The sequence below is a fragment of the Trachinotus anak genome, unplaced genomic scaffold (assembly GCF_046630095.1).
Source record: "Trachinotus anak isolate AG129_WGS33_773 ecotype Australia unplaced genomic scaffold, CSIRO_AGI_Tana_v1 ptg000008l, whole genome shotgun sequence".
NCBI classification, from domain to species: Eukaryota; Metazoa; Chordata; class Actinopteri; order Carangiformes; family Carangidae; genus Trachinotus; species Trachinotus anak.
In genome coordinates, this window is record NW_027273859.1 from 330,973 (window position 1) to 461,823 (window position 130,851).

Here is a 130,851-nt window from a genome sequence, read left to right on the forward strand (position 1 = left end):
ATTCCTTCTTTAAATCAAATTAGCTCCTCTGTCATTGTTGTGTCCTCTGCTCTGCCCTCATGAGCCACAGTCAGTTAGTCTCAACACACGGATGAATATGTGCTACAACATGTTGGAGAAAATCTCATTCTCAAGGCCATTCGCTTTTAATCATCCTCATATTAGTAAAAATGTTTTCCCCAGTGCCATGGCAGCAGCGATTGCTCTATCGTAGCCACCTGATAGCAAAGCTGCACACGGTGCAGGGTTGATATGGCTGCAGGTTCACTGTAACGGCAACGGATTTAACAAACAGGCTTTGTTTTCAGGATACGACCTCAGAAATAATCACATGAATTAATCTATAACCAGAAACCTGACTCCTTCGTCATTTCCTGGTTGCTTCATGTTCATAACACAGACAGTTTGTTATATGAAAGCAATGCCAACATAAAATTAATAATATGTTCATCAATCATCATCTACTTATCAATAATAGCTCATCATTTTATATCACACATGCAAGCTTTAGGAGTGCTGGTGGGTAGGGACTGAATGAGAGGCTGCTCCACCTGTACAGTGAACTACACTCTGCAGTGCATAGATAAACATTAAATGAAACAACTGCAACAAACTCCAGAAAGCTTTTCAACAACACTTCTCAATCCTCATGTGTCTCCGCATTACAAAAATCCTCAACTCGAAGACCAGACAGGTACACAGGTATAACAATGAGCTACAGATTGTGGCTATCAGGACAATGGAAATAGACCTGAGAGACTCAGTCAGGGCTGGAGGAATGACTCCAGGTGAGCAGCAGCTGCTGGGTAAAGTTGGCGTAAGACTGCCCTCTACTGCAGCCACACTGTCTGACTGACACTGAGACACAGAGGGGAACAAGCTCTATGGTAGCCTGTGATGCTCATGCGAGAGGACGATGCTGTAAGGTGGTGGTGTTTCTGACTAAAAGTCAATTTAGTCAGAAACATTAGTAATACTGATAATTGTGCTCTGTATTAAAACTGATGAATATTCTTACTGTATTAAAAGCCTGAGAAATACCAGCATGAGAGACTAACACTTGTTGCTGGAAGCAAATAAAAGCTCTCATACTTTTATAAGAAAATGAATATAAAAGTCAGTCACTACCTAAATAACACTGAACCTATAGTATTGACATTTTTAAATATAAAAATCAAAATTCATGTGGACTGAGATTTTCAGTAGCTTATGTAAATGTTTTTTCCCCCAAATTCAAGATCAGGTTAAGAAAAAATCAGGTTGGATTGATGAAATTCAAACTCCTAAATCTAAGATTAAAAATGCAAAGATAAACAATCAGAGCACTGTCCCATCAAATCCAGGAGGAGCATGCTATTGCTGGCTTGATTTGCTGAACTTATTGGAGGCTATTATTACTTATATTGTAGCTGTTGTAGCTTGAGTTTAAACTGCCTGCTGGTGATTTCAAACAGGAGAATTCAAACCACGTACACTCAGACTGTTATTACGGATATTATTTGCTTCCATTAGAAGCTCTTTGATTGTTCATTCAGATTTTTAATATAACATCAATATGCAACAGCACCACAGAAGAAGTTGCCTTGCATTGTATCTTATTCATGTTTTTATAATTCAGTCAACTGAATTCAGAAGACCCCCAGCTGGTGCAACAACCATGTTTCACATTTGAATCTGAATTTTAATATTGGAATCAGTAGTGAAAAATAATATAATGTATGATAATATTTATAATATCAGAATTATACACTGAATAACATGTGTAAAATAATATCTCACAGATTCCTCCTTATTCATCATAGACAGCTCTCAACACAAGTCTGTTACGGTCAACATTAGTTCATTTTTATCAGTACATTGTAGGTAACTGGTCATAATTTGCAGTTAGTATCAACCAAACTGAGATTAACATGCTCTGGTAACAGCAAGACCTGGAGCAGGTGGGTCTGCTCAGTTTACACCTAAAAGCAGCTTTAAAGGTGGAGGAAGTGATTCTAATTCAATGCACTTTTTGTCCCTGTAGCCCTGATGGTCAGTCCCACTCTGGTGCAGACACCTCTGTGCCCCCACTGGTCAGTTAGCAGGTACCAGTGTCATATTTGTGTGTTTGGTAACATTAAATTACTCACCCTCAGCTTTTTTCTAGTTTGCTAAAATACGTTGTTGGTGTGATGTTCACTTTAGTAGACAGAGATCTATCAGTGTCTGCAGTTGGTGAACTGTCTCTGGGAAACTGTTTCATCCAGCAGCTGTAGCCGCAGTTCACTGTTTCGTTGTCTGTTCATAACATGAAGGGTTTTATAGCCATGAAGACCTCAAAACACAAGTTTGGTTGTACAGTGGGTTTATTTGGTTGAAATGCTATGCTAGGTAACGTTACTTTCCTTGTTAGCTTAAATTAAACAACTAACTCTCTGGTTGTAGCTGTGTTGTGTTTATGGTGCTGTGTTTGTGCATGTGTTGTTTGTTCTAAATTTGTTTTTCTCCAGCTATGAGAAAAAGAATCAACTTCCACGTCATATTAGATGCTCTGGATTCTGCTACTGTGGTTTTGCCATGGCAATGCATGTCCATGAGTTTGGGGGGGCAGAGCTTCTGAAGGAACACTGATGGGAGGGATGTAAACAACCTTGGTGACACGTAACTTTTTTCACTAAAACTTAAGGTTTTAACGTTCTTGGTTTTAACAGCTGTTAGCTGACATATTATTTCCATTACCGCAGTGCAATGAATCATGGGATATGTTGGGCCATGAAGGATCCACCTGTTGGAGCTTTTGTTGTCCAGGTAAAGAAGGACAGATTTGGAGCCTTTGAAATGGGATAGACTCAAATTTGGCACAAATGTTCACTTGGACTCAAGACTGATTAGACTTTCATGGCCAAAGGTCAATGGTCAAAGGTTATGGCCTTGTGACAATAATATCTCCATAACACCTTGAGGGAATTTCTTCAAATTTGGTATGAACATTCACTTGGACTAAAGGATGAACTGATTAGATTTTGGTGGTCAAAGGTCAGAGGTCAATGTCAGTGTGTCCTCAGAAAACACCTGTAGGCCATTACTCAATGCATCACACAGCAATTATGACAAAATTTCACACAAATGGTTAATGTTTTATCTGACTCTGGATAAACAGGGATGTGATCTGAGACTAGTCTGAGTGATGGTAATTGTAGTTTATTTCAAAAATGTAGAAATGAAATGTGTAAAAAATTCAAATAAAAATAATTCCTGATTGTTTTTGTAGGATTTGTTACCAAAGATTTGTGGTTTTCATATCTTTAGAAATTATACAAAGTGAAGGTGATGGCCCTGAAGAATATTGAATAATTGGAACGGGACAGTAATCTATAATATTTAGATAGCAAATAAAATGAAATCAGTTCAGTTCCACTGGCAGTCCAATGATGAAGTGATAGTGACAGTGATAAAGGAAGAAATCCAGAGCTATATGCTGCTCTGCTTCTGTCTTCACTGTTTCGGCAGCAGTGTTGTCTTTCCAACCACATTAACGCTCATACATAAGATGACCACTGAATATTAATGCAAATATGTTTCCTGCAATTTCAGAGGGCTGGGTAATTGACCAGCCAGCTAATTGATATTCAGATCTGAAGCTTCATCGGCAGCCGATTGACATTCATTCTCTGCTGCCTGAGAACCAGCACAGAGCAAACAAAGCCACTGTGAGGAGGCTACATCCCTGACGCACTGCTTGAATAGCCTCATGTCCCGCACACTCACTTCTTTTTTTTTTTAAGATGTCTTTTAATGTATAAGAGCAGGGTTTTCTACAAAGAAGATCCAAGAGAGCACCTGCGTTTGATTTCTGGGCCTGCAATTTCCCTCATTAGCCGTATATTCAATTAGGCTGCACGGCCCCTGTATTGTTGGGCTGAGATGCGGGTCAAACACTCAGGTCACTTTGAAGAGATTGAGTACTCTATCCCTGGCCTCCTGTTTGATACGAGACAACTAGCTGAAGATTACCATCAAACACTTGTGACTGATCTTGAACTAAATGAGTGACAATGACTTTCTGATTAAATGTTCCTCATCCTGCAGACCTCGACTCACCCACATTATACACGTCTGATAGGTACGACATATCTGTCCGGCAGAGCACACACAGCTCCTCATTGTTGCTCAGGATATGAGGAATGAACATCCTGTCAGGAAGTTCAAGACGTCTTCATCAGCAGCTGAGAGGCTGAAGAGGCTCATCGGAGCAGGAACGAAATCAAAAGCATGAAACACTGATGAAAGCAAGTCAGAAGATAACAGATCAAAAGAGACTGCATTACCTTTACTGACAGATCCTGACTCTTTATGTTAGTGAGGAACAAACAGGAGCAATGGGTTAAACCTGCCACTCTGCAGCACCACATATCTGAATATACACTACTCCTTTATTCAAATCACTCGTGGTAAGATAGATTTTGTTTGGAAAAAATAAAATACAAACACTAACATATTGAATTATATCTTTATATATTTTTCAAAAGAAAACACATCATATTTTTTCAGGTAAAGTCGTAAGCTGTGTCCTAATTCAGGGGACTCGTCATCCCTAAGAGGCTGCATCTGAGGACTGATTGTGTCACAGTGACTGGACTGTTCCATTTCATCCTTCTTTTCCTGGACAACGAAGGATCCAACAGATGGATCCTTCATAGCGTGCCTTAATGATTGATGATGCAGCGACGGTCTGTAACGCCATCACCTCCACCGTTGCATGGGTTCAGACCCAACATCCCAATGCCTTCACCGTCATAACTGGGGACTTCAACCATGTCACACTGGACAGGCTACTACCAGCTTTCCACCAGTATGTTGACTGCCCCACCAGAGACAATAAAACCCTGGATCTGCTGTATGCCAACACCAGTGGTGCAGACAACACCACAGCCCTTCATGTGTAAATAGTGTAAATACACTCTCAGCCCTAACAGCCCTTATTGTGCCCTTATTGAAATATTGTACATTCTTTTTTGTTACTTTCTGTATCGTATTGTATATATTGTAAGTTATGCTGCTGCCGCAACGCAACAATTTCCCAGTTTGGGATCATTAAAGTACTTTGATTTGATTTGATTTGATTTGATTTGATTTGATTTGATTTGATTTGATTTGATTTGATTTGATTTGATTTGATTTGATTTGATTTGATTTGATTTGATTTAAAACCACAGGTTTTTGTGTCACCATCTTGGAGGTGTCTGACTCCGTCCCTAACTCCCAGCTAATCCAAATATAGTCAAAGATGTAGGATGTGTTTGGAGCTGAGACTTTGGTGTATGATGGTTTCATAACTGTGGTGAGCTTACACTCCTGTTAGCATCGTTAGCACAGCTGGGTGTCTTGCTCAAAGGCTAACTCAAGGCTAACAAGCTAAACTAAAAAGCCAAGTATGAAGCTTTAATTATCTGTTTGATATGCACATGAAAAATCCTCCAAAAGGCTCCAACACCACAAACACACAGAGATCACGCTGAGTAGAGAGTATCAGACACTGAGTGGCTAACGGTGATGGCACCCACCTGTCACTCAAAGAGGCCACACCCTCAATTCTCCACACCTTTAGTCCTTAATAAAATGTAAACAGGTGAGTTCTATAAATTTCAGCCGTACAGGTGTCATGAAGGAGGAAATAATCTCTAGAGAGCAGAACCGTTTTTGTACCAGGCTGTAAACATGTTTCTTTCTGCTGTAAAGTTGGACATTTGAACATGGGAGTCTCTGGGGACTGACTCACTGCTGGAGCCAGACTCTGGTGGTCATTAGAGGAGCTGCAGCTTTTGACTCTACTGGCCTTATTTGTCAGCCTCGGTGGTTGAGGTTGGAAGTTCAGCAAACACCAGGGGTCTGAACATGAACATGAACATGAACATGAACATGAACAGTAATCAGGTACAGTCACTCACAAAGATGATGCCTTCGAGCACAGTCTGGGCAGATGGTACTTTTCTTGTCACAGAATAATTGGAAACCACTGGAGACAGAGACTCTAATGCAGACCTGGGCATTTTACGACCCTTCCTGTCCAGCCTGTGTACGGTCACTCACAAACAAGAAATGTAAATGAAAACTGGTTCACGCCCTGCACGCTGTGTTGCTTTTATTTTGAAAGTGTGACTTTTATTTATGTACGGACGCATGTGCAGGTGAATGCTTACCGACAGACCCTCATGCGAAAAAAAGAAAGATTGATACCAAATGCTGCATTTTTAACAATGCATGGACTGCAAAATATTTATTGACAGAAGCCAAAGGAAAAGCTGTGCTTAGTTTGTGGTGCACAGGTCGCTGTGTTCAAGGACTACTATTTAAATTGGCAGTACGCGACCAAACATGCAGAAAAATACAAGAAGTTTTGTGATGAGGAGCAGGTCAAGAAATCGGGTGCTTTGCTAGCTAACTGCAAAACCAACAAGGATTTTTTACGAAACTTCTCGCATCCAGGGATGCAGCTGCCAAGGCAAGTTATGTCATATCCCACAAAACTGCTAGAAAGTTAATTAATTGCTTACATTTGCAAACCAACTATTCAGTATTTCTGAGTTATGTGTTAAAAATAAAATGAAATACTGATCCTGTTTATGACTTGTATTTTTGACTTACTCCACAATAGAATATCCTTAGTCTTTTGATTACCAGTAGCATAATCAAAATTATATAATTTACTGCTCTTTACAGTTGCAGAAAATTAATATTGGACATAGTTAAGTTCAGGTTATTGTTGGTTCGGCCCTCTAACACAGTTCAGGTTTCTCATGTGGCCCTTTGGAAAAAATAATTGCCCTGCTCTAATGAGATAAGATGACCTTATCAAATGGACTCATCACAGCAGTAAAGAGTCATAACTATGTGAGGTCACAGTTGCTTAATTAAACGCAACACTAAAACATAAAAAAGTAGCAACAGCTGAAAATCATAAGGAACCATTATACTAAAAACAGTATTTCTCTTTTTTGTTAATAAATTGATAACCTTTAGTTCGTGGTCGACTTTTTAACATCTGGTTTCAGATTATGTTTCTTTTTTTCTTTTCTTTTATTTGTTCATTTACTTTGGGAAATAAAACTAATCACATTACACTGAACTTTTGACTGAACGTTTGTGTTTCTAAAGTTGATGTATGAGGATCCAGATGGTGAACATGTGTCGCTCTCTACTCTGTTGTACTAATAATAAATAAAAATAAAATTAATAATAAATGCACAATTAGTGAATAGAGAAATGTACAAATGCAAATCTGCACAAAGTGAAAAGTGATGTGCGAAGTAGAATCACAATGTGTGAAGGTGCAGGGTAGACGAACAGTAGACAAACAGTTATGTGCAGTGGTCACTGAATGAACAGTGTACAACAGTAGTGTTACAGCAGAGGACTGATGCAGGTGTGCAGGAAGGGGAGGAACTACGGGACTGGGTGGTCACTGGAAGGGGAGGAGATGCAGGACTGGATAGCTACCAGTACGGGACGAGCTACAGGACTGGATGGTCAAAGGAAGGGGAGGAGCTCTGCTACATGCAGAGGGTCCAGCTCCACCTGCAGGACTGAGCCGACCTTCGGAATCACTTTGATGAGTGAGATGTTGGTGCCCCCCTCTGGTCCTCCCTGTAGAGACTGGCAGAGCTCCTGGTCCAGACCGGTTTGATGGACACCCATGTATCTGTACTCCTGTACCATCTCCACCATCTCTCCCCTTATGGAGAGAGGAGCAGCAGGAGTCCTGGATCTGCTGAAGTCCAGTTTTTTTTTCTTCATGAGGGCAAGAGGTCCTATCAAAAAAAAAAAAAACCGGGACACAGTAATTTAGACCAAATCTGATGTTAAATACAGAAACTCACTGGTGCTTGGTTGTATAATTCTACAGAGCTGTGGTAGAGTTTCGTTATCACACAAGAAGAAGGGAACAAACTGTGATGTGTTGTGTGTTTCACTGCTGTGGTTCAGTCTTGGTGAAAAGCAGAAGCACATAAAAGCTGCGGGGGGAAATTTGAACAACGCAGCATCTGAAAAAAAAGCTTAAAATCTTTGAAAGACGGTGAACAAGACAGTGATCTATACAACAGGAGACTAATCTGTGCAACCTCCATGTGTTCGCATGACAGAATAAAGCCAAGCTCATGTGGAGATGTACTTATTTGCAACGCTATATTGGTGAAATGAACCTTTATTAAATGGCAATATTCTCCATATACCACCTGCTAGTCTCATAATGAGAAACGATTCAAATTAGGCAGAGGCGCTCCTCTCTTCAATGGCAGCCTGTTTCTTTTCATCAGTGAGCGCTTCAATAGAATAAAATGATGGAGTGGAGAGGAGGAGAACAGAGAAGATAATGTACAGCACAAAGCAGCCATTTTTCACAGTGTCAGCTCTTAACAAGGTGGAAATTTTCTGAAGCAATAGCCACGTTAAAGACGAGAAGAGTCGTCCTGTTGTGTTGAGAAAAGAGACAGAGGATGAAGTCAGAGGCTGTTAATGTGTCAACCTCAGAGCTCCGAGCAGAGCTGCTTAATATGTAATTATAACAGTGTGGACCAAACACTATGTACACATCTGTCTGTAGCTGTTTAAAACAGGGTCAGATTAACACTCAGTAAATGAGCCAAGCAAAAATTTGCCATAATATACAGAGATGTGGATGATGATGTTAATGCTCCGCCCCCCTCTGAGGTCACAGAGATTTAACAGTAGAAAAAAAAGAGCTCAGTAAAAACCAATTCCTGGAGTGAGGGTCCATCTTCATATTAACAGACTGCAGGAAGTCAAATCCAGCAGATTTCAACCAATCAGGTTTTATTTCTAATATCTACAAAGACCCTGGAGATGATGAGGGGTCACAATCATTTTAAATGTATGAAACAACAAACACACATCATTAAGATATGAGCAAATAATCTGAGCACACATTAAATATATGGTCGATACAAAGAGGGAAAGTATCTAATTACTTTATATAATTATGACTCATCTCATGATGATAATAAATGATTTAAGATAAATATTGTCATGCCTCAGCTGGATAGCTGAGTTCCCTTTTTTGTTTCCCCTAGTGTGTTGTCTTGTACTTCCTGTTTTATTTTGAGACTCACCTCTTTTCTCGTTTCAGGTTCCTCACTTCCTGCCCTCATGTGTCCTCCCCTTGTGTGATTACCTGCCCTGCCCTAATGTGCTGCACCTGTGTCTCATTGTCTTCCCTCTCCCTGAGTATTTAGTCTCTGTGTTCCCTCCCTTCTGTGCCAGTTCGTCTAGTTCTGTATGACTAGGTTCCAGCCTTTATTCCCCGTGTGTCTTACTCGTATCTTGTCTAGTTTTTGGTTTTTGACCCTGCCTTTGCCCACCGATTCTGATACCTTTGCTCCGCGGACTGATCTCCTGTGTACCGACTTTTGCCTGATTAAAGGACATTGTGAACTCGCTTACTGTGTCAATCTGCATCTGAGTCCGAGCCATTGTTCAGCCCTGACAAATATAATAACTGTTTCTGTCAGTTTGTCTAAAATGAATACTGCAGTCTGCTGTGCACATACACCAGTATAAAACAACAATAATGTGATTTATTATTGTCAAATAGTTAATTGATCCAGCTGCTCCACAAACCCTGTGACATTATTTTCTATAATAAACCAATAAACTTGGCTAGTGTTAAGCTGGAGGAGACTAATTCGCAATTGTAAGTGCTCAGCATTTTGTCCTAAAAACAAATATATAACTAAATATAACAACAAAATAATTAATAACTACTCTAATAAATATAAGAGATTATTTTGTGAGTTATACTGGTCAATCAGTTTTCTTCTGAATCAGATTCTCAGACAGCTTACATGTATGTGTGTGTGTGAGAGTTTATTTATGACTAACTGACTGTGTAACACACACATGTTACAGACAGAAAATACATGCACACATGTATAGAGGAAGAACAACACTGAATAGTTTCACATACATTATAAAACAAACCTGAGGATCACGACATCAGTCCTGCTTTCTCCAGACACATTCATCAGTTCATCAATACAGATATTGATCAGACATAACACCACCACTAACAGGACTGTTCACATAGCTGCAAGACCACATCAGACCACACCAGACCAGGTCAGACCAGACTAGACTGGACCAACCGACCAGTGTCATTATTATCACTCAAATACTGGGACACTGAGGGAGACCGGTAACAGCTAACAGCTTAACATCAGTTAATATGCCCTGACCAACCATCAGCCTCCAGGCCTGAAACACGAAACATCAACAGTCAAGAACTAAAAGCTGCAGTTCCTCTAATGACCACTAGAGTCTGGCTCCAACAGTGAGTCAGTCCCCATAGACTCCCATGTTAATGGGTGAGAATATGCTTGCCACAAAGTGACATGCACTGAAGTCTCAGCTCCACCCACTCCCCACCTCTTTGACCATATTTGGATTAGCTTGGATTAGTTAGGGCCAGAGTCAAGCACTGCCAAGATGGCGACAGGGGAACACCTCACTCTGAGGTTCAGAAACCTGAGGGTGACGTCACAGTGGCTCTGCCCATCTGTAGTTACAGTCTGTGACACTAACGAACAATGTCTGTGTCCAGTTTAACTGAACTTCAAATTTGTCTATTCAGACACAAAATATGTTTCATTAATCCTCAACCAAACTCGTTCAGGGGCCCCTCCTACTGCCCACCACTGAACCTGAACCTGCTCCCCCCCTCACCCACCAGTTCCCATTAAGTTCTGTGTACCAGGCCTCCTCTGCTGAAACAACACTAATATTATTTTTATATATTTTTATATTATTATATATTTGAACATGCTCCACATGACAAACTACAATAATCCAGGTCTTAAAACTAGAGGTGGACACAGGGCACCTCCACAAGACAGGGAATTAGCTAATATGCTAACCCTATGAAATACTACCACCAACCCCACCCACCAAACGTCCGCCTGTTGCCTGACACGCTAACACAACGACCAGCTTCACGACATAGAGAAGGGTCTAGAAATAGAAAAGTTTTGAAATAGAATCACTCAAATATTAAATATTTTGGGAGAAGAATTGAATGTGAGGAGAAGAAGAGTCAGATGAGAAGATGAGTAGAGAGATGTTAGTGTTGAGCTGTTAGCATCAACACAAACACTGGAGACAGGAGGAAACTGCATTTAGTTCTATAGAATAATAATTTTATACCTTTACAAATAGTACAATTGAAATAAGATCTAAAAAAAAATAGATAAGAGTGTGATGAGGCCCTGCTCACTTCTTTACACCCACACACACACACCCACTCACACACACACACACACACACACACACTTTGCCCACTGCCTGTCACTTACAGTGCAGATTGCTGCAGGTCCAGCTGACAGTTATATGTTGCTCACCGTGACATCTCATTTATCCTATGGAATCGTAATTCCCTTTTACACAGCCTCCCCTCACGCAGGCCCTCCCCTCCCGTCCCCCACCTCTTTCCACTGGCATCCCTCCATCTCTCTAATCCTTCCAGTCCTGTCATGTCGGATCTTAGTGGATGCCATGGGTCAGTGCTTCAGTTTCTGAAGAGACTCCACCATTCAGAGGAGCAGAGTGGGAATTTACATCTCATGGCAGAGTTTTTCCCTCCATTTGTTATAATGTCAGGTCACTGCACTGCTCGGCTGGCAGAGAGGGAAAGATAATGGCTCCAGCACACTCTCTCCCGATTTATTACACCCTCACTGGCTCTGACCTTGTCTGCAGCTTTGGGGTGCACTCAGATTTTCTGTCTGCACTACTTTAACTTGGCTGATGGTGACGGAGGTCCAGGCTGCTCTCTGAAGCCAGTGCTGCCTCTGTCACTGCTCAGTGATTTTAATTCAGCCTGCTGATGTGATTTCAGTGGAAGGGGGGCCTGCTGTGTATTTAGCTGTAACACAACCCTTTAAACAGGGCTCCTGCAAATCCTGGACCAACCCTGTCTCCTGGACGTTACATTTATTTTCACTGAACTGTTTCCTCACTCGTGGTGGCAACATGATCACTGGAGTATGTTCAGAGGAATCTTTTTTTGAATGAATAAATGAATGAATGAAGCTCTATATTTCTTACCTGGTGGATGTGCAAAGACACCAGAGCCTGGATGCCATCCAGAGTCATGTTTGTGGTTCGGTTTAGGCAACAAGTGCTTAAGGTTACATGTACAAACACAGATTGTGAACTGGTTCTGTATTAAACCAGACCAGGATCTTTCTCTGACCTGAACCCACAGCTGTGAGAGTCTGAACAGAACCAGAAACCAGTTTAATAGCTGAACATTTTCCTGATTCGTTCAGGATCCATTTATTTGCAACTCGCCAAATAAATAAATGAAAACCATTCTTCTTAGATTAAGAGAAAACACAGCTTAGTTTATTTCCTGTGGCTCATCAGTTAGTCGAGGAGAATCAGGACGGTTGAGACTCTTCTTGCTTTTCTCTCAGTGACTCAGAGACAGTTTGAACTAAACCAACCAAATTTTTCTATACTAAACTTCCCTCTGTCTGCTGATTACCCACAACAGATCATTTACAGTATTTATTTAGATGAAGAATTCAGATTCAGATTCATAATTCAGCAACTGACCTCTACTCTGGAGACAGTTGCAACATATTAAAATACATTAAATTTCATTCATGAACTTTTTCTTTTTGTCTCAATATTCTAGAAAATGGAATTGTTTTACAATAACATCATAGTAATATTTATTTATGTAATAATATTTATCAGAAAACAGTGATTAAGTAGAACCTACCTTGAGTCAAAGGCACAATTTATCTATTTTATTGCTTATAATGAACAGAACAGGTAAATATATTATTAAACCATGACAGAACAAAATCATTCACACTATAACTTGTTTTTTCTTATATGTTAACAACTTGTTGAAACCGTCTCCAGTCATGACAGAACATCATGTACTAGCTAAACATGCTAACCATGTGACTTAAAGGTCAACACAACAATGACTCAAACTAAGTTGTGATTCATTGATAAAAAGCTCAGGACAGTTTGACCAAAATACAGCTCATAAAAAAATGACTGTCATTCCTCCATGAAAAGTTTTGTCACTAACTGCAGCAGCAGATGTTGAATGTGTCTTTGTCTTCCTGGTCTAACTGAGCATGTGCAGTAAGAGTCTCATCACTCTTGCATGTTCCTGATTGGAGGAATAAGACTTGCTGTGCCCATCCCCAGTCCCTCCGAAATAAACTCAAATATTATGAAACCAGGAATTCTGTAATTCAGTTTTCCAACCAAGGAAAAGTCCTCATTAAACTCCAGGACTCAAAAAAATAAATCAAATCCTGACCTGGAAACATCATGATCTGACAGATAACTACATGCACCTGCTGCTGAGTCTGTTCCAGATCCTGGAAGACGTAAGCCTGAACAAGTCGTCCCAGACGTCCCTGTCCTACAGCTCCTCCTGGAGCGACCACAGACAAGAGACCAGACATTATATCAACAGCATGTTGTGGGTCAGCCCCGGGGCCCCCTCTCAGTTTAAAGATGGGGGTGTATAGCTAGGATCCTCATCAGCTGTCTGAGTTCCTCACTTTGTCTTCAGAGCCCAGTCACCTGCACAGGAAACTACAATCAGGCCATTAAAACAGGATCTCAACAGTTCTGTCATCAGTTGAACCTGGAGACCAGCTGAGGGTCGGAGCCTCAACACAGTCTGGTTCAGCTGGATCAGTCTGCTCCCAGCCCACCCTACCCTCGCTGTAGATCAGTCAGACATGAGCAAGGCTCTCAGGACAAACAAACAAACCTCCACTGCTTCAGCTCTGACCCTGATTTCTCCACAGTTACAGCTTTGAGCTGCTGTTGGCACATGACTCAAAAAATAAGAACTGATATTTTAACACTGAGCTCATTTTAATTCAATTGTCTTTATTAACAGATAAAACTCTGTCAACAAAATGTTTAGCACAGAGGTGTTGAATCATGGGAAATGTGTTGATGTGTCATCATGTCCAGACTGAACTGAGAATATTCAGATATCAGATTCTTCAGCATGGGTCCTGGATGGAGGGAGACTGGTCTGTTTTTATGCCTTCACATCCATTTATACATACATATGTCTCATTGTCATGGACACAATTTCTCAGCAACACCTTGAAACTTCTTCATATTTGGTATAAATGTTCACTTGGACTCAAGAATGAACTGATTTGATTTTGGTGGTCAAAGGTCAAAGGTCAAGGTCAGTGTGTCCTCACAAAACACTTTTTAGCCGTAACTCAAAACTTCACAGCAATTATGACAAAATTTCACACAAATGGTTCTTATTTGATCTGACTCTGGATTAACAGGGATGTGACCTAAAATTAGTCTGAGTGCATTTACTCATGTGTTCATTCCTCTGTTTTCATTAATGTCATCAAGAATTGGAAGTAAAGAAAAAATTTCACATATTTGTCACAACAGGTAGAGGAGAGCAGGGATGGTTGTAACAGGGGTCAGTTAACACTTTCAGTTTCTCCAATCAGGAACAAGTCGGGAATCACCTGATTCACTCTGCACATGTGAGGAAGCAGCAGCCTGTGACAGACACAGACAGTTTTTTAGAGGGAAAAAACTCATTACTTCACGTATTTTTCTGATTCATTGTCTGTTTTGTCATGTTCATCATGTTTATTGTGTGTCTGTGTAGATATCTATCTGCTAGCATCAGTGCTAATGTTTTAGCTATTAGCTGTAAGGAAAGCTAACAATACACACACATACACACACACACACAAACCACTTATGTTAAAAAGTCATTTAAGTGTAATAATCGACACTTAAATCCTTAAATCATGATGTTACAACCTTAAACCCTCTAATACTACCCAGAGCAGTGTCATAAACACCTCTCCACCGAGAGTGGTGTACCTCCCTGTGTCACCATGGTTACTATAATAACAGTCATTGTTTGGCTAGGTTTAGGAAAAGATGGTTAAAATAAGTACTTCCTCAACATTGACGAATCTCTGTTGTCAAGGTTACAATAATAACAGTGAACGGTCATGGAAACAACATAAACTGCTACTTTCACATTGGAATCGAACACCGCTCTCCTGTGTCATATTCATCCAGTAACAAAACCTAACCATGGGTCATAATAACCTGCTGACAGACAACCTATGACCTCATTTGTGACAGGACGGTCGCTACATGTCATCTCAGGACTAACTTACTAACCTGGACTCTGTGGCAAATTGAAACATTTCTCTCCTTGTGTCTGAGACTAAACCATCATTTCCTGCTGCAGAGGTAACATCTACACCACAACAACAAACACATGGAACTAGTTTGTGTTACATTTTTAACAAACTGACTTAAAGCTGAGATACAGACCGAAATGTCAGAAATGTTACAACCATCCTGATCTCCTCTCCACCTAACACCTCCTGACCTCAGATAAATCACTCTGCTCCGACCTTGAAGTCAGAGTTTAGATACACTTCAGCTTTACTGTGTATAAATGTGTGCTTTTTGTGTTTGTTGACGCCTGTGGCCTTCATGAGCTTCACTGCTGGTTGGGCTCTAAAATTACTAAACTTTAAGTATGTTAATTAACAGAGAAGACAACATGGCATCATGGGAAAAAGGTCCAGTTGGAGGCTCCATCGGTGTCTCACAGGTTGTAGCATGAACAGAGCGTCAGGTTCACTCCTGCTGCTGTTCAGGAAATTATTTAGTCCCTTTGATTCCAATTAGCCCCCCCCCCTCACATGACTAATGACCTGGAAACGTCTCATCTTTTCATCTGATTAAATAAAAGTGAATGGATTTTTACATTTTATAATAAAGTGACTCCACAGGGCTGAGATGACATCGTGACATGCTTGAGAAGCTCTGAGTGGGTATGTGTGTGTGTGTGTGGGTGTGTGTGTGGGTGTGGGTGTGTGTGTCTGTGTGTGTGTGTGTGTGTGTGTGTGTGTGTGTGTGTGTGTATCTTTCCTTTGCATGCATGTGTACACCTATGTGTGCATGAATGACTGCATGTATTCTCATGTATTTGTGAAGGGCATGTGCAGAGACGTGTGTGTGTGTGTGTGTGTGTGTGTGTTGATGAAAGTCTGAAAGTGCTCCAGGCTGCTGGTGTTGTGAAGCAGAAAACAACAGTTTGTCATCTTTCAGTGACACTACCTGCCACAACCATTTGAATGCCAGACGAGCCCTGCTGGCAGCACCACCAAAGTTTCTTTTCAATTTCCTCAGAGTCTAATTGGGCACTGGAGCATTCTTGTGTGACACTCCATCTTCAGATTGTGTGTGTGTGCATGTGTGTGTGTGTGTGTGTGTGTGTGTGTGTGTGTGTGTTTGTGTGCTTACATAAGGATATCCGAATACTTTGTTCATTATGGCGATCAGCCAAAGTAAAAATCTGGCTCCTGTCACGGTTCTTTATAATGAAGCCTGTAGTTTATTTACTGCTGGAAACATCAGAGGGTGAAGCAGAGATTATGAAGCAAACCTTAAAGCAGGTGTTACTTTCTAAACCAAGGAGACGTAGTTTCAGTCTTCAGTCAGCTTCACATATTGGAGCTGTTTCTGGTCTGATGGCGTCCTCGTCCTGACACACTGAATCCTCAGAGGAGACATCCTGTTACTATCTAACTATCTAACTAACCACAAGAGTTTCTGTGGTTACTTCAGACTGTGCAGACTTAACCAGTAGCTGTGCTGTGTGTAGATGGAACAGACCTTTAGTCTTCAGAGAGATATGAATATATAAGAATATATAATAAAAGTACATATAATATAAGAATCACTCATTAATCTTTATTCTTTATTCTGGTGTTAAAGCTCCATATTTTACCTTCTCTTGTGTTTTATTTGAAGTGTTGATCTCCATCAGAAGATATATTTGTGATTTTAAGAAGGAAAAACCACCTCAGTGTAGTTTCACATCTCCTCTCTCAGGCTTCTCTCTGAAGCTACAGTAACAACAGGTCAGTCAGCCAATCAGAAGAAAGGCTCTGAGTCTCTCTTCTGATTGGCTGACTGTTTACTGAGTGTTCCAATAAAAATATAGCACCTGCAAGGTTGGATGGTGGGTCCAGGCTTGGGGTGTGGCTGAGGGTGGTGACTGCTTTGTTGTGACATCACAAAGTTCCAGAAGTCCTGACGGCTGGTTTTAAGGCTCAGTGTCTGAATACAGGCTGTGTGCATTTCTCTGTGGACTGAGGCTTTGATCCTTTCACAGTATTAATATAGAACCTAGACCTGCTTTATAATCACAAACACATGGACATCTGCCTTTAGACTGTGTGGAGCTTTAATATGATAAGTAGATTACATCTTTTTTGTCAAATATCATCAGGTTGAAAAACATAAAGTTAAGGTGGAAAAATTATCCAAACATGAATAAAGTTATTCATGTGGTTTTCACAGCTGATTTCACCAAATAAAATGACCAGAACATTATGGAACTAAAGTCCACTGAGCTGTCACCCTGCAGGGGGGCAGCAGACCATGTGAGACACACTCACTCTGCACCAAGATTGCAGAGCTTTGCTGAAATGGTATGCCCGCCCCCACCCCTGTACCACCCATCCCTCCTCTCCTCCTGGGGATCAAGACAAGTGACAGAGATACCAGCCTGGTGTAGTGGAGGGAATAATGACAGAAAATACCCATTCACTGATGCACAAAGACGGAGCCCTGTGTGTGTGTGTGTGTGTGTGTGTGTGTGTGTGTGTGTGTGTGTGTGTGTGTGTGTGTGTGTGTGTGTGTGTGTGTGTCTGTGTGTTTGAACATGATGGTGAAACTCATCATGTGGCAGGTGATCTCAGGTCCAAACCTCACCTGTGGTCTTCGGCTCTGTGTGGTGCTCATGGGAACTGAAGGCAGTCGATGGACAGACGGTAAACTTTATTTAGCTTCTTTCTCACTGACATAAATAAATAAGACATGTTCCGAAAATATGCTATTCTTTTTTCTGACTTATTTTTATTTATTTTATCCAAAATTGGATAAAATAAATCACCTGGTCCTGTTACAAGCTCAATCCATGAAGCTGGTCCATCTTAAACCACTGCAGCAGACACAACCTGGACATCCATATGTCCTCTGTGATGTCATGGTTTCCTCTGCAGCCTCACACTGACTCATGCTGCTCAGCAGAGCCTTGTTGTCACACTCCAGACTGGTTCAAGTGCTGTATCATCACCAGGACTGGATTAAAAATTCTGAGGCCCCTGGGCACAAAATCTTGGAGGGCCCCCCTCCACTCTGCAAACACTACAGCCTGTGATCACAGCCTGTAGGACAGAATCACACAGGTTCTACACCTCATGATTACAAAAGTTCTTCATTGGACCAGCAGCAACATCAACACATTAGCCCACATTGTGTAACTGAAACACAAGCACATACTGCCACACCTCAAACAGTACAGAGCTGTGACTTAGATTCCTCCATCAAACACACACATTCACACCTAAATAAATAATAATGTGCAGTAAAAACCCTTTATCATTCACCACATCACATCCTGACAGAGATACAATGACAAGAACAACCAGCTCACCACAGTCTCCTCTCTATGCTGAGTTTCTTATTCTTCAACATTGTCAACCTTACTTCCTCTCAGTTGCTACAGCAACCAAAGGACTTTGTCACATGAAAGTAAACAGATGCTTTTAGTCACTTGCTGAAACGACTGATGTTTTGTTCATGTTAATTATTGAAGTGACTTCATTTGAGGTCTATCTTCTAACTTCACTGTTTCTTTGGCAGAACTGCAACATTAGAGCCAGACTCACTGACTGACTGACTGTCTGACCGACTGTCTGTTGACTGTCTGATGACTGACAGTCTGATAACTGACTGACTTTCTGACTGCCTGTCTGACTGACTGACTGACTGACCCATCACTCGATGCCCTTTCAAACTGAAGTGGGGTGGTGTTTATTGCCAATTTAGTGCACAATTACCCACCATTTCAGACACTGTCAGCAACTTTTTTTTTAAAAGAGATCCTGGCAAAGAATTGACTTTCTGGACAACCTGTTGGTACTTTCCATATGGACAGTCTTTGGTTCTGCTCTCTGTCTGTCTGCTCTGTTCAGTGTCAGAGTGGTGGAGCAGCAGTTTGTTACCCAGACAGAGGTTGTGCTCTGTGTGAAAGACAACAAGAAAGAGAACCACAGAAACCAGCTGAAACCAGCTGACACTGGACTGAAACCAGCTGAAACCAGCTGATACTAGACTGAAACCAGGTGATGCTAGACAGAAACCAGCTGACACTAGACTGAAACCAGCTGATGCTGGTGAGAAACCAACTAACACTAGACTGAAACCAGCTAAAACCAGCTGATACTAGACTGAAACCAGCTGACACTAGACTGAAACCAGCTGATACTAGACTGAAACCATCTTACACTAGACTGAAACCAGCTGATGCTGGTGAGAAACCAACTAACACTAGACTGAAACCAGCTAAAACCAGCTGATACTAGACTGAAACCAGCTGACACTAGACTGAAACCAGCTGATACTAGACTGAAACCATCTTACACTAGACTGAAACCAGCTGAAACCAGCTGATACTAGACTGAAACCAGCTTACACTAGACTGAAACCAGCTGAAACCAGCTGATACTAGAATGAAACCAGCTGACACAAGAGTTCAGTGCATGACGGCTTGTGTCAAACATACACTCACCCACCTGTTACTCAAAGAGGCCACGCCCTCAAGAATCAGAACTTTAGTCCTTAATAAAACAGGTGAGTTATATCAAATTCAGCCGTACAGGTGTCATGAAGGAGGAAATTAGCTCTAGAGACCAAAACAGTTTTTGTACCAGGCTGTAAACATTTTTATTTCTGCTGTAAAGTTGGACATTTGAACATGAGAGTCTATGGGGGCTGACTCACTGCTGGAGCCAGACTCTAGTGGTCATTAGAGGAACTGCAGCTCTTAGTTCTTCAGTTGTTAAATAGAGAATTATTTCCTGAAGAAAATACACTGAGGATGATTGACATCACATTTTAATCTCTTCATAAACACAAGAAAATTTGTTGATGTTCATGTATTTGCTGAATTACAGATGCAATGTAAGTGAATGAGGACTTCATAACATCCATAAATTTTAATGTTATATAAAATAAGTCATGAACTGTAAATGTCATTATGACAAGCTCATTTACAGTAATTTACACATGAATGGAAGTTTGATTGTTCTCAGTGGCTGAGATGAACAGTGGATGTCTGTGGTATTTGTAGCATAAACTGTTCTTGAGTAAAAGGTGAGATAGGAACATATTGTTAATCTAGTTAAGAAGCTCAAAGGGAAACAAAAATAGATTGAATAAATAAAAAAATTGAATAAAAAGTGAAATTGGAAATAAATCTCGTTTTACTTTTAATGCTAAGAAAAAACTTGTGGAAGTTACCTTTCAGCCTGTGATTGATTGTGGGATGTATTGATAATGCATGCAGCCTCCTCTGTTAGCATGCATCAATATGTTTTATCACTAATGCTAAAGTCTCTCACTCACCATTGCTCTCTTTATGAATTGGTGGGCTGGACATCATCGACTACCAGCAGACAACAGCACTGGTATATTTTTTATTTCCAAAGTGATGCTGAGTAACTACCATCTGATCTCTGTACCCTCCTCTGCTCGTGCAGCTCTCAGCTACACGAGCTCCAGGTGGCTGCTTTTTAATGAACTGTGAGTTTTCACAGATTTAAGGAAAACTGCATTTTCTTATTATACACATTGGACATAAAATAATCTGCAGAAAGATCTGAAATTAGATAAATGAATGCCTATTGAAACCTTTAAGAGCATCAAACAATGTGGTGAATGAGCCATGTTGTTGTTTTTCTTGAAAAGTCATTCAGTTCAAACTGCTGTCATGTCATATATGTGGTATTTCATGTTTTATGCTGTATTTTAATATGTGGTTGTTTGTTTAGCTGCTGTCTTGACCAGGTCTCTGTTGTAAAAGAGATTTTTTATCTCAACAAGACTTCTTATACTATAATATATATAATATAACAATACTAATAAATAAAAATCTCCTATAATTGCAGCCTTTAAATTTACATTTAAAAGCTGATACTGCCTCCCTGCCTGCAGCTATAGCATATTCATTTCCAGCTGTATTATCTGCTGGAGTGGAAAAATGGAGCACAGAGGACAAGTTTGTTTTCCATCTTCGTGGAAGAGAAGGCTTCCACCTTTTCCACCGCCTCCAGTGGAGGAATAACGACCAACCTTCCTGGCAGCATCGATCAAACACTGTGCATCACTGCACTTTGAAAAGAAGGTCTCTCCTCATCAACATCAAACCTATTTGAGCGGAAAAACTGCAGTGTCCAGATGATGTTTACACTTCTGCTCTGATGTCCATACTTAGTGATATAGCTGCTCTACCCACTGTGTTTCCTTCAACCAGCCTGCACAGGAAAGATTAATGAGTCTGTGCTGCCAGAGCCCAATAACATTATGTGACATTTACAGAAGGCTAAAAAGCAAAGGCTTAAACACAGCAATTTCCAAAGGTCAGCCATTTGTGAGTTTAAAGGGAACACAGCTCAGTGAGGAAAGAAAAATCTCCATTTTCAAAGGCTCAGTGTCTTCATCTGTCAGTGGTGGAGCTCAGGTAAAGGAACAATCTCTGTCCTGTGATCACACTTCATCCACGGTGAGCTGTAGTTAACTCTGAGCTCAAACCAGTCAGTGGTGCTGGCAGCATAATCCTGTACACACTGTGTGTACATTTTTTATCATTGCAATTGTTTTTGTAGCTAAATGAGGGAATCTGCTGCTGCTTAATGCAGAACAATTTGTAGATTTCAAACCAGCAAAGGGCCTCGAACCCAGATCACTATGGTGAAATATAAGGCTTCAAGACCTGTACCTGACCAGGTGAACCAGCTTACATGAGCTCATCAGTCTTCTGCTCATTGATAAATTCTCCAGTCCACCTGTAGACTATAACTGGTTTGGTTTTACATGACATCACATTATTCACATCCCAGGATATGGGACAAACTGCAGCATTCAAATACGGGACAATCCCCTGTATTATACTGGATAGTGGTGACACTAGTGGGAAACCTAAAGGTAGCCTACAAGCGATGTGTACTATGAAATATAATCCATCTGTATAACAAGTGATATATCTGTGGGAATGAAACAGCTTTGATGAATGTACTTTAAAGATATTGTAATTTACTACAGACTCATCTGCTCATAACAAAGAGAATGACTAATTAAGCGTAGACTCTTCCCACTGTGCCACTTTGGTCTCATCATGGCTCTGCATGTCAATCATATGCAGTGGCAGAGCGGGACACTTCATTTTAAGAGTTAAAAATTATGAGTTCCAGCTGCCTTTAGAGTAAGAGTATGATACTCCACAGTCTAAATGTATGGAGTATCTTGAGTTTTCAGGTATTCAGTGTTGAACAGTTACACTGACCTGATGTGATGCAAGTGAAACAATCTGTTTCATAAATGAAGCTGCAGACAACATGAAGCTCATGATGTGCGACATGTTTATACTTATTGTGATATTTTGTATGATACAGTAAATAAATAAAACTTTATCAACTTGTATGTGTGTGCTGTATCATGACCAGAGTCCACAGGCAGCAGGAATCAGGATTAGTATCCACAGGCTAATTAGCTACCAGGCTAACAGGCTATCTAGTGTCTGACTCTGTCCAAGAAGTATGGACCACGTCTGGTGTCAGCAGCAGTCAAGTAAAGTACGATGTTGTGGTAGTGAACATTGAGTACATACATCTATGGCAAGCCCAGAGGGGAAAATATGTCATTCAGTCAGTAACTGTTTACAGTTCCACTTAGTCCACAATACTCAGTCACTAGTTAAGGTTGTAATGGTTTCATTCATGTGGCTGGATGTTAGTTTGGTGCCAAATAAAAGCTGAGCAGAAGCTTTTGACTACACAGAGAAAAGATGTGGTTATTTCTGGAGGCAGTAGGTACCAGTGTTAACTGGATTCATATCAAACTCATAATGAAACAGGTAGAAAAGTTTAGTTTGTCTATTTTGTTCCAGCACTGAATATTGCTGTCTTAAAGTCATGTAGACTATGGTTTCGACTGCCAACAAAGGTCGTGTAACATCAGACCAACATTAGCACTGTCTGAAAGAATTCAGGCCTCTTATTCATGTCAATAAGATCACTGTGATGACACATGTGGGGGCACCTAGTTAACAAAGTTGAACCTGGCTCAATATTTGCAGCAGCTGCTCTTTCTAATGACACATGTGACATTCTTCAGACCAACAGAGGTTAAAGAGACTGTTAACTGTCTGTAGCTGTACAATCCTTTCTCTTGGTGTTATTCACAGCTCTGCAGAGTTTCGGTGTCTGCTGTGTGATATGATGATATACATCATGTTTCATACTCTCCTCTAACATTCATGTTGTTGCAGATCAACTCTTTATAACAATATCTTTTGTCATGTGGACCTTTCACAAGTGCAGACAGAAAATTTACATGAAGGCAACACAAAGAAACTCAGAGGACACTGAACGTGACTCAACAAGGAGTTCCTACCTACAGGGCTGGGTATCAATACTGTTATGAACTATCCTGATTCTACTGAGGACTGAAAAAAAAGTCTCTTTAAGAATCAGTATTAAGTCAAGGTATCAGTATCAGGACTGATGTAGAAGATTTTTGAGGACATACCCCTCCCCACACCAAAAACATGGTCTACTTCTGTGGCATGGAGTTAGTTTGGGGTGGACACAGACCAGAAAACTGTACTTTACAAACTTTATATTTTTGTTCAGTGCTTACATGAAAACTTGCAAAAAGCTTCTGAATAAAAGCAGAAAAATAATCAAATATGAGTCAGTACCTTTTATTTCTCGAGGCCTTTCCATGTGGTCATTTTATATAAACAATATATTCACTGAATTTACAGATAATGTTCTGCATATTAATCTTTATCTGAGTATGAAATGACATATATCTATATACATCTGTCTATATATCAGTACATGATTAGTTTAGGTCTCCTCACTGAGTCCTGCTGCTGATCTTTCAAAGCTGTAACCAAAACAACAGCCACAACACTGATTTTCCTTTTTTATCAATACAGTGCTGTTTGACATTACTGTTAGCTTAGCTGCTGACAAACAGTTTGTCTTTAAGCAGAAACAAACCAGTTTCAGAATCATGTTTAATACACTGACTGTCTTCATTTTGTCACTCTTGGGTTGCCATACTTACACCATCATCATCACAACCAGAGGGACAGTCAGGCCATATCCTCATTATAACCTTATTTTATATTTGTCCTTTATTCACAGTGAGGGACATCACTGAGTCTCCAGAGATCTGACTGTCCTCCCTGCTCAAATGGTTAAAGTGTCCAGGTCCTGCTGGCCTTTCTGCTGTGCACCATGTGGACACTGTTGGACACCTTCAGTACATATTTCTTGATGTGTTTTTTGCATGTTTGAGTCATAATCGAGCAGGTAAAGGTGAGCACCGGTTCTGTTGTCAGAGGACAACCTACTGGCTTAATGGCATCCTGACAAACAGCTGCTCGTCCTCTGTCAAATATTTGCTCACTCTCACTATCTGCCATCATGTCCCCTTATCACTACGCAAACAGCTTATATAAACACCTCCAGCATGACACACGGGCTGACCACACCACTGAGGACGAGCTGTTCCAGGCTTCGATCTTAATGGAAACAGGACGTTTAACAGGTCAGAGAGCAGCAAGTTCAGCTGCGCAGACTGGATGACTCCCTGATGAACATGAGGCTGTGACGTTTTCACACCTGGTGGAGGTGAAGAGGAGGAGGATCTGTGAACAGATTCACACTGTCAATAGCCAACAACCACCAGAGCTGATACAAATTATTTTGTGATTAATAATTCTGTCATTTAAAATGTTGCTGTATTAAATGTTGGCTCCTCTTGGTGCCTCTGATAATGTTATTTAAAGATACATATTTTTTATAGTGCTCACATCCTCACAGTCAGGGGGAGTCGGAGGATCACTGGGTTGTTCCAGGACCTGGATCAAAAGGAGGATCCTCCAACCTTTAAGAAATCAGCTAAAATATATCACATAAAAGCTCCTAATTTTCTTTGACATATTGGTGAAAACAATTATACTTTCCCTCAATATAATGGAAAACCTGCTTTGTGTGATGGTGGTTCAGGCTGTAGACCAGGAACCAGGGGCAGCCCCTGGTTCCCAGTTGGCAGCCCACCCAACATCTGCTCCTGGTCCGCCCGTCAAGCTGATTCCTGCTCCTGGTTCCCAGTTGGTGGTCTGACTGAGACCACTTTGTCAGTTTAGTTCCTGCTTGTGAGACCTTTTCAGGTCTTTGGTGTTTCCTCTTGCTCTCATTCTTATTTCTCAGTTTCTCCCTCCTGTAGTTTGGATTTTCTGAGTTTTGTGTTCCTGCCTGAACTTCAGTTCAGGTGATTAAAGTATCGTCTTTACACCACCCAGTCTGTGATGGTCTGAATCCTGAAATCCTTCAACCTCCACAGTTTACTCTGTCACACTACTGTAAAGTGGAAAATGGATGGATGGATGGATGGATGGATGGATGATGGATGGATAGATCCTTCATTCTTCATGCTTGTAGAGATGATGCGTTTGTAGCAGAGTGAGCAGGAAGCTGTAATAGAGACAAAGAGCAGAACTAGTTGAGATGATCTGAAGGAATAGAGAAGGATGCAGAGAGGACTAAGGAGGAAGAAGAAAACAGTGCTTACAGTACTCAAGGGTCTTTTATTGTGAAATCAGTTGTGTTTTGTCAGTTGTGGCCAGAAGAGAGAAATCAGAGACATGAAATCCTTGTGAGGTGTTCTGCACTATACTCAAGTCAAACATGTGGTGAGGATCAGCAGCTCAGACACAGGATGTATATACCATATGCCTCCTCTGTATCATCAGTCCATCCTGTCTCATGTGGTGATGATGGATATTCTGTCCTCTTCTTTTTGCACCAAATGTGAAGGATGAGGAGGTGCTGATTTGAGCTTTAATCCCATATCATCTACACAGTAAAGCTCTACAGCTCAGAGAGCAGCCATCTGCTCCACAGAAATCTGACCTGGACTAGATGACCTGCTACACTGGTCCCCGAGGGTGGGACTCAGAGCGGCCCCCATATTCTGAGGCTAATTTATAGAAACAATGTCTATAACTGGAGGGATCTTAATACCTGTGTTTTTATAAATCAACAGGAAGCAGATTTTTGTGACTGATTCTGTTGAATGTAAAATATGTTATTCTTTTATTGTCTTATATTTTTCTTCTGAAAACTTTATGAAAATGTTGTTACTGAGGTTGATTTAAACCTTTTTTTTAAAGAGAAGAATGATGACATACTACTGCAACATGTAAGTTTCTTAACTTTTTGTAAACTAAAGTTCACATGTAAAGAAACACAAACAGCCTCTGCTCCTTTACAGCTGATCAGCTCATGGTGTGATGACACTGACCAGTCATTTAGGTTTGTGCCTTGTTTAGCATTTAGCAGGTTGTATTTATGTTGCGTTACAAGACGCATCATCAGTGATGTTCCTGGGGTTACAGAGGATTTTGTGTCTTTCATCATTAGACTCCCTCATCCAGGTGATCTAGTCCTGGTTCACATCCCAGCAGCATCGAGTCTGCCCCCTTTATCCAAACCCACCAGGTGTTTTTCTCTGTGGTTCCAGTGATGGAGTGTGTGGCCCCTCCTCTTTCCTACCTCTTGTTTTTAATGACATGAATGAATGAAATATAAGATTAAATTTAATGACACTAGGGCTTTAAATTCAAACACTAGTTGTACAAGTCAGAGTGGTGGATCATGTAGTTACTTAAATATAAATGGTCTCTAGATGCTCTGTTATAGCTTTAAAAATGGATGGTTGGATGTTGATAAGCAGGTCTCAGATGTCTGTATTCATTCCCATCTTTTTGTCTCTTCACATGACTGTGACCAGGACAGTTTCACATTCAGACAAATAAAAAACATGGTCCAAGATTTTAAACTGGCTTTAAAATAATCCTTTATTCTGTTACAGCAGTAGTTTTGATGCAAACCTGGGATGACAGTGTTGAAGACACACACCTGAGTAGAAATTCCCTCCACTGAATCCAGATGGAAAAATATACATTTATTATAAAAGATGTGATGGAAACAAGTAGAAACAGTGAAGTTAGACAGAGGGAAGATTTAACACAAAACATGAACATGTGTGATGATTTTTGCTCCATGCCTTTGAATCCTGCAGACACTGTAAACATCAAACCCAGCTTGAACACCCCACCCCCACACCCTCTGCTCCTGATCTCCCCCACTTTAACCCACACATCTTCCAGCCATCAGCAACAGATGCTGCTCCACTGTCAAATGGCCTACAAAGCAAACTGCACTACTTTAATCCTATGTGTAGCCAGCATTAAAAATTGGATTGAGACGGATAAGATTAGATTATGCCTGCAGGATTTAAAAAAAAATGTAAAAGCCTCATTTAGGCTTTAACATAATCTCCTTTCACTCCCGGCGAGCATCAAGCCTCCCAGCAGATGCCAGATACACTTTGTCTTATTTTATCTGCTCTTCTCTCTGGATTTGGTCCTTTATTATTATGAGTATTGTAGGTTTCCTTTTCAAAGGGACTGTGCAGTTTGATACTGGGAAAAGCTTTTTGGGTGTTTATAAGGCAAGAAGACCAGGTCAGAACCTGGTATCTGGCTGGACCCAAAACTGTTGTGGAACCACTCTGAACAATTGATATTGTGGTGTTGTATTATCATTCAGTCTAGTATCAGCTAGCTTTCAGTCTAGTATTAAAGGGTTTCAATCTAGTGTCAGCTGGTTTCAGTCTAGTATTAAATGGTTTCAGTCTAGTGTCAGCTGGTTTCAGTCTAGTATCAGCTGGTTTCAGTCTAGTATTAAATGGTTTCAGTCTAGTGTCAGCTGGTTTTAGTCTAGTGTCAGCTGGCTCCAGTCTGGTTCCTGCTGGTTTCAATCTCATGTCAGCTGGTTTCAGTCTAGTATTAAATGGTTTCAGTCTAGTATCAGCTGGTTTCAGTCTAGTATTAAATGGTTTCAGTCTAGTGTCAGCTGGTTTTAGTCTAGTGTCAGCTGGCTCCAGTCTGGTTCCTGCTGGTTTCAATCTCATGTCAGCTGGTTTCAGTCTAGTATGCCGTGGTTTCAGTCTAGTATTAAATGGTTTCAGTCTAGTATCAGCTGGTTTCAGCTCATTTCAGCCTAATGTCAGCTGGTTTCAGCTCTATCTGTTTGCTTCTCTCCTACTCTCTGTGTTCACATGTACAGTATTTAAATTCTACTGAATTCACAATAAAGCTGTTCCCATTTACATGTTTCATGTTTCTGTTGTCATGACAACATAACAAGTTTCACAACTTGTCACACAGACAATGTCCATTACGACATTGTCTGCCCCCCCCCCCCCCCCCCCCGCAGACCAAACTGTTGATAAAAACGTCCGGATGTTTGACCTCCACAGTGCAGGTCCACTGGCTGAAGCTTCCACACTGATTTATATTTCTTCACAGCTGGAAATCTGATTCATATCAAGCATAGCTGCATTGCCTGTAACCAAATAAAACTGAGTGCTTTTAGGAGATTGCCTTCTCCTCCATCAGACAGCAGCCTGCACAGTGGGGCTTTGTGTCTGTCTGAAATACTGTGTTCCAAGAGGTCTGCTCTAAGATTCACTTTGTTTAGAAGCATATAAATCTTGTACAGCAGAAAGTTAATGTTAATATGTTAAATAAACATGTTAAGGCTGAAAAGGTTAAAGCTCCACACAGTCTAAAGGTAGATGTCCATGTGTTTGTGATTATAAAGCAGGTCTAGGTTCTATATTAATACTGTGAAAGTATCAAAGCCTCAGTCCACAGAGAAATGCACACAGCCTGTATTCAGACACTGAGCCTTAAAACCAGCCGTCAGGACTTCTGCAACTTTGTGATGTCACAACAAAGCAGTCACCACCCACAGCCATGCCCCAAACCCCGCCCATCTGGACCCACCATACAACCTTTCAGGATTTGGTTTCTCTAAAAGTTTACCGGAAATCTGCTACATTTTTATTGGATCACTCAGAGCCCCAGAGCTCCAGAGAGAAGCCTGAGAGAGGAGATGTAAAACTACACTGAGATGGTTTTTGGTTCTTAAAACCACAAATATATCTTCTGATGGAGATCAACACTTCAAATGAAATACAGAAGAGTAAAATATGGACCTTTAAAGAAAATTTTAAAGCTAAAATTCTATGATATTAAAAAATTCTTTATAGTTACATTGAATTAACATGTTGAATAAAATAATGAGTCATCAAAATAATATTAGAACAATTTCAATAGTTGTTCAACAAAAGCATCAAGATTTTTATTAATATTAGCCAATGTCAATGAAGTGTTTTAAAATATATAGAGTGTATTGTGACATACTGACAGTTAGCATAAGGACTGACAGAGGAGCTGCATGGCATACAGACGAAACAGGAAGTGGAGTAGGAAACAATATCATCTTTTTAATTTAAATCCACACAGATGTCACTGTCTTCAACAATATGAAACATTAACAGACTTTATCTAACAAATTAAAGATTAATTTAGAAGATATCCCCAACATGGAGAAGGCAGGAGTACTTCAGAGTTGAACGTCTGTCCCAGTGGACATCAGTGGATGTCTGGATGATGTAAGAAGGTGGCCGATGACATCATTAATCTGGTTTATAAATGTAGGACAGTCATGTCAGTCATGTAACAACAAATAGTGGTTTTATATTTTATCAAGTTCCACAGTTAAAGAAATTATTGGCTACTGTCATTTACAACCACACCTGTGTCATTTGTGATGACTCCAGATGAGGATGTTATTTCATGTCAGTGTGATGATGTTTGACCTGATGAACATCATATCTAATCTACTGATCTGAAATGAATAACAGATGAATAGAGCCCATGAGAGAAGGTAACACATAGAAGATCATCGGGAAAGTGTTTTATTTATTTATTGTTTACTAATTCACAACATTGTAGTGGACATGAAAAGATGGATTTATCCTCACTACACAGGACAAGGGAAAGAAAAATATAAATACAAGTTTATTATCATGAAGATGAATGAGATGTAATAACATCAACAAAAAAAAATGTTGTACTATTATTATATATTTCTCCACACTGTGTACCTGTGATTTGAGTCAGTTGCCAGTTTATTAGGGACACTTTTCTAAAACAAAGTCAGTCTAATGAAAAAACACACATCGTAAACATACCAGGTTGTAGCAAAATGCTAATTTACATTCGTCATCACTGGTCGGATAACTTATAAAAACTTTACAAATCACAATAGAAAATACACACATTGCATTATACAGGTGTTTCTGTTATTTATCCCAGGCTTGATGAGTGTGTGTGTGTGTGTGTCAGATTACAGAGCTGCTTTCATTCTCACACTAGATCTTAAGCAGTTATAAGAAGCTCCAGTGGCTCTAAGTAGGACCACGTTAAAGTGGCCTGCTGGTAATGCAGTCAGTACACAGTGGGACAAAATCTCTCTATCTCTCTCCCCACACACACACACACACACACACACACACACACACACACACACACACTCCAGGCACTCATTTGTTGTTCAGGCCTTAGCTGGTGCTCTTGGGTAACATCTTTATCCTTCCAGCTCAATCTGGCCTGCATCTGCCAGGGATGCATTACACTGATCTACTGTCACACAGCCCCCCTTCACCCACTGCACCACCCCCACTCCCACCCCCTCCCCTGCTGTTATAGCCATAGACATGCACTTCTCAGAAGACACAGGACAGTCACCAACACTCTGAGTCACAATACAACAAACATACCACATGATGCTTTATGAAAGCCTCAAAATGACTCATTAGAGCTCAAAATAACAACAGGACACAGTTTATAATTATAATAATACTGCCCATGTCCACTACAAAATGTTCTCTATATTTATTTTATATTTTTTCATTATAAAAAAAATCTCTTCATATTTTATATTTATTTTATATTCTTTCACTATGTTTCTTCACTACTACAATAATAAACATGTAAGAATTATGACAAAATATGAGATATGGAGAAGAGGATACAAACAGCAGGAGACCAAGCTGATGTAAGTTGGTGTCATATCAACATACATGATAAACAATTTTCCATTTTATTTCCCTGTCCTGCATTTTTATCTATTTCTCACAAATATCTTCACAAACATATAAAATGGGAGAATATATGCAAACTGCCATCTGAACTATAGTAAAATCACCTGTGCTACAACACATTGTAAAAACAGGTGGAACATGAATCTAACGACAGGAATCCATGGAGAGTTTGGATTAAAGAGATATGAGAATTAATACTGTAATTATAGACAATTAAAATAATACAAACTAACAATGAGGTCAAAATGAAAGTTAGTTTGAAGGAAAGTTATGTATTTTACAAATCGTTGTGGTGCTTAAATATGATCAACATCCTGCCTGGACACAAACAAGACAACAACAACAATTACAGTAATTTATAAATGATTTTACTTCTAACAGAAGAGAAATGACCACAGATTCAAAGCAACAACCTCCCACATATGAAGAGTAAAAGGTGTTTTATCACAAGAGGTAGATACTGCTGACACAGGCTGTGTCACACACCTGTGTACCTGAGAATAAAACCATCTCTATGTTTATTGTTATTATTATTATTAATAATAATAACAATAATAATAATAATAATACTTTTTGATAATGAAGTAGGTTGTTATAAAAATAAAATAAAAAAAGAAGTGGTAATAAGATCATATCAACATAAATTAATGATTAATGGAAATATTATAGAAAAAACAAAATGTAATAAATTAACCATCATTCTTAAATATGGGCTTCTGACTGAGGTAAGTGAGGACAATAATAATAATAATAAGAAGAAGAAGACGATGATGATGATTATGATGATGAATTCAAATTTCTTGCACTGGGGATGAGCACATTCTGCACAATCGAACATGTCAACAACCTTTTTTTGTTTTTTTTGTTAATAGTTTTACTGAGTGACAAATAAAAAGATCTTGATCTTTGCTGATGGAGAATTTAAACAAAACATAAACATGGGTCAAATAAATAGTTCCTGGTTTGTTTTCTATTGTTAGGAAAAAAAACTGATTGTGACAAAATTTCTCTTTAAGCCATGTGAGATGTGAAGGATTGGGGTTAGTTTTCAGGAGCTTTCTTTGCAGCTCGCTATGAGCCAGGATAAATATATCCACACTTTCTCTGCTCATCTATAGCTGCTAATCCACCAGCAGCTCAGTCATTGACAGTACAGAGCGACCTCTCAACCTGAAGAGCAGCATGCTGCAGGGGGAGGGGGCGGGGTGAACAGCTGCCTGTGAAATAAGACTCTGCTCTGCACACACACACACACACACACACACCATCCCCATACAGCAAGGGGCCAGATGATCAAACCTCAGCCAGGGTCACAGTGGTACTAACTTATCTGTTTTCATGGGACCACTCACCAAAGGATTAACACTACACTGTTGATGTTTTTATGACAGTGAACCAGGACTTTAAAAAGCCACAGAGCAGTGACCACTGGTGGGAGTGGGAAATCATCAATATCGTTGACAATATATAAGCTATATGTTCTGCACAGACACCCCAAAGCTGCTTGACTCTGACATCAGTCTGTCCCAGACAGACAAGTCAAGAATCCAGGGGTCCCTACAAGCTCAGGCCTCTTCCAGAGCCGGATTCTGCTTCTGATCCTGCTACACTGCTCTTCATCCAGCTGGACACAGTCGTCCAAGTTCTGTGGTCCAAAGCTAGTGCTGAAAAATATCCCCAGACCACTGAACCAGATCACATGTTCAGGCAGACCAGTCCCCAGAAGAGTCAGGCTGCCAGCAAAGGAAATCTGACAATTGCTACACAAACAGGCGGTGCATCCGTCCCGCTCACGATCCTTAAAGGTCAGAAGATGTCTGGTTCTCTGTTTGTGGGAGTTCAACCTGACTGTCTGCAGCACGTCCCAACTTGAGATGAACACGTCCTGGTTCAGGTGACAGTGAGGAAACTACTCGGGATACTGATGGACAGCTCTTCCAGCTGCTCCTGTCTCTAGTCAGAGACGACAACTTGGACAATGTCCTCTTCACATTCCACGTGACCAAAGCAATCACAGTTGCCTATGACAAGTCGCAACAGAACGAAGTGATCTGCAGCATTGCCCTCGGCACTAAGGGGATGACTACGGTTGGTGATGGAACCCGATGGAGGACCGTAGAGACGCACTGTGGAAGTTATTCAGCAACTTACAGGTGATCTTGTCAATGGATGCTGTGAAGGCGGGGTCACCGATTGCCACAGCATTCACATTCCCATTGACACAAAAGCGCCACTAACACTTGTGCACTAGTACAAAATCCTGTTGGCTGCCTACGTGTTGTTCCAAGAGATCTTCCACATGCTGCTGGAAAGGCAGATCATTTGGGAATACAACTCTACCTGCAACTTGCCAATTGGGTCTGTGTTACAACCAAGCAGGAAACGTTGTCTTATGGTAGAGGACCCACTCAAGCAAGTCCCACCTTTCCTCTGGCCCATGATCATCAAGAACCAGTCAAGTTTCTTCTCGAGTATCTACATGACCAACAGTTTCTGGACCATGAGGGCTGACCCAGCAGACCAGTACAGGAAGTGATCCAGATTCACCACATGTTCAACAGCTGTACCTCACAGGAGCCCAGCAAACATAAGATTATTAACAGTCTGGTCATTGGTCCCTGATACCAAGGTGATGTCCCGTCATTATTATTATTCTCATTAATCATTTTATGAATATTCATGATTACCATTGATATTTGTAAATAATTTGCTAATAGAAAGTCTTTTGTGTGTGAGCAGAATCTTTGTCCACACACACACGTGAGTTATAATGAAGACACCAGCAGGGACAGTGTAAGTCTTGATGTCATCCACAGAGACATCAGACAAGCTGCTCAGATTAATAACAACCTGTCAGTGCAACCAGATCCTGGATTTATGGGATGCAGGCAGAGCAGAGATGCTGCCTGTGGCCATCGCTGCACTGGGAGCGCTGCCATTACTTTGAAGTCAGTCTTGCACAGAGATTAGTCCTGGACAAAGACCAGCGACCAACAGCCATGCGTCCCACCGCTGCCTCAGTTGTGACAGGCAGATTTCTGCTGTGATGAATCACTGGCTGACAGACAGGCCCTGTGTGCCTCTGTGCAGGACACTAGGTTCAGATTGTATCAGTGCTAATGAGAGACACACACACCGGCCCTCACAGACTGAGGATACACTTCATTTTCTTGCATTGTACAAAACTATTAAAAATAATCAATGTTATGATTTTTTTTTTTTAAGTTTTAATTAATGTGACAGGACAAGTCCAGCTTCCTGCATGAAGCCACTGAATAAATCATGAGGTCCAGACTAGTCCAGTATGAAATCCTCAATTCACCCACAAAGAAAATAAACACAGATTAATTCATTAATTCTAATTAAGAATTGTGACAACTAACTTTCTGTAGCCTGCTGTGAGCCTATAATGCCATTCACAATATTTAACTATTAGACCAATGACTTACAGTAAGTATTTATTCTAATGGTTGTTCATTATCTCTACTTTCCTACAGGGGACTCAGGCCGTCTGAAGCAGCCCTTCTGAAGGGTGCAGGTCCAGCTCAGGAACGTGACAGCTGACAGGGTAAAGACAGACGAAGAAGGACTCCAGGTGGACCCACAACTCATCTGAGGGTTTTAATATCAGGATCAGACGACACCATATCAGCCCAAACCTGACAGACGGGATGTGGAGGATGAAAATTAGCACTGGACAGAACAACTGCTGCCTTTGACGACTTCTACAAGAGGATCTGAGCCTCTCTTCTGATTGGCTGACTGTTTTCTGAGTGATCCAATAAAAATATAGTAGATTTCAGGTAAACACTCAGAGAAACTAAATCCTGCAACGTTGGATGGTGGGTCCAGGTGGGCAGGGCTTTGGGCGTGGCTGAAGCCAGTGACTGCTTTGTTGTGACATCACAAAGTTCCAGAAGTCCTGACGGCTGGTTTTAAGGCTCAGTTTCTGAATACAGGCTGTGTGCATTTCTCTGTGGACTGAGGCTTTGATACTTTCACAGTATTACACACTGATGCTGCTCAGCCACACACTCCTTCCACACAGTTGACCTTCACTGCTCAGTGACCATGAGTGATTCCAGCTTCACTTTCATTCAGAAAACTCACCTCACTGATCACCTCCACACAGCTGATAATAACAGGCGTCCAAAGTGTAGTCTCTGAGCATTAGTCTGAGTTAAGGACCTGAGAGGTTTATCCTCTGGAAACCTTGACTGTGCTGTAGGTTTCTTTTTGAAGGTGACAGAGAAGAATGAATGTCCACAGTAAACCACTGTTGATAATGTAGATGATCACAGAGCAGTGTTTCGGTGAAGGGAAAGGTTTGACACCTGTTGGGACAGTAGGTGTCACACCACAGATTATGACTGGTCGTATTGAAGATGTCTCAGTCTGGACCAAGAGTGAAATATCAGACTGATGATGGTATGCTGTCAGAGCGGTGAAAACACTCCTGAATTATTACTTACAAAAAAAAAAAAAATTAAGTGCTTACATTACATATGCAAAAATATCCAGACTCCTCCAGAGTGTGTGGACAGACAGGAGCATCTTTATCAGTGCGGCGCTGGAAGTGTCTGCCGGTCAGATCAATAATCACGTCCACCCAGCTGGAAGATTCTCTCATGTCATTTTCAGACATGGCTGCAGACTTGTCATCTCAATTTAATCTTAATCTGAAATTCACAAACACCGGCTGCTGCACAATTACTCTCCTGGTGAACGGTGAACATCAGTCACACGTGCACAGGCATTTTTTAGCATTTTGTCTTTTGGCTTCAGACTCTAAGCTTCTGCAGTTTCAAAATAACATTAAAGTCCACACACCTCCATTCTGGCAGGTGGAGGAGAGAATCTCAGAGACAGAGATCTTCACATGTTCAGTGAAACAAATACATTTTATACATGATGTTTATTCTATATTCATAGGAATAATTATAATTACAATACAAGTTATAATTTAGGTGAACCCATCATGGAAGAGTTTAATTCCAATCTTAAACAAAAATATAGAGAAATGAACTTAATTTAAATACACAAATCTTTATGTGACAGGGTGTTTCTAAACAACCCAGAAGCTGTTTGTGTTCCTGTTTCATTTCTGTATTTTAACAAGAGATTTTTAAAAGCTAAAGTATTGTGGACTGAGATCAAGACCAGTTGATCTGGAGAACACAGAAAACAGTGTGTTTCTTTAAAGAACAGTGTGTTTCTTGAGAAGCTCTGACAAACCTCTGTAGTTTCCTGCTCACCACACAGACCCAGTCAGAGAGCATCAACAGCTGAAGAGACAAATACTCTTATATTTACTTTGTTCCATCTAAATTGTTATACATTCACATTAAACTGTAGATTCATGATCAGAACACGTGATGATGGCTCCTGCAGATCTGACATGTTGTGGCCTTTGTTAATTATTACCATCAATGCAGCTGATTTACAGACAGATTGCTTCACGTTTCACCACCTTTCCATCAGACTGCAGTGTTTTCTGCCTGTGTTTATCATGGTGATGGTGAAAGAACCTTGATGTGTGCCGTCAAGGTGACATCCAGTAAATCATCATTGACCTTTGTGTTTACCTGTGTTTTAGCTGAAGCTTTTAGTAAAGTGGTTCAGTCCAAGGAGCAGAGTCTTGATTGATGTCATTACTGAAACAGTCAGTACTGAGACTCTCACAGAGCCGCTCTGGACTCGATGCTGCAGCTTCTGGAAGCCGTCCAACTGCACAACTTATTTATGTGAGGAAAATGAAAGTTTAACTGTATTCAGCTCTTTTTAAAGGACCAGCCTGAGTTTGTCTCTCCATATTTTATGGCTTAATGTTTTATGGATTCTAGTTTTTCCATTTTCCAGGCAGCAATTATTGTTTCAGAACTGTGAGAAAGAAGCTGCAGAGACGTTACACAGCTTACAGGCAAATTAACAGTATTTTGTGTGTGTGTGTGTGTGTGTCTGTGTGTGTGTGTGTGTGTGGGTGTGTGTGTGTGTGTGTGTATTTATTTATTTATTTATACTTTGAGTTACTGTTACAAACATTACATTAAAAAGCACATAAATATGAAATACGTTCAAAATACTATATTTTGAAATACTTACAATACACATACACCAATATGTTGTTTCTATGACGACAGGTGTAGTTAACTATCCAGTCCACACACATGAGTTTTTACTGTGTATTACCTGAACCAGCTGGGATCATTGTGTCTGATCATATATCATATTGTGATGTGAGTCATGATTTCAGTCAATTTTCATTTGGTTTTCACTGAACAAAAATATAAAAATGATGATGATGTCATTTTCATTGAGGCTCGCACTAAACCAACATGTTCCTTTATGTCTGGAGATGATTTTGAGGTAGCACAACACTCAGCTGTGGTGATCTGGATATTACACTTGGCCATTTCGATAATATTTCAGTTCATTGATCTGCCTTAATTGTCTTTTGAAATATGTCTGTGGTTTGAAGTCAGAGTGCAGGTGATGCTCTTTACCTGGTGAGGTAACGTTGTTTTCTTTGTCTGCACATTTATGTTTACTGCTCAAAACTGTGTAAATGTGTGTATGTGTGTGTGTGTGTGTGTGTGTGTGTGTGCGCGTGCAGTTCCCCTTCATTACCCCACAAACTGCTGCAGGGAGGAATCATCTCCTCTCTCTCTACATGGACGAGGACGTTCAAAAGAGAGATGCCTCCAAGGGAAATGTTTGAAATCCTCTCAAACATCCTCCGATACATTAGACGATAAACATGTGGCAACCATCTCTATTCCCTCACCTCTGTGGGACATGGGCCCCTGTGAGGCGTGAGGTGCTACTGCCCCCTCCTGGTAAGCGGCAGAACTGCAGGACTTCTTGTGAGGGTGAACAATTTGCTGATGAACAAACAGTGTGATCACAAATTGCAGCTTCCCTGAGAACATGTGACACTTGGTTTCTCTAATTACTCTGTTTATTAGTTTGTTCACTTCAGCTCATCTGAAAGCTTCATCAACAGCAGGATGTGTCAGCGAAGGCGCAGACCAATCACACAACCACAGCTCCATTAAACCAATAACCAGCGGAGCATCAGGCCTCAGTAATGAGAGACACTGGTACGTGGACAGGGGAGTGTGTGTGTGTGTGTGTGTGTGTTTTCAAAGTCATCAAGATGCTCATAACAAACATGTTTTAGTAGGTTTAGCATATGTAAGATAAATAAACAAAATTGTGTATTTATGTTGTGGTTTGCTGAAGGCCTCATTGTGCTGCTGTTGTTGGTTTTGTGTGTCTGGAAACATAAACTTGTAATTCTGGTTGTTGTTGTCATGCAGAAACCCTGAGTGATTGTTTTTTTTTCTTTAAAGAAAGAAAGAAAGAAATGTTTCACTTGTCTTTCAGGGCTTCGTAAGAACATAACACAACAAAGAAAAACCTCAGTACACTTCATTTCATCATCTGTGTATTATTTCAAGATAAATTTGTATATTTTTATCTAATTTAATTTATTTCAATTGTCTTGTTCTCTGGTTGTATTTTGTTTCCATGTCATTAGTGTGTAAGTGTATCTCTGTACAGTGTAATGTCTTTATTAACCATCAGCACTGGACTTGATGAGGTGACTCAGAGAGAACAGGATACTGGGAGATTTTTGAGAGAATCCCTCAGTTACCTGAATCTGTCACACACCACGTCCTGTGTTCTTCACTCTTCACCTTATTACTGTGCTGAAGTTGTTTGACCTCAGACTCTGTTGTTATTTTGTCTTCTTGCTTTTGTTTCAGTTTATTATTATTATTATTATTATTATTATTATTATTATTATCCTGCTCCTGTAGTGATTTACGCTGCCTCAGCAGCAGTAAATGTGACCACAGGTGGAGCAGGACCCAGTCCCTCTGGTCCTGCTCCATGTGGTCTGTATCACTGCTTTGACAGTAATATTTTGACTCCATAAATGACACTATAATCACATACTGTAACCTCTGTTTGTGTCACAGGTTCTTGTATTTACAGCCTTTGAAGTCAGTTACTGATGTGTCAGGGGTCTGAATACTGCTGTAAAGTGTTCAGTAATTTTATTTCTTTATTTTATATTTTTTATTTTATAATTTATATTTTTCCATTTATTTAATTATTATCAAAGTCACCAGTTAGTGCACACACACACACACACACACACACACACACACACACACCCCCAAAAATCTGTTTGGGTACATTTCAGATGAGTTTTACAGGAGGGTTCAGTTAGGTACAGTAACACTGCTGCTACTGCTCAACACTGACAACAACCATAAGACAGGGGGATGGTTGGACAGGGGGACAGGGGGACAGGCGGGCAGAAGACAGAGGACGGGGGACAGGGGGACAGGACCAAGGGATGACAGAGCGGTCCTGACCCGTCCTGCACCCAGCTCTCTCTCAGTCCAGTCTCTGTGTTTGATTCACCGTCCTCTCTCCAGCTCTATTGATTTATTAATCACTCCACCAATGAACTAACAGATACTGACCTTTTCATAGTCCCAGAGAAACCCCCCACCTCCCCACCCTTCCCCAAACCAGCTGAATCGATCATTTAATGGAACATCAAGGCCACACAGATTATATGTCAGCGTTTTGTCATGCATGCCCCCATATCCAGATCCGTCAATACATTGACCTTCCCTACGAAGAGTGTAAACAACAACAGACGGGGCTGAACGCCATTATTAACCTCCGTCATCACATTTAACAGCTATTTAGACTGTAAGCTAATGAGGACGGCCCGGCTGGGGGGTCACTGCTTCGTCACTGAGCTGCTGATCAATCATCAACAGGCATTCGTAACACTGTTTGTTTGTTTGTTTGTTTGTTCGTTCATCAGATCATTAAGATCAGATTTTCTCTTTGTGTTTTTTCACTTGTCATAAACAAACTGAGATGTCAGTGAGGTTTATGACACCAAAGTGTCTGTCCATATTAATATTAAAATTAATCAGAATCAGGATCAGCATCAGAATCAGAATCAGAATCAGGATCAGGATCAAAATCAGGATCAGGATCAGAATTAGGATCAGAATTAGGATCAGAATCAGGATCAGGATCAGGATCAAAATTAGGATCAGGTTTGTTGCCAAGTATTTTTTTCACACACGAGGAATTTGTTTTGGTGCAAACAATAAAGATGGAAAAATCAAAACTATAAAGGGAAGAAGGCACTGCAGGTCCGATAGCTTAACTATAAATAGACATTTTACAATAAAATATTTACAATAAAGAAGTGAAAAACATTTATATTCTATCTACAATGTGGAATATGGGGAATATGCAACAGTACTTAGAGTCAAAACATGAGAGAAATGTGCAAACAATCCAAGAGAGGAGTCAGCTACTGTCTGACTCCAACAGATTCAGACAGATATTCAAAAAGTGTAAATTGTATGTTAAAAGTTTGTGAATGAATTTTTATCATATGATAAATTCCTGATTCCTAATTATTAAAAAAACAGAGACAGAGCTGAGACAGGACACACACCAACTTATAGGAGTTGGAGTTGATACAGTTGTTAATGAGCAGAGAAAGAATAACTGAAATAAAAACCAAGGTATATATGAGAACGTGCAGCCTTTATTCATTTATTATTTTTTCCAAAATGTTCTTCACTGTCGACTGGGAACTTCTTTTACTTTCTGTCATTAAACAGTGTAAACAATACTCCACACATTCATCCCGTAAACATAAACATCTACAGTAAATCCTTCTCATGGAAGTAACACAAGTCTGTAGTGTCCTAAAAAAACAAAGTAGAAACAGGCCAGCTGGAGCTTACTGCGGAGCACAATGGCTGCTGAGGGCTCGAGGTTGCAGTATTGTCCCCTGATTACTGTAGGCATGAACTCAACTGGATGCACAAGTAAAAGAGAAGGGGGGCTGGAAACACAACAGCAATGTGGCTGTATCCTTCTCTGAGCATGCCACGCTGGCCCTATCAGCCAGCCAGTGTCGGAGAGCATCAGCTCTCTCAATGGATGTCAGTCACTGCTCCACTAATGGCGGATGACATGGAACATAATGCACCAACTAGATCCCGGGCCGGCAGGAGTAATGGCTCATAAATTCAGCAGCCCTGGAGCAGGGATCTGTCAAAACTCAGCAGTGCATTGTGGGTTAATGTTTTTCATACACCTCCCCTCACCCCACAGTCATTGTGCTGTGTCAATCAGCGTGTGCGTGTGTGTGTGTGTGTGTCCCTGCTCTCTGCTGCTTGCTGCCACTCTCCATGCAGCCAGCCATACTAAAAACCATTTTCTTTTTAATTAATCACGCCGATACTGTGGAGCAGCTTTGGTCACGGTCTGGCCGTGAAGCTTAAGCTCCAATCAATGGTGTTGGGTTGAGAGCTCAGGGAGTGTCAATATTTTCCAAAGTGCAAAAAATAAAAGTCCTGGAGGCTCAGGCTGCCCCAAATAAAGTGCCCTGGGGAGGCAGGGAGGCCCAAAAAGCCCCTGACCGCAGACTCTGTGTCCACCGTGCTGCTCCACTCTTTTGTTCCTGCTGGCAGGGTGGGGTGGGGGGGGGCAGAGGGGCCGTGACCTCGGAGCTGAGGTAGGTCTGCCTGCGGCGTGGCTTTCAGATGCACCCGAGGCACATTTCATTTGACACAAAGAACACGAACAAAAGTCACATCACAAAACAGTTATTTGCTTCCATCGGATAATGTGGGATAATACGACATTTAAATGGAATCTATGGTGGCCCTGAGAGCTCAACACACACAACACACTGCAACTGAGAAAACACAAGAAAACAGACAAAACACAAACACATTCAGAAACATCTTCATCAGTTTGACAACAAAACATGAGCTGCAAAGACTAACACAACAGAGAGGGACACTAAACAGTGATGAACCTGCTGGGACACACTTGTTCAATGATTTGCGACTCTCAAAGTGAAAAGCACTGAATATTAACGGCACATGTGTATTGTGATACATGTATCATGTGTTATAACACATGTATTATAACACGTGTTATAACACATCCGATAGATCGATAGATGGGACGACCTGCAGAGCCACAGGGCCAGAGGTCGGACTCGAACCTGGCTGCTGCAGTTAGGAATGCACCTTCATGGTACCTGCTCTACCACTTTTTTGTGTCCTCTGGAAACAATTCTATTGTGTTGTGAGTATTTAAAGTTCATGTGAATTGTCAAATTGTTTTCTGAATGAGTTTGTGTTTTGTCTGTTTTCATGTGTTTTCTTAAGCTGCAGTGTGTTGAGCCCTCAGGGCCACCGTAGGAATCAGGTGTAAATTCCTCCTCGACCCTTTCACACCACTGCTTGACCCCATCATTAAAAACAGGTTGTGTGGACAAGAAATGTTCAAACTCTCAGAATTATATTTTTACTTTTAGACAATATCAATAATACAATACACTTTTAGACAATCTCCAAACACAAACTGTCTCAGTTCAGGGTCTCATCCTTCATCTGAAGACTGACTGTCACAGAGACCAGGCTGTCTCATTTCAAAGGCTCCTTCTGATGTGTCTTTTTCCTGGATAACAAAGGATCCAACAGGAGGATCCTTCATGGCCCAACATATCCCAAGATTCATTGCACATAATGAAAACAATATCAGACAGTGGAGAATCAAGACGGTTCATTTTCAGTTATTTCGTGTGACTGTGAGACTGTGCTCCCCCACCATTCAAGGAGACCAGCAGCGGGTCTGAGTCTGTTCATCCCAATGGGAGAAGTGAACTGATCACAGATCATAATTCTTTCTCCCTGTCGTCACTGAAATAAATATTAGATCCATGTTTCAAACCACAGACCTTCAGAAGATTCTGACATCATAATGTCATTTTTCAGATGACAAATCAGGAGAAAATTAACTTGATTCAGTCCTGTCTCTGTCTCAGTGACACTCCGAGATCTGAACACAGATCTGTTCTCTCTGTGGTTCTGGTTTCACTGCTGCAGACCACGCTTTCCTACCACAGACTTTTAGTTGAACTAATACGTGAAACAATGAATTAAAAGTTAAAACTTCAATAAAAGTTGTATTTTTTTTCTCACTAATACTGTGACTATTATTATCATGTGATTGTTTTTGGAGGGAAAACAGAGAGTGTTATTAGACTGAAGTGATCTTGTACTGGGTTGATCACATTAAGCTAGAGGATATAAACAAACAGCAAAATCAGGCGCAAATTCAAACTGTGTCTAGTGCATAGAGATCTAGTGCTGTGACATCACAACCATGACCACTTAGGAGACAGGAAGTCTACACCATTTCATACCATTAGTGCTGCCTGTAATGCCTTACCTTCTGTATAGAGGATCTTTGACAATCTGTCATCAAAAGACAGAGAGTCTGACGATCACACTGTTAAGTCAGTGTTGTGTTTCAGTTCAGTTCAACAGTAACAGTGGAACAGTGGAAACAGCTGGTGACGCAAAGAGAAAATCCTCCATAGACCAGACCGTCTCATTTCAGTTCAGCCTTTAGACCAGGTCCTCTGGAGGATGTGGCCCCTGAACTGGGACACAGTTGCAGTGGACTGGAACAGGAACACCTGTACAACAGTGTGAACCAGTATGTTTGAAGCATTTTTCATGAACATATCTGTGGTGAAAATAAACTTTTAGTACTTTTACTCAAGTACTGTACTGTATTTAAGTACAGTACTGTTACTTATTTTAATCATGATACTTTATTACTACTCTCCTGACCACCTCACCTAACTGGAGCATACCACCTGCTCAGGTAAGTATGGGGGTGAGTTAAACAAATACCAGACTCCCCAACCACACCAAACCTCACACACCTGGTGAACACTGGATTTTCTGTAACTGCTGTGACAATCAGTCTACAAATTATTCATAAGAGCACAAAGTTCAACCCACTGTCGTCTGCTACACAACAGTTACACCTGTCCTGCAACATACCAGTAAAGCCCAGTCGACCTAATGATGCACACCTGTGTCCTGAAATCAGAGCAGGCCGACCTAACTCTAACCCTCCAACATTACAAACCTGTAAACAAAGATAAACCACATGGTAAACTGCCTGTTCACAGTCACAATAAGCTGATGCATAGACGATATAATGATGCATGTGCAGAGGTTTGTGTTTGAACGTTGTGTGTTGAACAAGCAGCAGGTGAATGTGATGCTGTCAGTGTGTGAATGTTCTTTTTTTGACTTTAAAGCTTCTAAAATGAAACCTAAAAAAAGGAGTTTAAATGGAAGGAATAAGGAAAGTATCTGAGCACTAGTCATTTCCAATGAAACACAGCTGGTGATATATTTTCCCTCGAAAGACAATCATGAGTTTCCACGAAAAATAATCACATAATAGTCTCCTGACAGTTTTCTTTCCTGGTAGTTTCACATCAGTCATTTCCACTCACTAAACACTGCCTCACACTGATATTACTCACACTGAGCGTACAGTAAATTGCCATTTTCGATGTTTGGTCATTGGCCTGAGCTGCTTGTGCTGTTCACTGCTCATCCTCTGCGTCCGTACGCCGCTGTCAGTCCAATTCCCAGAATGCCTGCAATCAGTGATACTCAGCGCCTCAAGGCCTAAAGATGCAAATGGCTCCGATGACTGGTGGACCATCCCAAGTGTGAAAAGCTTTGCCATTATCTGGAGCTAATGGGGCAGACGGGGCCGGTGAAAATGATCCAGAGGATACAGTCCCACACTTCACTTCCTGTGTTATCAGTTAAGGAACTGTGCAGCTGATTAAAGGAGTCCAGTCTCTGCTGGCGTGACTGGTGACCTGTGATGAGCCACATTTGTCTTATTGACTTCAGAGTGAAGCACATTCACATCAGTACTGGTGGCATTTGACCATTTGTTGTGTGTAAGCGATGGCTGCTGGGAGGACAAACCATGTGACCTCAGCTTCAAACACAGCTCCTGGCTCATGGTTGTTGAACACTGGCTGAAAACCTCCCACACCTTTACAACACCTTCAGTTGGACAACCACACCCACTTCAAGCAGTGATTAGTCAAGTGTAGAAGTGGCGGGACTTGAACTTATCTCTCACATTCTCATGGAGTTCTGCAGGAATGAGTCCTAAAACCTGGAGATTAGTTCTCATGTCCTCACCTTCTGTCCCCTGATCCTGAGTCTCTGGTTGTTTGACAGTGCTTCTGGTTGATGACTGAAATCAGTCTGTGTTTAACAGCAGCTCAAGACATTTTCAGGTTTGATTCTCATTGTTTCTACTCGCGCTTTTACAAATTGTTACTCACTGGGCTTTTGTAGAAGAGCTCAGAGCTAAATCAAACTACAAGCTGTAGGTTAGTGGTGGTGACGCTGAAGTCATGTGACGGTGGTGTAGTTGGTTTACAGCCTATCATAAGCTTTTTACTGCTGCTGATTGTGTTTAGGCTTCAAACATCATAAAGTGGTGTCATTAGTGAAGATTATCCTGCTGAGCACACCTGTCAGGATCAGAAACTGTTGCTGATTTTGTCTAATCATCCAAAACACAATGGAAAAATCCTATTGGCTGTTTGTGGGGGGAACTAGGTGATGAGGACTTCAGGGTTGGACAACAAAAATACATCATCCTGCAGGACTGTATTTATCAACTCCAGCTCCAGTCCTTGAGGGACTCAGGAAATGAAAACTGTAGTGGCTCCACTGTAAACCCCCCCTGATGACATAATAGAAAATATTTGTGCCGAATCTTTTTGAGAGTAACAGCCACAGGGAAAAGTCTTGGCCGACTAACTCAGTCATGGACATTCATGACATGGACATGGTCCAGTCAACAGAAAGAAAGTAGCGACACAAAAACTGATGGTTTATATTTGTCCTCCATCGTTTCCTCGGTTTCAGTCCTGATAAGAAATGATCACTGATCATTGTAAAAAAATCAATACTTTCACAGCAAGGATTAATAAATATTATCTGCAAAAAAACCTTAAAAGCCTTTGACAAGGTCTGATTACAGTCACTGCCAAACCCAGAACCAAGCATACTGAGGTCCATGCCGTCTCCACAGGGCCTGAGGTCCAACAATAGTCCTGTCAGAGTCCAGATCCTGTCAGAGTCTGGATCCTAGATCCTGTGTGCATCTGTTCTGACCTGTTACTGTGCTGATGCTGGGGCCTGAGTGACACACAGAGCTGAGGAATCTGGTTCTGAGAGAATACGTAGTCCAACACTGACCTCTGCTGGTCACTTCCTGTACAGCATGCTGTCACCATAGTAACAGACCAGTCTGTGGTTAGATGACAGTGAAGTTCATCCAAACAACAACAAAAAAATAAACACATCATTAGTGGCTGCTGACTATAAATAAAATGATTATCTCAACAACATGTGTCCAATTTAATAAATAAGTTTGATCAGAACCTGGTGCAGAGACATTGTCAGGCTCTGGTCCACAATCCAAACAGGAGGTTTAACTATTAAAGAACATGCTCACTAACTGAAGGGGAACACTGTAGAGTGTGAGACAGTCTGACCTCAGGTCCACATCCAGCATTTACTTAGAGACTGACGAGTCACAGGCTGTTAACAACTGTGTCCTGTTTGATTGGTAAAGCACAGGTCACACCTGAAGTCCTCACCTGTCCTCTACTGTCCCTGTCACATCAAACACATTTAACATTTATACTGTGATGCGAAACGTCAGTGATGTCAGTGATTCTGTGATGTCAGTGATTCTAAGATGTCAGTGATTCTGTGACAACAGTGGTGTCAGTGATTCTGTGATGTCAGTGATTCTGTGACATCAGTGACATCAGTGATTCCATGATGTCAGTGATTCTTTGATGTCAGTGATTGTGTGACATCCAGTGATGTCAGTGATTCTGTGATGTCAGTGCAGGACAAGAAACGAGGCGGAGCTGATAATCAACAAGAAACATACTGAACGTGCGATTTAAAGAAATTTAAAGTAAAACATTTAATAAACTCTTCATCTGCTCGTCTTCACTCTGTCCTAATGAACATCACATTATTTTAAACAGTGGAAGAAGCAGCGTCCATCTTTCTCACTGTGTGGTACGCCTCCTCCTCCTCCTACTCTGGTCACATGACTGGATAAACTGTCCCTGGTCCTCAGCTGGTTTATCGTCCTCTCGGGTCTGGAGGCTGACACTGAAACTGTCTTCAGACGTTTGCTGCTTCATGTTTTTCCTGATCTGACCTCAGTCCTGCTGCCCTCCTCTCTCAAGACAACATCTGGGACTGGGACAGTGGTCCAAAGTCAGCCTCAGTGTCACATCACACATCCTACATCCAGGTCTTTCTTCTTTTTTCTCAGTCAAACCTGAGGTCTGGAGTCTGGTGGATCAGGACTCTGACAGGTCTGGTTGTTGGACTTCACAGTCACAGCTCTTGTGGTTAGACAGGGGCTGGACTCCGGTCTGTGATGGGTCTGGTTCAGTCCTGGACTCGGAGAGACCTGGTGGTTCTAGCTGAAGCTGGGAGACCGGGAGCTCTGGTCTTTGCTCTGATTGGAAGTCAGACTCTGATGGTTCAGGTGTCTGCTGAGACCGGCTCTGACTCTTTGACGGGTCTTGTGGTTGCTTTGAAGGGATGCTGGACTCTGGTGGATCTGAGGGCTGGCACTGTGAATCTAGGTGCAGCCGTCTCTGCAGCTCCTCGGCACTGTGAGCCAACATGAGGCTCACCTTCCTCTGGTGGGCCAGGGCCTCCTCCTTATCGTTCAGCTGCAGCAGGAAACAGGTCCACAGACAGAGATCAGATCAGGTCACAGTCTTAGACCAGCAGCAGAGGACAGACTGAAGCTTTATTACTGAGAGACTCTGTCCTCGCTCTGTAGGAGCACTAACACCTGGCTCTAGGCTTCATATTCACCCATTTAAACCATTTATTCCCATTTGTACCAACTGTGTCCTGAGTACAGAAGGTCCTGCAGAGATACAGGGGGCAGTGAGATGCTGAGACTGAGGCAGAGGAGCAGCTACCTTCATCTGTGGTCACTCAGCTCCTGGTTAACCTGCAGCAGTGAGGAGCTCCCAGGTAACCGAACAGGTCATCTGTCATTTCCCATCACTCAGCTGATTGTTTAGTCCATATCACTGTTCTTACTGCTTTTTACCAGGGAAGCTCCTGATTGATTGGTTGTTGTTTACGATCAGCTGATTTTCATCAAAAATACCTGATCATAGATCAGAATTAATGCTTCAATTCCCCTGATCACCTGTGGTTAATACTCTGGTGTCTGCAACTGAGAGAAGCTCTGTGTGCTGTGTAGTTAAGTCCCGCCTCCCACCTTGTTCACTCCGCTGGCGCATGACAGGCGACCAAAACAAAACAGCATGCCGTGGTGTGGAACTTTTTCAGTGTGTGACACTGATAAAACGTACAAAACTGCAACACATGCCATGATAAAAAACACACACAGCTGTGAGCCATGTTTATTTTATTAGTTATATTAGTTACAGTTTGACTTCAGCCTGAATCTGACTGCGTCCTTGCCATCTAGGATTAATATGTTTTTTTCTCTGTCTGTTAATAATTGTGTTTATTCACATTAATTAACACATGTAACTAATTAACTATTACATTGTGTAATTCAGTTAAATGTACTGTAGGATACTTGTGTTGCTCCTTTAGGAGTTTTTTGTAGTAAAATCATGTTGTTGACTGAATAAGGACGACTGTGTGTGGCCCTGTCACCAGGTTACACTGCTGCCTGTTGGAGGTCACAGTTCACTACAGAGCTGAGCAGACTGACCAACACTAAACCAGCTGCTAGAACTGAAGAAAGTCTCACTCAAAGATGATCAGCATTGGTAACGGCGGCAAAAAACTTGATCGGAGCATCACTGTTTTTATAACTAAATATCAGCAGGCTGAACTTCTGCACTGAGAGGCTCATGACCCGGACCATGTGATGTGGTTTGACGACAGAGATACAGACCACCTGGACCATGATCCTGCAGTTAGCTGAGCAGCGACAACCTGGTGACCTGAAGCTGTGGTGCAACAGTTTTTTTGTTTTGTTTTGTTTTTTTACTAATGGAGGTTTTTTTAATGCATCACAGGAACACCTCAGTGAGATGAGACGAGAGAGGTGATGTCGTTTGCCAGGTAACAGACATGAAAGTTGATGAACAGTGTTGGATGTGAGGATTTGCTAACCCGAGATAAGACAGGACTCCTGAGGTTAACTGGGAACAATCCTCTCATACTCTTCCTCTTAACATTAGTCTTCAGACAGGACATTTCTGTTATGCGACCCTGGTCTCAGGTAACAGGTCTACAGATGTGTGAGGAGCTACTTACCAAGTCCAGCAATCTGTAGAGAGTCTCCAGAAGATCATCAGGCATCTTCATCTCCAGACTGGACGGCAGCAAACCTCTGAGCCTCTGACTAACGCTGATTAAAGGACTCCTGGTAGCACCTGGAGGGACAGACAGATGTTGGTCTAATGGTTCTAATGAATGTCAAATCAAGGATTATTTACAGCTACAGAGACATTGTTGAAATAACAGTAAATGACACATGAATCTCTCCATGTGTTGATTTCAGAGACAGATCTCTGTCACATGTGGATGAATCTACAAACCATCTTTAATTTTAAGTATCACATCTCCCATCAGTACCTGAGCTGGTTCTCACACAGTGGTGACTCATCAGGACAAACTGAGCAGTTACAGAACCAGACACCAGTTAGTTAATTGGTCTCTGATCTCAGACCAGCTCTCTGTCCATAAAGGACCTAAAGCCTGATGAGTCCATGGTGTCTCTGACTGTTCTCAAGCGTCACCAGCAGCTTACTGTTTCTGTGTCCAGCTGTTGTGTCTCCAGTTTGTGTCACTGTGTCGTGCCCTGTTGACAGAGACTGCAGCTTCAGACAGAGAGAGGAGCAGTGTTTGATCACTGATGATAATCATGGATCTCTGATCAGTGATCAGCTATAATCAAAGTGAGAGACAGTTGACTCAGTTTCTACTGTTCTCAGTTGTTACTGCAGCTCTATAATACACATGCTCAGGTGTTCCTCCTCAGTGAGGCAGCAGGTGATCACCTGATCACCTCAGTCATCATGTAATGATGATGAGTCAGACTGTGATGAAGGAGAGCTGTCAGACATCTTTACTCACTTTATGTTTCATTATCCCCTCTGTTCACCAGGTGGTGGTTCTCTGAGCAGGATCTGAACTAAGCTTGGAGAACACAGGAGAACACAGAACACAGAACACAAGAGAACACAGGAGAACACAGGGGAAAACAGGAGAACACAGGAGAACACAAGAGAACACAGAACATAGGGGAACACAGAGCACAGGAGAACACAGGAGAATGCAGGGGAACACAGAACACAGGAGAATACAGTAAACAGCAGAACACAGGAGAACACAGGGGAAAACAGGAGAACGCAGGAGAACAGTGTCTCTGTGTTGCTGTCAGTTAAAGTTAGTGATTTCAGATCAGTTTTCCTGCTCATGTGATAGGTTCACTGTCAGTTCTCCTTCTTCTTCTTCTCCACACATTGATGGTTCCAGGTGAGAACTACACAGGTCTAACCCTCTGACTTAAAGACTCATGGTGACACATTCACAGTGCGGACAGGACCTGCTGCTGGATGGATGACTGAAGTGTCCAGTTTGACCTGATGCAGCAGAGGTTAAACTGTTCTCCTTCAGTATCATGTCATCATATCACACTGAAATCTCCCAGTAAACGGCTCTTCAGGAGTCATTCAGCGCCATCTGACATTCAGTTATCATTTTCAAAAGTTCATTTCTGACTTAACAGTTTGTGTGAACTACACATGTTTTCTCCTCCTGTGGTATCTGCTCATTTCAATTTGACACACAAAAATACAGTTAGAGAGCAGAGTGTGAAAACTTAATTCTTAACTGTTAACGAGGCTGCACAGTGAGACACTGACTGACAGACAGTTCAGAACAGTTCTTCAGTCATCAGAGCAAAGACAGAAATATCGATAAATCTGTTACTGTCATTGACTCCCATGATGAGTGAAACATTCATTTTTATGCATGCAAATGCATAGAAATGACTGTAAATTGAAATCTGAATCTGAATTTGAATCTGAATTCTTTTCGGTTTGTACTTTTGCCCCATTTTAAAACATGGGGGGGGCCTCCCACAGTGATGCAGACTTGCCTTCAGCCTTGCAGTGATGAGACTTCAGGATGTTGGCCTCAGCCAGCAGAAGGAAGTGTTCACTTCGTTTCCTCAGCTGCTGCTCAAAGGCGATACGGAAAGCATCTGCAACCATCATCGCCTCCTCTCTCCTCGAGCGCTGAGCATCAAGCTGGAAACACACGCGCGCGCGCCCACACACACACACACACACACACACACACACACACACACACACACACACACACACACACACACACACACACACACACACACACACACACACACACACACACACACACACACACACACAGATGATTCAGAGGAATGATGAGAGGTGCCTGAAGAACCTCACCTGTCTACCAGCTAACTGCTCCAGGTAAATCTGTCTTTTAGGTTTAGAAAGAGACAATAAATATCTCTTTATTTTCTAAACTTTTAAAAATTCCAGGTATTTGTTCCTTATGAAACTGTATCATCGGTGAAATCTGCAGCAGTGTGAGGGTCATGTAATTAAGATGACTTGTGGGACGACTGATGGGAAGGTCAGAGGTCAGATCCTCTGCAGTCACTGTTTTCTCTGATACTGATTAATGAAGCTGCTGTGAGGTGCTGACAGTGACATCAGCTGAAGAAATACATATATGTTTCATTTCAGCTCCAGCTGACAGGAACAGAGGAGTTTTTGTTACAGCTGAGATAAAGAAAAGCAACAGTCTCATGAACATCAGTGATGGTCGGAGCTCGGTACTGGTGAAGGGGTGGGATGTGGTTTACCTCCTGCTGCAGCTGGACGAGCTGCTTCCTGCTGGCGGCAGCGGTCCGACTGCAGGGACACGCTTCTGCAGCTCCAAGACACCGACAGGCCCCCAGTACTGCCAGCTGCAAAACACAGAGAGGAGTAGACTGTGAGTCATACATCACACCTGAGGGAGAAAGTCCGAGCCCATGTTTCAAGAGGTGGAGATTCATTATAACAGGAGTTTATCCAGGAGGTGTGGAGGTGAGGCCATTTGTGACGTGATGACCTCACTACATCATCTGTGAGCTTTGCTGTTGTGTCAGCTCTGTCTCAGTCTCTACACTGTACAGATTAACTTAACTTTTGTTATGTGTGATTCTCTGGTGAACTGATCTCACCTGCTTATTTGTTGATACTTTGCCACTTGTCTCTGTGTCGACCTGTGTAATTGTACTGGTTCTTTTATTGTGTGTGTGCTTGTTCTAATGTACGAAAATCTGAAATAAAATAATCAGAAATAAAAAGACCTTGTCTATATAATCTCACGCCAGTTTTCAATTGTCCATCACCTTCCTAAATCCTACAGCTAGTTTCAGTTTCAGTGTAAATCAATGGTTCCCAACCTTTTCCAGCTGATGTCCCACTTGAAAATCATGTTGGTGGCCCATGTGCAACCCCGGTGGCTAAATAATGTCTTTTCTGAGCACTTTTTATTTTAATGGTAAAGATTGAACATTCAGGACTGAAGTGAGAGCAGGGGAACCTGAAGGGAGGTGCACACTGGGTCATCACAGTGATAACAGAAAAATAATATTATTAAATTTTTTCTATAAAATTGTACTGTTTTGCAAATGATTTGTTGGGCCACCAGGGGGCCATGGCCCACAGTTTGTGAAACACAGGTATAGAAAATGATTAACAATCCGGTTCAGGCAAATAGAGAGTTCTTAATGTCTTGCCTGATAAAATAAAGGTTAAAACACATGAGTGTGAGGTTACTAAAGTCTTGGTCTTAATTCTTGACCTGACTATAAATATTCTCTCTGTCTCTCTCTCTGTAAGGTTGAGTGATGCCCTCTCACCTCCAGGACACTTGCATCTCTCCCTGGGCTGTACTGAGGTTTGGTTCCTTGGTAGGTTCTCTGCTCCTTCACATTCAACATGGAGAGAAGCTCCACACACTGCCGACTCAGAGCTGCATACACACACGCGCACAAACACACACACACACACACACACACACACACACACACACACATTTTCATGATGATGACAAAGACCACAAGATGCATGTAAAAGTGCTGTCCTCCAGACACATTCACTACACTTCACAAGAGGAGATGATACGTGCAGACATGTTTAGGCCACCTCATATTCATCTACATTATTCAGCATTTACCAGAGTTCTCTGCTCGGAGCTGTTGGATCTCACTCTCTCTGTCCTGCAGGTTGTCAGTCAGAGTCTTGTTCTCACTCACAATCCTGAAAAACAACAAGGTTAACACAGAGCAGGGAGAATTCCAAAGACATGAGTGTATGAAGGGTAAATCTGACCTGTTGTGTTTCTGCTCCCAGGACTGCTCGCACTTCTTCATCTGGACCTGGTTGAAGCTGAGCTCCCACTGCAAACTGTTGACCTCCTGCAGGAGACAGAAACAGCAGATCATCATTTGATCTGGTCTATACACTCAGCCAGCACTTAACACCACACTAACACTGGGTAGTTCCTCAGTTCATGTCAAAGATCCACAGATGTTGAAACTTTTCTCTGATATTCTGCTCCATGCTCATATGACTGCATCACATTTATGCTGCCAAATCTCCTGTTCTACCACATCCCAAAGAGGGTCTACTGGATCCAGGTCTGAGACTGAACTGGACTCACTGTCATGTCAGTGAAACCAGTTTGTGGCATGGAGCATTATCCTGCAGGAAGTAGCCATTAGAAGATGATGAAGGATGAACATGGTCAGCAACAAGACACAGACAGACAGGCCCAAAGTGAGTTCAGAAAACATCCTCCACACCATCACCCCGCCACCACCATCACCTGGACACTTCCCTTCAGAGTTTCTGAATAAGATTGTGTCAAGTACCTATGGATGCACACTAATGTTAGCTGGTTTCTAACTTCAGCCCTTAAGTTACAGTTTAACAAAGTAATATCAGCTAGTTTCTAACTTTAGCCTTACATTAAAGTTTAGCTAACTAATGTTAGCTAGTTTCTAACTTTAATCTTAAGTTACAGTAATGCTAACTAACGTTAGGTTGCTGATAACGCGCACCTTCATTTCCAGTGTTAGCTTGTCATGTCATTACCAATATAAAATGTCATATATGATCTAATGTCAGCAAAAACTGATGCTCAGTCATGAGCAGTGAGACAGTGGCGGATTAGTTGTTGTACAGATACATGTTGACATCAATATAGAGTTTATCTTTTCATGTTAACAGTCTTTCGTGTGTCTTTGTATGTGTCTTTTTGAGATCAGATTCTATAACAGAAACCTCCTTTATTTTCAATTCAGGAGTTTTACCTATTGGCTCACTGGATATTAAAATCCATGTGTGCTGAAAGCTCAGTGGTTGTATGAGCAGTGGTGGAAAGTAATTAAGTACATTTACCGTAAGTACTGTACTTAAGTACAATTTTGAGGTACTTGTACTACACTTGAGTATTTTTATTTAATGCTAATTTACACTTCCACTTCTACATTTCAGAGTTTTATATATATATATATATATATATATATATATACATATATATATAGTACTTTCTACTGCATTAAATTTTTTTGACAGCTTTAGTTAAACAGGTAAGATACTGTGAGGACTGTTCGCTGAAGCATGCGCCTGAACTAGGTTCACTTTGACTCAGAGAAAAAGTCAACCCCCCTGATTGTCACTGTATAATTCACACTCTGCCTGTGTGAATACTGGAATCAGTCAGGATGTGACTGTAAATGGACAAATGCCTCTTCATATCACTGGTTCTTGTAGTGTTTACCGTTTGTCTTTGAGAATCAGGTAAAGAGCAGTTAGCTCCTGAATGTTGAGCAGAAACCTGCTGCAGCATGTTACAGCAAACAGACCAAGCCCTTGTTTGAGCAGCCTGCACTCACAGGAGCAACAGGGCAAAGAGAAGCAGTTACCTTCTCCAGAGCTTTGGCCCTCTCCTCGCTCTTCTGCAGCAGACTTTTAGTGTGAATAGTGGCTTTATCCAGGATGGTCTGTGGGAGGAGGAAGCACAATTTTCAATCATTGTCTGAACAAAGCAAAGACTCTGCAGGTTTTTATCTCAGTGTGACCACACAGAAGGTCTGGTTAGTTCCTGATCTCTGACTGAAGGCCACTGAGATCCTCAGACCGGACTGGTCTTCACAAGAAGTCTGTACTTCTGTTACATACAGTATGATGGCAGAAGAGCAGCTGCAGCAATACAGAGTACGATGGTACAAAACTGACTAAAATCTATTTCAGCTTCCAGCTTCATGCTGATGAACCTCAAGTGTCTCCTTTCATTAACTCTTTAACCTTTTTAAGCACTCTTTAAAATATCTTTCTAAGTGTGCAATAATTATTTTGTTTTGCTTTTGTCTGTCTTGTGTGTACTGGTATGCACTGATCAGGAGTAGCTCTCAAAATTTCATTGTATCTTGTACAATGACAATAAAGACTTTCTATTCTATTCTTTTCCATTCTATCCTATTCTATATTCAGGTGTCCCTAATGTAATGTACATTACAGCAGATAGTCAGGATGTGATGTCATTAGCTAACTTCTGAGTCAACGTGGATAAATGGTCATTAAAGTGAAAAGAAATGTGAACATCTACATTTCCATGACAACCAGACGACCACGTGTTCAGGTTGATGATGTGATGAGATGAAAAGCTCCAGAGCAGATTGGCTGATGTGTCGTCTTCACCTACAGCTCCACTGATTCTGTGAGTCACACATCACCATGAACACACACACTGTGGGTTAATTTCACTCAGTCCCACACACACTGTGACTGTTTGAGTAACATTAGTGACAGTGATCAGCTGTTTTAGGTAACAGGTGAGTGTTTTTAAAAGGACTCGAGCAACACTTGCAGTAATGAGAGGAAGCTTGTGGCCTTAATCAGAGTCATCACACACGACAAGTGACATTTAAAAAGGATAGGTCTGAGACATCATCTGTGAACACATACATATCTGCTAGTGGGGCTTCTATAAAGATGGGCTGAACCTACAGTCATGTGGCTTCATCAAAAAAAAACAAATCTTTTTTTAATGAAGCTTCTTTTTTGAAGATTCGCATCCTGAGTAGAAACCAGCAGGTTTGGAGCTGAGAGCTGCAGACAGAGGAGGGAAGTCAGAGATCTGAGAGGCGACTAAGACACTGCTGGTTTAGGTCATTTTAAAAAATATAAAATGCACTAAGCACAGGGTGAGACTGAGGGAGCAGCTCCAGCAACACCTGTAACATGAAGAACCTGGACATAGGATGGTTTCTTTAGAGCTCTGGGTACTGAGACGCAGAACTTCAGGATGTGTCCCTCTACCTTTCCCTGCAGGATCTTCAGAGCTTCGTATTTGCCCTCCAGGTAACGATGCGCCACCTCCAGCTCGCAGCACAGCATGTCTATCATCTGTCAACACAGCAGCAGCAGCAGCATCAGTCACAGTTTGTCATGAGTCTGGTTACAGATGTGGTGTGTGACTCCTCCTACCTCAGTGGCCTCCTGCAGTCTGTCCCTGAGCTCATCTTTGGACAGGTCGACCAGGGAGACTCCTGATTCACACAGTGACTCATGCATTAGAGGGGAGAGACAGTAAACACACAGGGACACATTCATAAAGGACGTGGTCTTTAAGGCTGATTTGGGGTCAGCGCTCAGCCCCGTAATTCAACGTGCTGCTGGAATAAAATGACTTCTTCACATTGTTGTGGAAAAAAACAACTTTTGCATGAGTCACCTCCTTTAATGTGTGTGTGGTGTGTAGTTGACCTTTGACCCAAGTTGCTCTGAATGTTATTCCTTGTGCTGTGATTAAAGATGGAGAACAGGTCAATAATAACGAAAACCATCAGGATGAGATCAAACTGAAAACATCCACTGAGCCGCAGTCTTCACAAAGTCTTCAGACTCCTTCACTTTCTACATGATGTTGTTTTATGCTAAAATCAAAGTCGATTAAAAAGTTAAAACATCACATATGGACTGGGTTCTGATCAGGACTCTTATTGTTCACTCAAGCACACCGTCTCTTAGCCTCTCCTGTGTTGTCTTGGCTGTGTAAACCATCAGCCCAGTCTGAGGTCCTGAGCTCTGGACCAGGTCTTTATTAAGGATCTCTCTGGACTTTGCTCCATTCAGTTTCCCCTCAGTCCTGACCAGTCCCCCTGTCCCAGCCTCAGCCTGATGCTGTCTCCACCAGGCTTCATTGTTCAGTTGATGAGTGGTGGTTTCCTCCAGACCTGAGAACTGAGACCAAACAGTTTAATCAGACCAGAGAATCTGGTTTCTCTCGGACTCAGAGTCCTTAAGCTTCGTCTGGACTCTCTGCTATGAAGACCAGATCAGTTCAGCTGCAGTGATGGTCGTCCTTCTGGAAGTTTCTCTGGAGTTCAGAGACCATCAGGGTCCTGGTCTCCCTCTCCCTGACCTCTCAGTTAGTCCAGGTCCAGGTCTAGCAGAGTCCTGGTTGTTCCAGACTTCTTCATGTCAGAATGATGGAGACCACTGAGCTCTTGAACCTTCACCGAGCCTCGACACAATCCTGTCTCTGAGCTCTGCAGCAGCTCCTTCCTCATGGTTCCTGCTCTGATCTGCATCCTCAGCTGTGACACCTGATATAAACAGGTGTGTGTCCAATCAGCTGCTTCACCACAGGTGGACTCCAGTCCAGGTGTAGAAACACCTCAGAGATGAACCTGAGCTACATTTACAGAGTCGCAGTAAAGTGTCTGAAAACTTCTGTCAGTGTGATGTTTCACTTTTTACTTTTTAAAACATTTCAAAAAAATCTAAAATTTTGTTTGTCTTTATGAGGAGCTGAATGTAGACTGATGAAGGAAAATGTTTTTTTTTTTTTATTTAATCAGGAGACTGCAAAATAACATGTGATGTGAAGGGGTCTGAAGACTTTCTGAACGCTGTGAGTCCAGTGTTCCCACTCTTTCAGCTCTGGTCTCCGCGTTTGGTCTCCACCAACTGAGGGAAACATCTGACCCTTTAGCTGCTAAATGCTCCACCATGAGCTGAAGTGGCCAAAAAGCCCAGTGGGTTGATGATTTCTGCACGAGTGACCTCATTCACACACAATCAGTTACCCAGAGAACTACAGCATTAGCACAGGTGAGAAGTTATCTCATCATGTCGCATTGTGTATTTATTCTCTGGTAACGTCGTCAAGTGATGTTTGCTGAAGCTATAGTGTGTCTTTATGATATGACTCTTACCACAGCGTGGCAGGGTCCAGCGCGCTCTCTGCTGGGTCTCTGCAGTCCTCAGTCCAGGGATCCAGACCGGCTCTCCTGTATGGCTGCTGCACCTCAGCGGGGACTCTGAGAGACCAGTGAAGCTTTGGCTCCTCTTACCGGTGGAGCTGGGTGCTGGTCTGACCCCCATCCCATCCCCCAGGTCTCCGTCCACCATGTCATCATCCAGGCTGCATGCCTCGTTGACCTCCTGCATCTGAACCAGGTCAGACCAGATTTATTAAACCTGCAAAACCACATTTTGATTTCTCAAATTTAAATGATTAATCCAAAACGTATTTTCACACCAACTTCAACTTGTTCAACTTCTGATGATATGAGTCACAACCATCAGAAGTTATAAACATTAGGATGTTTTCTCTTAAATATTTCATACCAGTGTGAACACGACTGATTCATTGTCATATTACATTTCTCATTTCTTTCTGTCAAAGTGATGAAATTCCTTAATTTGTATTTTGTTCCTTTTTTATTTTGACTAGTTCTAATCTTCTTCTCACAAGTGACAAACACACAGCAGCTACACACAGATCAGACCTCCATTCACAGAATCCAGGTTCATAAGGAGAAAAAGTCCTCATGACTGAGAATATTCTACAAATGAAAGAAAAGGGCCAAATATTCACCAGGTAACATTTATTTAAAACACAGATTCTCCTGTCTGGAGGTTTGATCAGTGAAAGGTGTCATTGGACCCAGCAGGGATCAGCCAGGTTCCTGCTGTGAACCAGGTCTCACAGGCCTGTGTGGTCAGAGTTAGTCTGGTAACCAGAGCTGAAGCTTGTTTATTAACAAGAGGGGAAACATGTACATTAAGCTGTGAACAGTTGTGTGTTTATTAACACTGATGATGTGTTTTAACTGTGTTTCTATTTGTTTCTATTCTCACAGAGAAAAACTACGCCACAGTGTTTTACATCTGAACACATCATGTCAGTTATGATATTTAGCTTATTTAAAAATATAAGTGAAAACATAATGAAGCCTGATGAGTCTGTCATGTGCTTCATGTTATAGCAGGCCACAGTTTTATTCTCTATCACCAGTCTTATACTGTGTTTATCCAGTTTGTGTTGTGCTTCATTCAACTTCATGTGTCAGAACATCATGTTTCTCAGATTGATGCAGTTCATTAATCTTTTTTTTTTTATTCCAAACAAACTAAAAACTAAATAAATAAGTTATTTTATTCCAAATGTAAAAAGCAGATTTGAAACATTTGATTTCACTGAATATTAAACCTTTCATTTTGAAAACATTTGTCGACACTACAGAGAAATCATCCACTGATTTAGATTTCTATTGTGCCATCCATCTGTGTCTCAGTATTGGTCGTATTTGTTTAAAGATGACATCACGACGGTCACAGTGTGAACAGATATAACCTGTGGATTCTAAAATAAAGTAGATTTACCTTCAGCGTCAGTGAGCCCTGGCTGTTTCCACTTCCTCTTCACCTGCAGCTCTGAACCAACAACTTGTTCCTCGGTTCTTTCCTGTCTCCACCGACACATGGACGAAAATAAAATTAATTAACTAAACTTTCACTACGAAATGAAAACTAAACGAGTTATTTTTCACATTAATGTTTTATATTAATCCGCTCGGAGCAGCGTTACGCCCTCCACTGATACAGCCGCGAACATCCTGAATCCTGAAGTCAAGCTAAACCAGTAGCACCGAGTACTTCCGGTCACTACCTTCAAAATAAACCTAGGTTTCTGCTATAAAACCGGAAATAACGCATGATAATAGTAAAAAAAAGAGTTATTATACTGTTATTATAAATTTTATATTATAAATCTTTAATCTCATAAGAGATATAAACAGAAGTAAGAACTTCAAAAACACCACATTTAATCTTAAAACTCTCCTGCATGACTAGTCAAACCTTTCACAATTAAATCCTTATTTATTCATTACATGTGATTTGTGACTTTGTTGAATTTAAGCTGAAAGTATATTCAGGAAGTTCCCGCTGCTGTCAGTGAGTGAGTGAGTCACCAGCACCAGAGGGAATATTTACAGCAGCTTCTGTGAAACTGTTGAGTAAATATTGGATGTGAGGGTGTGTGAGGGGAGAGATAATGTTCAGGTAAAGAGCCACAGGATCAGCTTTTCACACAGTATTTTTATTCAAATGCTGATTTAGATTCAAACATTTTATCCCACAATAAGTATTAATGTGATATTTCTTATTTTCCACCCATGAGACAGAGTGAAGACAGATGTCAGCTACAGGCTGCTGCACGGGACAGTTCCAGGAACAAAACAAGTAAACTAATAAATACTGACAGCTGGTAGAACTGAACTGTTAAAGGTCACTTAGGGAGATTATTATAATGAATCTCTGTGCTTTCATTGTTACAGCCACACAATCACATTCACTTCAGTTTGAAAAATGACAACTTCTACACGTATTATCACAGTCATCAACACATGTGGAGGAGGCTCAGGACCAGGAGGAGAATCATCTCAGTACAGCTGGTGTTAAAATTAAAGTGAAAGTGAACCAGCAGTAACATCAGTTTCTACTCCCATCAAAGATTCATCTCAGAACTCTGCCTTTCTTCACATGGTGCTCATCTTCCTCCAAACTAAACCACAACTCAGCTTAAAAAAAATCATCATACAACACAAACTGGACAAAAAAAAAAAAAAAGGGAGTCACAGTATGACGGTGGATGTAAAGCTGTGTGTGTTAGTCACTGTTATACTCTTCTATGATCAGGTCCTCCTCCTCCAACATGACTTGGTTTGCAGTGGGTGGAGGCTGACTGGCTGGGAGACCCTCCTGACCTTCCTCTTTCTCCTCCTCTTCCTCCTCACTGTCTGTCTCCAGCTGTCCCGGCTCTTTGTCTGTCAGAGCCTCCAGTTTTAACCTTGTCACACACACACACACACACACACACACACACACACACACACACACACACACACACACACACAAAATTCAACAGAGGACAAAAGGTACAAAAAACCAGTCAGATAAATATTACTCAGGACAGGACGCCGCAGACTGAGGCTGGTTGGATCTTTTGCAGACTCTGGACTCATGGTGACTTACAGATGTTCTCTGACCTAATTGCATTGTGGGTAGATAAAATGAGTGATGTACCTGGTGGAGAACTTCCTCAGGGGCATCTGACCCACATCCTGGATGAAAGCTATCTGAGCTGGGAGACACAGTGAAGCACTGGATTAATGACATTAATGAAACCTCATCAACAGACTCACTCATCATCAGGAGTTCACAGAGCTCAGCTGATCATAATGAGGTGCCATTATTATCACAATTGTCATAATATTAATTAACTCTGTTCACAGAGAAGATGATGTTCCTCTTGGTTCTAGATCTAAGGTTATAATCAGGTTTAGGTCAGTTAAGGGCAGGGTAAATGTAAGGGTTAGTCATGAGTGTCAGGGGCCTGGAAGTGAACAATGTTAGCATGTGTCCTCACAGCTCTACTAAGACCAACAGGTGTGTGTTACCTTGGTTCCTCATGGGGTTGGTGAGCTTGGCCAGGTACGGCAGCAGCTCGGTCTGCAGGCTGACTGGGGTCAGACAGAAGCTGCTGAACAGGCACTGGGCAGCCAGGCAGTTCTCCCGGTGCTGACAGGAACAACACCTGTGTCAGTACAGTTTGCTGTGCTGGTTTAAAGTCTGGTTCTCCAGACCACATGAGACACAACAACAGTCCAACTGTTTCTTTGGAAACCTGATCTGAGACACATTCAGTGTGTGAATGCGTTGTTTCAGTGGTTTTATCTTCAGCCCTGTCAAGACTGTTGTTTAGGACTAATCACCACCACCACTGATCTGCTGTTTTATTTACTATTACAGATAAATGACATGAAGAAGGTGCAGTGTGATCTAGACTTTAAAGCAAATCTGCTGGAGACAGTTTCCCCAGAGTTTCACCGTTTCAGCAGCATATTGGTCCTTCATCAGACAAGAAAAAAAAAAAAAAAAAGAAAGAAAGAAATTCTTCAGTTTTATCAGAGTGTAAGTCTGGTGCCATGGATGAAAATAACATGTAGTCCACTAGAGTGTATTAGTTACTAACTTGATTTTAACCCTCTACAAGACAAGGTCTCAGAATCTGGCAACAGCACAGGTATAACCTGAACCTGGAGGCTTCAGGCCCTTGTTTGTCTGGGGCCATGACAGTACAGCCTTTGTGTAACTGCTGTTCTTTTGGTGAAGTTACAACCAGTTACAACCAAAACCTAAGAGATAATCTGTCTCTTAGGTTTGTGATTGGATATAAACATTCATTAGAGAGAGTGTATTGATCGGTGGGTAAAGCTCATTGGCTGATCAGTAAATACAGCGATTTGACTCTGTATCTTGTGTCTGGATAACCAACATAACTTCAGTCTGTCTGAGTTAAGTCTAAAACATGTGTCTTTGTTCCAGTCAACACAGGTTTAAACCAGCCTTAAACCAGCCTTGAACCAGTCAGAGCGGCAGCCCTGGTGGGTCTCACCTTCTTGCTGATCAGGAGCCAGCTGGGTTTGTGCAGTGGTCTGAAGCCGACAGAAACCTGCTGGGAGTTGGAGTGGAGGAGCCCTCTGGTGGCCACTGAAGAACCATAATCCCCCATGGTGCTGCGGCTCTGAAAACAGCACAGGCCTTAATACACACCCAGTCCACCACTGACCACAATGTTGATACACAGAAGCTTCCAGAGCTGTAAAGTCTGTGATAAACCACTGAGCTGAGCTTGGTGTCTGGTGCCTTAAGGATGGGATGTTACATTAGGGTGGAATATCACATGCACCAACAGGAACACCAGGTCTGAGGAAGGACTGACCGTCCAATCAGCAGTGAGGAGATCGGCGTCAGACAGGTACTCGCTGGCTCTGTCCACATCCTCCACCTCAGAGAAGAAGTCCAGGTAGTTCTGGTGGAGGTACAGGTTGAAGAAGTCTCCAGACATGTGTGACCTTTCAACAACCATCTGAACAGAGAGACAGACAGATGGGCTGTGAGTGTTCCAACAGGTGAGCTGTTATTTACCTGTTAGAGCTAGAAAAAAAGCATTTGTTCACCTCAGGGTCCACTAATAAGGCCTCTCTGTGGTGATGAGACAGGTGAGGTGATAGACCAGGTCCAGAGGCTCCTTCAGCTGCTTCAGCACCTTCATGATTCCCTCCTGTTAATGACAAAGCATTTAAACTGCTTCCCTCAGATTTACTTCCTGCTGAGACAGAGGCTGACTCTCCAGCCAAGTCATCAACCACCAACACATTCCACTGAAAACACATTTCTGTATCAGAGACCATTAGTTGATTATAGTTGACAATCAAGACCTTAAAAGATCCAGTTGCCATTAAACCCATATTTACTCTGAGGCTCCACAGACCACTGGTTCCTACAGCAGGACATGTGTGAGTGTGTGACTGAGTCTAAATAAAGTAGTGTGTGTTCATGATGATGATCAGCACTTGTTACTCTTCTCACTGCAGAATGAACAGAGGCCAGGCTGAACAGATACGACTCACGTTTGCAGTGCAGGATCTTTCCCAGAGCTCTGAACAGGAACAGAGAAGCATCTTTCCCTCCGATCGCCCTCTCCTCTTCATGCTCTTTTGTCTGTTTGGACCTCTTTCTCTGGTTCGTCCTGGAGGTCACAGGTCTGTCCTTCTTCATCAACCACAGCCTCCTCTCCAGTGACGTGTCTGCAGAGTTACAATGAAGACAAACAGGAGGGTCTTTGAGGTCAGCTGGTGAGACAACACCTGTCCAGGCATAGGTGTGTGGATTGACCTCTGACCTGGGAGGGAGGAAAACTGGAGGCTGTTGATGGCGCTACGAATGTCTCCTGAGCTTCCTGAACACAGCATCTCCAACACTGCCTGGTCTGGGACACATATCCTCCCACAGCTCTGCTTGGAATTATGGGAAAATAATATACTGTAGTAACACACAAAGAACACATACCAAAATATAAAGTCTGCTGTGAGGCTTCCCCTCACCTGCCCCGCCTCCAGGGTTGAAATCCGGGTCAGGACCTTCATCATAGTGGTTGGAGCCACTGGATTAAAACTGGAAACAGAGAACACAATGTTCAGGAGGATCCTTTCGATGGAGGATCCACACAACATTAGCAAGATGGGGAATGATTTTATTAAGCAGCCTGTTAATCTAAACAGAAGAGAGCAGAGCAGATGCAGGAAGGCTTCTTATTAAAGGATGATGAAATACAGACCTGGCTCTGTCTCCATCTGATATAAATAAAAGACGCTTTACGGAACTGTAATTAAAACCTCTTTTTCCTCTGTCAAGCAGACTGTGACAGATCTACAGATTTACTGAGGATTCTGAGCTGTGGTTTCTTTGTGCAAATGTGACACAGTTGACCCTTGTTGACACAAACAGTTTACGTCTCATTTGTCTGCACGGTGCACCTCTCTCCTCACTGCATGTCTGAGGGAGGATCACAGTAATAATAAGAGGAAACGTGATCAGAGGAGGAATGTGTGTTCTGCTGGATTTACTGTGTCTGTGCTGCAGGAGGTAATCCGTGGTTTAAATGAGTCCCACAGAAGATTCTCCTGATTATGAAAGGAATGTGTTAAATTAAATGTTGGCTTCTATATAAACAACAATAAAACAAACAGGCTGTTTTTAATGAACACAACACAAACAAACAGTTGACATCAACTGGAAAATCAGGCTGCATACTTTTGTACTTTTGTTGAGACACTGTCCACTCAGACGTGTTTTGGTTCATGTTACTTCACTGCGGGGAGCAAGGTTTTTAAACTCACCTGCTGAAAGTGGAAAGTTTCACCTCTGATCTGAGTTTGTACCTATGAACAGGATTTGTGACATTACACACGTAGAACATGAAGTCTGCACTGCACATCCCTGGTGTGTTGTGTCTTTTGATTTGTCTCATTAGTACTTCATCTCCTCATTATGTCGATTTGAAATAACAGAGACAGTTTTATCAGCTGTTGTCTGAGTCAATCAGGTTCTGATTACACAGATTACAATTCAACTCAGGGAAAACTGCAGTACACATTTATGTAACACCATTTTCTTAGTTCATCTGCCCATGAATGTTCAAGAGCAGTATTCCCTCTATAGTCCACAGCAGGTAATAGGGGTCTCTGGGGTCGAACATAAAGGTCTAACGTCCACGTCACAGCCAGCCGTGTGTGTCAGTGGGAACCTGATGCTGCTGATGTCCAGCTCCTCCTGGATCTCTCTGGGAAACAGGAAGCGTGAGCTGCTGTCTCCGCTCAGACTGTCTGACACGATGAACACCAGGGGACATCGACCAGTCCTCACAAAGCGCCTGGAACACACACAGCAAGACACAGCCTCACACACCATACAATATACTGTAACACAGTACACTTCAGAGTACTGAACACAATCAGTGTATTCTGTAGAAGGCCTTCATCACAAACATCACACATCAAACAGCTCCAGACCTCCTGTCCTGGCATTTCTTTTAAAGTGGACTCAGATCTGTGTGTCATCATACAGTGGAGTATAAGAAAGTGGTCTCAATGTAGACACTTCTGGTTCTGTGTGGATGTATGAAAGGAGACAGAGGCTGAAACCCGAGCGGCTCTTACCTCAGGTAGTCGTGCAGGCTGCCCGGCTGCCTGTAGAACTGGTTTGGCAAATCCTGAGGAAGTGATGATGATCATGATGTTAACTCAGGAGTACAACCAACTGAACGTAAACAAAGGAGCTTTAGACCAGTGCACCAGTTTTAAACACAGAGTACAATGCCAGTGAGTTCAGCAGTTTAAAGAGTGTAGACATTGTAGACATCACCGTGGTGGCAGTGGTTCATCTATATCAGGCAGGCTGTCATCTGCAGCACATACCAGACGTTCACAACCTTTTCCAGCTCATGTCCACTTCAAAATCTCAAATGCTGGCGGTCAACACCCGACCCAAAATTATAGTGTTTTACAAATGATTTATCGCCCCACTTGTAATACATTCACTGCCCACCAGTGGGCCATGGCCCACAGGTTGGGACCCACTGCCTCATACCTTTAATGCACCTGAAAACATAACAACTGATTGTTCCACCGAACAGTTTTAAGGGACGTAATAAACCTCAGGCGTCCAGTGGCTTGGACACACTTTAGCTCAGTAAACATAAATACTGCTGCCATAGTGTCACAACAAGAGGAAGCAGGGTCGTCTCTCACTCTCTTCAGAGAGCACCTCCTCTCCTAACAACTCCAACATCCTAACATGTCTAACTACCTCTGACTCTGAGTTCACTTCTTTACTTAATCTCCTTCACTGATTAAACAGAGGTAGAACTGAGTCCCGACACCAAGGTCTCCACAAGGCCTCTGAGGAGGAGTCAGTGTAAATGTAACGTCATATAATGTCATGTCATATAACATGAGAAACTCACTCATCTGAACAAAGCACATTTAGGATGCAGCAGTCCGTTGATGTCAGTCTAAACACCACAGATGGAAACATAACAGAAACAACATGTTTTACTCAGATTTACTGTATTCATTATTTTAATTTGAAAGTTTCCAGAGATGTGAAATAGAAACTGTTTTTACTGTGATTTTCTATTTTATCAAACAAATGTCTGAACAGGTTATGTTAAATAAATATCATTTCAAGTTATAATCTGTTATTTATTTTGGTTTATTTTTCAGTACAAAACTTAATAAGACTGAGGACAGGTAAGCCTGTGCACATGTGGATTTAATGAAATATGGTTTTGTTCATCGTTAAAGGTAAATGTGATGTGTATTGATCAGCTCTGAGCCAAATACTCAGGACAAGTGACAACAACAGTTAACTGGAGATGAACAGGAACGACACACTGGGGTAAATACAGGAGCAGTGGCCTCAGTTGAAGTGGTAGTACATACCTCCACCAATATGAGCTTCCTGTCTCCACCTCCTCCATCACCCGCCATCCTCAGGCAGTTGTACTTGTTGGCTCTGAGGAGGAACTCCTGGAACTGGACTACCTGGGAGGCGCAGGAGAAGCCGTTTGTCCTCCACTCTGCAAACATAGGTCACAGAACAGTGGTGAGATTATTTATCACACTGGAGTGTTTCGTCACCATTCGTCCATATCTACAAACACTGTGGATGATATATTACAAACACCTTTCAAAATAAAGCTCTGACAGTCCAACAAAAGCTTTTTTCTGATCACAGGTTTACATCAGACAGGTCATTTTCATTTCTGTCAATCATCAGATCTTCATCCAAATTCTTAGTCTGACAGTGACAGTGACTGACAGGTGTGAAGCAGTTGTGAAGCAGGTGAGACAGAGAAGGATTTTCCTGACCATGTTGACTGCTGCTGTACGGCTCCAGGTTGGTGGGGTTGATCCACTCGTGAATCCTGAGGCCCAGCTCCCGACACAGAACATGGACTGTAGCAGTCTTTCCACAGCCTGATGGTCCCATCAGTAGTAAGATGCCGCCCTGCTGAGGACAACAGCAGGTGAACGCTGAACCTCCACAGTGAACATTTTGAGCTCAGACTGTGAGAGGAGTTCAGGACAGGACTGACTGAGTCCTGACAGCAGAGCTCAGTTTTCCACTAGTTATTTGACGTCGACATATTTTCACGTCACTAAATAAAAAGGTCAGAACAGTGCTATGGAGACAGGTGTGTGATTATTAAAACGAAAACCTTGATTACCTTTGCTGAGTTTGTGTGAGCTCTCATCCAGGTCTCCACTTCCTCTATCTTCTTCTTGTGCACAGCTAGCTCCGCCTACACAAACACACAGAAAAATGACAGGACGTGAGCCTTCAGTCTCCACACAATCATATCAAATAACCTTATCCTATTCATGGATACCAGAACAAACAACAGTACTGATGCTGACCTGAGAACGGGGGAAATATCTGTCCACCCAGGGCTCATCCTGGTCCCTCTGGACTGACTCTTTGAGCAGGCAGGAAGTGTGAGGGTCTGAGCTGCTGGACTCTCCTTTTCTCTTCCTCCCCCTCTTGGGTTTAGCCGTAGAAGATGAAACTTGGTTGCCCCTTCTCCTCCCAGGCAGAGAGAAGCTTTCCCCGGGCAAATCACTGAAAGACGGATCCACCCAGCGGTTCACCTGTTGGAAATACAGTCATACAAAATAAATAAAGTTTCATAAAGAACAATTTTACAAAGTTTATAGATTAAAGCCACATTAGAGAGGATTACAGACAGAACCAGACATTAAACAGGGGGAGGTAAAGGTCCTTGTGTGATCAGTGAAAAGCTGCTAACTGAGGCTGAAATTAAGTTACTCTTTAGGAAATGTAACACATTATATATGTTAAATGTATGCCATGAAACATTGGAGGAATTAAGATTCAAATATTTAGTAAAAGATCAATGGGAGACCGTATTACAACAATTTTTAAATCCACTGAAAGCAGATAATTGGAGGGAAAGATGTTTACAAACTGTACAATTGCCGAGAAAGATATGTTGTCCTTCACCACTGAGTCCCATGAGTCTATGTTCAGCATTCATGGTATCATGCACACCTCCATTTTTCTAGTTTTTATTGAAACTGAAGCAGCTCAAGTCCAGTGAAAAACCTTAAATGATGCAAAGGTCAGCTGTAAACTGAATGAAGTAAAAAAATAAAGGTTTATGTCACCAGAAACTGAGTTCTCCTGTAGATGTGACAGAAAACAGAAAACTTCATTAGTGATGAAGTGATCAGTTATAATGTTCAGGTTATAGTGAAGTGGTTTCAGAGAGGCGTTGGTTCACCTGTCCGTTGTGCTGCTGAACTGTGTTGTGTTATTCAATTCAGTTTTATTTGTATAGCGCCAAATGATAATCTACATTATCTCGAGGCTCTTTACAGGGTAAGGTCAAGACCTTACTTTGTTATAGAGAAAAACCCAACAGTTCCCACAAAGAGCAGCGCTTGGCAACAGGGGGGAGGAAAAACTCCCTTTTAACAGCAAGAAACCTCCAACAGAACCTGACTCAGGGGGGGCGGCCGTCTGCCTCGACCGGTTGGGTTTAGGAGGAGAAAAAGGGAGGGTGGGTGGAGGAGAGAGGAAAATAGAGAGAGAGAGACCAGGAACAGCTGTGTAGGTAATAGGGTTGTGAAAGATAAACCGATGCGACCGGATCTTCGGTTCAACAAGTGAGAGATACGGCTGCATCGGTAGCAGCCTCCTCAGTCGATACGAATTATCAATGAATTCCTAGATGAATCGGTTATAGAGTCATAGATCGGGTATCGCGAGACTTTGAATCGGTTGGCAGCATTACACACGCGGCAGGTCTTGAAAACAACGCGAGAGCTGAGGCTGCCCGCGAAACGCCGTAGCTGCCTAGCTGGTATTAGCATGAGTGATAAACAAGGGACAACACGGAAATGGAGGAGGTGGAGAACGAAAGCGTCAGCCTGACCGAAGGTGATAATGCACCGAGAAAGATTTCCAACGCATCGGGGAAACAAAAATCCCAGGTGTGGACCGTTTTTTGGGTTTTATAAGAAGGAAGGGAAGCTCGAACAAAGTTTGTTGTTACTACTCTGTGCTACTTTTACCTCTGGAGTTCCCATCCAACGATTCAGCCAGACTTTTTTTGGTCCATGTCTAAAAATAAATACATTGACATGGGATTTTGTTGCTCTGTTTTTTTGTTTTTTTTTTGCCAGTGCCAGTCTTTTACATATTTAAAAAGAAACTATTGTACTGTCACTTTCATAGACTTGGCTTCTTTATTATATAAAATATCGACAACAAATATTAACCATAGAATTGAATCGTATCATTCTTACACTGTATGGAATCGATTTGTATCGAATCGGTCTGTAATAAAAGGATATCGTTTTTGAATCGAATCGTAACCTGTGTATCTAGATGCATATCGAATCGTTTATCAAAGAGAGATGTGCAACCCTAATAGCTAATTGTGTTATCAATAATAATGACAGATAAGACAGATAATTATACGGGAGAGAAAAAAAAATACAAAGTTAATGGCATAAAGTAGTCGAGAGAGAGAGAGAGAGAGAGAGAGAGAAAGAGAGAGAGAGAGAGCCCAGTGCATCATGGGAATCCCCCAGCAGTCTAGCTCTATAGCAGCATAACTAAGGGATGGGTCAGGACATACCTGAGCCAGCCCTAACTATAAGCTTTACTAAACAAGACAGTTTTAAGCCTGATCTTAAAGGTAGAGAGGGTGTCTGCCTCCCAAACCCACACTGGGAGCTGGTTCCACAGGAGAGGAGCCTGATAGCTGAAGGCTCTGCCCCCCATTCTGCTCTTACAAACTCTGGGAACCACAAGTTGACCTGCATTTAGAGAGCGAAGTGTCCTACTGGGAAAATAGGGAACTATAAGCTCTCCAAAGTACGATGGTGCCTGACCATTAAAGGCTTTGTAGGTGAGGAGGAGGATTTTAAATTCGATTCTGGATTTTACAGGGAGCCAATGCAGAGAAGCTAACACAGGAGAGATGTGATCTCGTTTCCTAGTTCCTGTCAGTACTCGTGCTGCAGCATTTTGGATCAATTGGAGGCTTTTTACTGAATTTTTGGGACATCCTGACAATAAAGAGTTACAGTAGTCCAGTCTTGAGGTAACAAATGCATGAACTAGTTTTTCAGCATCCTTTAGACATAGAATGGGTCTGATTTTAGCAATATTGCACAGGTGGAAGAAGGCTGTCCTAGAGACTTGCTTTATATGTGAAGTAAAGGACAAGTCCTGGTCAAAAATGACACCAAGGTTTCTGACTGTAGCACTGGAGGCCAAGGTGATGTCATCCAGAGTCAGTATATTATCACATAGTGTATCTCTGAGGTGTTTTGGGCCAATTACAATAACTTCAGTTTTGTCTGAATTTAAGAGTAAGAAATTACTGGTCATCCAGATTTTTATGTCCTAAAGACACACCTGAAGCTTGGCTACCTGGTTAGTCTCACCTGGCTTCATGGATAAGTACAGCTGGGTGTCATCTGCGTAACAATGGAAATTTATCTGGTGCCTCCTAATAATGTTTCCTAGAGGAAGCATATATAGAGTGAAGAGTATTGGTCCTAGCACCGAACCTTGTGGAACTCCATGACTGACTTTAGTGTTGATAGAAGAGTCATTATTAACATGAACAAACTGGAGTCTATCTGACAGATATGACTTAAACCAGCTTAGTGCGGTTCCTTTGATGCCGACCATATGTTCTAGTCTCTGTAATAGAATCTTATGATCGATGGTGTCAAATGCAGCACTAAGATCTAGCAGGACAAGTATAGAGACAAGTCCATTGTCTGAGGCTATGAGGAGATCATTGGTAACCTTAACCAGAGCTGTTTCTGTGATGGACTCTAAAACCTGACTGAAAATCTTCAAACAAGCCATTCCTGTGCAAATAATCAAATAATAACTGGTTTGCAACAACCTTCTCAAGGATTTTGGAAATAAAGGGGAGGTTTTTCAAGTAGAGGTTTAATTATCACAACTTTAAAAGCCTGCGGTACATAACCAGTTGATAAAGATAAGTTACTCAAAATTGATATAGAGGTGTTGATTAAAGGAAAAACTTGTTGGAAGGGGGTCTAGAAGACAAGTCGATGGTTTAGATGAAGAAAATGTTGAAGTGAGCTCAGGGAGATGTACAGGAGAGAAAGCAGTCAAAATATAAGCCAGTTACAGTGGACTCTGAGGCTGCTGAACTGGACAGCACATCTGAGCCAGCTTTTTTTATACGCCAATAGGCTGTCTTTCCAAGCCTTTAGAGATTCTTCCAGGTTAGTAGAACACCACTTCCTTTCTAGTTTCCTTGAATTTTGCTTTAAAGCTCGTGTTTCTGAGTTGTACCATGGAGCTAGCCTTCTCTGACTCACTACCTTCTTCCTCAGAGGGGCCACAGTATCTAGAGTTGCACGCAGTGAGGCTACAGTCCTGTCAACAAGATCATCAACCTGTGTGGATGTGAAGTTAAGAGAGCTGTCCCCTACTGCATTGATACATGGCAGTGGGCTCAGTACTGATGGGATCCTTTCTTTAAATTTGCTAATGGTATTGTCAGAGAGACACCTGCTGTAATGGACTTTTTTCCCAGATGCTCTGTAGTCCATGACTGAAAACTCAAATGTTAACAGAAAGTGGTCAGATAAAAGAGGGTTTCTGGGAGAAACTGTTAGGTATTCGATGTCAATCCCATAAGTCAGAACCAGATCAAGGGTCTGGTTAAAAGAGTGAGTGGGTTCATTAACATGCTGAGAGAAGCCAATCGAGTCTAATAATGAATTAAATGCAATACTCAGGCTGTAACTTTCAACATCTACATGAATGTTAAAATCACCCACCATGATAACTTTATCTGTGCTGAGAACTAACTCAGATAAAAAGTCTGAGAACTCAGATAAGAACTCAGACTCAGGAGCAGGTGGACGATATACAGTAACTAGAAGGACTGGTTTTTGTGTTTTCCAGTTTGGGTGTGACAGACTAAGAATAAGGCTTTCAAATGAATTATGATTAACCTTAGGCTTAGGATTTATTAGTAAATTGGAGTGATAAATGGCTGCCACCCCTCCTCCTCGGCCTGTGCTTCGAGGGATATGAACGTTAACATGAGTGGGGGGTGTTGATTCATTCAGACTAACATATTCATCCTGCTGCAGCCAGGTTTCAGTCAGACAGAGCAGATCAATGTGATGATCAGTTATCAGATCATTGACTAGTAGAGATTTAGATGAAAGTGATCTGATATTCAAGAATCCACATTTAATTTTCCTGTTATTTGGTTCTGGAATAACAGTTGTGTTAATTTTTATTAGGTTTTCATGTCTAACTCCTCCTCTGTTCGCTTTTGATTTATTATATTTAAATGTAGGTGGTGGGGGGACAGACACAGTTTTTAGGGGGTGAATGGCAGGTGACTGCTCTAAGAGAGGCGCAGAGTGTAAGACTGCGACTCTGCCTCCTGGTCTCAGCTCTGGTTTGTCATGGCTTTGATTTCTAATAAACTCAGTGAGGTTTCTAGATAAGAGCGCAGCTCCATCCAGCGTGGGATGTATGCCGTCCCGTCTAATCAGACCAGGTCTTCCCCAGAAAGTCTGCCAGTTATCAACAAAGCCCACATCGTTAGCGGAACACCACCTCGATAACCAGCGGTTGAACGATGACAAGCGGCTTCATGTCCCCGCTGGTCAGGTTGGGGAGGGGCCCAGAGAAAACTACGGAGTCCGACATTGTTTTAGCATAAGTACACACCGACTCCACATTAATCCTAGTGATCTCCGATTGTCGTAATCGGGTGTCATTAGTGCCGACGTGTATTACAATCGTACTGTATTTACGTTTATCCTTCGCCAGCAGCTTCAGGTTTGATTCAGTGTCGCTGCTCTGGCCCCAGGAAACATGTGACTATGTTACACTGAGACACTGTTATTTGGCCTACCCTCCTCGATCTCAATGAGGTGAACAAAATAATACAAACACCTGTCTGTAAAATTAAAGAAATCAGATATCCTCATCAGATAATTTAGTGATGATATTTCACTTGTAGAAAACAAATCACGTGACGTAATTATCCCGTTAATGAACTTACTGAGCTTGAAGCTGCTTTATTTCCCAAAGGAAGCGTGTTCATCCTTCACCGTAGAGCTTCACATGGAGGGGAGCGGTCAGAGGAGACCTGGGAACCTGAACAGCACCGGGAACAGTGGGGGCTGGTGGTGGTGTTAGAAAGACAGGGTGGTGGGTAGTTCAGGTTTCTGTTGCACTATCTTTCGCTGATTGTGCTGGACGCAGATATCCACACACCTGGAAGTTTAAAGTGTGATAACAGAACATTTTAATGTCTGTGAATGAGTCTGGACGATCAGAACTGGCGTTTAACTGGCTACACACACTGACAGCGGGATGGTGGAGTCAGCTAACAAGTTTCAGTTAAGCTAACATGATGTCTCGTTATTAACTCACCGTGTTTGACCATCTGATGTGTCTGAACCGGACCTCGGCGGTCCCGTCACTTCACCCGAGTTCGGGTGAATTAACAACTAACTTGTGACTCAAACCAGGGGTTACGTTGGTGCTCATAAGGAGTTAAACCCTATTTAAACTCCGTGGACTCGTAGTGTCGTAAACTGGCTGATAACTGACGTAAAAGTGTCGTGAAGTCTTAGTTGGCGGCAGTGTTTGTGTGTACAGGTTGAGGCCGCTGTGACGCTAAACAACTTGCTAGTAAGTCTCTCAGTCTAACACATTTTTAATTCAGGTTCGTTTTCTTCACATTTGCATCTAAAGAGTCGGTGTAAAATGGCGGGAAGAAATAACAGGACTGCTGTGTGTTTCAGGTGGCGTCATCCAGACACGTGCTGGCTGCTGGAGGGCGATGAAGATGAGGAAGAGACCGAACATTCTGCTAACAGGTGACACACACACCTCCGCCGCTTACGAGCCGCTAAGATTAACACCAAGTGACACCAGACTTCCAGTGAACCAGTCAGTCAGGACTGTACGGGCCTTTCACTGTGTTACAGCCCTGAGCAGGTCAGACGCAGAGGTTTGTGTCACCGACATCAACCGTCATGGTGGATATGGCTGTGACATGGTGTCATGTTGTATGGGCAACTCTCTCTTTATGTAAAGATGTATGTCTACAGGCCTCTACAGTACTGGACTGCACATATGCTGAATTATCAATACTCACAAAAGGCGTGGACGATATCAGAAGTCCAGCCCAAATGCCGCGATATATGATATTATTGGGGGGGGGGGGGGTTTATGATGAAAAATATTATTTTTGATTAAATGATTAGGTGGTTAATCAACTTGCTTAGTGGTTCTCACAGTGGGTTCTTGGGGACTCCCGGGGGTCCTTGAGGGTAGTAAAACATCTAAAAGCAGAACTGTTATCAGATGGAGGTCTGTGCTCTTATTTGTGCCAGTTTAGGGAACTTGATGTGAAAAGTTTAAGAAGAACTGATAGCTGAGCCGCTAATAGAAAATTAATTGGCAGCATTTTTATAAATCAGTCAATCTTTGAAGTCAGTTATTACGGTAAGGCAAAAGATTGTTGCAGCTTCTGCTCTGAAGATTTTCTGCCTCTTTGGGTAGTGGGCCGTTGGTTGAAGGCATCACCTTGCTGCTCAGAGACGCCAGCTGTGTTCCCATCAACCTGCTTAGTATGCAATTTGAAATTGCGAACTAAAAAATGCATGTCGAGGGAAGGGAAACACCTTTTCTGCATTTAAGTCACATGACATCCAAAAATTGCATACCATGTTCTTTCCAAACTCCCTGATACCCTGGTCACTGTCAAATAAAAGGGGTTTGCCTTTCTGTCAGGACCTGCACCAGACGCCCTCATCGCCTTTGATTAAATACTACAACAGCTGCCGTGGTGGATGCACTCGTTCCAACAATTAGCAGATGCTGGAAGTCTATGTGGAAATTTAAATAAATCCAACTCTGAAGGTGTGTGCTCTGGATGAAGTCTGATCTTAATCTCAGGTGTTTAATCCTCTGTCACACAGGAACCCCCGGTGTTGGAAAGACCACTTTAGGGAAGGAGCTCGCCCAGCGGACGGGGCTGAACTATGTCAACATAGGAGACCTGGCTCAAGAAGGTAAAGAACTGATTTTCAATACTAACAGAAACAAACATCTGATACTGACTGAGGTTCACCATTCTTGGATTGGTCATTGTCCTCATGCCGCTTTGGATCTTCACTGAGGTTTAGACTTTACAGACAATGTGTAAATAAAAGCAGAGAAATTATCCTGATTCTCTGTCCCCAGGACAACTGTACGACGGCTATGATGAAGAGTACCAGTGTCCAATCCTGGATGAGGACAGGGTTAGTTCAATTCCACAGTCCAGCTGTGAACCTGTTTGTGATGTGTTGGTCTGTACTGCACAGAAACAGAAACACACTGCCACAGAACCAGCATGGTGCTGGTCAGGTTCAGGAGTAGAACACAACCACTGGTGAAGGAGGAGGTGCAGTGTCATGCTGGGGCAGCTGAGTCCATCAGAAAACTTTGAACCACATGAAGTAACGTATCACTACAGGCTGAATTAGGTTGGGTGGATGTGAATACTGTAACTGCTGTAATCCTGCAGGTGGTTGATGAGCTGGATGAGAGGATGGTGGAGGGCGGAGTGATTGTCGATTATCACGGCTGTGACCTCTTCCCTGAACGCTGGTTTCACATCGTCTTTGTCCTCCGCACAGACAACACTCCGCTGTTCACACGGCTAGAGAGCAGGTAACTGTCCTGAACACGTGTGTGTGTGTGTGTGTGTGTGTGTGTGTGTGTGTGTGTGTGTGTGTGTGTGAGTGAGAGAGAGAGTGTGTGTGAGAGTGTGAGAGTGTGAGTGTGAGAGATGGTCTAGTACTCTGGCAGGTGTTTATATGTCTGACTGTCTGTTGACAGATTTTGTCACTGTCATGGTGACGCATCTGTGTAGTTGACATCACAGTGAAAGCGGAGTTCTGAGATGGGTACGGCTACTGATTTTTCAGGGTTTGAACATCACGAATGTCACTGCTGATTTTGGGCGTGCTGCTGCATATGTCACTGGAGATGTTCTGATCCATTTCCTCCTTCCCGATACCTGAACTTGTGTATCAGCTGATACGTCTGCATTAAAACTAAAAGTTTAACCGCTGCTTTACTGCACCCTTGGTGGATATGATATGGTTACTGTCACTGTCTGACTCAGGTTAAACCTTCGTAAAACACGAACAGACACATGATAGAGAATAGAATCTCTAGATTATCTAGAATCTCTGTTATTATTTTATCTGACTGTCAGTCATAAATATAAATATCACTTCCTGACACCAGTGCTGCCCCTCCAAATTAAAACCTTGCATACTGTACACATTGTCTTTTTACTGGTGGGACTCTGCAGTGTCAGATGTTCCCAATTTCTAATTTGCTAATGGCTAACATTACACTATTTACAGGAAATCAGTTCCTCTTCTCTGCTCCCAAACAGTACCTTACAAAGGAAGTTGTGCTGTGCAGCTACTGTGTTAGAGCAGAGAAGAAGAATTGATTTCTGGGAGACCTGCTGTTTTATCCAAGTGTGAAACAATAAAGTTTATTAATAAATGACTCAGCGCACAGACTCACATACCCACTGATACCTGATCCAGTATTTTAGGCACTATCAGAGTATGGGAACAGCTCTGTGTGCCAATAGAAACATGATACCACGACTGACCCACTAACAGAGATCACACACACTCCTTCTACATTCCTTTTGGTGTATCCAGCTGCTGCAGTAACATTATGGTCTGTACCACTGAGACAGAGCATCACTCATGTTCCACTGTACTGCACTGCACCTCCTAAACACACTTCATACAGGTGACACAATGTTCAGACAGGTAATGTAGTGAATTATGAAATCAGTGACAGATGCAGATTTAACACTGCAACACACTAACTTACCAGTTACAATGAAAATAAATTAGTTATTCAAACATGGTCCAAGAGTCCATACCAACTAGACAAGTCATATAAGGTTAATACACAGCTAACTGCAGCCAGCCCCAGTAACTTAACTACCATTACTACAAAACTATCAGTGTTCATTAGAGAGAGCTGCCCACAATGAGTGGTTAACTATTAGTATTATTATTGTAAACTAGTTGGACATGGTACCTGCTGATGAAAGGTGGTGTATATTAGTAGATCACAGGAGGGATTTACACCAGCAGAACTTCAGTAGACCAACAGTCAACATTGACGTACCAGTGACATCAGCCACGTTTTATCTCAGCATCACTTTTATTTTGGTGTTTTTCCATAAACTGCAGCAGTGGTTTCCAGGCTGCACTTCCCCATCACTGTACTATCTAAGCTGATATGATGAGGGTAGTTATTGATATGTGTCACCATGTCAGAAACACACTGTTCCTGTTGGTCTCTGTCTCCCTGCCCCTGGTCTGAGCTGGACTCTGTTTCTGTGTGACTGACAGGGGTTACTCTGGGAAGAAGCTGCAGGACAACGTGCAGTGTGAGATCTTCCAGACCATCTATGAGGAAGCCATGGAGGCCTATAAAGAGGAGATCGTCCACCAGCTGCCCAGCAACACTCCTGAAGACCTGGAGAGGAACCTGGAGCAGATAGTGCAGTGGACTGAGCAGTGGATGAAGGACCACAACTAGAGGCAGGACTCTGCTGCTTCCAGTAACAGGACTGTCAACAAACCTTATTTGGCCAATTAAACAGGAACTGTACTTATTTTTCAATCTGCATGTATTTTCATAAATTTTGAAGACAGATGATATAAAGTCTGAGCTCTTTGTTCAGGGCCTGTTTACCTGCCTGGAGTTTAATCACAGTGACAAACACCAGGACTTTGTGGCACCAGCTGCCTGATCACCTGTTGTATTTAAAGATGTAAAGTAGAGCAGGCTGGTGTCAGGTCAAAGCATCATGCACTGCTGCACTCTCGTCATTATGTTTTCTAAAAAAAAGAACCTGTAGGAAACAGTGTCTCACTCTGTCCTGGTGTTAATAAGACAGAGGTCCATACTGACAGCTGTCAGGTGCCAATAAAGATAAAAATACGTCAGTGAGAAGAAACCCAGTAAAAAAAACAACATAAAATAAAGTTTTGGTTGAATAACTTTGTACCTTTTCAAGATGCAGATTTACAATAATCAGAATATCTGTCACAATGGTTGACACCAAATGCCTGGCCATATTTCACCAGGTATTTAAATCATCACCATCATATCAAAGTATTGTTTCGGAGCTGCCCCTTCCCTGCCTCTGATTGGCTAGTACTTAAGTTTAGGCATGAAGAGTGATGATTGGTTAGGGAAGGGGTCAGCGTAAGCCAATGGCAGAGTAGGAGTGAGTCTACGGTGGTCCCACATCCTGCTGTGAGAGAGGTTCAAAGATGGCAGTTGTCCTGAAGAGCCTGAGACAAAACTCTGACACTGTCAGAAATTGAGGACGACCATGTGACTGCTGCTGCAAGCTACTGTATCTCCACTAACTAACCAATAGAAATGAAGCATGAAATGACGCTGCCTGTGTTTTTTCTATGCTAAAAAAGTACTTAACCTCGATTTGGCGTCCACATTCTGGTCATGCTGCAAGATCAGCCATTGTTGCAAGCTCACTGATGCTACAGGAAGAAGACTGTGTCCGACTTGACTGCAGTGATCAGCTGTCCACGATGAAGTCAAACAAGGCAACGCATTTCTCTCCCATTTCCTGAAGCAGACATGTAAGACTAATAACATGATATAAACAGCATTTATACAATGAAATTAAAACATGGACTAAACAGACACGGCTGTAGGCCCAGATGTTGCTTGGCTTTGCTGGTTCATTGATGCTCACATGTGGAACTACCACAGCACAGGCGGATGGTACCTGAATGCATCAGGTGGAAGACTGAAGACTCTGTCTCACCTTTCTCCAGTTTTAACCATGAACATCCTGATTTCCCTTCATCTTCTAACACTGTGAACATTTCACCAACGATGATTTTAATTGGTCAATTCACACATATTTTGTACATGACTGTGTCAGGACAGCAGCCACCTCACCTTACACCTGTCCACCTCCTGCCCCTCTGATCACCTGGGGCAGTGAGAGAAACACCTGAGGGGCACAGGCAAGGCAGGAGACTTTTTGGGGTCCCAGGCTGATAGGGGGCCCCGAGGGCTGACAAACTTTACTCCACAGCAATGTCTTAAAATGTGGCTCCTCCCCCCTCAAACAAACAATGGGCGATGATCAACACATCTCAGAAGTTGTGCTGCCAACTGTTTTCAGTAAAGCTGCACATACATACAAGATTATTATTATTATTATTATTATTAAACCTAAAGATGATTAAATGAAACTGAACTGACTGTAACTACCTATATAATTAGCTTTTTAGCTCTTAATGTGAACATTTTGAATTTAATAAAATTGTTTAGATTTTGTATATTTTTTCGTTGGTGTCAGATTATTTATTTCACAATGGTGATGAAAGCTGACTGGAGGGGCCCCTGGAATTTTTTTGCCTAGGGCCCCAATGGACTCTACAGTATTTATTGTATTTTTCAGATTAACAGCAGCTGTCAGCCTGTTAGGCTTAGTGTTGTTTGTACCACTGACCTTTCTCCACAGGAACTACCTGCAGCCTGTATCAATACTTGTGGGATTTCCATTGATCATGTATGGCCATCTGTGTTCTGTGTTGTTATTAATAAATAGAGCTTTGTATGTGTGTGTGTGTGTGTTTAATAAATCTGATATTTTTTTCTCTCCAGTCTTTTGTGCTCTTTCTGGTCTATTGTTGTCTCCTGGTATCAGGCCCCTGGTCCTGGATCCGGTGTGGCCAACAGTGTCTCAGACTGTGGTGACGTGCACACTGTGCACATGTAATAACCGTAATCACAGAGTCGGCACTAAGCTCAGTGCTCAGGGAGGCTGTGGCTGTGCGAGCTATGTTCACTGTTGGCGGTAAAGGTGTCGGTACATGTAGTCACAGGGAAACAGACGCTGCAGGTGAACAGGTGGTGAAATGTAACATGCTTATGTTGTGTGGTTTGTTATGTCACGGGCTCAGGTGCTCCCGGTGTAGTTACTTGCTCTCAAGAACCCGTGTGGTTCCTATAACCTTTGTTCTCCTAGCACGAGCCGACGTGTAACTTCTCAACAATGACATGTTCACTTCTTATTTAATGTGGCACGTCAGCCTTCCGTTACGATTTTTTCACAATAAAATCTCTTAAAGCGCTACCATGCGTACAATATTCACTACAAAATGGTGTTTCATTTTTATAATGATACGAATTAACACACGCATTTATTTAATAGCTACGTTGATAAATAAGTGTATTAAGAGAAAATTTAATACGATTACCAATCTCAAAATAAGTACGTGTTATTACATGTATCCAATGTGAAAGAGGCGATTAGACTAAAAGACATATTGACTTATGAAGACAGAGTTTTATAGTTTTATTTTCGACATAAATCTGAAACACCAGCAGACGTCTTATTTTGAAGGTTTTGGCAGCAGCCGGACAGGAGCCGCCATGTTTCCTCCAGCAGAGGGCGTCGTGTTCTAGTAACTCCGACCCACGGTCCACTCATGCGGCTTGCTAGTCGGAAGTACAGCATATTTCCACGGAGCCTGTGGCCGCGGACACATATGGATAGACGTGTGTGATACAATGGGTAAGACTGAGTTTTACTTTGATTCCTAGGACAGGACAGTGTTTATATGGTGTGAGCCCCCGCGCGGACCTGGCGGTGGTCAGCAGCCAGCCCCCCCACGGTGACGCTGAGAGGAATTAAAGGTCTGCTTAAATGTGATTGGAGTTGGTTTAGCTCCGTGTTAACTCAGGAGGGTTTAGTTTAGTTTAGTAATGGTTTGTTGAGAGATAATTTGAAAATGCTGTCACCCAAATACTGTGTGGTACGTTCACTGACCAGAATGTACGGACCAGCTGTGTCAGTAACAACAGCTTCAAAACCACCGTAGATTTTAATTTCAACGGTTTCGATACGAAGAAATACTGAGAGCTTATGTCGTCTGTTGTGTATTTATTGCAGTGATTATTGGTGAACTTGGTTTAAGTTGGATACTGGACCCACATTCAGTCCGGATCCGGCGGGGTCTCCTCAATAAGTTTCACCCTGTGTTTTGCTGTAGGGTCCGGCCCATACCTGGGCCACATGCTTGTTTTCCTCTGGTCCAGTTTATTCCTGGTTCCACGGCCCGAATCTGGTCCATAGACAGCGTGATTGACAGATGTTACTTCCACATCTGGACCAATTCTGTCGCAAACACAGAAAATCTGATAAAAGCCAGCATCTGCCCAGATGTGGAAGTATGTGGTGGGCCAGAAGTTTGACTTTGCTATCTATGTAATCACTGGGGGTGACTTCGGGGACCAATGCCCCCCTTTATATTGTAACAACACATATATTTATAGTCAACAGCACATCATTAGGGAGTTTTTCATTAGGAGTTTTTCCTCCCCCCTGTCGCCAAGCGCTTGCTCTTTGTGGGAACTGTTGGGTTTATTCTGTAACAAAGTAAGGTCTTGACCTGACCCTGTAAAGTGCCTTGAGATAATGTAGATTATGATTTGGCGCTATACAAATAAAATTGAATTGAATTGAATTGAATTGAATTATCTGCCAGCTGTCAGTCAGATGAGTTTGTTGCTGTGGGTGACATGCAGTGATGGCAGCTCTTCTAGATAACACAACAGATACAAACTGAACTTTTAAAACAAACAGGAAATATGTTGCACATCTGAACTCACTGTATCCATACAGTGAGTTCATGACTTGTTAAATGATCTTACTCTGATTTGGTTTGAGATCAGTTTGAGTGTTGTGATGCGTCATGTGAATACATGTAACAGTAATATTAGACAGGAGGAGCCCCTTTTATTTTGTCAAAGTAGCTCTCAGGGTAAAAAAGGTTGGAGACCACTAATTTACATTGTTTATCAATACTCTGTGTCATAGACTAACATGCATGTCATGTGACCCAAACTATTCTTAAATGTCAGGCTAAGAGAACAGCCCTCCATATTGTACTATAATATACTATAAAGTTTCACTTTAGTACAATGTAAAGTGATGTATTAGTCCTGAGGTCACGCAGTGAGGGCTGGGGGGGTGAGCTGACCATCCTCCTGCTGCAGACACAAGGTGAAGACACTGCTGGAGACACTGCCGGAGACTGAATCAAATATCCAAGTTAAAGCCAAGTTCACTCTGATGTTTCAGTCTCAGATATTTGGTCATTTAAGTGTCATATTTTTAACCTATTTTGTATCAAAACAGCCTAATTTCTTCTTTAGACTATTGATGAATGGAAACACCCAGCATGATTGTAAAGTGTTTAACCATAGGACTTCACAGTTTGGCTCTCATTCATTCACTCATTCATTCATTCACACAAACACTCACTTATAGCAGAGCTACCATAGAAGGCACTGGTGTAACCATGGGGAGTAATGTGTGACTCACTCACACTTTGACATGTGGACAGAGGGAGCTGGGGATCAAACCACTTAATTCAATTCAATTCAATTTTATTTGTATAGCGCCAAATCATAATATACATTATCTCAAGGCACTTTACAGGGTCAGGTCGAGACCTTACTTTGTTACAGAGAAAAACCCAACAGTTCCCACAAAGAGCAAGCGCTTGGCGACAGGGGGGAGGAAAAACTCATTTTAACAGGAAGAAACCTCCAACAGAACCGGCCTCAGGGTGGGTGGCCGTCTGCCTCGACCGGTTGGGTTTAGGAGGAGATAAAAACAGGGGGTAGGGGGAGGAGAGAGGAGAGAAGAGAGAGAGAGAGAGACCAGGAACAGCTGTGTAGGTAATGGTGTTATCAATAATAATGACAGGTAACAGTGGTTAATAGTAAAGATGAGTAGTGGTGGATCTGGATCCTGCTGCTCCCGAGGCAGAGAGACCTGCAGAATGAGGACAGAGAGAGGGAGAGAGAGGAGAAGCACAAACTACGGGAGAGAAAAAAATACAAAGTTAATGGCATGAAGTCATCAAGAGAGAGAGAGGGAGAGAGACAGAAATAGAGAGGGAGCGCCCAGTGCATCATGGGAATCCCCCAGCAGTCTAGCTCTATAGCAGCATAACTAAGGGATGGGTCAGGACATACCTGAGCCTGATAGCTGAAGGCTCTGCCCCCCATTCTGCTCTTACAAACTCTGGGAACCACAAGTTGACCTGCATTTAGAGAGCGAAGTGTCCTATTGGGAAAATAGGGAACTATAAGCTCTCCAAGGTACGATGGTGCCTGACCATTAATGGCTTTGTAGGTGAGGAGGAGGATTTTAAATTCTATCCTGGATTTTACAGGGAGCCAATGCAGAGAAGCTAACAAAGGAGAGATGTGATCTCGTTTCCTCGTTCCTGTCAGTACTCGTGCTGCCGCATTCTGGATCAATTGGAGGCTTTTTACTGAATTTTTGGGACATCCTGACAATAAAGAGTTACAGTAGTCCAGTCTTGAGGTAACAAATGCATGAACTAGTTTTTCAGCTTCCTTTAGACACAGAATGGGTCTGATTTTAGCAATATTGCGCAGGTGGAAGAAGGCTGTCCTAGAGACTTGCTTTATATGTGAAGTAAAGGACAAGTCCAGGTCAAAAATGACACCAAGGTTTCTGACTGTAGCACTGGAGGCCAAGGTGATGTCATCCAGAGTCAGTATATTATCACATAGTGTATCTCTGAGGTGTTTTGGGCCAATTACAATAACTTCAGTTTTGTCTGAATTTAAGAGTAAGAAATTACTGGTCATCCAGGTTTTTATGTCCTTAAGACACGCCTGAAGCTTGGCTACCTGGTTAGTCTCACCTGGCTTCATGGATAAGTACAGCTGGGTGTCATCTGCGTAACAATGGAAATTTATCTGGTGCCTCCTAATAATGTTTCCTAGAGGAAGCATATATAGACTGAAGAGTATTGGTCCTAGCACCGAACCTTGTGGAACTCCATGACTGACTTATTAATTAATTGACTGATTAATGGACAACCTGCTCAACCTGAGTGTTCATCTGTCTCCTAAGTGTCCTCCACAGAGACCAGCAATTATGCCACAGCCCAAAGTGAAGCTGGTGGTGACGGGAGATGATTTCGGCTACTGTCCAAGGAGGAACCAGGGAATTGTGGACTGCTTCCAGGCCGGAGGCATCTCCAACGTGTCACTGCTGGTTAATGGCTCTGCTGCCAAAGATGCAGCTGATCTGGCTAAAAGGTAGAGGATTTACTGTACTGTTGCAGCGCCCGTTCAAAATTAGGCTCTTGATCGGGGCTGATTACTTGTTGGTCAGATCTAAGCATGTTAAAGTACCTGACATTACAGAAACATACTGAATGTTCGGAGGGAACTCCAGAGATCCTCAGGGGCCAGCTACAGAGAAAGCCCATCCATGTGTACATGTGTGTACAAGGTTCTGGGATTAGAAATCCATGTGCCCTAATGACAGTAAGTCTAGTGTGACTTATTGAGGTGTCCAAACTCTTGAACCTGCCGCAGCTCCTGTTATTCCATTTTTATGAGTGTAACAAGTGTAGCAACAAAATAAAGAAACATCAGAAGAGTGAATGATGAAAGACAGTTAGAGCCGCTCTAAGGCTACTGGCAGCTTCTGTCAACCTTTGAGGTGGAATATTTTACTAATGCATGTTACTAATGCATGAGTTGATGTTTGGAAATCAATCAACACACCTTAAATATCAATAGGACAACTTTGACCATTCAGTTTGTTTTAATTGGCTCTTAGATGACGCATGCTTCAGTGATGATTGGATCCGAAGCGATTTGTCGTAGGCCAGATGGCCTGTCTTACTATGAAGGTTTTTGTTGTACAGGGCGGTACAGGTACAGGGTACAGGGCACACCTTAAGCCCCCACAGGTGGACGTGGTCAGGTTCTCTGGGCTTGTTGATCCAGGTCCTTGCAGCTCCTGTCCACATACTTAGGTTTACTTCAGAAATCAATCAAAAATATGTCCCCTTGTTGGGCCCATGATGATTATGTTCTTAGTTTGAACTACAGCAAGATGCTACAAAATAATAGCGTAAAAGAAAATATGAATACACCTTGAATTTGAATAATAAATAATTACTGTGATTCATTTATTATTATTTTTAATGATAATTTATTTCAGCCTCAGTTCAATTCAGTTAAATTCAATTTTATTTGTATAGCGCCAAATCATAATCTACATTATCTCAAGGCACTTTACGGGGTAAGGTGGGGGGGGGGGGGTCATTTCCTTGTTCCCTCTGTATTTCATATTTCTTTCTGTAATGTTGGGTGTTGCATCAACTGAGTCTGATGAGTTTTTTTTCCAGTAAATAACAAAGTTATTAAAGTGCTGAGCGTCTTCAACCAGTGTTACATGATGTGATGAAGAAGTTGTTTCTCTTTTCTCGTCAGACACAACATTCCTATTGGCCTCCATGCCAACCTGTCAGAGGGTGTTCCTGTGTGTCACAGCCTCCAGCAGGCCTCCACTCTGACCAACCAGCGAGGCTTCTTCTTTGGGAAGATGGGTTTCCGTCAGGCCCTGGAGAGAGGACAGCTGAGCATGAAACAGGTGCACTGCTCCAAAGCCCATCACATGCACATATTTATCAGTTCAGTTCATTTTTAATTTGTACAACATAAAACAACAGAGAAATTAAATGACAATAAGAAACACACAAAATGAACAAACTGTGATGGCTTGACTCGGTGTGGTAATATTTAATGCTGGGGTCAGTCAGTATCAGTCAGTTTGTTGGTCACTTTATCACAATGTTCACAACCATGTAAAATACAATAGTCACATCTACCATGAAGAATTAATAAAGAAATTAAATTCAATAAATTCTGTTTTTATCCAAAACTTCTTTATCAGTTCAGTCATTTCAGCTCCTTGAATAAGTGTCTTTATTGTTTCATCTCTGGTCTTTATTTACTTGTGGGGAAAACTGAAGTGAATTTTACTAGAGATCCATCAGTTTAGTTTGAGAAGAGGGTTCACTCAGAGGAAATATGAGAAGCTGAACTGAAACTGAACAAACTGAACAAACTAATGTTTTGTAGTTTTTTGTTGAATCCCTGAAAAGTGGTGTTCTCTGTTTAACTCTTGTTGCTGGGGAATGTTCAGACTCTGTAAAAGACATATTGTTAATAAATCACTGAGTCATGTTTAGATTGTTGCTTTGATTGCTGCCCAGTGTGTTCGCACAGAGCTCATTCATCAGTGTAACTCAGCCTCCAGGAGAAGAGGAGAAAGTCATGTTTCTCCTGTACAGTAACATCCAGGTGTATTTTTTCGTTCCCAGGTGGACCTGGAGTTGAGAGCCCAGGTGAGGCTCTTCAGGGAACTGACGGGTCACCTGCCCCACCACATGGATGGACACCAGCATGTCCACGTACTGCCAGGTAAAAAAAAAAAATCACTGACTCTCACTTACATAAACTCAGTGAACTGAGCACTTTATGAGGAACACCTGTGCACCTGCAATTATCCAATCAGCCAGTCATGTGACAGCAGTGTAGGACCTGCAGATCCAGGTGAGGCGCTTCAGTTAATGTTCATGAATGAGGGAACATGTGACCTCAGTGACATGATGTTGGCATCACACGCTGCTGCTGATCTCAGCTGGAGAAACATGTTTTCTCTTTGTGAGTGTCCTGATGTGAAGGTGGGAGGAGCTTTACAGTTTGACTTATTGACACCTGTCAGTACCTGTGTTGTGTCTTTATTGTTTTATACTGAGCTGAGGGATACACAGCTACATTATTTATATTAATATATTACTTAATGTCATTGTACAAACAGCAGAAACTGTGTGGGCGGAGACAAGGGACTGAACACACACACACACACACACACACACACACACACACACACACACACACACACACACACACTGACTGACTGACTGACTGACTCACTGACTCACTGACTGACTGACTGACAAGAGAAGAGGAAACATGGGGAGTACAAGCTGACCCTAACAGTGCCCCTCCAGGTGACCCACCAGGTGTGTCTGGATGGGTCAGATGATCCATAATGGCTGCAGGTCTCTCCCACAGCGGCACAAATCGGGAGCACTGAAGAGTCAGGATGATTGTCACTGAGCCAGGTGGATGGAGGAGGTTCAGCAGGAGGACTGGGAGAGACTGGTGGAATTAATCCTCATGGAACTGGGCAACTTGAGTTTGACTACAGAAGGATTGACAACTTTTCCAATAACAAATGGCCCAGTATAAGGAGGTGACAGGAAGATAACCAACCTGACCTGATTCAGAGCTGGTCCTGGAGCTGGTCTGTGCAGATGTTCTGCCGGACCCTCCAACAGCTGTGTGAATGGTACTGGACTGAGGGAACTATGATGTGATGGCAAGAGATGCTTCAAAAGGAGACACAGCTGTAGCAGCACTGACCAGAGAGTCAGACTGGATGTGAACTCCTTGTGCAGGTTCTGGATGCTATCACAGGACCACCTCCAGGCCCTTTCGCTCAGGCTGGCTGTTGGTCTAAGGATGAAAACCTGAGGCTAAACTGACAGTGACTCCCAATGTTTGGCGGAAGGATCTCCACACCTGGGAGCTGAACTGTGGACCTGTATCAGAAACAGCATCCTCTGTTAACAAGAAGGTCTACAGTCTCCTGGACTGAGGGGGTTCAGGCAGGGACCAGGTTTGGAGAAAAAGCCAACAATAGTTAGAATGACTGTATTACCTTGAGACGGTGCCTGTGGCTCTCCAGGGTCATTAGCAGTCATTTATTAATCTGGTTTTATGTCTGCTTCCTCTTTGATCTGATCGTCTTTAAATGTAGACACCAGGCACATTTGGTACCTGGTCTGAGCTACACTTGGCCTGAGGGGAAAGGAACTAGTCCTTGTGTTTAAAGGGGGGGCTTAGGCTTTGGAAGGTGTCGCACATGAAGCTGTCTTTGTGTTGTGTACACCTGATGGTATACACAAAGCTCTTGACTTCAAACATCTGTCACAGGGCATAAGACTCATCCATCAGCAGTATCAGCTGATCTGGAGACAGTCCCTCACTCTTCACTGTCGTAACTGTGTTGATGTGTCTGTCTGTCACTGTCTGTTTGTTGTGCTGTGTTGCAGAAGTGCGTGAGGTGTTTGCACAGGTCCTGTCAGACCTCAGGATCCCATACACTCGGGTTCCAGTGGAGCCGGGTTTACACAGCTGCCCATGGCTGCCAGCTCACCTCCAAAGGTTCTACACACAGGTGGAGAAGGACGCACTGGACTCCATCCCCATCTTCACACGCTACGGAATCAGGTGTGTGGCCTGAAAACAGCTGTCAAAACCTAAATTTAAGTGATTCTGTGATTCTAGTCCTGGGGCCAGCTGCACAAAAGCCCTTAAGTTTTCTGCTTAAGTATGACACTTAATCTCTAAAAGGTTTCCTAAGGCATTTACAGCAATGAAAGAGATTTTACAGCAGTAACATTGTACTGTTTCCATGGAGACCATTTGTTTGCTAGCATTAGGGCTTGTGATACCAGTCTTCATCTCACAAAGTTGGTCTGTAGGAAGAAATGGCAGAAGAAAGACAAACTGTTGAGAGGAGGAAAAGGTGAAAATAACGAATGAAAACTTAGTGTAGCAGACAGGTCAGAGTGATTCATCAGAGAATGACACAGCACACGGCTGATCAATGGACATGAAAAACTTCACCAGTAACTGACTGGAAAGATCCTGTAGCATTAAACCACAGAACAGTCATTAAATGTAAAGAGCTGAAGCGCCCAGCTTTAAAAGTAGAGAGATCAGACAAATCATAAACTGACTGTCGATCATATCTATATAACAAAATCTGTTCCTGTCGTTGAGGATCCATCAGGTTCTTCTGTGTTCTTCCTCTTCAATTATCACCACAAACTCACACATGCTGAGTTCAGATACAGTCAGAGGTACCGGAAGTTTTTTCCTTAGTTTGGTCACTCAGGTCTTAGCTGCCTTTAAGTGATTGCTTAAGTATGAGACAAAGATAAGCAGAAAACTTTAAATACTTAAGTGAACATTTTAAGGAAAACTTAAGGAGAGGACTTAAGGGTGTTTTGTGCAACAGTTTTTATTTTAAGGAAATCTTAAGTTGGACTTAAGTTGGCCGTAAAATGGATTTGGATTTATATGGCACTCTAGTCTCAGTGACCACTCAAAGCACACACACGTACACTGATGGGTCAGCCATCAGAATCAGAATCGGAATCAGAATCAGAATCAGAATCAGAATCAGTTTTATTGCCAAGTATGTTTTCACATACAAGGAATTTTTTCTGGTGATTGGTGCAATTGATCAGCAACAGTGGGGCTCTCTAGCCTTGTTGATAAGGCTAATAACAGATGGGAAGAAGCTATTTTTGTGGCGAGAGGTTTTGGTCCTGAAGGAATGAAGGACCGCAGCCTCCTGCCAGAGGGGAGTGTCACAAAGAGTTTGTGTCCAGGGTGGGAGGAGTCAGCTACAATCTTCCCTGCACGCCTCAGAGTCCTTGAGGTGTACAGGTCCTGGAGGGACGGAAGATTGCAGCCAATCACCTTCTCAGCAGAGTGGATGATACGCTGCAGTCTGTTATTGTCCCTCTCCGTGGCAGCAGCGTACCAGATGGTGATGGAGGAGGTGAGGATGGACTCAATGATGGAGGTGTAGAAGTTCACCATCATAGTCCTTGGCAGGTTGAACTTCTTCAATTGCCTCAGGAAATACATCCTCTGCTGAGCTTTTTTGATGAGGGAGCTGATGTTTAGCTCCCATTTGAGATCCTGTGTGATGGTGGTTCCCAAGAAGCGAAAATGCTCCACGGTAGCCACGGGGGAGTCACACAGGGAGATGGGGGTGGGTGGGGCTGGGCTCTTCCTGAAGTCCACTATCATCTCCACTGTCTTCAGAGCGTTTAGCTCTAGGTTGTTCTGCCTGCACCAGGTCACCAGACGGTCAGTCTCCCACCTGTAGGCAGACTCATCGCCATCAGAGATGAGTCCAATGAGAGTGGTGTCGTCTGCAAACTTCAGGATCTTGACAGACTGATGGCTGGAGGTGCAGGTGTTGGTGTACAGGGAGAAGAGCAGAGGAGAAAGAACGCAGCCTTGTGGGGATCCAGTGCTGATGGTCTGGGAGTCAGACACGTGCTTTCCTAGCTTCACGTGCTGCCTCCTGTCAGACAGGAAGTCGGTGATCCACCTGCAGGTGGAGTCAGGCACGCTCAGCTGGGAGAGCTTGTCCTGCAGCAGAGCCGGGATGATGGTGTTGAAGGCAGAGCTGAAGTCCACAAACAGGATCCTGGCATAGGTCCCTGAGGAGTCCAGGTGCTGGAGGATGAAGTGGAGAGCCATGTTGACGGCGTCGTCTACAGACCTGTTGGCTCTGTAGGCGAACTGCAGGGGGTCCAGGAGTGAGTCAGTGATGGATTTGAGATGGGACAGGACAAGGCGCTCAAATGATTTCATGACCACAGAGGTCAGGGCAATGGGTCTATAGTCATTTAGTCCTGTGGGCCTTGGTTTTTTGGGGACAGGGATGATGGTGGAGGATTTGAAGCAGGCTGGCACGTGGCAGGTCTCCAGTGAGGTGTTGAAGATGTCCGTGAACACTGGAGACAGCTGATCAGCACAGTGCTTCAAGGATGATGGAGAGACAGAGTCAGGACCGGCTGCTTTGCGGGGGTTCTGCTTCTTAAAAAGCCTGTTGACATCTCTCTCCAGAATAGAGAGAGATGTTCCTTTGGTAGGGGAGGAGGGGGGTTCTGATGTGGCTCTGATGTGGAGGTTAGTGTCAGGCTTGTCCCACTGTCTTTCAAAACGGCAGTAGAACTCATTCAGATCGTTGGCCAGATGGAAGTCATTTGTGGAGTGGGGGGGTTTAGGTTTGTAGTTAGTGATCTGTCTGAGCCCTTTCCAGACAGAAGCAGAGTCGTTGGCTGAGAACTGGAGCTGAAGTTTCTCAGAGTACAGTCGTTTAGCTTCTCTCACCGCCTTGCTAAGGCAATGTGCCGGTATACAGCCTGGAGGAGCCAGGGTTCAAACCACCAACCTTCTAATTAGTGGAGGACCTGCTCTACCTCCCAACTTTAAAGAAAATCTTAACTTAAGGTGTTTTGTGCATCTGGCCCCAGATGTTTAAATGATGCATTCACACACAATGTTCACCACTTGAGCTGGTACTCATGTCAGTGAGAGTGAGCACACCTGCACAACAGGTAGTCAGAGATCAACTCCACCTCCTTCTCCCAAACTCTTTCCTACTGAATCAGTTGCTGCTGCTGCTGCTGCTCTTTCCTTCATTAAAGCTCAATAATTAAGTTAAATGAGTTCAGTGTGATCAGGATGTGAAAGTCTCTGTTTCACTGCACCGTCAGTCTGCTGCTGGTGTGAACACTCTCATCAGAGTCTAAACCTTTTCCATATCCACAGGTGGCCAGACGTGTACCTCGGACTGACCACCATGGGTCAGAACATGTCCGTCCCCAACCTGCAGCGGGCCCTCAGTCACGCTCTGGCTGCAGGGCTCTCAGACAATATCTCCAGCAGTGCAGCAGGCTCCAATCAACCTGTGGTCACGGCAGAGCTCATGGTCCACCCGGGTTACCCCAGTCACCCCCAGGAGGGAGGCTGTGGAGAGGGCCCTGACGATTTCTCCCAGTCAGCTGACAGACAACACGAGCTGAGCGTGCTCAGAGACCCCTCCCTGCTGGCCCTCTACAGCCAGGAAAGGGTGCAGCTCTGTGCCTTCAGAGACCTCTGACCACTGCACAAGCATCTACTTCTACTGTAGAGAACCAGTGTGAACCCGGGTTCCCAGGTCCTGAGTCTTAGAATAACACCAGTTGTTATAAATTAACAGCAATAACCCTGTAATTATAATGAACAGTCTGTGATGTGGGGGCCACGTGTGCTAAACAGAAAGTGGTGAATTTTTAACAATATAATATGAAAACCATTTCCCATCAGTCCAGGGCACAGGTCACAGGTTTAAGACAGTTCCTGAAACAGAAAGATTATCAACCATTAACTTAGTGAAGATCATGAAGGATTTAAACCAAGAACACGTTACACCTTTTTACAAAAAATGATGAAGGAACCTTCAGTGGCAGACTGAACTGAGTCACAGAAGGTAGACAGGAAGTAGCATCAGGACTGGAACGCTCTGTAGACAGGAAGTGACATTAGGACTGGAACTCTCTGTAGACAGGAAGTAGCATCAGGACTGGAACGCTCTGTAGACAGGAAGTGACATTAGGACTGGAACTCTCTGTAGACAGGAAGTAGCATCAGGACTGGAACTCTGTAGACAGGAAGTGACATTAGGACTGGAACTCTCTGTAGACAGGAAGTAGCATCAGGACTGGAACTCTGTAGACAGGAAGTAGCATCAGGACTGGAACTCTCTGTAGACAGGAAGTGACATCAGGACTGGAACTCTCTGTAGAGAGTAGAGTCAGGACTGGAACACTCTGTAGACAGGAAGTAGCATCAGTACTAGAACTCTTTGTTGACAGGAAGTGACATCAGGACTGGAACAAAGCCTCAGAGCCTCGTCACACTGAGTGACTGACAGAAACAGAATCACTACAGTCACCTACAAACTGGAGCATTGTTGTGCTGAGGTGAACAGGTGTTTGAAATGGAAGCTATACTCAGTGCTGCTGTTCACAAACCACTGTACTGCACTACCCACAAGCCCCTGCTTCCAACTTGTCTTTATGATATAATTTTGTACTGACTGTCCTCTGATCAGTTTGACCTCTGACCTCACCATATTTCACCATATGAGCATTAACTTATTTTCTGATCTTGATGTCCATGTCTTAAATTACCACACAGCAGTCTGGGCTCAGGTAGTTCTGCACCATAGAGAGAGTTGTGGGGTAACGGGGACCCTTCACATGTTAATGATGCCATGTGGTGTCTGTGGTTCAAGGGTGGAGGGATGATTTCCTGTGATCTCAGGTGTGTGTAGCACAAGCAGCACTAAACATCTCATCACCTGTGACAGTACAGTTTATGTGTAATATTTATAGCCGTTGTCTGGGTATTTAAATTTTTATATTTTGATTTAGTTTCTTTTGAAACTTTTTATGCGCTGCTGTTTGAATTAAAGGTTAAAATTGAAGCTAATAAATGATATCAATTTCACATCTGATGTTTCTTTGTCTGTTGTTTTTGAAAATCTACTGTCACCACTTCCTGACATGTGAATGCTCAGTCTCATCAGTGGAGCCAAACTTTGCTCGGCTGACTCGAAGAGCGGGATACCTCTGGATGCTGTCATGTTGGATTTTCTGTCTCTTCTGTGACTTCCTTTATTTCATTGAAGCATGAAACTGGTTTGTAATTAAACTTCAGAGTGAGGTTATCCATCACATTGAGCATCTACACACTCTCTCAGTCAATACAGGTTGTATTGTAAATACTGCTGTTCACATTTCCCCTCTTGAAGGATCAGCTGTGTCTGTGCTGGTTCATCACTCACCTATCAGATGATACAGACAACACCTGCTGCTGGACACTAACTCAGTACATTTACACCTTTACTTTATATTTCCTTCAGTCTAGGTCTTCATTTCAGTCCTCTGCATGTCCTGTTTGACCAGTTACTTCACAGATTGAAGTTTTACTCAGAAGCTTTTAACACGTTCCACTGTTACAGAATAAACTCTTTATACTGACTCCATGTTCATCTGCTGCATCATTCAGATGCTTTTATTAATTCTTCCGTCATAATAATCATATTGTCATATATGACAGTTGACTTTTAAGTATATTGACAAAGTATTTTAATGTTACCTGTTCCTTATGCTTCATTTCATTTCAGAGGGAAATGTTGGACCTTTTAATTCATGTTTCATTTATTGCGTCTTGTTTCTTTACAGGTTAAAACTTTATCAACAAAACCTCTGAGACATGAATGTATTAGTAATAATGATTCAATAATATATAGTAATATATAACTCACCAGGCTCATGACAAGTGATTTTACTTTTAAAGTACTTTTTGCTGAAATTAGCCTCAGACTAGCACTGTAGTTACTTAGTACTATTACTTATTACTTTAATTTTGACCTGTGTTGAGTATTTCTGTGTTGCTTTTTTCCCCCCACTGTCAGAAAGAGAGCTGAGGTTTGAAGCAACTGTATAATCCTGACATGAGGTTTGTTAATTAAACTGCATCGTTAAGTGGATTTCTAAACCATGTGGATGGGTCTGCGTCAGCTCTTCTCTGTCCAGTCAAACAAGCCAAACGTGAACATCCGGTTGAACAGCAGGCAGACAGTGAGGCCAAATGGTTAGCCATCTTTATTATGAAACAGTATTGGGACCAGATCAAACAGCTGTTACATGGTGGAGTTTTGGCCACTGCAGTCTCTTCCCATGTCCTGACACATCCCCGGACAGCCCATCCTCCCCCGGCTGCCTTCAAGGTGCTTGTTTCTAGGATCACCCCCAGGAGCTAAGCTCCTCCTCCTCCAGCCCCTCCCCCCTGCTGCTGAAACATGTGTATATGGTAAGGGGCTATGCCTCTGATGTGACAGGTGGTTCTAAAGGTGGGAGAGGAGACTTGTGTGGAAGATTCAAATTAACTCAACAGGTTCTTCCCACGTTCCCATCAGTTTAATACAACAAGTGCCAAAGAAAACATGAGACGCTGGAGAAAGAAAAGAAAAGAGTGACAGCGGCTGTTTGTGATGCAGGAAACATTTAACAGCAGAGTCTGATCTGACAACATGTGGATGGTTCTGGTCGATTAGTCGGCGTGTCAGCTTTTACTTCTTCTGTAGCATTTTCAGCAATTACTATTTAATCCATGTATGTGGGCTGTCAGTGTGGGGGTGGGGGGTGGGGGGTGTGAGGGATTGTTCCACAGAGGAGAGTGCAAGTCTAGAGGCTGATGGGGGGGTGGGGGCACCTCCAGGTCCTAGCTACAGCTTTTGTCTGTCATATTTGATCATTGATGATGGGGCAAAAGAAAACAGAGCAAATCAATCACTTCTCCTTCAAAATAAAACACTGGAGAAAATTATGTCTAGTGAAATCTATTGAACACAGGAGCTGTTTATATGTAGGAAAAGCAACAGAAAATCAACATCGTTTCCATTTAACGCTTCATCTGAACATCATGTTCCCATAGCATTTCATTTTCAATTTTTCACTTTAAGAAAAGAGTAGAAAGTTAGAAATGGTCTGGATATTTATGGCCGAGGAGGAGGAAGAGGAGGGGAGGAAGCTGTCTGATCCACAGAGAGTCCTGGATGGGGAGGGCGGCTTAGGCTGCCGAGGCCGGGCTTCAGCTGGGCAGCTCCTGGGCTGCAGGGAGGACTGGTGTGGGGGAGGAGAGGGAGGCAGTGAGTGAGGAGGGTGGCGAGGTGTGGGAGGGGGCAGAGAGGCGAGGGGAGGTTTGGTATTTGGTCAGGCGGGTGAGATAAGAGGAGAGGGGGAGAGAGAGACAGAGAGAGGGCTACGCGCTCGTCATGTGATCAGTCCATTGGCCGCTTCTCGCCATGTTTCTTTGTAAACTCTTCAGCGTTCTTCAAGAATTTTTTACGGTCCTTTGAGTATTCTTCTGCTAGGTCTGCCCGCAGGGGGTGCTCCGGCTGAGGGTCGTTCACCAGCGCGATGAGGGACTGAATTACTGCAAGACACACACAGCCACACACACACACACACACACACACACACACACACACACACACGCACACGCACACAAGTTAGAGAAGAAGCATTGTTTACCTGAGAACAGGTGGAGGTGACATCAGTAACAAACCAGTGGCTCCTGGCTTTTAGTGAAGTGTCTGAACCAGACCTGACACCTTCTCAACACAGACACATCCTGCATCATGATGACAGGTTCCTTCACTGATGTGTGAACAGTCAGATGGTGATCTGTGATTCGTCAGTGTGACATTTTCAGCTGCAGGAAACCAGACATGCGCTCTGATTGGAAGGTTGGAGGACCTGAACACTTGTCAGTAAACAGAGCATTTATTATTATTATTATTATTAGTTATAATAATAAGTTATTATTATTAGTTACTGGAGTTAGCTAAGAAGCTAACTGTTGATGCTTTGTGAGCTCAGACATCATAAACTGCAGGCCCTTCTACTCCCCCCGTGAGTTCACTTCATTCATCCTGGTCGGTGTTTACATCCCACCACAGGCCACAGCAGATACTGTGTGTGGAGCGGACCAACCCGGACTCCGTAGTTATTGTCCTTGGTGACTTTAACAAAGGGAACCTCAACCACGAACCACCCAAATACAGACAGTTTGTTAATTGCCCGACCAGAGAGGGGAACACTCTGGACCACTGTTACCCCACAATCAGTGGTGCTTATCCCGCCGTCCCCCGGGCTGCACTGGGCCACTCTGACCATGTCATGGTCCACCTGATTCCCACATACAGGCAGAAACTAAAACTGTGTAAACCTGTTGTTTACAAGAACCTCCAAGAACCTCCAACTGCACCAATCACCAGAACAAATTCCTTGTATGTGGAAACATACTCGGCAATAAAACTGATTCTGATTCTGATGATGAGGAGCTCTTATGACTTAATGTGACACATTTCTTCAATTTCCTGTTAAGTGTTTTAACGTCCGGATGCTATAGTGACGTCAGGTCAGAGGTCTAAGTTCACACAGTCTGTTCTAATGTGTCCACATTGACATGTTGTTGGTGCTCAGTCAGAGAGCTGCTATAAATGAACTGTAAACTACATTTATGTGCACAACAGACTAAGCAGAAACCTCTGACAGGTCTCCTGTGGTTTTGTCAGAACAGTTCTCCCTCCATGAGAAAACATTATTTTGCTGACAGGGCTACAACATGTTACCCAAAAACCCCTGCTGCTTCATTAAAGTGTAGCTTCACTCATCCATAGAGATTTTAACTGATACTGAAAACATGAAAGAAGCAATTCAAAACACAGCTAATAGATACATCCTGTGTGTTATTTAAAATATTTCATATTTTTACCTATGAGCTAAATTAATTTATTTAACACACAGCTGGGGGTGGGGGTGAAATCAGCTGATTAATCATTATCTGCTTTTTCTTCCTCCAAACTGTTACAATATCAGCCTTTAAAACTCCACTATCAGTCGACCTCTGGTTTATATGGTGACAAACTGCAGCAGGATTGATACTTGATTTATCAATACAATGAAGCAGGTTATTGGTAATCACTGAAGTTACTGTTGGTCTGGAAGCTGATTTATAAATATGAGTACCAACTATGTGATCTCTCATATGTATCATTTCATTGATCATGTATTTTGTATTGATTAGCTTATTACACAATGATAAGTCGAGGTCACAGAAGAACTGGACAGTGTATCATTGTTATTGACCACATGATCCTACACTGTGACTGTTCTCCATGAGGATATATTGTAATAACTAGGGTTGTCACAAGAACCGATACTTCCGGTACCAATTCGATACCAACACGCAAAAAATACATCAATACCTGCTTTTTTCTGGTACTGTCAGAACCGAATATTCAACTTTTCCCTCGGCGAGCCGTGTCGATTCTTGGCGGAAGTGACGGGGGCAGTATGCGCGTGTGAGCAGCACAGAGCAGTCAGCGGCGCTGAGATAACAATAACAATGGCTTCAGCAGGTGGGAGTGGAAGCACAACACGTCGGCTTGTTGACAAAACAGGTACGAAGAGTCGCGAGTGGAAATATTTTGCATTGGAGGCGGATAAATACGGAGCAATTCTAGACACAAACAAGCCGACATACAAACAGTGCCTGGTATTAGAGGTTTTAGTTATGTGAGATCAGGCTCCACACCACTGTTGTTTTGTTATTTATGTGCATATTTATAAGAAGAATATTGTTTGTTTTATATACTTGAAGGCTCCATGCCACTGCTGTTCTTTTTTGAATGTAAATAGTTGAATATTGTCGTTATTTATTACCATAAAGCACAGTATTGCTTGTTTTTATAGTGGTATTAAATACTTGACAGTTTAAAGCAGTTTTCAATTAATTAGTGAATTTAAAAGTACATGGGTTCTGTTTTTTTAAATTTTTTTTATCGTGGTATCGAATTAGTATCGAGAATCGTGGAAAATCACAGGTATTGGTATCAACTACTGAAATTCTGGTATCGTGACAACCCTAGTAATAACACACGTTTACAACAGCCAGACAACTTCTGTTAAGAAATTGTTAGAAACAAAATAAACACATATAGCAACACACTATGACCAGTCACCATGTCTCTTGTAACAGCAGGATGAGCAGCTGATCCCAGAGCTGTGCAGGAAAACTGATCTCATTAGTGTGTAATTAGAAGGTCTGCTGTTCATTCAGCTCTGTGTTACATCGGCTCTCTGATGAACAAAAGAGCTGGTATCATTGACACAACTACCTTCCACTGCTGGTGCAGACTGGAGGTGAACAGTCGGAGCAAGAATAGGAGGCAGACAGCTGCTGCTGGAGTGAGTCAGAGTGATGCAGTGATTCACAGGATGAACCTACATGTGTGACAAGCTATCCTGACTCCAGAACTCTCCTGCAGCTGCACACTGAAGGTGTTGTGTTGTTTTGTGTGTTGTTGTGTTTCCCTCCTAACTAGAACGTAGTGGTCATAAACGTGGTGTGCTTCACAGAGCAGAGTCTGTCCAATCAGAGCTCCTCATAGGCAGGACATCAGAAATGCAGACATGTGTTTTGGCAAGGAAAGCACTGAATTTGAAGGTGTGTGTATCACCTGAATATTTCACTTTGAAAACCAGTTTGGCTGCTCGCTTTAGGAAACGACTGTCACTGATGAAGGCGTCACAGGTGAACTTCATCACTGAGACGCACCAAACCGATATTTACATCCAGCTGCTCATCTACCAGCTGACACTGCACCATGACGGTAGAGCAGTTACCTTGATTGGCTAATTTCAGAGGTTCTTAAATCCTGTGGCCTGAATAGTCTGGAGAACATTTATTGTCAAACTGTCAGAGAACCATGTGATAACTTCTTATTCCTGCAGTGATGTCTGACCTTGGTGCAGTAAATTCTGCATTTTCACTTTGAAATGAATGTAGACAACCCTGAGGCACCACCTTTCAGCATGAAGCAGAGCATGACACCAGCAGCTCAGAGATAATACCTGTTCATAACTGTTTATATCTTTAAGTTCATGTTCATTTACTCACTAACCATAGTCACACACCAAATACAGTTTCAGTTCAGTCTCATTTTATTCTCTCCTCTCTCTGCACCTTAGTGAAACCACTGATGCCATGTGTGCAGGTGTGTGTCTGTGGACAGATTTTGCCATCACAACCTGCAAGATCCAGTCAGGAAACTTTACAGGTGTGTAGTTGAGATCAGTAGTTATTGCTGCAGTATTACCAGCTGTGAAAGTCTGCCTATATCATTTTCACCTTGTGAGTCTGTGTGTGTGTGATGTGGGTAACTCAGCTGGAGCAGTGGGTTTGTATTTGCAGGTATAACTTTTCAGCCACTTGAAGCAGCAATGTTCCTTTAAAGACACTGTGACACTCAGTGTGCTGACTTTCATACCTCTTGATGCTGCAAGAGGACCTGTCAACAGATGATACTGAAGTCATTTTACTCTACGTCTTTAACTCACAGCACAGATATAGATCATTCTGGATGTTATTATTGTTTGTTCAACTATTTCCAAATTAAAATCATAAATTAATTTATGTTATACTTTCAGTTCCTGTGTGAAGTTTGGCTCTGCTTGTTTCGTGTAAAAATGGGTTAAATACATAAAGTACTGGAAATGTCTTTTGTTGGTATTAGAACTAAAACATTTGTTTATGGAACAGTTTCAAAGCCCTGCTCTGTGTAGACACATGGACACTAACAGAGTGAGTGATGTAGCATCAGCTCACTACAGAGGCATCTGTAACACCAACGCACCCACCTTGGTCAGTTTTGGTAGCAGGCTTCCAGTTCTCTGCACTGATCACAGGCAAGCACACCTGGCCCTTCTCATCAATGTTGGGGTGATAGATCTTTGTCTTGAATGTGATCTTGGGAGGCTTGAAGGGGTATTCAGTGGGGAAAATGATTTCGATCCTGAACGCACCTTTGTCATAGGGAGGGTTGTCCTAAAAGTGAGAGATGGAGTCAGAACAGGAACCTGTTGGCCTACATGTGTCAGGGCACTCAGACAAGGAGCAGCTACTTACAGGAACAATGAGCCCTTGCCATGACAATAGGTTTGACTCCTCAACCTGAATGTTTCTGAAGTTCTTCATTCCAGACCTGCGAATCTCTTCAAGTTCCTGAGGGAACAAGCAGTCAGTGAATTTATAACAAACATGCTTTATTACTTTTCAGTTCTACTTAATGATTCCTGAAGCTCTCACTGTAACCTCCTGGACATGTATGTATCATCATGCATGTAGAGCACTCAACAACATGGCTGAAGGGAGGTCATGGCATTTACAGCTGTTTATGACATATAATAATACTGTTTGTATACTACTTGTTAATTTGCTGACAAATCAGAGTTTTATTAATCAACAACTGAAACAATATGTGATATCAAGATCTGTATTCAGTGGGATTATATATTTGTTTAACGAAATAGCAGCCTGACAGTAGGGTTAATAATTTTTGTGTCACCCTTCCTTTCCCATAAAGACACTGGTGCTGGGGGGAAGAATGTCCTCACATTCCAACATACTGCTTTGATTAATTCCCATAAAGTAAAGGTACGACATGTGAGCCTGATCTCCAATCATTGTCATCTGCCGAGCTGAGTCTGGAGGATCCTGATGGAGTCTCATCTTTATAGACTAGACAACAGTCTACACTACAGCCCCGTGTCGCTCTGTGAAACACTGCTAACAACCAAGGACATTCTTTTTCTCATACCTCAGTCGATTTTTAGGCTGATTTCCTTGTTCTGCTCTTACAACCTGTTTTTCAAGACAGATACTGTTGTGTGTGTCATCAGGTTCAATGTAGCTGCTGTACAAAGTGTCACTGACTTGTCTTGAAAATGGCACATCCTGTGTTATGACCACAACTGCACTCATCAAGTATATGACATTTAACCAGGGTGATTTGTACTTTTTGTTGCAGTGTAGTGCACATTTAAGTGTTTACTCTTAATCTGTAAACTAACGTCACACCATGGAGCATTTTCCACTTTGCCTTGAAAAAAGATAGAAATGTTCTTCTTCCTGAGTTATGGCCTCCACATTTTCTACAATGGAGTTATATTGAAGTAATAATGCTAAATCAGAAGAGGTCGAGTCAATAATTAACAATTATTTTTATGAACCAACAGTGGTGACATTTCTAGTGACTTTTACTTTCACATACAGGCGTCCTCATCCTGTTGGTGGCAGCTTGTGACCGAAGTGAACAGTATGAACAGTTCAAACACTGAATGAAATAAAACCGTGAAATTTACTGCTGTGGTCATTTGTCTGGCCTACAGGAAAGAGGGACTGGGGGAGAGGTACACAGCCTAACAGTTATCTGCAAACGGGTAGGTTAACGCAGAGCTTGCGTAATGTGCTATCACCACTTTTCAAAACGCCACTAAACGCTTGCTGTGTATGGCTCTAATGTAACAGAAGTGATTAATGTTAGCTGAAGATTTACACCGAGTTCGTGCTCAACCGTGATCACGGTCTCCCAAAACTGGCTGACTGTGAGTTTGGCTAACGCTCACTGGCTAGCTAGCTAAAACGCAGCTACGATTTGAGGCTAGCGTGTTAGCTGATTAGCAAACGCCTTATGCGGTAGAAACTCGCTCATGGTCTTTTGTTGGCCACATCCAAAACCGCTCCCTCGGTCATACAAACCATATCGGCCTGACAGTCGGTGTTGCAGTGTAAACTGAACACCAGCTCGGTGGTCTTTCTTCGGAAGGCTGACCCTAGACTCTCTGGCCTAATTTGCCGGTGCTTGGCTGCTCACCGTTGATACTGGGTCGGCTGGGTGAGCAGTAGTGACCTCTCGTTTTTAATAAGTTTACAGCTAAAAACATGCTCTTAATGTGTCTCCACATAACAACATTATCTTACATTAGTTTAGGCGAAAAATGAACGTTTCCACTAGCTGCCAATGCGTCTATACACGTTACAGATAGAATGAAAATAACGGGATCGGGAGATTTACCTTGGCCAGCCTCCTGCTCGCCGCCATCTTGAAATTACTGTGTGTTCCCAGAATACACAGCGCGGCGAATATGGGTCTGGTCCGTGGGTCCGGCCGTTGGGCTGAGGATCGGCTGTAAGCCCGTAGACTACATCCCTGAGATGGACATTTCGGGCGAAAACCCAGTTTTCTCTCATATAAAAGCTCTTGGTCCAGAAGAAAAACATTAAAGTTAACCTGTTTTAGGCTATGGCTACTTCCAGGCTGGCGTAGGGTTAGGTGTGTACTGTTACCTAAAGTAGATGAGGCAGGCTTGCCTTAAAAAATAAATTAGTTGATAGATAGTAACTTTTGACCATGGTTAAACAAAAGGAACAGCCAGCCAAAAAATGTATTTAAACAGTATTTTCACTATATTAAGTCCTCAACATGGACCAGTTTTAGTCTCAGTTTAAGTTTTGTGGTGACAACAGATGTGAATGGTGCAGAAACAATAGTTTATCATTTAACCCCCTGAACCCCCTGTTGTAGTAATACTGTAACACGTATGATACATATCAGACTTGTGCTAATACTGATGACAGTCTTTATCCGCATTTTTAAATTTGATCAAGGTATTGTTTAAAGAATTCACAGTTGATTACAATATGTATATATTTTTGAAGATTTGTTTTAATACTTTAAGCTATCATGATAAATTTGTGGAGTATTACAAGTACTTTTTTCTATATCGTTTACGATAGAGGTCACATTTGAATATATCCACATTTGGAGACTTATAATAAACGTATAATGCGTTGTGAAGTTTTATTTTGAAAAAGACAATATTAAACACTTGCAGTGATAGCTGATGGCTAAAAATGTTCAAATCTTAAATATATGATGTGTTGAATGAAACCAAAGTATGTTGTTAAATTAGGGGAGGCTACCACAACATCACAACTGCTTGCAATTAAATTATAGCTCACCCATTTCAACTATCTTCAGTTACTGCCAAGTAATTTTTTTTGCCTGTAATAATACTATATAATAATATTATATAATTATATAATAATTATATAATATTAAACGTGTGCGCCCGCACACACACACACACACACACACACACACACACACACTTGTACTTCTATCTTTGTAAGGACACTCGTTGACCTAATGCATTCCCTAGCCCCTTACCCTAACCTTAACCATCACAACTGAGTGCCTAACCCTAACCCTGACCCTAACCTTAACCTAAACCTAATTCTAACCTCAACTCTAAAACCAAGTCTTAACCCTCAAAATGTGATTCGGAGGTGTTTCAAAAAGTGAGGATCGGCCAAAATGTCCTCACTTTCCCAAAATGTCCTCACTCTGTTAGTAAAATACTTTTTTTGGTCCTTACTATGTAGCAAGTACAAGTACACACATACACACACACACATACAGATAAATTAAAGGAAAAACTTGAATAAATGAGTAGAACACATCATCAATGCAGATGCAGACAACATGGTACAATTAACATCCCATCATGCTCTGCAGCTTGTATGAAATGCTGAGCAGGCCAAGAGGGAAAACACCTACATGACAATGAAAGAGGGTTCATTTACATCTATGGGAAGGACATCATTAAAACTTTGGTAAACTTAAGTCGGATGTAAGATTAATTATTTGAAGCACAAACTGTGGTTTGAGAAAGTGGAAATTGTGTTTTGTAAACAATATGGTAAAATTTTGTGCCATCAGTTGAAGACGCAGATGGTGACTTCTGACTTATTGATTTGTGGCATAAGCAGTGCTCCATACAAAAGGTACCATACAGTATATATGAGGTAGTTAGTCCACTTAGTGAGTACCAGGCAGGTCTGGCAGGGCTAGACTAGGGAGATTTTCTCAGAGGCAGTGAAAACAGCAACAGTGTGTGCACCTCCGGTTGAGACAGGAGAAATGACATGGTGGCTCTGTATAGGACACAGGTGATCACCAAATACTATATAAATCTAAGAGGACACAAACTAGGAGGCCTGTTTGGAGAGTTCATGAAATTGAATTTTGTTTAACTGTGTTGCAGCCTGTGAGACCAGACTGGATGTTGCAAAATGCTTCTGTGGACATTGAACTACTGAATATTAAGCATAGAAATAAGACATTCGAGGAACATTACAGATATCAGCACAGGAATTACAGTGACCATATACTGTACACCCTTTTACAGATGGGTCTAATGATCCACTAACAGAGGCCACAGGAGCAGCAGTGATTCCCACTCACCAGACTGGAGTCAGTGGGAGACCTTCAGATTATTTGAGTGTAAATGCTGTTGAGTTATTTGCAGTTCTGTTAGTGTCAGAGTGGGCGGATGAAGTGATAGCAAGTAAAACACTCATTTGTAGTAACTCAGTCACAGCACTGTCATGCATTAAAACAGGATCAGCCAGAAATCACCAAGACCTAGTATATGACCTGTCTACAAATTCAAGGTCAGCCAGTTTCAGGTGGACACCAGCACACTGAGGAATCCTGGGAAATGAGAAAGCAGACAAGTTAACGAAAGAGGTGATAAGAAGAGACTATGTCGAAATTAACATTAAACTTTCACAATCAGCATCATTTGGAGGGAGGGAAACAGCGGCAACTTCAACAGTCCACTAATCCCCCCCCCCACCGCCGTCAAGAATGGGACAGTGCATTAACTGAGACAGGTATTTGCATGTTAACGAGCGAAATTGTGCCGTCCGAGGCCGAAGAAGGCGTAGAAGAATTTTAACGATGAAATCAACCTGTCGTCTGAACACTAAATATCTAAGCCGTTATTTGCACAGACCGTAGCAGTATCCGGGCCTGTACCGGATCCCCACTGCCCAGCTGTGGCGTCACCTGGAAGTAGTCACGCTGGGCGGGATGACCGGAACAACAAGATGGTGGAGAATGAGGAGTTTCGGGTAGGCGAAGAGAAAAACACTGATTGTGACTTACTTTTGTGAACACTGCAGCGTGTACCGATGACTTGCAACGAATAGACTAGTCGGGATATGGTGTCCTGAGATGATGGGCTGAGGACAGAGCACTGGTCGACAGAAAGGAGCTTTTTCACAGCAGATCGTTTACGTTTCGGTAGTTAGCCTTAATGCTAACAGTTAGGTTAGCCAGTCGCCTATAGACTCCTTGTTATGAGCTCGCTACAACCAGCTAAGACTATATTGAACCTCAGCCAGTTACGCTGTCATTGTCTGAATACGTTGACATTTACAGTTGAAATGTGACTCATGAATAATAACGACCTCTGTGGGAAACCGATCTCAAGCAGCGAATAACAAGACACCCAGCTAGCCAAAAGTTAATGTCATAAACATGACAGCTATACATTTAAAAGACATCGGTTTAACATCTTACTGACTGAGCTGCATTGGTATGTCTAAACAGTATGTTTTTAATGTAATCACAAAGCTAAGTGAGTTGTAACTGTTACTTAGAGAGGTCATTATTCGCTTGGTTGATATAAGGTTAGTAACATTAAAGCTGATTAAAGGACGCGGGAACCTCCAACTGGAGACCAGATAAATTCAGTGTTTTGGGTTTGAACAACATTTCCGTGCTTGGTTAACTTACTTGTCACACAGCTGCACTCTGTCTAAAGTATTCACTGTTTGTGGAAGCTTGTAACCCAGATTCTGATTTATGTACAGCTACACAAGTGAATGGTGTTTCAGACAGTAGGGACGAGGTGGCCACCGTCACAAACACTGGCTGTCTCCTTGTGTACTACAGGACTAACATCTGATCACAGGACTGTAGCAGTGCTAAGGACTGGCACAAATTGAGACATACAATTTATAGATTTCCACTCAAAACATGTAACAAACAAGTTGTACTCTAAGCAGCCTTAGTTCAGGTTGAATCAAAGGTCAGGTTGATGACTTAAGCTGTTCAGTGCATTCAGAAAGTGTTCAGACGCTGTCAACTTTTTTCACATTTTGTTATGTTGCAGCATTATGCTGAAATTGTTTAAATATATTTTTCCTTCATTAGTTTACACTCAATACCCTCTGCCAAAGCAGAGAATTTTAGATTTTATTTTGCAAATTTATTGTTCATGTTGCACTACATTAATCTACACAGTGGTGTTTGTGTAGCTCACTGATAGCAGCTAAAGCTGACCATCATAAATGAATAAAACATCCAGTGTAACATTGGCTAACCAACGTTATTAACATGATATGTGTACATATAATAGTGGTTAACATGGGATTAGCCCGAGCACATCAGCTGAAGAAAGGCTCGACTGTATCACCATCATTACCCCAGCATCATACACTCCCTTAACCTGATGTTTACACCATGAGGTCACGTTTTCTCTGTTGAGAGCAGTAACTGTGGTGAACATCTCTGTTAGCAGGAGTCAGTCCTGTAACACAGACTTCAGCCTGTTGACTGGTGAAACAGCCGCGTGGCCCGACATCAAAACCAGTATGAATCTCCAGCAGCCAGCCCCCCTCATCCCCCCCGTCCACCCTGATGTGCAGATGAAGCCCCTGCCCTTCTACGATGTTCTGGACGTCTTGATCAAACCTTCAAGTCTCGGTCTGTGTCCTTTTCTTTCTCTTCTGGTTTACACTCATTTAACTGTAGTTTCTTCCGTCATGGTTTGGGCTGGGTATCATTGCAGCTATGATCTACTATAACAATGAACGTCATGTTCTCCAACACAGTACTTCCCTGTGTATAAAAACATATTTTTTTCTACAGAATCCTTTTAACGTATGACAGTGAAAACCTAATTTCTCAAATGTTCAATGTTGTTAATACAACCAGTCAGGAAATGGCTTCATAATTATCACACATAATGCAGACCTGCCTGAAAACAAAGCAAGTGTCTTTATCATCAAACAACATCTGCATGACAGTCCATGGGAATCTGTCCTGTCTCTGCCATCCATCCCATTACACACAGCCAAGCTTTCAGTAGCTACTCCTGCTGCAGACTCAGTTCTGCTGGTGTTACAGTTCCACAATGAGGGCTGAACCACAGCTGATCTGTCAGCCAATCATAGTTTTATGTTTCTAAGTGTTTTTATCTTCAGTGAAGTAAACCAAGTGTTGAACACAGTCAGCCATTGTGGTGTAGAATCAGTGAAATGAACTTTGTGAGTCCAGTTGGCCTCTACGACTCAGTGAGAATGAAAACCAAGTGTAGAGCTGAACAAAAAATCATATTTTGATTATTTTGACACATATTTTGATATGAGTCACAATTATAGAGTGAATGGTCATTTTTGCATTTCACTTTGTAACTCCCAGTCATCATGTGTGTTTCCAGGAGCGAGCACTGCACAGAGGTACCACCAAGAAAAATATTTTATCTTCGCCTTGACGCCACAGCAGGTTCGAGAAGTCTGCATATCCAGGTAGGACTGATGGTATAGAGCTGGGTTTTCCACAGTCACTGAGGAACACATGACTGTGTGTGATGGAAATGATCAAATGTTGAACCCTGTTTGTTCACAGGGACTTTCTACCAGGAGGAAGGAGGGACTACATGGTTCAGATTCAGCTGAGGTGAGAATCAGTTTTCTGGATCATGAAATTCTGAAAACATGAGATGTTAAAGAAAAAAAAAGGCATTCAACTAAAACAAATTCATTTCAAATCAAAACTGGTTGATGAGTGGTTTCTAGTTGGCTCCTTCATGAATTTGTCGATGTCTCTGTCTATCACAGTTTCACCTCATTTCAGATTAATTTCCAGTTATTCTGTCTTTTCATATTAGTGAAGAGTTTTTTAAATGCATGTTCAGGCTCTGAAATGTTCCTCTTTGTCGTCAGGTTTTGTCTGTCAGAGACAAGTTGCCCTCAGGAGGATAATTACCCCAACAGTCTGTGTATAAAGGTCAATGGGAAACTTTTCCCTCTGCCAGTAAGTGTTTGTTTCACACACCAGTTACATTAAAATCAATCCAGCTTCTGTGTTTTACTGTGAAGACACTAACAAGTGTTTTATTCCTGCAGGGTTATGCACCACCACCAAAAAATGGTGTGGAGCAGAAGAGACCAGGACGACCTCTGAACATCACCTCCCTCGTCCGACTCTCGTCTGCAGTACCCAATCAGATTTCAGTGACGTGGGCGCCTGAGATTGGAAAAGTGAGAACAGAAACCAGCTTTTTGTTTTCCCTTCTCTCTGGACATCATGTGCAGGGTCAGTAACAGGTTGTTGTTTGTTGTTTGTTTCAGACCTACTCCATGTCTGTGTACCTGGTGAGGCAGCTGACATCACCGCTGCTGCTGCAGAGGCTGAGGATGAAGGGCATCAGGAACCCAGACCACTCCAGAGCACTAAGTAACTACAGTCCTCCACCATGACCTCACACCTGACCAGAGCTGTAACCATTAGTCAATAAATGATTAGTTGATCAATAGAAAAATAATCAGCAACTATTTTGATAATTGATTGAGAGATAATGAAAAACATAAACTGGTCACAGCTTCTCCACTGTGAGGATTTGATGCCTATTCTCTCATCCATGACAGAAAAAAACACAACATATGAAGACGACTGTGGGAATGTCAGTTCACATGCACTGTCATAGTAACTTCCTTCTTCCTGTGTGTGTGTGGAGACAGAGCTCTGATGGTGTAGTGAGAGGACAGGCTCTATACTGATTGAGTGAATTTTGCAACCAGTCAGATCACCAGTGGAAACATGTTTATTCAGACTTTCAGGTGTGTTTGTTTATTGGACAGAATATATGGATGTGGGTGAGGACATGTCCACATGTTCTGACATATTTGTCAGGTTCATACCGGCATGTAAAGAGTCAATCAGAAGCCCAGTTATATATAGAAATAGAGACATCTGTCTGCAGAGAGCTGACTGCAGGATCCTCTGTGATCACAGTGTGGTTATCAGTTACTTCCTGTTTGCCTTTGTTGTTGTTGTTCGGTCAAATGAAATGAATGGTGCCTTCTCTCCTGCTGTGTTCCAGTTAAAGAGAAGCTGACTGCTGACCCAGACAGTGAGATCGCTACAACAAGCCTCAGAGTCTCACTCATGTGTCCGGTAAATGAAGCTTCTGTGTCTGATGTTCATGTGGTCATAGAAACATCCACATTATTCTGACTGTGTGAGTCACCGATGATAGAGAGGAGGACTGTGTGGCTGGATCAGATCAGGGGGTGTCACTGTCTGCCACAGTCTGAATAACATAACATATAAAGTCATAAAAACTGGAGACTCCTGACTGTTTTCTGTCCCAAAGTGACTAACTGGTCGTGGTTTAACTTTTATTCACTGTTATCACAAAACTGTTGTGTGTAAATGTCGAAGCTGAAAACAGTGTCTGTCACACCTGTCACTGCCTTTATAGAGCCACAGCAAGTCATAGTGTTCATGTGTCAGAGATAAAAAGTCCTGCAGGCTGTGCCCTCTGTTCATGACATCTTCAGCTGTGTCCCAGTTCAGGGGCCACATCCATCAGGGGGCCCTGGTCTACAAAGGTGTGGTCCTTTGTAGACCAAAACGAGACCGCCTGGTCTAAGGAGGATTTTCACTTTGCATCACCAGCTGTTCCCGCCCATACCATAGCATCTCAAAGCGTGACTCCTGTTGCCTAGCAACCTTGACGACATGTAACTTCTTTCACAGTGACTTGAGGTTTTCAGGTCCTTGGTTTTAACAGTTGTATTTTTAACTGTTGAACTGAGCTGAAACACAACACTGACATTTAACAGTGTGATCCTCAGACTGTCTGTGCTGTTTGATGATCTTGGGATATGCTGGACTATGAAGGATCCACCCATTGGAGCCTTTGTTGTGCAGGTAAAGAAGGACACACCTGAAGGAGCCTTTGAAATGTGACAGAAAAGTTGCACTGCTGTGAAGTAATTGTTCTTAAAATACAGCGTCTGAAGGATGAGATCCTGAACTGAGACAAAGCTTTGGTCTTTAGAACTCAGGTCAGGTGAGATTTTACCTGATGGAGATCTGAGTAAATGTTGTAAATAAAGTGAGTACAGGTGATTGACAGCTGATCAGGAAGTGGCTGATAGAAACCTGCTCTTGGTCCAGCAGTGTGTGGCACAGAGCACCTCTCATCTGCAACAACGCACTGTTCTCACCACCTGGTGTGATGTACTGATGCTGCGTGAGACTCGTAAACAACAGACAGCACTGTTACTGCAGATGTACCACACCTCAGACAGACCAGTGTTCACTGACACACACACCTACGACATTAAATCAGTGAATGAAGATGGTGCTTTGATATAAAGGTTTATAGATCCATTAATGTTCCATTAGTGCACCATCAGCTGCTCACTGTACTGTAGCTCTGCTAGCTTAGCCACCTGAGAAGTATAACACTGGCCACATCAGTGACTGCCTGCTGTATCTATATAATGTTATGACATCAGCTCCAGGTGTTATACAGTACCTGCAGGTGACATACTCTCTTCATGTGAGTGTCTATGATCCAGTGCACCTGTCCACTTGTCCACCTTTCAGACTTCCTGAATGAATGTGTATTTGTATGTGCTGGTGCTCGTGCTGACCTCAGTGTGTTTGGTCCTGCAGCTGGGTAAGATGCGGCTGAGGGTGCCGTGCCGGGCGGTGACCTGCTCTCACCTGCAGTGTTTCGATGCAGCCCTCTACTTGCAGATGAATGAGAAGAAGCCCACCTGGATCTGTCCTGTGTGTGACAAGAAGGCTGCGTATGAGAGCCTCATCATTGATGGGTTCGTTTTTATCATCACTGATCTTTATTGATTTTAGATGTTACCGATTTCCACACTTTAACAGATGGTTTGTTTCTATCCTTCAAGTCTTCCTCCTAAACTCCCATAAATCAACTGATCCATCAGTGATGCAAAAAAACAACTGTAATCAGCTCCTGTTTTTTCAGTGAACATGGTTACAGTCTGTCCTTCCTCAGTTACAGTGATGAATAATACCCAGAGGTTTTTACATTATGGTGTGAGGTTGACCTTTGACCTTTTGGATATAAAATGTCATTACTTCATTTTATCCCTATAGACATTTAGTGACAGAATTAGTGACACAGTACACACCTGCACATCAAGAGGGAAACAGTCTGAAGTAGTTCAGTCTCACTCTGTAAAAATGTCAAATGTAAGAAGTGAGGTTCAGGTATTGATTCCAAATAAAGACCTTACTTACTGACAGGTTAGACTGGTGCCATGTTCTCAGTACTTGTTTTGAAAGTTTAGAACATGTGAAGAGAACCACAATGTTCCATGTGAACCTTCATCCTAACATTTAGGTTAGTTTCTGGCTACAGTGGTTGTAGCTCCACTAATTTAGTTTCATGCGTTTTAACTGGAGACATCTGGAGCTAATCACAGTGTATTTATAACACCAGTCAAACCTGATTGTGTCTTTACTGTGGTATACTGCTGTCTGTAATGACAGCTGGCTGCACAGAGCAGTTTCACCATGTTTGAGTCCAGATGTTTTAAACTCACTGTTGTTACCTCTCCTCTGTCAGTGTCAGTGTCACATCAGCTGTCAGTAATTAAGGTTCAGTTAATGAAAGGCCACGATAAAACAAGTCAAGTTTGTGTCTATTCTCTGCCAAAGATTGTTTATGACGCAAAGAAGCATCACTCTGTAACAACACTCTACAACCACCAGTGTTTTTATAGCCTCCTCTGTTCCAGTCACAAGTAGCTGGTGAGAAAAATCAACATTTAGCTAAATATAAGTAGAATTTCTGACTCAGTGTCAGAGATACCAGATGTTATTATTTATTGGCATTTTAGCCTTTATTTGATAGTGACACAGGAAACAAGGAGAGAGACAGGAGGGTGAGATCAGGCCCCCCCTCCATAAACCAAACTCGTCCGCCACTGGATGTTAAAGGACTGTGATCAGAGTTTAATGACTTATTGACACAGGGATGAACAGGTTTGAGATGTTCCACGTCAGTGTGGTTGTCTGTAGAGGTTCCTCGTCAGAACTGTGGGATCAGGAGCTAGAAACCCACTAACAAACCCAGTCTGCCTGTGTGACCAGTTCCTGTACAGTTCATGTGTGGTGGTTTTGTTCTGTGTCCAGTCTGTTCCTGGAGATCCTGAATGACTGCTCAGACGTGGATGAAATCAAGTTTCAGGAGGATGGAACCTGGTGTCCCATGAGACCAAAGAAGGAGGCAGTCAAGGTCCCGTCTCAGTTGGTTCCTAAAGTGGAGAGTAAGTTCTTGATCCTGATTCCTGGGCAGGGTCTGAATTCATCCTGCTGACACGTTGTGTGCGTGTCTACAGCCTGATGAGCCTGACTCCTCTGAGCCTCAGAGCTCCACCATCAACACACACCGTAGTTAATTCACCACACAGTCCTGCTGCCACTAATATTCACCACAGCACCAAATGTGGATTAATCCACTTTTGAAAATAGTCCCAGACAGATGCACTACCTTTTAAAAATAAAGATGAACGATGTCATCAGTAGAAACCAGTGGACCTGTGTCTGAGAGCTGCAGACGGGGTGGGAGTCAGAGAGGGACAGACTGTTGGCAGTAACACCACCCTTTAACCTTTACCCTTTAACCCTCGTCTCTTTACCTCAGCTCCTTTGCGCCAGCCGTCAGTGGTCCCTCATTCCACTGAGCCCTGCTCCACCAAGAAGGCTGATGTGATAGATCTCACTCTGGAAAGCTCTTCCTCCTCTGATGATGAAGAAGACACAGACCCCCCACTGAAAAAACGCTGTGTTTACATTTCCAAGAGCGAGGAGATGCATGCAAAGGGGTGAGCAGGTTTTGATCTGTGCGCACCACTGTTGTTCCTAAATCTGATATGATTCAGTCTGATTCAGTCTGATCAATTCAATCTGACATGGAGCACACACTGTAATAAGAGCTGTTTAATGTGGTGCAGTAGCCAGACTCTGCTGTGTCCCCTCTCAGAGTGTTGACCTACCAGCCCACTGTGCGCATGCCAAACATCCAGTCCCTGGACCCATCGTATCTGACCTCTACGCTGGCAGACTATGCAGTCCCCTTCCATCCCTCCACCCTGGCCTCCATCCCCACAGACATGCAGAGTGAGTGAGCTGCACAGGAAGACTGAGTTTGTCACTGACACATGTAAAACTGGTAACAGTTTTTGTTCTCTCTCAACTACAGGTCTGGATTTGTTTTCCTTGATTCAAGCAGATCCTCAGGTATGTAGTTACATTTAGTTTTTTATCAGTCTGAACCAGGAGTTGAAGCAGCAGCAGGGACAGCCCTGTCTGATCCAGTCCTGTTTCATTTAGTCTTTATCATGTGCATCTGAAAAGACTGATGAGTAGCTCAAACTCAGAGGTTCAGTAAAGAACTTCTGTTGACAGACTGGAGAAAATAATCTGAGCAGCAGCAGTACAACATTTCCTTGTAGTTAGTAGAAGTTTGATGATAGTTGCAGATTAAGTTTTTAATTGAATGTATTAATACAGAGTTTATGACCTAGAAAAATGTTTTTAGTCTAAGTCCACACTGATAAATTTTGATTTTAAACCAGAACGGTCTCCATTCAGACGAGTGTTTTAGCTCTGAACTTGAAAACATATGTCACATGACCTCTGAAGGCTGAACAGCAAAGACAGTTGTAGAGTTAAAATCCAGAACTGAACTGAACAACAGCTGCTGCAAAAACAACAAGGTCAGTAACACTTTAATTCATTATCCATGTTGTTTCACCGCTGGTAGTCCAGGCTGATGAGAGCCAATCAGGAGCCACCGTGGGCGACTACGTCATAGTTTCCAGAGGTCTCTGTTTGTGTCCGTCCAGACTACAACACAACTCTGGAGTTTTAGACTAAAACGGGTCCAGTTTCTGAAAGTCTCTGTTTTAGAGGCTGAACACTCTGGAGGAGAGTGGACAGAGGAGGAAACAGAGAAGCTTGCTCGTTGTGGGAACTGTTGGGTTTTTCTCTGTAACAAAGTAAGGTCTTGACCTTAGCCTGTAAAGTGCCTTGAGATAATGTATATTATGATTTGGCGCTATACAAATAAAATTGAATTGAATTGAAAGAAGACATGAGTTTAAAACTAAAATGTAGAAGAAGAAATTAGTTTAAAACTGAAACGTAGCATTAATGAATTCGTAGACCAGACTTTGTGCACTCTTTGTGTTGACGGCAGAGCAACAGGTAACTAAGCCTGATAGCTGGTTTAGCTTGTCGATGGTGGTGAGACAGATCAGTTCACTCTCACTTCCTGTGGGATTAAATATTTGAGTAGAATCGGCCTCCAGCTGATCAAAACAGAAAATGAAGACTGTGATGTTGAGTAAGAAGAGTTCCCAAACACTGGGAGAGTTACAGTTCAGAGATGACGTTGATCATGATCACCATGTTTTTTCCACGCAGCACTACCGGCCTCAGATGTTCCTGGACAACCTGACCAGCAGCATGCAGAGCGCAGCCGCAGCCAGCACCAGCTCTGCCCTGGTCTCCTCCAGCAGCCATTACGACACCAATTCCCATGCCACCAGCTCCATCCATGAAACCCGGGTCATCACAGGAGGAGGGGGGGGCTCCGGAGGGGGGACGGACAGTGGCATATCAGACATCATTTCACTAGACTGAGCCGCGCCTCTCTGGACCTTTTCAGGCCTGGTTTTTGTGGCCTTTTTAGTCCAGACTACATGTACATGACGAGTTTTACATGGAAGCATCAAACTGGTATAAATGACCTGGACAAGTGTGTTTCTTTTGGCCCCTGGGTTTCATCCCGTGGCAGGAAACTGAATTATCATGAAGACAGTTTCCCAGACGTGTCAGTGAAGTTCTGAAGTCTTCAGTTTGTCCATCACTCCTCTGGTTTAGTCTGTGTGTCTTCACCCGTCACCCTCTGACGTCATCTCCGTGTGGCAGTGTGTCGGGCAGCGAGCGTTCCCTCAGTGGATCAGTGGACTCTCACATCACACAGAGTCACCAGAGTCTGTGTTCATGTCACAAATGTTGCCTTAACCAGGAGTTTCTTTGTGTTTCATGATACAGTTTCACACAGCTGGTCTTCTGATAATAACTCATCCTAAGCCCTGCAGAGGTCAGAGGTCAGTGTTGGAAACATGTACGACACTGACCTCTTCATTTATACCAGTTTGTTTGCTCACACACATCAGTGTGTTCAGGCCTGGACGACCTGACCTGTGAGCTCATCAGGACCTCGGACTCACAGCATCCGTGCATGTGAGGGAGGACCCCCCCCCCACCCCCCACCCCACCCCACTGTGGACTGATGAACAGACTGTTGACTATGAGGGTGTCTGACCCTCTCACTCACCGAGGGCAGGGCTGTCTCTGTCTGTGTTACTGTCTCTTCTTCGGTTTTGCCTTTTATTCACACTGATGGAACATGGAGGGCAGGTCAGTGATCACGCCTTCTGATTGGCTCTCACAGATGTCACTCAGAACTTGTTAGCAGGTAGCTCTTCTGTCACACCAGTGTAAAGCTTGTTCCTTTGTTCCACTGTAACTGAGTTAGAGCAATAATAGGTTCACTAGTGTTGGTTAAATAATGTTGTAAGTGTAGTTCAGATCCTGGTCCACACCATGTTGCCTCCACATCACAAATCATCTTTGATTGACTCACCTGCCTCCTCAGTCACATGTTCAGTCAGGATGTGGTTAGCCTAGCTTAGGATAAAGACTGGAAGCGGAGGGAAACAGCCAGCCTGACTCTGTCCAGAGCTCATAGTCCCATTTCAGAACCTGTTCAAACCAGTTCAAACCAGTGGGTTTAGAGGGATCATGTGCTGCCTCAGGCTAACTGTTCCCTCTGCTTTCAGTCTTGATGATAAGCTAAGCTAACCACATCCTGACTCCTTCCTCTCGTTTATTTCCCAAAATGTTGAACTGTTCCTTTAAATTCAGTTCAGTGTAAAGTTCATCATCTTCCTCTGTCATCATGGTGATTCCTCTGACCTCTGCTCTCTCTGGCTCATGCTGTGTGTTGATCATGCTTTGTGAACATTTGTTAACACCATCATCATCATCACTCTTCGCCATTCTTCGTGTTGCAGCTACTGTGTGGTAACTCAGCCGTCAGGAGCTGGATCTCAGGGACCCCCCCTCCACTGCTCTGAACTCACACGTCTGCTTCATCCAAACATTCTGTTGATATTCACATGTTGGTGAGGCTCAGTCCAACTAGAGACAAAGAGAAGCTGTAGTTATGAGGATTTTTTACCACAGGTTTAGTCTGAGCATTAAAACCCAGACTCTGACCGTCCTCAGTAGAACTACAGTAGAACCTAATGATGAACTCTGTCACTGTTGGTTGTTTTGGGCTGAAGACAAGAATCTGACAGAGACATGTCTCAAAATCTGGACAAATAAAACCAAAGTGTCAGCACGAAGACGTGTGGGTGGTGCTGGGTGTAAAAACCATCACGTCTCCTCCATGAGAGCAGAGTGTCTGCAGGAGGTCGGTGCTCTGTGACGTTAGCTCCGACCCTCTCCACCTGCAGGCAGATGTTGGTGATGTGGATGGGTGGGGTCACGTGCCATTGTTTGTTTTTTTTACTCCTCATACTTTGTAAACAGGATCCAGATGTTTCTGTGACTCATGTTCATTAGAAACAGCTCAGCACAGACTCATCTGTGAACAGAAGCAGTTTGACTTGTGTAACCATGTGGGGGTGTTTTTATCATTAAAAGTTTCTTTTTTTATTCAGTTCAACTCTGTTGCTCTTCAAGTCGTACAAGTGTTTGTTCTTTACTGGAAGCGATGGCGGGCCAGTGTCTGTGTGATGTCAGGTGATGTGTTCAGGGGTCTGTGGAAATGAGACGCAGGCCACTCGTTTCCACTTTCAATGACGTGATTGAGTCATCACATGATCAATCACATGTAAAGAAACAGCCAATCACACACAAGCATTTAACCTCCATTCTTTCGCTTTTGTACTGTTTCTCTGTGATCTCTTATTCTAAAAAACCACATGGTTTGAATTGTTCAGTACATTTTATTGGTGTGAAATCTCCAGTGTATTTGTAATATTAATGAATACATAGAGAAGAAAACTGAAAAATGGCTGAAATGGAAAAAAAAACTGGACCTTCAGGTTGATGAAGATGATGAGGAGTGAAGAAGAGTTTGTGATGAATCTGAACCAATGATGATGAAGCTGTTTTATAAGGTAAATATCAGAGTATAAAGTTTAAATGTCAGTCTGATGAGACACTAAGACAGACAGTAAAGAAACATGATGTGGGGCCTCTGTCAGGGGCCCACAGTTGAGTTTGGCTGCTCCATATGCTCAGACAGTTCAGTTCCTCTGCTCGTCCACAGAGGGGCGGTACAACCTCAGTCAGAGACTCAGACTGCAGCTCAACACCTGATGAAACAAACATCAAACATTATATTAAATATGAAATGTGAAGCAGTGAAATTTAATTTAGTCCAAAATTAAAACAATCATCTAACATCTGATCAGCTGAGACTGTTGAACAATGATTGACAGCTGTCTCCTTCACTCTGACATGAACTGACACACTTGATTGGATGAGCACAAAAGTCACACATTTGCACTGGACCGACAGGAAAATCTGGGTGGGGGACGTCATGTGACCATAATGTGTGGAGTGTTGCTCATTTGACAGGTGATCAGAGGGTCATATATGGGGGGACACTCCTCTTCATCACTGCAATGCAGAATAACATGAACAGACTCTGTGAGCAGAATTGGAAATAAAAACTAAACCTGTGATGATCAGAACAATGATCCCCACACTGATGAATATCTCCCATGATGCAACATTTCTGTCAGACATGAACTCCTCCTCTGTTTTGGCAGCAGAAACAACATCACATGAATCTGAACTTTTTTATGTTCATAACATTGAAGACATAATGATAAAAATAATCACCTCAGCCTCACCGGGAAATGATTTCTGCTTGCTCTGGTTCAGTCACGTTATCTCAATATTTTTCACCTGGTGGAGAATCACTTCCTGTTTTCACTATACCAGGCATCACTGTTTCATCTCACTTAATATTAAGTTTAAACCAGAGTTAACTGAGCCAGTTAATGAACATCCAGCTCAGTGAAGGAAGTCAGTCGAGGTTGAAGTTCCCCCAATGACTCATACTTATTTAGATATATATTTCTTTAAGATAAGATGAGATCAGTCATGTAATAGTGTTGCAGTGTTAAAGCAGCAAAGTGGACAGTACATAAAGGAATGCAAAATAAAAATATCAAATACCAAAAATGATAAAAGATAAATAATACAGTACAGCAATATAGTATGTACAGATAGAAATATGTTAAAATGTCACAGAAATAGCAGATTGCACAGTTGGTGTGTGTTAATTATTGCACATGGTCAGTTGTCAGTGTTTGGTGTGTGTGGTGTGTGTGGTCTACTGAGCACAGTGTTTGTTCTACAGCAGCAGGAAGGAAAGAGCCTTGGTATCTGTCCTTCACACACCGCAGTCATTTTACTGTACATCTCATTTGTGAAGCAGGTTGATGAGTTTGGGGAAGTGATGTCATCATATGAACAGACGTATCTGACCGAGCTGCACTGATTCCAGGTTGTGTCACTTCCATCTTGTTGCAACAACTGAGTTTGCAAGATCTGGTCAGTCTCTCGAAACAGCCTGGAGTTAGGAAACTCATTACAGTGTCTCTGCTCTGACTGTTACCAAAGGTCTGTTACTGCAACAGACTGCAACAACTGGACATCAAACAAGTGGGAACAACAATAAAAGATTCATGAACAACCAACAACCTGTTTCCTCTAGGACACATCAATCCTGGGAACAAGATGCTCTGCAAACTGTTGCAGCCGAAATGATCTGGAAACTGAAGCAGAGCTGGAAACACATCAATCTCCACCCACCGCTGAACACAGTGAGATGTGGTTGAAAGCTCTGGAAAAACTGAGTGGAAGAAGTATCCCTGATGTTGTAAATATTCTTTTCTATATTTGCAAATTTTGTAACTAATTAAAGGTCCATGTTTTATCAGAAGTGTTGATCTTCATCAGAAGCTATATTTGTGGTTTTAAGAACAATAGTTTTACATCTCCTCTCTCAGGCTTCTCTCTGGAGCTCTAGTAATAACAAGGTCAGTCAACCAATCAGAAGAGAGGCTCTGATCCTCTCCTCTGATTGGCTGACTGTTTTCTGAGTGATCTATAAAAATAAAACAAATTTCAGGTAAACACTCAGAGAAACCAAATCCTGAAAGGTTGGATGGTGGGTCCAGCTGGGTGGGGCTTGGGGCGTGGCTGAGGGTGGTGACTGCTTTGCTGTGACATCACAATGTTCCAGAAATCCTCCCAGCTCGTTTTAAGGCTCAGTTTCTGAATACAGGCTGTGTGCATTTCTCTGTGGACTGAGGCTTTGATACTTTCACAGTATTAATATAGAACCTAGACCTGCTTTATAATCAAAACACATGGACATCTGCCTTTAGACTGTGTGGACCTTTAACTTGTTTTGACCTCAAATTCCTCTTGAGGCTCCAGAAAGACTTTGTTCATCACCAAAACCTGTTGTTTGAAGAAAATAATCAATAACTCAGAGCCTTTCACCTCAATCTGAAACAATTTTCCCGAAATCACTGTAAAATCCCCACAACAGTTTTTAATCTTTGGTCAGGGGCCCAATAAATCATTGTTCCCTCAACATGTCAGGTCAGGTGACAGCAAGGAGCAGGCGGGTGATGGCAGGGTGGGAAATGTGGGGAGAGCAGAGGCAAAATGGGGGAAAAGTCAACTTGGGAAATCAGACATGGAGTCAGTGAAAGCTGAGGTGAGGTTAAGGTCAGTGCCCTCCCCAGGTGTTTGTTCACTGCCTGACAAACAGCAGCCACTGAAAACAAGACTGTTAAAAACCCTGAAAGAATTTGCCTTCATATGATGTGATTACTGTCATCGCTGGAGAAATGAGCTGCAGGCCCCAGTTGACCCCTGCATTTTTTTTTACAACACCTCCATTTTTCCAGTTGTTACTTAAATGTTTGTAGTTTAATAGAGAGTATATCATGATATTGATTTTGACAGGTCCCCCTGTCCAATCATAAGGTCCCACATCATCAGCTAAGTCCCTATCCTTTCACCCAATCAGACAGCAGTATTTTACTCTAATCATCATGGTATAAAGAATTATGGAACTAAAGAATCACCCATTTTGTGTTTTTAAATGTATAAGAATATAAAAAGGTGCAAAAAAACAAAAAAGAAAAAAAGTCAGATATTTCCCATGGAACAGAGTCATGGTATTAAACAATTGTCCCTTTTCTGGTTTTTAAATGTTAGTTAATAATAGATAAGGTATAAAAATAGTCCGTCTCCCATATGATTGAGCCACTGAATTCACTGAAGATGCTTGAGGCTGGCAAAATGAGATCCGATATGGAAAACTTAAACCAATTATTTCATTAGTCTTGTTTTTCTATTAAAAATAAATGCATTTAAATTACAGCATTTATTTATTTTAGAGAAAAAAGTTCAATTGAGAGATTCATCAAGCTCCTATATTTCATTTCCCGGGAGGTAATCTATTCTATTCTTTAAATCAATGTTTATTTTATCATATAATATCTAAAGATTAAACTTTTTAAACCAAGATTTATGTCTTTTATTACAGTTGCTTGGGAGGAGCTGTTAAATGAGAAAACCATTTATAAATTGTAACATACTGTTTGTAACCATTTTTCTTTATAACATGTCCACTTTCACATGTCCATATTGAACAATATGACATTTGTATCTAAAATATGACTAATAATAATTATTATTATTATTGGTGTGAGATTTTTTATAAAACCTTTATTATTGTCATGATTATATGTATGTCCCTATTTATATAAGAAATATATTTTAAATAACATTATATTTTGTAGAAATTGAAAATGATTAATGTGTGCCCCTCAGTTTCCTATACCACCCATCACACTAACTTCTTTTGTCTCTAAATAATGTACCATTGCTTTAACTGACATCACAAAAAGGAAGTCACATCATTTGAATCTTTGCAGCAGCCAAGACCAAAAGTAGGGAAGTTGTAACATTCTTTAATATTGCTTATTTGTTGGTTTTTCATGTTAGTTGAGGTCCGTCAAGCTCAACCCAACCTCCTGTCACGCATCATAGGGAGGGAAAATGTTTTTTTAATTAAAATTTTTACACTGGTAATGCAAAGAAAATTGTGTTTCAAATTGAATCTGTTAGAAACTCCAGCTTCATATTCCTCCTTTCCACAAGGAGGCACCAAGCAGTCCCTCACCCTGTGAATGCGCCTCCTCACACATTATAAATAGAGGTCACGATGAGGACTTCCTCTCTTTGTCTGCAACCATCTAAACCTTGTTGAGTTCTGGTGGGTGTTTGCCATGTATTTTTTGATATATCTTCAATGTAAGTAGTATTTTCTTTCTTCTTTCTTTCTCACTTGGGATTTGAAGTTGATTGATACAATTAAAATAATTTGTTTTATTTGTTAGAAGAGGATAATTAGTATTTGAAATATTATGATTTAAAGGCCAGATTGTTGTGAAATTGTTGGGCAAATATTGCAATGCCTTTTTCCTCTGTCTAGAACCATGGCAAGCATTCCAAAAATCAATACACCGATAAATAATGAATAAACACAATTAATGGAATAAACTACAGATTATTTGTAACCCTTGTTTCCTGGTGGTTTGTGGCTCCAGTTAGAACCCCAAGTATCCAACAGAATCATGTATGCTAGGTCAGAAAACTTGACTGCACACTTAACTGCAGCCATTTTAGGATGAAATTTACCACCCTGTCACTGTTCTGCTTCCCGTTTTAATGTGAAAATTCAATGAATTCTCACTCTCTCTTTTCACTCATTTATAACCTCTTTCACTGACTCACTCACTCACCCACTAATTTATAATCTCTTTCACTCACTCACTGACTCACTATCAAATTTGCTCACTCACTCACTTTATATTTTGAATTAATAAACATTTCTAATGTAAGATGATGGCCAACAGAAACCAGTAGATTATATAGAGAGATAGATGTAAATCAAATGGAGAGACAGTTTGTCCATACCACCACGTCACAGTGAACCACCCCGTCACATCAGTTACCACCCCGTCATAAGGGCATTTTGTTGAAATTCTCTGTAAATGTTGACTAACATTCCTGATGTGTGGATTAATAAAATAAATGTATATTTTAATCAAAAATTTGATATGAAATATAACTTTTTGTATAAACAGAGTCAATTTACATGTCAAATTCCTATTTTGAGATTAAGAACCTAAATATGATAAAAATTGATCAAATTAAATTTTGTTATGGTGTCCAGATAAAGGACATTTTATTACTAGGAAAACATTAGATCTTTAAAAATGTATTCCATGTATTATTAGTCAAATGGTGTACATATTTTCCATGATGGGGTGGTACAAGACTGGCTCCCATGTCTAAAAAAAAAAAAAGAATATTACTTAAATGTGTTTTTCAGAGGATTAGCATATATTTCATGTTGAGGATTCCAAAAATAAAAAGTTTGCTCTTGATGAAAATTCTGAAAATTGCAAAGTGTTAATGGCACCCGATTTATAGAATGGCTCATATATACTTTTAATTAAAAAAAAAAAAAAAAAGATTAATTTAAAAAAAACAAACTTTACAGATTTAATAGGAACTTCCCACACTTGAAATCTGGCGGTATGTAGCGGTGTGATAAACAGCATCCTAGAAGGACAGACTTCGCTGCTATGCTGTCTGGAAAATATATGGCCAACTGCCTCCCAATCCCGGCTTCAAAGACACCTGAAGCCAGCTCGTGATACATGCTCCGATAACGTCCTGACTGAGGCTGCGGCAAGAGAATCTAGCAGCAGCCTACTATGAGTTTGCCCACTGAAAAGTTTGAATTGAGTTCGGACTTCTGCGTTCCAGCAAGATGGCGGATTGAATGGCTGTGTATACTTAAAGCACGTGTGCCTAGTTCCTGAATTTTCCTTTTTTTTTTTTTTTTTTTTTATTAATACTTTGCCCACACTAAATAAGTGTAATTGACTATCCAGCCATGTCAAAGGAACAACAGAAACAAAAAAATGTGACGAAATTGCACCAACTCCGAAAGACCATGATTATTATGTGACAGAACCCAACCGGTCGAGGCACCCTGAGCCCGGTTCTTTTAGAGTTTTCTTCCTGTTAAAAGGGAGTTTTTCCTCCCCCCTGTCACCAAGCGCTTGCTCTTTGTGGGAACTGTAAGGTCTCAAGCTTATCCTGTAAAGTGCCTCGAGGTAATGTATATTATGATTTGGCGCTATACAAATAAAACTGAATTGAATTGAAAATTTCAGTTTGAGGGCGGCAGTGGAGAGAAAAGAAGCCTTGAGGAGCTAAGTGATTCCCCACCTCTAACTTCATCCAAAGGAGCTCGTTCCTGAAAAAATGGCGGAGTTTGACTCGAAGATGACTCAAAATACAGCGATAAGTGCTAATCTCACAAAGTCGATTGAGTTCAACGCTGCGGGGATGAAAGAGTTTAAGGACAAGATTTCTGTTTTGGAAACTCAGGTGTCTCTTACAAAAAGAAGTTGAGGAACTCAAAGAGAGGTCAAGGGACAGTACCGGTACAAGCGATGGTGGAATTTGAGGTTTAGAGGAATGAAGGAGAAGATGGATGAAAACATCAGGCAGGATGTGGTTCAGCTACTTGGAAAAACTGCTCCAGAATGGTCAGAGAAAATGGACAAGTATGTTGACACTCTACATCGCCTGGAGAGGAAGGAGGAGAGCAGGAACCGCCAGGTGATTGTACAGTTCACCAAACACCACTGCAGAGACAGCATATGGAGGAAGACCAAAGCGTTGCAGGTCAGTGAGACTGTGGGAGTCCGTTTCACCGAGGACCTGATGACAGAAGACAGATTGGAAAGGGAACAACTTTGGCCGCAGATTCTGCAAGCAAGGTGAAAGGTATATTACCACAGATCCTTTGTTTTCATAAATGGTTGCCACATTTATGCTGAAGAACGGGATACTGACAGATATACAGTACAGGCCAAAAGTTTGGACACACCTTCTCATTCAATGCGTTTCCTTTATTTTCATGACTATTTACATTGTAGATTCTCACTGAAGGCATCAAAACTATGAATGAACACATATGGAATTATGTACTTAATAAAAAAGTGTGAAATAACTGAAAACATTCTAGTTTCTTCAAAGTAGCCACCCTTTGCTCTGATTACTGCTTTGCACACTCTTGGCATTCTCTTGATGAGCTTCCAGAGGTAGTCACCTGAAATGGTTTTCCAACAGTTTTGAAGAAGTTCCCAGAGATGCTTAGCACTTGTTGGCCCTTTTGCCTTCACTGTGCATCACACAAAGACACGGTGGTTGGAACCAAAGATCTCAAATTTGGACTCAGACCAAAGCACAGATTTCCACTGGTCTAATGTCCATTCCTTGTGTTTCTTGGCCCAAACAAATCTCTTTTGCTTGTTGCCTCTCCTTAGCAGTGGTTTCCTAGCAGCTATTTGACCATGAAGGCCTGATTCACACAGTCTCCTCTTAACAGTTGTTCTAGAGATGTGTCTACTGCTCGAACTCTGTGTGGCATTCATCTGGTCTCTAATCTAAGCCGCTGTTAACTTGCGATTTCTGAGGCTGGTGACTCAGATGAACTTATCCTCAGCAGCAGAGGTGACTCTTGGTCTTCCTTTCCTGGGGCGGTCCTCATGTGAGCCAGTTTCGTTGTAGTGCTTGATGGTTTTTGCGACTGCACTTGGGGACACATTCAAAGTTTTCGCAATTTTCCGGACTGACTGACCTTCATTTCTTAAAGTAACGATGGCCACTCGTTTCTCTCTACTTAGCTCATTGGTTCTTGCCATAATATGAATTCTAACAGTTGTCCAATAGGGCTGCACAACACAACTGATGGTCCCAACCCCATTAATAAGGCAAGAAATTCCACTAATTAACCCTGACAAGGCACACCTGTGAAGTGAAAACCATTTCAGGTGACTACCTCATGAAGCTCATTGAGAGAACACCAATGGTTTGTGTCACACCCGTGAGGGTGGCTAAAAATTAGGGAAACCTTAATTCCTATTAAAAACTCTACTGGGGAGATTTGCCGACTCAAAACAGCACAACAGACGTCAGTTTACAAAAGGGCAAGTTATATTTCTTAAAAGACAATAAACTGGAATAACCAGTCCAGTGCGTCTCAACAATATCCCAGGGTCCAATGTACAAGGTGCCTAAAAGTCCAATCTGTGGTGTGATTGCTACTCCTGGAGGCCTGGTGTCCACTGCCACATGCAGCGTCTGGCTCTAGCAGGTACAGGGGGGGAAAACGGAGAGAAAACCCAAATCAGCAGACCCTTCAGTCCCCACTCATTCGTCTTCAGATGCAGTCCAGTGAGTTTGAGCATAGTCAGCGGTAGGCGATAGAATGAATAAAGAGGGAGACTTAACTGGAGGAGGGGCGAAGCGTGCATTCACCCCTCCACTTTCCCACGTAGCATGTCTCCCTCTCTGTAGCAGCCGGACATCCATGGTCTCTCTGCTGCTGCTCCTTCCTGGTGTGGTCCAACTACTGAGATTCTTCTCATCTACTTGGATTCCATCGATCCAGCCATAGGCTGGTCACGACTCTATCGTTCTCTCGGGCTCTTTCTTCCGCACCGTCTGCTCCACGCCGCTCTTATTGGCGTCTCTCCTCCCCTTTTTGTCCCCGCACACCTGGCTCGCATTTTCTCAATCACCTGGTTGGAGGTGGGTTGGGCTCGCCGCTCCAATCAGTGTCCATCTGTGACACACGTACACACGCACACACACACAGACACACTACACCCTGTGACATCTGCAGCGCTATCAAAAAAGCAAAGGGTGGCTACTTTGAGGAATCTAAAATATAAGACCTATTTAAGAGTTAAGAGTTATTTCACACTTTTTTGTTAAGTACATAATTCCATATGTGTTCATTCATAGTTTTGATGCCTTCAGTGAGAATCTACAATGTAAATAGTCATGAAAATAAAGAAAACGCATTGAATGAGAAGGTGTGCCCAAACTTTTGGCCTGTACTGTATATATGAAAATAAATTTCAAAGGACAGTTTAATGGTGGGGGTATGTCTTTTTGTTCTTTGATTTAAGAGGATCACTCACATTTTCTAATTTCTACTGTGTATATTGTCCATTGTTGTTACTGCTAAATTGTTCTATTTCTTTAAACTGCTGTAACTTTTTATTTTATCAATATTGAAAACAAGTCTATCTTTAATTTCTTTAAACACAAGAGGTCTCAGAGACAAGGCTAAGAGGAAAGCCATATTTTTATTTTGTAAAGAGCAAAAATCCCTGTGCACTTTTTTTTTTATTATTTTTTTTTTTACAAGAGACACATTCATGTGATGCTGATTGCTCAAGTTTTTGGTTTGATCTCCCATCTGAAGTTTTCAGGAATTTCAGGAATTGGTGGTATAGATTTCTTACTAAGATGTGATTTTGATATTCCAAAACTACCTGTTAAACTCTTAGCTTTTCATCAAAAGGTTCTCCAATACTGGAAACTCATTTTCAAGTTAAACTTTACCCCACACATGGTAATAAAATGATAGTTTTATCACCGGCAATTTTCTAGTAAAAGCAAGAACAGGTTACCGTTCTTTTCCAGTCCCACCCAAAAGAAGTGAAAGAAATTTCACTGTGTGATTTATCTGTGTTATGACTTCTTACATCAAAGATTTAATATGGATTTTAATGATTGTATTTTCTGTAATTCCAACATTGAAACCATAGAACATCTCTTTTTTATTGTAATAAAACCAGGACATTTTGGGAGGCAGTATTGAATAACAATAACAATACAAATTGTTCTCTAATTGGAAAACTAAAATATTGAGTTTGGGAATAATAATTCTAAACTTTTAGCAAAATATTTTATACATAAATGTTGTTTCTTAAAAACTACACCAATATTTGATACTTTTTAAAATTAGATAAAATTACATAGGAAATATGTGAAATACTGTTATGAAAAAAGCTCAACATCTGTATGATTATCGACATACCTTAATACCTGACAGACCACTTATTTTATTCCTTTAATTTAATTTATATTTATTCATTTTAATTTGTTTTATTATATTATTTTAATTATCTTGAATGTGACTTATGCCTGTTTTAATTGTATAACAAATTTTGTTTAAAAAAAACCAAAAAAACCTGTTAATTCTTCCATTATCTACTGGAGCAAGTCCATGCGAGAGAAGAGTGATTTCCAGTCAGCACAAAAAGTATAGGTTTGAATGACAGCGCCTCCCGAGCAGAGTAGTAATAACACCTTAACTTTATTGCACGACAGGAAGGTATTAAAGTAATTACAAAATAACAAGAGTAGTAAAAATGTTGTTTTCTATGTTTTTATATACACACACATATATATATATATATATATATATATATATATATATATATATATATATATATATATATATATACATATATATATATATACATACATACACACACACACACACACACACACACACACACATACAGTATATAGCGCCTAAACTGATGGTTTTAACTCCCGCAAGGCCTGTGACACGGCTGAATAGGGCACAGATGGACCGCCCAGGCATCCATTGTGAGAAAACTGGTCAATGGTAGGTGTTCCTATGATATTTCAAGAAATATCACCTATTACAGCCATATGTTAAAGATATAATTATGACACACTTTCCCTTCTCCCCTCTGTCTGCCTCTCTCTCCCTTTCTCTCTAAAACACACACACACAGATTTTTAGTGATATTTTTTCTCTCACTCTCCTAAGTACTCCTTCAATTGAGAAAGAACTTTTTCTGTTCCAATCTGTGAAAAGTCATAAAGGAAGGTGTGACATTTTAAAAATGGACAAAGAGATAAACTTGAGTTCCACTTGAATTAGAGACAGCCGTAGATCAACTAAACCAAACCGTGGGCACTTTTCAAGCACAACTAGACAGCATAAACCCTAACATTTTTACAGAAATCCAGAAAATCTGTTATGCAGGAAACTATTTTCAATCTCTTGAAGATGCTCTCCAACACAAAAATCAAACCCCGTTGTCCACCCGCTCATGGCAAAATGAATCTGCCCCACAAACGTTTCTCAAACCTTTCTCCTCCTACCATGCAAATTGAGGTCGATACAGAACCTATTTCTCTTCAGTCGTCCCTGAATGACACAAATTTATACGACAACACAGGGGAAATTTGAGGCATGAAGCTAAACTGACCGCAGAATACTCCTCCTCCTCTTCCTCCACCACCACTCAAGATCAGAGACAACTGGTTGAAGCTAATCCACAGTGCAATCACTTTAACAATTTGGAAACAATTTGGAAATAAGAGTGTTTACCGTTCCACCTCCCAAAAATGGGCCTGATCTTGCTAAATTTTATCGAGACATTGTAAAGATCCTCAAAAATCTGACAGTGCAAAATCAGAGGGTTAGAGTGGATTGGCGACAACATGTGAAATCACGTTGCTGTCACCGTCAATGATCATACCACAGCACTACAGATAAAGACAAAGACTGGCACATGTGTCAGCCGCTGAAATGTAATGTCTGCGGGGAAAAGTTACCTACCAGCAACCTCTACCTGCAGTCAGTCTGGACTGCATCAAAGACTTTCTCCTATATTTCAGGAGACCGCTGTACCAGGGGGCTACACTTACAGCACATAATTCTAAAGGATTTGACAGCTATTTGTTCCTCAACAGCATGATAGAGCAGGGTTTAAAACCTCTCATCATGCAAGGATGCAAAATCCTGTTTCACGGATACTGATTATGGGTTAAAATCTATCGACTCCCTGTCTTTTCTAACCATGGCCTCAGCGCTATGCCAAAGGCGCTAGGTTTCAGCGATTAGACCAAGGGTTATTTCCTGCATGGGTTCAGCTCAGATGAGCATTTAAAGTGCATAGGACCCTACCCTGCACTGAGCTATTACAGCATAGAACACATGACTCAAAGTGAACAGGAAGAGACTCATAACTAGTACAGAGACGTGGGTCAGGGCACCTTTAACGTTTAGAGGGAAGCTCTGCACTACTGTAAAAATGATGTCAATATTCTTTTAGTGGGCTGCATCAGATTCAGAAACCAGTTTCTCAGTGACACGGGCAGGGATCCTTTCACCTGCATAACCATCGCGTTAGCCTGCATGGTGGCATTTGTCACCAATATTCTGCCGCCTAAAACCCTAGCCATACCTTCACCCGACAACTAGAGATGGCAATGCAAAAGTTACTTCACCACCTCCAGTCAGTGGTTAGAGTGGGCATTGTGCAACAAAAACATCTACATCCAGCACGCTTTAAACAAAGGGGAAAATCAAATAGACCCATTCTTTGTAGATTCAGATGAGATTCTGGGTATAAAATATGCTTGGGAGTTTCAGGGGTGCTTTTCACAGCTGCCCAACATGTTCTCAGCCTCACAACATTTGCCCTTTGAGAGGTGTTCCCCTTAAAGGAGCTGCATGCGGACAGTGGGGAGAAGCTACAGATGTTTAAGTCTGTTTATGGCATCTGCACTCCTGTCCTGGGGTAAGAGAGTTTCTGAGGGAATTTGACCCTCCTGAACCCGTGTCTGTGCTGCACCCTTTTCGGAGGCAGGATGAGTGGCGTTAGGTTGAGGTACATGGCGGGGCCCCCTGAAACTGTGCACTACGTAGCTATCACTTTTCTGTATCCATATGTAAATTGCAGCTTTTCCTATCCGCTAGGTT

The 130,851-nt window shown here is 42.1% G+C and overlaps 6 protein-coding genes across 14 annotated transcripts; 3 read left to right on the forward strand and 3 right to left on the reverse strand.

The window, feature by feature from the left end:
• Positions 1-47,091: 47,091 nt before the first annotated feature.
• On the reverse strand, positions 47,092-60,208 carry ccdc125 (coiled-coil domain containing 125). Of its 3 annotated transcripts, none has more exons than XM_071481725.1 (12): positions 59,945-60,208; positions 58,492-58,726; positions 56,759-56,820; positions 56,591-56,677; positions 55,195-55,272; positions 53,597-53,682; positions 53,442-53,524; positions 53,125-53,237; positions 52,078-52,182; positions 51,322-51,472; positions 49,473-49,591; positions 47,092-47,890 (listed from the first exon to the last, which is right to left on the reverse strand). In XM_071481725.1, exons 2-12 carry the CDS (start codon positions 58,724-58,726, stop codon positions 47,510-47,512), a joined length of 1,500 nt encoding a protein of 499 aa, XP_071337826.1. In that variant the 5' UTR covers positions 59,945-60,208; the 3' UTR covers positions 47,092-47,509. The 3 variants fall into 3 exon arrangements, with proteins under 3 accessions (XP_071337826.1, XP_071337827.1, XP_071337828.1); XM_071481726.1 differs by having other exon boundaries at positions 58,492-58,756; XM_071481727.1 differs by having other exon boundaries at positions 56,759-57,073; positions 58,492-58,756.
• Positions 60,209-60,641: 433 nt separating this feature from the next.
• rad17 (RAD17 checkpoint clamp loader component) lies at positions 60,642-74,609 on the reverse strand. 2 transcript variants are annotated; one of them, XM_071481721.1, is made up of 17 exons: positions 74,453-74,609; positions 74,079-74,293; positions 68,389-68,619; positions 68,199-68,273; positions 67,840-67,978; positions 67,411-67,547; positions 66,127-66,179; positions 65,715-65,840; positions 64,513-64,582; positions 64,311-64,422; positions 64,039-64,215; positions 63,586-63,689; positions 63,348-63,494; positions 63,021-63,149; positions 62,023-62,143; positions 61,649-61,706; positions 60,642-61,412 (listed from the first exon to the last, which is right to left on the reverse strand). In XM_071481721.1, exons 2-17 carry the CDS (start codon positions 74,118-74,120, stop codon positions 61,232-61,234), a joined length of 1,902 nt encoding a protein of 633 aa, XP_071337822.1. In that variant the 5' UTR covers positions 74,121-74,293; positions 74,453-74,609; the 3' UTR covers positions 60,642-61,231. The 2 variants fall into 2 exon arrangements, with proteins under 2 accessions (XP_071337822.1, XP_071337821.1); XM_071481720.1 differs by having other exon boundaries at positions 67,840-67,981.
• Positions 74,578-78,804, forward strand: ak6 (adenylate kinase 6). Of its 2 annotated transcripts, none has more exons than XM_071481732.1 (6): positions 74,578-74,713; positions 74,827-74,901; positions 76,009-76,101; positions 76,274-76,332; positions 76,599-76,744; positions 78,469-78,804. In XM_071481732.1, exons 2-6 carry the CDS (start codon positions 74,865-74,867, stop codon positions 78,656-78,658), a joined length of 525 nt encoding a protein of 174 aa, XP_071337833.1. In that variant the 5' UTR covers positions 74,578-74,713; positions 74,827-74,864; the 3' UTR covers positions 78,659-78,804. The 2 variants fall into 2 exon arrangements, with proteins under 2 accessions (XP_071337833.1, XP_071337834.1); XM_071481733.1 differs by having other exon boundaries at positions 74,700-74,747.
• Positions 78,805-81,524: 2,720 nt separating this feature from the next.
• Positions 81,525-94,168, forward strand: ydjc (YdjC chitooligosaccharide deacetylase homolog). 4 transcript variants are annotated; one of them, XR_011691528.1, is made up of 7 exons: positions 81,525-81,683; positions 85,068-85,255; positions 86,444-86,603; positions 87,337-87,436; positions 89,137-89,314; positions 92,447-93,433; positions 93,469-94,168. XR_011691528.1 is itself a non-coding variant. In XM_071481729.1 (6 exons), exons 2-6 carry the CDS (start codon positions 85,092-85,094, stop codon positions 92,775-92,777), a joined length of 933 nt encoding a protein of 310 aa, XP_071337830.1. In that variant the 5' UTR covers positions 81,525-81,683; positions 85,068-85,091; the 3' UTR covers positions 92,778-94,168. The 4 variants fall into 4 exon arrangements, 3 of the variants coding, with proteins under 3 accessions (XP_071337830.1, XP_071337832.1, XP_071337831.1); XM_071481729.1 differs by having other exon boundaries at positions 92,447-94,168; XM_071481730.1 differs by having other exon boundaries at positions 81,675-81,805; positions 92,447-94,168.
• Positions 94,169-95,300: 1,132 nt separating this feature from the next.
• ube2l3b (ubiquitin-conjugating enzyme E2L 3b) lies at positions 95,301-103,280 on the reverse strand. Its single transcript, XM_071481734.1, has 4 exons — positions 103,149-103,280; positions 101,201-101,296; positions 100,933-101,119; positions 95,301-96,661 (listed from the first exon to the last, which is right to left on the reverse strand). The coding sequence occupies exons 1-4, from the start codon at positions 103,173-103,175 to the stop codon at positions 96,507-96,509; spliced, it is 465 nt and encodes a 154-aa protein (XP_071337835.1). The 5' UTR covers positions 103,176-103,280; the 3' UTR covers positions 95,301-96,506.
• A 1,557-nt stretch (positions 103,281-104,837) lies between these two features.
• Positions 104,838-117,789, forward strand: pias2 (protein inhibitor of activated STAT, 2). 2 transcript variants are annotated; one of them, XM_071481723.1, is made up of 14 exons: positions 104,838-106,051; positions 107,503-107,690; positions 108,427-108,514; positions 108,615-108,665; positions 108,932-109,022; positions 109,115-109,249; positions 109,340-109,445; positions 110,092-110,165; positions 111,678-111,838; positions 113,178-113,311; positions 113,689-113,869; positions 114,028-114,164; positions 114,247-114,284; positions 115,473-117,789. In XM_071481723.1, exons 1-14 carry the CDS (start codon positions 106,011-106,013, stop codon positions 115,689-115,691), a joined length of 1,644 nt encoding a protein of 547 aa, XP_071337824.1. In that variant the 5' UTR covers positions 104,838-106,010; the 3' UTR covers positions 115,692-117,789. The 2 variants fall into 2 exon arrangements, with proteins under 2 accessions (XP_071337824.1, XP_071337825.1); XM_071481724.1 differs by having other exon boundaries at positions 107,506-107,690.
• Positions 117,790-130,851: the final 13,062 nt, after the last annotated feature.

Coding starts and splice junctions, on each gene's coding strand:
- ccdc125 (XM_071481725.1), bottom strand. CDS start 58,726: ATGCAGGAGGTCAACGAGGCATGCAGCCTGGATGATGACATGGTGGAC. Junction 56,821..58,491: donor CTGGACCCTGCCACGCTGTG/GTAAGAGTCATA, acceptor TGTGTGAATCAG/GAGTCTCCCTGGTCGACCTG. Junction 49,592..51,321: donor TCATCACTGCAAGGCTGAAG/GCAAGTCTGCAT, acceptor CTGTCCCTCCAG/GTGCTACCAGGAGTCCTTTA.
- rad17 (XM_071481720.1), bottom strand. CDS start 74,120: ATGAACACGCTTCCTTTGGGAAATAAAGCAGCTTCAAGCTCA. Junction 66,180..67,410: donor GGAAGCTCATATTGGTGGAG/GTATGTACTACC, acceptor TCACTTCCTCAG/GATTTGCCAAACCAGTTCTA. Junction 61,707..62,022: donor CAACCCCATGAGGAACCAAG/GTAACACACACC, acceptor TGTGTCTCCCAG/CTCAGATAGCTTTCATCCAG.
- ak6 (XM_071481732.1), top strand. CDS start 74,865: ATGAAGATGAGGAAGAGACCGAACATTCTGCTAACAG. Junction 76,102..76,273: donor AGGAGACCTGGCTCAAGAAG/GTAAAGAACTGA, acceptor CTCTGTCCCCAG/GACAACTGTACGACGGCTAT. Junction 76,333..76,598: donor CAATCCTGGATGAGGACAGG/GTTAGTTCAATT, acceptor GTAATCCTGCAG/GTGGTTGATGAGCTGGATGA.
- ydjc (XM_071481729.1), top strand. CDS start 85,092: ATGCCACAGCCCAAAGTGAAGCTGGTGGTGACGGGAGATGATTTCGGC. Junction 85,256..86,443: donor GCAGCTGATCTGGCTAAAAG/GTAGAGGATTTA, acceptor TTTTCTCGTCAG/ACACAACATTCCTATTGGCC. Junction 89,315..92,446: donor TTCACACGCTACGGAATCAG/GTGTGTGGCCTG, acceptor CCATATCCACAG/GTGGCCAGACGTGTACCTCG.
- ube2l3b (XM_071481734.1), bottom strand. CDS start 103,175: ATGGCGGCGAGCAGGAGGCTGGCCAAG. Junction 101,297..103,148: donor CGAGCAGGAGGCTGGCCAAG/GTAAATCTCCCG, acceptor TTGTTCCCTCAG/GAACTTGAAGAGATTCGCAG. Junction 96,662..100,932: donor TGCTACCAAAACTGACCAAG/GTGGGTGCGTTG, acceptor TGTGTCTTGCAG/TAATTCAGTCCCTCATCGCG.
- pias2 (XM_071481723.1), top strand. CDS start 106,011: ATGACCGGAACAACAAGATGGTGGAGAATGAGGAGTTTCGG. Junction 109,023..109,114: donor GGAAACTTTTCCCTCTGCCA/GTAAGTGTTTGT, acceptor TTATTCCTGCAG/GGTTATGCACCACCACCAAA. Junction 109,250..109,339: donor GGGCGCCTGAGATTGGAAAA/GTGAGAACAGAA, acceptor TGTTTGTTTCAG/ACCTACTCCATGTCTGTGTA.